The 144179-nt window shown below is 43.5% G+C and overlaps 2 protein-coding genes across 3 annotated transcripts in view; both read left to right on the top strand.

Annotated features, from left to right (window-relative positions):
* LOC123350340 (butyrophilin subfamily 1 member A1-like) overlaps positions 1–6283 on the top strand; it is a 6821-nt gene extending 538 nt beyond the window's left edge. Inside the window, exons 2-3 of the mRNA XM_044988866.1 lie at positions 5123–5149; positions 5566–6283. Coding sequence (XP_044844801.1) covers positions 5123–5149; positions 5566–6092 — 554 coding nt within the window. The 3' untranslated portion in view covers positions 6093–6283. The remainder of the gene's footprint in view (positions 1–5122; positions 5150–5565) is intronic.
* Positions 6284–101949: 95666 nt separating this feature from the next.
* On the top strand, positions 101950–141599 carry LOC123349755 (butyrophilin subfamily 3 member A1-like). Of its 2 annotated transcripts, XM_044987928.1 has the most exons (12): positions 101950–102093; positions 115378–115485; positions 118276–118623; positions 119846–120121; positions 121548–121649; positions 124330–124386; positions 130625–130651; positions 132049–132075; positions 133970–133990; positions 136066–136092; positions 136714–137601; positions 138189–141599. In XM_044987928.1, exons 2-12 carry the CDS (start codon positions 115416–115418, stop codon positions 138269–138271), a joined length of 1926 nt encoding a protein of 641 aa, XP_044843863.1. In that variant the 5' UTR covers positions 101950–102093; positions 115378–115415; the 3' UTR covers positions 138272–141599. The 2 variants fall into 2 exon arrangements, with proteins under 2 accessions (XP_044843863.1, XP_044843862.1); XM_044987927.1 differs by having other exon boundaries at positions 136714–141599.
* Positions 141600–144179: the final 2580 nt, after the last annotated feature.

Here is a 144179-nt window from a genome sequence, read left to right as displayed (position 1 = left end):
CCAACAAGGCTGGGTCCAGGATTCTTGGGGGGCTAGGCCCCCAACCCTGCTGTGGCCACTTAGGACAGGGGCTAAGGTGTCCCCACACTGGGGTGCTCTCTCGGCACTGGACACTTCCCTGACCCACTGATCATTACATACAATTTAAAGCAAATACAATGTATTTAATCAGCAATTAATTTAAAAAAGAATAAGGAAGAATGGGGAAAGGTTAAGAAAACACATCACCCAGGATGTGGCAGGGAACACTACAAATGATGTCTCTGGAATGTCAGGGCAGTTCAAAGTCTGTTCCTTGTAGGTCCCAGGCCTCCTTCTCAGGCCCTGGCTGTGCTGCAGGGATGCTGTGGGATGGAGATTTGCTCTGGTGGTGGCCACACACCTTTGGGCTTTGGGTTGTGGGACCCTTCTTCCCAGCATCAGCCCCCTGTCGGGTTAAGATCCCCCTCCCAGTCTGGCCTGCAAGGACCCTTGGCTGGGGGTGTCTTTCTGCACTGGGCCCTTTGCCCAAGGTCTCCCCTTGGCTGGCTGCAGTTGCTCACCACATCTGGCTCCAGACTGCCCCAGCTCCACTGTTCTAGCTCCAGCTCCACTCTGCCTCAGCACTGATGCTGCTGCTCTGGCTCCAGCACCCTGGGCTGCTTCTCTAGCCGCTCTGGCTCTGTGGCTGAAGCCCTGCTCCCAGCACAGGATCTGCTTTCCCTGGGCTGTGTCTCTGGCTCTGGGGCTCCAGCTCTGCTCCCAGCACAGGATCTGCTCCCTGGGCTGCTTTTCTGGGCCCTCTGACTGGCACAGCTCTGCTCCCCAGCTCAGCTGGGGCCCCTGGTTTCTCCTTAGCTCATCCCACACTCTGTCTAACCCAGGCAATTCCAGCCCACACGGAGGAAGGGACCCTTGCCCTGGCCTCCTGACCTGTCAATCAGGATGACCTGGAGCATTGGCCTCTCCCCATTGTTCCTGGGGACTGTCAGTCTCAGGTCCTGATTTCCCATCGAACCTTCCTCTTTCTTTTAGTGCTGGGAGCCAGCCAACCAACAGTCCCCTTACACTTGCTCGCTGTCCAGGGATGAATTTCACCCCAAATAAATCACATTGGCCAGGCATTAGGGATGCAGCTCCATGTCTTTGGGGGCTGCTGGAGAGGGAATCTCTTCACTTCCACTCCTGACCTAAGGGACTTGGTTGAGCTAGAGAGGGGAGAAGAGTAGCAGAGCCAACATGGACTGGCACCTTGAAATTTAATTATAAATATGTTTGCATTAAAAAAGAAAAAGAAAAAAAAGAAAAAGTTTTAAATTTAAATTTAAAAAAATCTGATTTAAATTAAAGAAGTCTGATTTTTTTAAATAAAATCATGGATTTGTATCCACCCTGGGGCATTTGTTGTTGATGTAATTTTTTCCCATCTGTTTCTTTCATATGAGAAGATTTTTTTTAAAGTATCAAAGAAATTGTTCAAAATATTTTTGTTTTACAGTGTAGGAAACATTTAACATACCTGACATTCAAAAAGAGAGAAAAAAAGAAACAACCCAAAACCATGCATTAGTAAATAAAAAACTAGCTTGTTTTTAGGATATCAAACTCCTTATACAGATTTTGAAATGTATTAAAAGCCCATTGCCGTGGGTGGTGGGTGAACCTCCCTCCCCACTCGGGATGTTTTTAAAAACTCAAACCTTCTTTTATGAAAAGTTTTTTGATTCATTCTTTCAGTGAACAGAACACTATTTCTCAAACAGTTTCAGTGATGAAGAATCAGCATTTTTCAACTAAAGACAATTTCTTAGAAAACATTCCCAATCAGCTTTAATTTCCAGTCTGACATTGTCTAATTTCAACTTCCATTGGATCATGTTATGTCTTTCTCTGTTAATGGGCTCTTCAGTCTAGCAGAGGAAGGTATAACATTTTTCCTTCCTTAAAAGTTTTTTCCTTTCTTAGAGGGTTTTAAGGTCAGGCTTGACAAAGCCCTGGCTGGGATGATTTAATTGGGGATAGGTCCTGCTTTGAGCAGGAGGTTGCACTAGATGACCTCCTGAGGTTCCTTCCAACCCTGAGACTCTATGATTCTATTATCATGATCTAGAGTTACAAGCTGAAGCTATACAAATTCAGACTGGAAATAAGAAGCAAAATTTTAATGATGAGGGTAATTAAGCATTGGAAAAATTTACCAAGGTTCGCTAGGAATTACTTTAGGAAAGTTCTGTGACCTATCTCATCCCAGGATTCAGGATGTATAATCACAATGGTCTCTTCTGGCATTGGAATCTAGGAATCTGAAGTGGTATACAATACCATTGGCTTTGATTTGTGCATTTTACTATTTCTGTACTTACAATATTTTTTTTATAAATTACCAAACTTTGTCTTGGTTTTGGTTATTCCATTATTTCTGTATGCAATGGAGACAAAATTGGAAGTTCATGGTTAAACACATGGTTTTCTTTTTATTTTTCAGGAAGAATCCAGACAGAAAAAGGTTAATTTCCGTTGACTTCTGTGGCTTGGAGGATGTCTGGTTGCGTAATATTTGGAGGATATGTTTTGCGGGACAAGAACTGTGAATACAAGAGAGATTGATGATTGTCAGTGTGTCGATGAAAAGGGTTTAGCAGATGGGAGTGATGGGTTGTGAGAGCAGTTTCCATGAGAAGACAAGGAGTCTGTAGAGCTTCCATGCTGAGAGAAGGTTTGGGCTTTCCTCTTCATGGGGTGAGGTTTATTCAGAGGCCTGTCAGGGCTGGCAGATGAGTCTGGTTGGATACTGAGCATGGGAATAGCAGTTGGGAGTGTGTGACAGTGGAATATGTGGGGTGTTTCATAGTGAAGGCTTCGGAAGTGGTTACAATGTAATATTTGTGAGTATTTGTTAACCCATTACACACACAAACACCACTGAATGTAAGAAAAGATGACTACCAAAGCAGAAAAAAGTAGCTTTGAATTGGTTCTTCTTCAATATAGTTCTATTAAACTGACTATTTTAGTAAAACCTCTGTAAAGAGCTGTGCAGGGCTCACTGTTAGAAGTAATGGGAGTAAAAATATTTTTTTCCTAATAATCTTTTAATTAATCTCATGTCCTGTGTTTGGACTCCAGAAAGAGGCAGTGTGTAGCATCTCTAAAGCAGTGACAATATTCAGAATTTCCTTTATTGCAGTGACAGGATTTATTGAGGTGTTTACAGTAGTGGGATGAGTCTGATTTGGCACTTGCAACATAATTTGTGGGAGGTATCAGTTTCAAAGCTTTTTGGGAGAGATATAATATCTGCTGGCTAACCCAGCTGAAATTCACAAGAGGTATGTGCATTAAAAAAATTTTTTTTTCTTTGCAGATGAACTCCAAGCAGAACTGAGTAAGTGTGTGTTGATTCTTTGAATGCAAAAGTTAATTCAATTCCATGGTGGAAAAGTGATGCAAATAGAAATTAAGTTGTTACCGTTAGAAATGAGGGAACTGAGGGATCTTTGTTTTTGTTAGAATATTATTTTGATAAAATTTGCTAGGTTGGACAGATGAATGCTACACATCAATTCCTGCTCCCATTGAGTGAAAGTCTCTCATGTGCAATGGGCTATGTGTCACTTATATCCCACACATTCCTTCAAAATAGGGCATAGGTGTGTACCTTGTGCTGCAGAGTCCTAGCACTTGCTCTCTGTGCAGGGATGAATTTCACCCCAAATAATTCCTTACATGTCTGTGAATATAGAGAGAGTTAGGCCCTAACAACGTGTCTGGTTTGGATTTTGTCAGTGATGTCAATAATTGCAGTAGGATCATGTCCTGTGAGATAGTGACCATGTGTCTGAGTCCCACACTCAAAATATGAAATATTCTATTACCCTGGCTGATTTTTTAGTATATCAATTGTGTCTTCTCCACCGCCCCCTCCTGTCCCCCTGAGGTCTCGGGAGGGCAAGACAAACACTCCTGCAAAGCTTGAAGGGTGTGGGAGCCTCTCCAATGCCTGTAACACTGGCCAGGCCTGAGGGGTGCACCTCCATGTCTTTGGGGACTAGTAGAGAGGGAATCTCTTCACTTCCACTCCTGACCTAAGGGCCTTGATGGAGCTAGAGAGGGGAGAGGAGTAGCAGAGACCACATGGATTGGTGCCTTCCTTGCAGGCACAGTGGTGAAAGGATTGAGGACTTCAGGAGCACTCCCACCTTTTTGGTACAGTGAGATAGGAATGGAGAAGCCTTCATCATTTGTTGAGGAAAGAGCCTGTCTCTCAGTATGGGCAGCAGCTCTGATAGGCTATAAGCCAAATGAGTTGGGCAGGTAGCCAGTCAGAGTGGGGTTACCCTATAGAAACATCTGAAAACCTGTGAATTATGGGGAAATCCTATAGACCTGGCAAATTAGAGGTTATCTGAAATCCCACAGAACTGGCAGGTCTGAGTTGATTTGACTTTGAAAGGTGTTGCCCAGTTGAAATATCAGTAAGTAGAGGTGCAACATTATCACACAAACATCTGATTACCTTGGTTATCTTTGTGCAATGATATTTTTCTATCTCATCCACTCTCCTCCCTCACCACCCTTAAACACATTCCCCTCTAGGTTATTTGAAGGGAGCAGGGCTGGGTCTCTTGTATTCCTCTCCGCCTATCTCCCTTGCTTCTGTAGCTCATTTTCATCTCTCTCATAACAGGGAAGACAGCAGCTCAAGACAGTAATAATGCAGCTCCCCACATTCCCAGCATCACCACACATATTTTCTTGTGGTCTGTTGCCTCTGCTTGAGACTGAGGTATCAGTGAAGGACGGAACTGGTGACTCCATGAGAGCCACATATGGGGCCCAAAATTGTACAATAACCACAGTGTGTGTGTACCATTAATGTGTTTTACTTTCTCTTTTCTGCACAAGTACATCACTCTGTGTTGTGTCTGACAGCCTCAGTTATCTGCAGTGTAGTTGTAGCCATGTCGGTCCCAGGATATTAGAGAGACAAGGTGGGTGAAATTGGTCCAGTAAAAGATATTACCTCACCCACTTTGATCATCAGTTATCCTCAGCCTGGGATATTTGTGCTGCTAAAAGGAGGAAAATTGGCAGTAGATGCCTCTGTGAATTCAATGTCTGTTGTTTCTCACTTTCATTTCAGATTGGAGAAAGGCTCTCACCTATGCAGGTAACAGAATTCACATCTCTCCTGGCAATCAGAAATCATCTTCATAGTTTATAAAAACTAGAAACAGAACATATTGCTATTATGGAGATAACAACTGGGACTTTACTCCATTTCCTATCAGGCCTTACTCATTCTGTTCTTTCAATCATTTAACTTATCTCAGAATCAGGCACAATATTTTTGAGTATCAATAAGATAAACATTTCAGGACCTCTCCTATTTCTGTGTAAAATTTAATCAAAGATCATATCTCTGAAATATTTCAGTGTAACCAAATTGTCGGAATAGAACAAAACCCATTATCAGTAGGCATTTTACCTGAGTAAGGACAGCAGGAATTGGCCCACAAGCCATATCTACCATGTTCCAGTTTATACTGCAATTAGACAAGGGTTTCTTAAATTCTCTCTTTGCAGATGACATCACTCTTAATCCAGACACAGCTCACCCCAACCTCTCCATTTCTGGGGATAAGAAATTTACTCATGAACCCCAACCACAAAAAGTTCCACCAACTCCAGAGAGGTTCGATTCGACTGTCTGTGTTTTGGGCTCGGAAGGATTCTTCTCTGGAAAACACTACTGGGTGGTCGATGTCATCAGCAGTGCTGACTGGGACCTGGGAGTGGCCAGAAAATCCATACAGAGAAAAGGAAAACTTCCTCTGTCCCCTAAAGAGGGATTCTGGGCTCTGGGTCTGAGTGGGAGAGATTATTGGGCAAAAACAGATCCATGGACCCGGATCATGGTGCAGAAAAAGCCCAAGAAAATTGGAGTTTACCTTAGTTACCAAGACAGGCAGGTGACCTTTTTCAATGTAACTGACAGGTCTGTGTTGTTCACATTTAACGATTGTTCATTCTCAGGAGAGGTTTATCCATTCTTTAAAAATTCCCACAAAGAAACATCAATGATAATTTGTTATATAAGACAAGATGAATGAGCTTAAAGTGGCACTGCCACTCATTTATCCCTATGTATCGTTGAAATCAAGTTTCTCAGCAATGAATTTGAATTACACTTTATCTCTATATTATTGTGATGCCATCTCTAGAACAGCACTGTTAATCATTTTATGGCTATGAACCTATGACATCAAGTTTCTCTCCAGTAAAATGTGAACTGTAGTTTTTACTCTGTACTTTGTGATCTATCTTAATTACTTGCTTTCAACAACAAATTATCTTCTTTGTTGCTGCTGAAAAATACTGTTATTTGATTAGGCTGTTAAGGAAAGGATATTAGTGTTGCAGAGAAATCAGCACCAAAATTAGGTTTTCAAGATTTCAAGATTTTAAAGAGTTCAGCTGCCAGTTACTCAGCATGAAGAGCTTCTTAAAAAATCTGACAGTAACTGTCACAGTGGGAGCTGCTGGGTGGAGGATACTAATGGGAAAAACCCATCCTGTCTCACACATTCATTTTTATCTCAGAGACACAACATCACCAAGCTTATAACAAATTAAGGGCTTGTGACTGGCCTGAGTAGCTACAAAGTGGGGAAAGGGAATATAAGAGATCCCACATCCCTCTACACAGTCATGCAAGATTTACTGTCATAGTTACAAGGCAGCTGCACCTCGGACACTTCCCACTCCCCCTGAGAGCTCCCACCCTGAGGACTCTTGACCTTACCTATCTCAGGGTGGGATCTCATGCGTCTTCAATCTTAGACAGGGATCTGACCACAGTAACCTGGTCATACCATACACTTACCACCCTTGGGTCCCATCTCAGACTGGGCACCTGCTTGATCTTCTTTTCAGGAAACTGTGACCAAGGATACTGACCAAAAACCTTTTAAAAACTAAGTATATTTATTTAGCAGTCGTGTAGTTTATAGAAATAGAGTAATATCCCTTTAAATCATCTATGAGCCCTGTGTTCGTGTTCACCATCGTCTATGAATTGGAAGCTGCTGGAAACCAGTCGGCGCAGCAATATGTGTACACCTAGACCAGGGGTAGGCAACCTATGGCATGGGTGCCAAAGGCGGCACGTGAGCTGATTTTCAGTGGCATTCACACTGCCTGGGTCCTGGCCACTGGTCGAGGGGGCTCTGCATTTTAATTTAATTTTAAATGAAGTTTCTTAAACATTTTAAAAAACCTTATTTACTTTACATACAACAATAGTTTAGTCATATGTTATAGACTTATAGAAAGAGATCTTCTAAAAATGTTAAAATGTATTACTGGCACACGAAACCTTAAATTAAAGTGAACAAATGAAGACTCGGCACACCACTTCTGAAAGATTGCCGACCCCTGACCTAGACCATGCGTCCTTGTGGTATATTTAGAAAACTCTTTTATTTGGAATCATAGAATCATAGAATATCAGGGTTAGAAGGGACATAAGAAGGTCATCTAGTCCAACCCCCTGCTGAAAGCAGGACTAATTCCCAACTAAATCATCCCAGCCAGGGCTTTGTCAAGCCTGACCTTAAAAACCTCTAATGAAGCAGATTCCACCACCTCCCTAAGTAACCCATTCCAGCGCTTCACCACTCTCTGAGTTAAAAAGTTTTTCCTAATACCCAACCTAAACCTCCCCCACTGCAACTTGAGACCATTACTCCTTGTTCTGTCATCAAGTACCACTGAGAACAATCTAGATCCATCCTCTTTGGAACCCCCTTTCAGGTAGTTGAAAGCAGTTATCAAATCCCCCCTAATCCTTCTCTTCTGCAGACTAAACAATCCCAGTTCCTTCAGACTCTCCTCATAAGTCATGTGCTCCAGCCCCCTAATCATTTTTGTTGCCCTCCACTGGACTCTTTCTAATTTTTCCATATCCTTCTTGTAGCGTAGGGCCCAAAACGGGACACAGTACTCCAGATGAGGCCTCACCAATGTCGAATAGAGGGGAATGATCACGTCTCTCAATCTGCTAGCTATGCCCCATCTTATACAGCCCAAAATGCCGTTAGCCTTCTTGGCAGCAAGGGCACACTGTTGACTCATATTCAGCTTTTCGTCCACCGTAACCCCTAGGTCCTTTTCTGCCGAACTGCTGCCCAGCCATTCGGTCCCTAGTCTGTAGCAGTGCATGGGATTCTTCCATCCTAAGTGCAGGACTCTGCACTTGTCCTTGTTGAACCTCATCAGGTTTCTTTTGGCCCAATCCTCTAATTTGTCTAGGTCCCTCTGTATCCTATCCCTACCCGCCAGTGTATCTACCACTCCTCCAAGTTTAGTGTCATCTGCAAACTTGCTGAGAGTGCAGTCCACACCATCCTCCAGATCATTAATGAAGAGATTGAACAAAACTGGCCCCAGGACTGACCCTTGGGACACTCTGCTTTAAACCGGCTGCCAACTAGACATGGAGCCGTTGATCACTACCTGTTGAGCCCGATGATCTAGTCAGCTTTCTATCTACCTTACAGTCCATGCATCCAGCCCATACTACTTTAACTTGCTGGCAAGAATACTGTGGGAGACCGTATCAAAAGCTTTGCTAAAGTCAAGGAATAACACATCCATTGCTTTCCCCACATCCACAGACCCAGTTATCTCATCATAGAAGGCAATTAGGTTAGTCAGGCATGACTTGCCCTTGGTGAATCCATGCTAACTGTTCCTGATCACTTTCCTCTCCTGTAAGTACTTCAGAATTGATTCCTTGAGGACCTGCTCCATGATTTTTCCAGGGACTGAGGTGAGGCTGACTGGCCTGTTGTTCCCCAGATCCTCCTTCTTCCCTTTTTTAAAGATGGGCACTACATTAGCCTTTTTCCAGTCATCCGGGACCTCCACCGTTTGCCATGAGTTTTCAAAGATAATGGCCAATGGCTCTGCAATCACATCCGCCAACTCCTTTAGCACCTTCAGATGCAATGCATCCGTCCCCATGGACTTGTGCTCGTCCAGTTTTTCTAAATAGTCCCGAACCACTTCTTTCTCCACAGAGGGCTGGTCACCTTCTCCACATACTGTTCTGCCCAGTGCAGCAGTCTGGGAGCTGACCTTGTTTGTGAAGACAGAGGCAAAAACAGCATTGAGTACATTAGCTTTTTCCACATCCTCTGTCACTAGGTTGCCTCCCTCATTCAGTAAGGGGCCCACACTTTACTTGACTTTCTTCTTGTTGCTAACATACCTGAAGAAACTCTTCTTGTTACTCTGAACATCTCTTGCTAGCTGCAACTCCAAGTGTGATTTGGCCTTCCTGATTTCACTCCTGCATGCCTGAGCAATATTTTATACTCCTCCCTGGTCATTTGTCCAATCTTCCACTTCTTGTAAGCTTCTTTTTTGCGTTTAAGATCAGCAAGGATTTCACTGTTAAGCCAAGCTGGTCACCTGCCATATTTACTATTCTTTCTACACATCGGGATGGTTTGTTCCTGAAACCTTAATAAGGATTCTTTAAAAAACAGCCAGCTCTCCTGGACTCCTTTCCCCCTCATGTTATTCTCCCAGGGGATCCTGCCCATCAGTTCCCTGAAGGAGTCAAAGTCTGCTTTTCTGAATTCCAGGGTCCGTATTCTGCTGCTTTCCTTTCTTTTTTGTGTCAGGATCCTGAACTCGACCATCTCCTAGTCACCGCCTGCCAGGTTCCCATCCACTTTTGCTTCCCCTACTAATTCTTCCTGGTTTGTGAGCAGCAGGTCTAGAAGAGCTCTGTCCCTAGTTGTTTCCTCCAGCACTTGCACCAGGAAATTGCCCCTACACTTTCCAAAAACTTCCTGGATTGTCTATGCACCGCTGTATTGCTCTCTCAGCAGATATCGGGGTGATTAAAGTTACCCATGAGAACCAGGGCCTGTGATCTAGCAACTTCTGTTAGTTGCTGGAAGAAAGCCTAGTCCATCTCATCCCCCTGGTCTGATGGTCTATAGCAGACTCCCACCACGACATCACCCTTGTTGCTCACACTTCTAAACTTACTCCAGAGTCTCTCAGGTTTTTTTGCAGTTTCATACTGGAGCTCTGAGCAGTCATGCTGCTCTCTTGCATACAATGCAACTCCCCCACCTTTTCTGCCCTGCCTGTCCTTCCTGAACAGTTTATATCCATCCATGACAGTACTCCAGCCATGTGAATTATCCCACCAAATCGCTGTTTATTTGGAATATTTTGAGTCTGTGTTATTTCTTCATATCATTTTGGCTTTGTAAGGAGCAGACGACACAATGATTGGTAACAAGGAGGAAAGCCCAATCCCAGAGTACAGTGGAACAGAGAATAACTGCTTAGTTCTAGACTAAAGGGAAACTGCAGCCACTTGGACTGTGACAAAACTGATCATTCCAGAAAAAAAAAATTGAAGGTTCGTAAAAGTCTGGCTGTTTGGGGAAAACTGACTTGTTTGATAAAGTGGGTCAGTCCTCCACTGAGCTGTGGGGAGAGTAGAACACAGTATAATAGCTAATAGTATCAGTGTTCGGCAAAAGGTGCAAGTTTTACTGAGTCTAATGGGGACTAAAACCTATAACCCGCTATGTAGCCTGACAGCTCCTGGTGAACCAGCAGGTTCATTTTCTGAGATTGTGGAAATTCTCCAAAATCACCTCTCGCCAAACCAACAGGCGATTGCAGAGTATTTCTGATTTTATAAATTAAGTAAAAAAGAAAATGAAATAATTCCTAAATATGTGGTTGATTTAAGGATATTAACAGAGTATGGCCAGTTTGGAGAGAGTTCAAATCATAGAATCATAGAAGGTTAGGGTTGGAAGAGACCTCAGGAGGTCATCTAGTCTAACCCCCTGCTCAAATCAGGACCAACACCAACTAAATCACCCCAGCCAGGGCTTTGTCAAGCCTCACCTTAGAAACCTCTAAGGATGGAGATTCCACCACCTCCCTAGGTAACACATTCCAGTGCTTCACCACTCTCCTAGTGAAATAGTGTTTCCTAATATCCAACCTAGACCTCTCTCACTGCAACTTGAGGCCATTACTCCTTGTTCTGTCATCTGCCACCACTCAGAACAGCCAAGCTTCGTCCTCTTTGGAACCCCCCTTCAGGTAGTTGAAGGCTGCTATCAAATCCCCCCTCACTCTTCTCTTCTGCAGACTAAACAAGCCCAGTTCCCTCAGCCTCTCCTTGTAACTCATGTGCCCCAGCCCCCTGATCAGTTTTGTTGCCCTCCACTGGACTGTCTCCAATTTGTCCACATCCTTTCTGTAGTGGGGGGCCCAAAACTGGACGCAGTACTCCAGATGTAGTCTCACCAGTGCCGAATAGAGTTCCTCGATCTGCTGGCAATGCTCCTACTAATGCAGCTCAATATGCTGTTAGCCTTCTTGGCAACAAGGGCACACTGCTGACTCATATCCAGCTTCTCATCCACTGTAATCCCGAGGACCTTTGCTGCAGAACTGCTGTTTAGTCAGTCTGTCCACAGCCTTTAGCAGTGCATGGGATTCTTCCTTCCTAAGTACACTTGTCCGTGTTGAGATGATGACATTATAGTGACATTAATGACCTTATAGTGTTATAAGGAAAATGAAGGAATCCAAAACCAGTTATTGACTGAGGCTCATTGGATCCCATAACATGCACTAGAACTTGCTGTGTCAGTGGAAACCATTACTGAAGATTCCATGGAGCTGCAATCACATCACGTGATCTGACCAATAAACAAACTGGCAGCCAAACGGAAAGCACAACATGGTCAGTGCTAACACAAAGACTGGGTGCTTTCATTTGGAAATCAGTCTCTCAGTGCAACTGATTCTTGGTTTAAGGACAAAACCTGTAGAAACTGCAACAAAATGAGGCTCACACAGTAAATATCAAGGTCTGTGAACAGTTCACAATAACTACAGCATGAGGGCAATACCAGAGGATTTCAGATGTATTAGCTTGCAGATGACAACATGGTGTCTCCTGAGAATGTTATAACATCTCTACAAAATTTAGTTTACAAGATAATAAATGATAATAAAAGGGTATTCCTGGCACTCAGCGTTAGTTGGATGATATACTGGACATGGGAGCTGGTGATAAAGAACACCATGAACACCTCCCAATGTACCTGTGAGGTTGTCTGAGTGGTGGGCTTAGAGCAGGGGTGGGCAAACTATGGCCTGCAGGCTGGATACGGCCCATCAGGGCCTTGGATCCAGCCCATGGGATTGCCCCCCATGGTGCCGCAGGCCCCACGCTGCTCTCAGAAGCAGCTGGCACCACATCCCTGGGGCCCACAGGGAGGTGGGGCAGAGGACTCTGTGTGCTACCCTCACCTCCAGGCACCACCCCCCGCTGCAGCTCCCATTGGCTGGGAACGGGGAACCGCAGCCAATAGGAGCTTTGGGGTAGGTACCTGGAGGTGTGGCAAGGGCAGCGCACGTGGAACCCTGTGCCTCCCCTCCCCTAGGGGCCACACAGGGATGTGGTGAGCGATACAGTGTGGCGTGGGGGCAGGGCAGGCATGCAAAGAGTCTGCCCTGGGCCTGGTGTGTGCCGCTGCCACCCCGGAGCCGCTTTAGATAAGCGGCACCAGGCCGGAGCCCAAACCCCTCCTGGACCCCACCCCCCAACTCCCTCTGAGCCACCTCATACATCTCACACTCCTTCTCTGCCCCAATCCCCTGCCCTGAGCCCTCTCCCACACCCCGCACTCCCTTCCGCACCCCAACCTCCTGCCCCAGCCCTCCATACAATTTCCCCACCCGGATGTGGCCTTCAGCCGAAAAAGTTTGCCCACCCCTGGCTTAGAGCAAACAAGGAGAAATATGATATTTATAGAATCAGGTGCATACAGTAGGCATGCCATTAATACAGATGGCTTGTGTTAATCACAGTACACAGTTGAAGCTGTCCTTATGGCACCTCAACCACAAGATGTGTAACAATTGTGTCCCTTTGTGGGGATGATCAGTTATGACTGTTACAGTTCAGGACAACTGCACCTGTATTTCCCCTCGGTGACCCAGCAAGGGCACCCAATCTCAGGCTTCCGGCTCCCCAGCCATCACCACACTTGGAAAGAATCCCACATGTCTCTGTCCCTTCTCACCGGGTTATTCTCAGGCTGCACAGTTCTCTGCCTGCACTGTATATTTCCCAGCACAGACAGATTGCCAGGGGACACTTGCTTGCTTTCTCTTCTGAGACAGTTATTAGGTGCAATTGCTACAGTTATAAGGTATCACACCATTATATGAAAGCTTACTTTATTGTTAAGGTAAAAAACATTACAGGGAAATCCTATTAAAACAATAAAATAAGTTACACATGTGCTAATAAGCTTATCAGCAATCACCCCCAACTCCAACGTGGAATCTGGCAGAAGCTGTCCTTCAAACCCCCATCCAAGGGGGTTCCTATGTGCTTGTACATGGGTTACAGCTTCAGCCCAGAATAAGTGTTCAGTCTTATGTGGCCACATTAGACCAAGTCCTTCCAATCCTTCCTTAAGGACTGGGGCCCTCAGTGGGCCAGAGGTCCTGTCCATGTGCAGGATCAGGAAGAAGGCCCTGAGTCAGTCTAAACAGGTTATTTAGCCCAAAATCCTTCCTTTGTCTCTAGGTACCTGCATAATCCAGTTTGAACTAGTCTATGCACACATTCCCAGAGGGGTGGCTTCAAAGGCTGGCATCAGAAGGGAACATTTGTATTTCCAGAACCCCAAGGGATTTCCTAAGAAATCCACTTCACATACACTGTTCCAAAAAGTTCCAAAAAGTTCTTTGAAGTTCCAAGGAATCCCAGACTAGTGCACAAACATTTGCATAGTTACTGCAATGAACTGCAGAGATATAAATCTTAATTCAGTAACATTGACATTAGTTCAATAAAGTTCATTCCGGGTATTATAGGAAATTATCAGCCTATCACAATTACCGTAGGTTCTTGCCTAACAGTGTCACATCCTCCACGTGACCTGTTGGACAAGAATGGTGTTGGCCCACACACTGTGTGGGATGGGACCAAGAAGTTTGTATCATCTGAAAGGGTCCATACACCCAAAAATGCATCTTTGCCTATAAAGTCAGCTTATGACACTTCCCCGTATGGAGAGGAGCAGTGATTTCATATGTGCTGGAAGACCAGCATGAAAGGCCCATTGCCTTTGCTTCTAGATCTCTCACCTCTGTAGAATGCAAATATTCTCAAACTGATAGAGAAGCTGTGAATTTACTCAGGGTACGACTTTGTGAGTCAGGGCACTAGGGGATAGGCTGGATTACCCAAAATAACAGTGACACAGCCACCCCTTTAAGCTTTCGTGGTATTACAGCCCACTTCATCAGATGCATAGAATGGAACATATAGTAAGAAGATATATATACAGAGAACATGAAAAGGTGGGAGTTGCCCTACCAACACTAAGAGGCTAATTAATTAAGATGAGCTATTATCAGCAAGAGGGGGGGAAAATGTTTGTAGTGATAATCAAGATGGCCCATTTCGGACAGTTGACAAGAAGGTCTGAGGATACTTAACATGAGGAAATAGCTCATCTTAATTAATTAGCTCCCAACTTTTCATGTTCTCTGTATATATATCTTCTTACTATATGTTCCATTCTATGCATCTGATGAAGTGGGCTTCACCAGCTCCTGTTCTGCCTCTTCCCCAGGGCCTCCACCCCTGCTCCGCCCCACCCCACCTCTTTCTGCCCCTGCTCTAACCCCTTCCCTGCCCCAGCCCCCGCTGGTGAGTGGTGGTTCCCACCGTCGCCCAAGCCAGTCCCAAGGAGGCCTGGGGTCCCACACTGCTCCCTATGGGGTGTGCTGCATAAGGCTCCAGAATTACTAGGGATGGCCCATGAACCTCTCTCTGTGGTCAGTAAATCCCTGCAAACTGAGTTAATAGTTAATAGTTCTGATTTACATATTCATGTGCACCTTGGCATGGTGGGGGTGGGGAGATGGGCAGGCGAGATCATGTTTGATGAACCCAATATAGTAATTCAGGAAGACTAGTTGCTCAAAGACAACTATTATTTGGGGGACATTAACAAGCTTCAACACCCATGGGTGAACCACACCAATAATTGCCTTGGAAATGTCCATCATCAGTACCAACAGCTGACTTGGTATCACCAAACTGATTAGCCACGGATCTGTAGCAGTTTGGAGCAGCCATTTTCCAGATGGCAACAGCAACTGCTTCTTCATGGGAAAGACCTCCCTCACTTGCATGTCCCAGTGCTGGAAGGTTGGAGGAGCTTCTCACACAGCTGAATGGAAGTGTCCTTCCTCATGGAGAAGTCTTAGACTCACTGCTGAGCAACTCCGGTCTGCATGATGATGTGGTCCCACCACTCTCAGCTTGTGGCCCTGCTCCAGAGCCACTGGTTAGCACAGACGGAATCCACAGCTATTAAACCATCCATAGCTATCTCCACTATTCCATGTTCATGTTCAATCTGCACCATCTCCTTACCAAGGCATGCAATCACCTTCTTTGAGCAACAAGCCACTGTCACAATGCCTTTCATAGAGTCTTATACCCATAACTGCTGGCTGTTACCAAACGCCATGAATGCAAACAACTGGAACAGGTCATCCAGAGTAGGACCCCTGTCTTTCCACCAGTTGCAATGGATACCACATCCAGAAATCTTTTTTTTTTCCTCAGTCGGTGGGCTCAGAGCACATCTCCACAAGCATGGGCAGCAGGTTATATACATTTGCGGTGCCTGGGTTTCAGGAATATTCAGGGCCGGGTGCCCGGGCTCCAGCAATATTTGGAGCTGGGTCTCTCCCCCAGCCCTGCCTGGATCGGTCTCCGGCCCCTGCGGGCCTCCCTGCCTGGAGCAGGTCCCAGCCCCCGCCTGCCCCCCCCGCCGCGTGTTCCCCCCCTCCCCACCCACCGCGCCGCGTCCCTGCCTGACAGAAAACAGCGAGAGCCTCTTCCCTGCCTGTTTCCGCTGCCAGAGATTGGCTCCCAGCAGAATGGCTGTCTGCTGCCCCAGGGTCCTAGTGTCTGCCCTTCCCTATTGGCAAGGCAGGCTGCCCTTACCCTGCCCTAGCCCTGAGCCTCTCCAATGCCCCAAACCCTCATCCCCAGCCAGAGCCCTCATCCCCCCGCACCCTGATCCTCTGCCCCAGCCCTGAACCCCCTCCTGCATCATGAATCCCTCATTCTCAGCCCCACAGCCCTCACCTAATCCTCTGCCCCAACCCTGAGCCCCCTCCTGCATCATGAATCCCTCATTCTCAGCCCCACAGCCCTCACCCCTGTATTCCCTCCTATCCTCAAACTCCCTCCCCTGAAGGTTCACCCCCTCCCCCTTCCCACACATCCCTTCCCAACCCCAAACTCCATCCCAAAGCTTGCACCCTTCACCCTCTCCTGCACACCCACCCCCTGCCCCAGCCCAGAGCCTGCACCCAGCACCCAAACTCCATCCCAAAGCCTGCACCTTGTACCCCTCCTGCACCCTAATCCCCAGCCCAGGATCTGCACCCGACTTCCCCCCACCCCCGAAACCCCTCCCAGTGCCTTCGGCAGGTGGGGGCAGAGTTCGTGGGGGCGGAGTTGGAGGGTGGGTTCTGGGCACCACCAAAATTTCTACAAACTTGCCACCCATGCCCACAAGGGCCTGATAAGAACAGACAAGTTCTCCCACAATATGCTGTGAACAAATTCATGGAGCGGCGTAGCTTGGGGCAGAACTAAGAGCCCTGGGATGTGCCACTGCAATTCCTAGTGACTTACAAGGGTGAGTACAGCACTGCCGTGGATGCAGAAACGCAGCAGTGCATCAAGTGTATTACAGAGTGACAGGGGATGGATCACTTGATTATTACCTGTTCTGTTCATTCCCTCTGAGGTACCTGGCATTGGCCATTGGCAGCAGACAGGATACTGGGCTAGCTGGACCTTTGGTCTGACCAGTGTGGCTGTTCTTAGATATTTTGGTGCATTTAGTGGGGGCCACCACACCAGTTAATGTGCAGCAGGCTAACAAACTGTAGACTTACATGCCAGTTTGCTGTGCATTAACTCCAATAGTAAAGCCCTAAGAGACCAGAGCAGGAATCAATTACATCAATTAAAGCCAGGCAGGGGGCCCGATGGCAGAGATTCATCCCTCTGGAAGCATGGCAGAATCCACAGTGAGAAAAAACAAACGTAGCTGAAACCTGAAGGAAAATAATGTTATAACTATCAGCCCCCTTTAACTTTGGGCAGCTGCTTGTTTTGTGTGTAAACAGGCAGAAAAAATATTTACAATGGGGCACACTCCACAGCCTGCAAAGTTCTGAATTAGTTAGTCTAGAATGGAGGGAAAGCATCATGTCCGAAAATATAGCTGATTTTAGCTGGGATATTATTAAACAATTTGTCCTTAATGTGCCCAAGGACAGTCAAGTTTATTAGTGGGTCAAGGGAGACATCCACAACCAGCTAGCATTACTGTAAACATGACTCTTCTTGTCCACCCTAAAGGTAAAAATCCTGTTTAATGTCATGTCAGTTAAAATGGGTGAGTTGACCTATTTTGTAACATGAGTACGCAAAACCATATGTGAAAGAGACCCGAAATGAGGAATAAAAAATAGTAATTTTGTCAGGTCACTGACGATGCTGTGGGGTTCGTCTCTTTAATGTGAATAGCTCGCTCTGTAATCTCAGTTCCACAAGTCTAGATTCCCAATTTTATGGGGAGCTGGTAGGGAGTCCTACGTTTGGGTTGCCTAATTTTATAAAATATGCTTTTTTAGAAGCACTCACACCTCCACCGTTTACAGCAGACTTTAGAAATTCAGCAGGGGGAGCCCATGAGTTAGAGAAATGCCTTTTATGTCTCCCAGGAAATTCTGCTTTCTCACCACACCCCACTCACAGTGGCTGTTCTTGGTCAGTGAGGATCCAGGCTTCAGAGGTGCATCTGTGTGAGCTCACCTCCCACCCAGGGAAGAAGGCACCTGGCTTGCTCTGCCATCTGAGCACTTGCTCTGGCTGGCCACCCAGCCAGTTGCTGTTCCTTACCCCTGGGCTGCTGTCACCATCTGCCTCTCTACTGTTACCACTACAGGCAGGGCTGGTGCAAGGGTATTTTGCGCCCTAGGTGAAACTTCCACTTTGCGCCTCACTTCCTCCTCCCCTCCCCCCAGAGCATCGCTTATTATAAACTTTCAAAAATGAATACTGCATAATCTGGCATTGTTCATTAGAATTAATACACATTCGGCTTGAACATTTATTAATTTCATTATTCACTCTACATATTTAATGAAAATAAATGGCCTTGGCTCTCCTGCACCGGGCTAGAGTCCCTCCCCCCGCATGGATCTGGAAATGTTTTGGGGATCAGAGCCCAGATCTAGGGGGCTTGGGGAAGAGGTGGCTCCAGGTTGGCAGGGGGGCGCAGGCAGGCATTGATGTGGGGCTCAGTGAAGGGAGGTGGCGGGGCCTGCAGTTGCAGAGGATGCCCACAGAGGTAGGTGCTAAGGGGCAGGTTCTGTGGGTGGAAGAAGGGAGCGCTGCAGGGTGGATTGCAGGGGGAAGGGTCTGGGGGGAGAGGGTAGCGTTGCGGGGTGGGTTGCAGGGGGAAGGGGAGGCTCTATGAGTGGAGAGGGGAGCGCTGTGGGGCAGGTTGCAGGGGGAAGGGTCTGGGGGGAGAGGGGAGGATTGCCTGCGGGGCGGGTGCCCAACAGCGTGCAGGCTGTGGAGGGGGTGGGGCCAGCGTGTTGGGCCCCATGGTGTTCATGGTGACTGCAGCTGCTGGCCAGCACTGGGTCTCGAGATGCGGGGCCAGCTGGCATGTAGAACCAGGCTCCGCAGGCGCTTACTCGGCCCGCAGCCAGCACCGAGGCGCATGTGGGGCCCGGCTCCTACCAGCTGCAGCCTGGAAAACAGCAGAAAGCAGGTAACGGCTGGGAGCACCCAGATTCATCCCCGGGTTTCCCCCACACCTCTAGCCACCCTGCTGGAGCCGCGAGTGGAACCCTCTCCCTGCACAGCGTCCTCAGAGCCCCTCAAGGTGAACGCTGCCCTGGCCCAGCTGTGGCCCGCCACTCTGCAGGGAGTGTAAAAATAAAATTAGGGGCACTGCTTTTTGGTACCCTCAAATCAGGCTAACAATGCACTTGTCTCATGAACAGAGGATCCCAGCCAAACCTGGATGTGAAATGCAAGAGAGTCACTGGGGTGAACATTGGTCTGGAAGATAGAAAAGTATCTAGTTAAATCACTCTAGACTCTAGGGAGCATGTTATCATTTGTTTTCTATGTAACCATTTGTTTCCAATACTATTTGCTACCACTTGAATCTCTGTTCTGCTAAATTAACTTTTACTTGATTTCACTAGAGACACATCAAAGTGCTGTGTGTTAAAAGGAGTGGCGATCTGAGGGATAACTGGAAAGCTGGGGTGTACTGTCTCTTGAGAAGCAGTAAACCTATGAATGCTGTGAGTGTCCAGTAGAACAGGGGCTGGACATTCCAGAGGGATGCTCAGAGGGTTCGAGTGTTGGACTGTGCCTATTGCCAACTTATTGAATTACAGTGGGGTCTGCAACAGCTGGCAGAGTTAGGGAGTTGATCCAGCCTGGTACAGACAAGGCTTGTTCATGTAGGGCCACCCAGAGGATTCAGGAGGCAGCAGGGGGCCCTTCAGTCGCGCCGCATCTTCGGCAGCACTGAAGGACCCGCCGTCGAAATGCCACTGAAGACCTGGACCGCCGCCAGGTAAGGAAAGGGATTCTCAGCCAGGGCTCGCGGGGTCCCTGTGGGGCCTGGGGCCTGGGGCAAATTGCCCCACATGCTCCCGTCCCGGGCGGCCCTGTATTCATGGTAAGGACGGTTGGTAGCAAGGTACCTCCCAGCCGTGGAACAGTTGGCAGGATCTACACTCCATTTATTGGTTAACCAAGTATCACGCTCCAGCCACTGACATGCCAGATAATGTAGATCCTGAGAGATTCAAAAGTGAGAGGGTTGGAAACAGGTCGGGGGAAAGGTCACGTTTTGTTATTTTCTGTTTGTTTGTTTTTTCTGGCAAGGGCAGCAGAACACAGGAAAGGACCAGGGATGTGGGCTGGAGACGTCAGCTAAACACACCAAAGCACAGTTGGAAAAAGTGTGCACGGACCGTGATCTGGAGGTCACCAAGAGAGCCGTGGAAGGGGTATGGAGCAGGCAAGAGAGCTCCTTCCGCTTCCTCTTCTCACAAACCTGAATGCCTGAGGGGGGTGCCAGTCAAATGCCCAGAATTAACTCTGACCCCTGTGAATGAGCAGCCCCCCAGCGGTGAGTGGGGAGAGGTGAGTGACAAGTCCTGGAAAGTGAGAGAGAAAACAAAGAAGTAGCAGGAGCCCTGGGCTGGGAGGGAGAGAGACAGAGCTACTGGGAGAACTGGCTGCTGGCAATAGGGGGCTGTTGTAAACTCTCCACTTGGAGCTGACAAGAGCTGAGACCAGTAAACGACACCCCATCCTGAGCTCACCCTGGCTACCAGCACCAGCCCAGAGCACAGACAGGTTGGGCTAACCCTAGGAGGGGGAGGGTGTTGCATTGGCACAAGGCAGAGAGTCTGTGGGTGTCTAGCCAGGTGTGGGGACGTTTTGCTGTATGCAGTGCCAGGGGACGGAGACTGTTGTTATATCCTTGGGGGCAACAGCTTTAGGAAGAAATCACTGGAGACAGAGAAAGCTGTAAACCTTGGAGCAGCCATTTATCGCTATCACAGAACTAACCAACAGCCAGCCAAACAGGCTGGGCTATCCCCTAATAATCTGACTCAGTTGCCATAGCAACACAAGATTCTATTACCACAATAACCAAATACACAACATATTCCTCCCTCCCCAAAATAAAACAAACACTAACTAGAGAAGGAGGGCAGACTGCCTCCATTCCCGGCTAAACCCCGAGGATTATTTTGCCCCATAACCATGGGTTCGCCCTAGCTAAAGATCCAGCCGACGAGGAGGCCTTCTGTCTCTAGGTGGATTATGGCAGACTTCTGGTGTTGTTACACCCAAAATTGTCTTGGGCGTGAGCCTGACAATGGGCTCAGGGTTCGTAGTGCGAAGGGGTGAGGATTGGGTATCAGCTCGTGCTGGGTAGAGGGGTATCTCTGCCACTGCCAGTAATGGAGGGGAAAAGTCAGGAACAGGTGACTCTTGATTCGGTGTCTTGCTGGAGGTGGTGAAGTCAGGCAACTCAACTGAAGATGTGTCTTGAGGATTGGTATGACCTGGCAGCAGCTGATCTACATGTCGCCACCAGGTGAGATCCTCTGCAGTCCGGACTATGTAGGAAATAGGTCCCGTCTGAACAATGACAGTGACAGGGACCCTTTTAGCTCCAGAAATATAATTCCGTGCCAAAACTGGCTGTCCCGGGCCAAAGGTTCAGTCTTTTGCTCTTGGTGCCCGTTTGATGACTTGATCTTGCTGCTGACATTGCACAATTTGTAGGGGTTCAGAAGGTTTCAGCAGATCAAAGCAAGTGCACAGCTGTCGTCCCATCATTAGAAAGACCAGGGATGTCTTGGTTGTAGCATGAAGTGTGTTTCTGTAGGATAGTAAGAAGGTGTCCAGACGCTTTTGAATGGAGTGTTGTCCTCTTGCCGATTTCAAAGCTCGTTTCATTGTCTGCACAAATCTTTCAGCTAATCCGTTGGTGGATGGATGATATGGTGCTGATGTGATGTGGTGTATCCCGTTTGCCTTAATAAAATTTTGAAACTCCTGAGAGACAAACTGCGGTCCGTTGACGCTCACAAGTTGTTCTGGCAGACCAAAACGACTAAAGAGTCCTCGTAATTTTTGGACAGTACTCTCTGCAGTAGTGGACTGCATTATAGAGACTTCTGATCATTTAGAATGGGCATCTACTGCCACCAAGAACATGCTTCCTTCAAGGGGGCCAGCGAAGTCAATGTGAATATGTTGCCACGGGTTTTCAGGCCAGTCCCATGGGTGTAGGGGTGCCCACTGGGGTGCATTCCTCACACCCTGACATGACATACAAGCTTTTGCCTTCTCTTCAATAGCACTGTCCAATCCAGGCCACCAAAAATAGCTTTGTGCAATTTCCTTCATGCACACTATTCCACAGTGACTGGAATGTAGCTGTTCTAACATCTGTGATCTCAGTGTTGGTGGAATAATGACACGCCTCCCCCACAACAAACAACCAGATTGGACCGATAACTCCGTCCTCCTGGACATGTAGGTAACAAGGTCGGGTGAGAACGGAGAGGTTTGTCGAGATTTTCCATGCATCACCAGGTCCATAAGTTGGAACAATACTGGGTCAACGCGAGTTGCCTTCTTTATCTGAGTAGCAGTGATGGGTGTATTCTCTACCTGTCCAAAGTAGATTTCCTTTTGGGCACTATCTTGATTTTTTTTCCGGCAAAGGCAACCTTGAGAGGCCATCTGCATTGCCGTGCAGAGTGGATTTCCGAGATTTGATTTCATATGTGTGTGCTGAAAGTAATAATGCCCAATGTTGCATATGACTAGCAGCTAATGGGGGAATGCCTGTGTAGGGTCCAAAAATTGAACTCAGAGGTTGATGGTCTGTGAGAGGAGTAAACTTTCGCCCAAACAGGTACTGATGAAACTTCTGAATTCCAAAAACAATTCCTAATGCCTCACGTTCGATTTGGGCAAAGTTAGTTTCTGCTTTGCTTAGAGTGCATGAAGCAAAAGCAATAGGTCTCTCTTCTCGCGAAGGCATAATATATGACACGACTACTCCCACTCCATAAGGGGAGGCATCACAGGCCAATTGTAGGGGTAAGGATGGATCAAAGTGCGTTAGAACTTCAGAATTTAGCAATGCATCCTTAGCTTTGTTACATGCAACATCACAGGCTTCAGTTCACTTCCAGGCCTTGTTCTGCCCAAGGAGCTCATGAAGTGGTTTTAGCAGTGTGGCTAACTGTGAGATGAACTTTCCATAATAGTTCAGTAGTCCTAGAAATGAGTGCAGCTGGCTTACATTTCGAGGTGGGGAAACCTCCACAATAGCTTTAACTTTTGCAGGGGCCTTTTGAAGACCTGCAGAATCAATGATGTGTCCCAAATATTCAACAGAGGGCTTGAAGAATTTACACTTGTCTTTGCGAACTCGTAGGCCATACTCTTCCAGTTTTTGTAGGGTAGCCTCTAAATTCTTTAAGTGATCCTCTTCATTTCTTCCAGTGACCAGGATATCATCCAGATAGCACTGAACTCCTGACAAGCCACACAAGATCTGGTCCATAGCCCTCTGGAACAGGGCGGGAGCAGACGTTATTCTGAAGGGCAGGCGACAGTATCGATAAAGCCCCTTATGAGTCACAATAGTCAACAGCTCTTGGGACTTTTCATCGACGTGCATCTGTAAATATGCTTGGCTCAGATCAATCTTACTGAACTTTTGTCCCCCAGCCAGGCCTGCGAAGACGTCATCGATGTGGGGATGCGGGTATTGCTCTGCACACAACACTGGGTTGACAGTGACTTTAAAATCACCACAAATCCGGAGAGAGCCATCTTTCTTCACTATTGGAACGATAGGAGTGGCCCATGAGCTATGGGTAACTGGTATTAGGACTCCATTGGTGACCAGGCACTCCAGGTCTGCTTCAACTTTTGGCCTGATGGCATATGGCACAGTTCGGGCTTTCAGATATTTTGATGGACTCTCAAGTTTAATGTTCAATGTCACAGTGATTCCCTTCATACTTCCCAAATCATCTCCAAAAACAGCAGCATGTTTCCTTAGTATTTGGGTTAGACTGGTTTCTTCTTTAGTCATCCGGTGCACTTCTGCCCAGTTCAGTTGAATCTTCCCAAGCCAAGACCTACCCATTAAGGCTGGGTAGTCACCTCTCACCACAAACAGTGGCAATTTAGCAGCCTGTCCATTAAGCACCACCTTAACATCAATAGTGCCAAACATGGGCACAGCTTCTCCCGTATACATCTTCAGAACAGTTTTTGTTGCCTTAAGTGGAAGATGCTGTAGCTTTTCTTTATACACAGTGTCGGAGACCAGCAAGACGGCTGCACCGGTGTCCAGTTCCATGTGTATAGGTTTGCCATCCAACAACGGGGTTACCCAGTATTAATGTGAGCCCACTGCCAAAGAAAAAACATGCAGTGGCACTTCCTCTTGCAAGGAGGTGTCACCTTGATCATTCTGAGTCTGCTGTAGGGTATGCAGGATTCCTCTTTTTGTCGGCCAGACCACAGGCCTCTTTTTCTTTTGTTTACAGGCACACTCAATGTGTCCCTTTTTGCCACAGGCCTTACACTAGCATTCTGATGCCTGGTGACCCGGCTTACCACAGCGGTAACATTCTTGACTCTGCACAGTTTTGTGGGTCAGTTCTTGTGACACTTTTTTCACCCTAGGGGATGCACCGATGTATTGAGCCTCCCTTGTAGCCAGTTCCATGGGGACAGCAATATCAACAGCCTTCTGTAATGTAAGCTGAGCCTCTGTCAGTAGGCGCTTCCATATAGCTTCACTGTAGAGGCCACACACTAACCTGTCACGCAGGGCATCATTTAACATCTCCTTAAATTCACAGTGTTCTGCTAGCTTTTTTAAAATTGCTACAAATTATACAACTGTTTCATCTTCCTTTTGGTCTCTTTTGTGGAACTTATATCTTTCAGCAATTACCAGTGGTTTTGGGGAAAAATGGGACCCCAGGATTTCCACAATGTCACTGTAAGATTTAGTCTCAGGCTCAACAGGGTGTAGTAAGCTGCGTAGCAGGGAGTAGGTTTTAGCCCCTACAACACTTAAGAATATTGGCACCTTCTTCACTTCTGTAATGTCATTTGCAATAACAAAAAGCTCAAAACGCTCAGTATACACATGCCACTGCTCTATATTCTCATCAAAAGGTTCCAGTGGCCTGGTCAGAGTAGCCATGATGTTTAGTTTCACTTTCACAGTCAGTGCAAACAAGCAGGTTTTTTTTTTGTTTGTTTGTTCTTTACCTTGACTTCTACTTCATTCTGTTACTGGAGCAGCACTGGAATCCCATCCATCGTCACCACTTGTTATATCCTTGGGGGCAGCCGGTGTAGGAAGAAATCACTTGAGGCCAGACAGCAGGCAGCTAACAAAACTACCATTTTATTTACAGACACAGAGCTCACCCAACTGGCCGAAGCTGGCTGGGCTATCCCCTAATAATCTAACTCAGTTGCCATAGGAACAAAAACCATGACAACCAAATACACAACTCTTTTTATATATGCACACCTATCCATAGCCCCACAAAGGCATGGGACCACCTCAACAACCTCCTCCTAGGCATGGCCAAAGTTGACATTTGCAGCTCCAGGGAGAGGAGGTTGGCTGAGTGTGGGCGGGGGGACTGCGACTCTGGGGCCTGTTTTCCTTCTTTTGTTCATTCACGTATCCGTGCACATTGGGGGTTCTCTACTCAGTGTCCCCTTCCGATTCCCTAGTTTTGGTCCTCTGACGCCCACACCTGTTCCTGGTTTTTTTCTTCAGTGTCCCCTGCATTTAGCTTTTGCCCGCCCATTTCCCAGCACTCAATATGACCACTCTCCCTCTGCTCCCTGGCCCTCCTGTATCACAATTAAATAACAAAGATGTGTACAGCAATAAGAATCTTGCTTTTACACAGTATCCAAATTCATTGATATTTCAGTGACGAAGATGTAAAACCACAGGCCCATGAATTTACTTTGCTCAATAATTTACAGTTTAAGTAACAGTTAGACCTGGCCCAACTAGTGGTTTTTATAATGTCTTTGTAGACGATTGAATACTCAGTTGTCCACATATGGTAGACTGAGGTGTAAATGACCAGTCTGTTATATATAAAGCACTTTATTTTTCTTTTCCTGATGCCCAGAGGTTCCTTCACTTTGTGCTGATATCTTTTGGAGTCTTTGGTCTGTGGGATGCACCCCTATGCAGCTTAAGGTAGTTAACATAATAAAATTGTTTGTTTCTTTTATATTTCTCTTGTTTTCAAGTAACCCAAATTTAATACACAGGTTAACTTAATTTCTTAACTATGTAATAGAGACCAAGTCTTCTACAACACAAGGTATGCTTTTGTTCTCATTTTCCCAATTCTTTAGCACATATATATCTGCTTCAGATGCTTTTGCAGTTTTTGCACAGACATTCATTTTTCTCCCTTAAAATGCACATTACTTATTTTTTTATACTAATTATAGTGATTTACTGCTAAAATAGATGCCCACAATCTTCTGTGACAAGGTGTATTGCTTTCCCCTGCTGAGCACTCTGTTTTAGCAAAATAGGTAGTAATACAATTTTTACTCAAGCTTTTTAGAGTTAATTTGTTTCTGATACCAATTCCACTTTTGTTAACTATACTACTTCCCTTTAACCTAACATAAGGTCTATGCAAACTCTTTGAGGGTATTAAACTTTCACGACACTTGATTGTGTTTGGGAGACAAAGGTGGAAACCTGTTGAAATTGTTTAGCATTAACATTTTTCAACATAACCATAGTACATATTGTTATAGTTTTGCCATTTTTGCTATAACATACTTATTACTATATTTTAATATTTTATAAAGGTGCAAACCAGTTTATAAAAACCCAGACAAGAAACTCACATTTTTGTTAATATTACTTTTTCATTAATATTGATAACCCCCTTACATTTTTTGTCCTTTGAATATTTTTTTCTTTGTAATTGCATTATTTGTTGAGGCAAAAATATATGTACACATATTTATAACTTAGGGCTTTACAAAGCAATTGGTTATTAATAATATTATGATTACACCTCAAACATAACATTGAAATAGTGTTACCATTTATATTTTTTTTAAAAGGATAAAATTGAATTTTGTTGCAACAAAATTTAAGAATAAAGTAGTCACATGATACACACAACATATGACACAAGACAACATACATGACATACAGGACAAACTTACAATTAAAGATGAATGTCACCAAAATTGTGTTTATAACTACGCTAGATAAGGCATTAAGAGCTAAGTTATTAAAGTAATGCAGTTTAGAAAACAGACAGGTAAAGTAAAGAGTTAAATATTTAAATAAGTGAGTTCTTATCTTTTGATTTAAAACTTTTAATAAGAATTGATAAAAATTCATATTAAGTTATCTACCCACTTTGTTGTATTAATTTAATTAACTTAAGGCAGTTTCTATCACTTTATATTACTTTTACTTAAAAAATGCCACTATATGGAAAACAAATATCCATGTTCATATATTTATTAATGGCTAGAATTAGAAGAAGAGTTAACACATCTATTGCTTGTCAGCTATTTCTTCAAGAAAGTTAGGAATATTTCTAGCTGGTCCATGCCTGAGTGGTTAACATAATTAATTTACTGGACTTATTTAAACTTTAAAGTTTTTTTCCTGGTTTTCTTTGCTTGTTTGTTGTTGCTTTGTCTTTTTCTGTGATGGAGATTTGTGTAACAAGTATAACTTTTAACTTTTAAAACAAAGAGAGGTCAGAAGTGAAGAGAGATGTGTGTAGAGGAGAAAGCAGCCTAGAAAGGGAGGGAGACCTGAGCCAAGAGATTAATTAACTATATGAGATCATCTTTAGATATAGGTGGCAGCAGCCAGTTTAGCAAATTGAGAGAGGATATAAAAGAAAACTTAAGCAGTATGTAAAAATATTTGAAAAAGGTTATATTGTTAGTTCTGAGTAAGGAGTGGGGCTTCATGAGTTAAAGCAGGAGGTTGGTGTTTATTTTGTCTCTGAGCTACACTTAGCGCTTCAAAGCGCTGCCGTGGGAGCGCTGCCGCGGCAGCGCTTTGAAGCGCTAATGTAGCCATAGCCTGAGAGGAGACTTGGAGTTGTTACCTGCTCTTTCAAAGCCTGAATTTGTTCCCCCAGTGTCTGTTGCTTTTGTCTGCCGGCCAAATGGATTGTGGGAATGCCCTTCCCTGCTGCAGTTAACCATGAGTTAATGCATCAATTCTGGGTGTTAACCTGCTCGCTCTTTGCTTTTGACATTGAGATTCTTTTTTTATCCACTCCCCTGCAATCAAGTCACAGCTCCTGCCTCCTAATATGCTCTGTTAACTGCTCCATTTTCTCCTTCATCAGATTTACCAATCTGGTGAAAGTATTGTTTGCTACTTCTCCCTCCTGAGCACTTACTTCTCCCATTCTGACAGGCACCAGCCTAGGTCTCGGTTTAGGTTTTACCAGATCCTGGTTCCCATCATACAGTGATGGTTGCAATATGGCGCCCCCTGCCCAGGGATTGCTTGGTATCAGGGCCGATGCAAGGAAGTTCCGTGCCCTAGGCGAAACTTCCACCTTGCGCCCCCCAGCTAACCCTGCCCCCTGCGGCAGCTAACTGAGCCCCCCTAACTGGGGAGCCCGCCACGCCCCCCTGCCCGGGAAGCCCCCCTCCGCAGCAACTACCTCCCCTTTGCAGCTAATCCCGCCTGGGGAGACTTCCCCCCCCCACACAGCAGCTAACCCCACCTGGGGAGACTCCCCTCCGCGGCAGCTAACCCCGCGAGGGGAGCCTGCCCCAGCTCACCTCAGCTCTGCCTCTTCCGCTGAGCACGCCGGCACCGCTCTAATTCTCCTCCCCTCTGAGGCTTGCGGCGCCAATTGGAGGAGACTTAGAGCGGAGGCTGTGTGCTCAGCGGAGGAGGCAGAGTGGAGGTGATCTGGGGCGGGGAGTGGTTCCCCTGTGTGCCCCTCCCCCACATTACTGCAGGTAGCCCTCCCTGTGCCCCCCCCCCACCCCAGCTTACTTCCACTCCACCTCCTCACCTGAGCGGGCTTTTAGGTGCCCCCAACCACTAGGCACCCTAGGCGGCCGCCTAGTTTGCCTAAATGGTTGCACTAGCCCTGCTTGGTAGCTCTTTGTCTAGGTTATTCCCAAGGTCCCCATTCCAGCAACTATTCCAGTCATTCCATGTTCCATCTTTTAATTTTGCTCAGGGCACCTTTTTACATTTTGGTCCTCATTCTTCAGGCACTGCACAATTGCCTGAAATCTGCTGTTGCCAAACAAGATTTATAATTGGGGATGGCACTTCCCTTTTTCAAACATTGTCTACTGCAGTTTCCGATTTTCTGTTCTATTCCTGTGCTTTCCGATGCTCTATTGCTTCTTCTAGTTGTTTTGTGTCTTCTATGACTTGCCCTACCAATTTCATGGCATATTGTGTAAGCTAATTTACAGCCATATCCATTAATTTCAATATTCTACCCTTATTATTACCTCTGCCATCACTTTGTATATTCCACTCCATGTTTCCCCACTATCCTTTTTGAACTCATATGGACCTTCTTTGCTGGCTATCCAGAGTGTCCATACTTCATCAAACTCTGTGGAGATATGTAGGGAGGGGAGGAGGGGATTATCTTCCTCTAATTTATTGATCTGTTTTTGATAGAGATGGAGTGAATTTCAATTCCCTTCAATATTGCCCAGTCTGCAATTTCCAAGTCTGTATGTAACCTCCAGTGTCAGTGTTGTTTTAATGTGGTTTGTTAAATGTGTGTTTGTTATAGAGACACAAAATGCATTCCCATCTAAGCACTGACCTAGCTTTAGGGTTCAGGGTAACCTTTCCTGGAAAAGATACGTAAACTAAAGGTAGAACAACAGGAGGGTTAATATTTAATCTACTTTTTGCTTTCACTTTCCTTGGTCAGAGTTCAGTCCCGTTTATTCAGTGTATTCAACGTTTGTGATCCATTCCCCTCAGGCATGCTCTCAAATCCCATTTTAAAGCCTTGGTTTTATTAACACTGGAGCCCCCCCATCTGGCACAGAGGAATGGAGAACCTGCCAGATTTTGGTCCAGTTTAATTTTCTGAAAAAGGTAAGAGCCTCTGCTTTAATTCCAAATCCTCCACGTGTGTTGATGGGTGGGGCTGCATTAACTTCAGGGGAGGTCTGACCTTTTACACTTATTTTCTTGGGGTGCACATTGAGGAGAACGACGGCTGGAATCTACAGCTGAGTTCTTAGTGGGAAGAATGAAAGATAAATTATGATTCCTTGAACAAATGTGTCACCTCTTCTTCTTGACATTTTCCTTTTTTACTAGGTTGGTTGATCCGTCTGAGGATTTACTAGCAGATAGAATAGGGGGCTATGGTATAGGATGGAGAGGCAGTGGTGGATTACCACATGGGCCCTGGACAATTTGGGGGCCCTGCAAGAGCAGCAGAACTCTGGACCCGCCCTCTGCTCCTCCTCTCCTCCCATTCCCTATGTCCTGTTCCTCCTCTTCCCCCTGAGGGCCTGTCCTCTGACCCGACCAGAAGACGGAGCCTGTGGTAGCGTGAGCCTCTGACCCCTGCCCATAGGCACCAACTTTCTCTGGCACCGGTGGGTGCCCGCATCCCCCCGACCCCGACTCCACCTCATCCCTGCCCCTGGCCCCGCCTCCATTCCAACTCCATACCAGCTCCATCCCAAAAGTACCTGCCCTAACTCCGGCCCCTCCCTGCCCCTATTGGATCCCTTCCCCAAGTCCTCACCCCGGCCCTGCCTCTTCCCCCAGCGCGCCTCTTTCCCCCTCCCTCTCTGCCCTGCTAATCAGCTGTTTCGCGGTGTAAGCACTGGGAGGAGGTGGGGAGAAGCAAGAAGCAGTGGTGCGCTTGCAGAGGAGGTGGAGGCGCAGGTGAGCTGGAGCAGGGGGGTGGGGTGGGGCCATGGGGAGCTGCTGAGGGGTGCTGAGCACACACCAATTTTTTTCCATTGGTGCTTGTTAGGATATAGATATTCAGGCCTGTCTGCAAAGGCCTATACCTTAAGAATGGAGGTGTATTCTTATCACTTAGCTAGTTATAGAGGTATAAAAGAAAGAATCAAAAATCACTGTCTGTGTAGTGGCCTTCTCTTATTGTGACAGTCTGAGGCCTGGTTCTTTAGCAGCCATAAACTGGGAAATGTATGGTCACGTCCTCACATTCCAAACTAGTCCTATTAAAATAAAGCAATCTGGGGCTGTTAGGAAGGTGATTCGATCTATCACCTCCAGAGAAAGGAAAGAGCCTAGAAATTTAGTTTGATAGTTTTCTGTCTGGTAAGAACTCACTTATCAATAGACACAGCTGGAGAACCCTTATGTCTGTATAGATGTAGTTGTGAAATCCTCACTTCTGTATTGTTTTGTATGTTTATTTGCATGGTCTCTGTCTGGTTCTATGATTGTTTCTGTCTGCTGTATAATTAATTTTGCTGGGTGTAAACTAATTAAGGTGGTGGGATATAATTGGTTAGCTGATCATGTTACAATACGTTAGTATTGGTTAGGTAAATTTTAGTAGAATGATTGGTTAAGGTATAGCTGAAAATATTACTATATAAATTAGGGGCAAACAGGAAGTAAGTTGGGATTTGAAAATAAGGAAAAGGAACTTGAATTTAAGCTTGCTGGAAGTTCACCCCAATAAACATCAAATTGTTTGCACCTTTGGACTTCGGGTATTGTTGCTCTCTGTTCATGCGAGAAGGACCAGGGAAGCAGGGCCGGCTCCAGACCCCAGTGCGCCAAGCGCGCGCGTGGGGCGGCATTTTGCCGGCAGGGCGGCAGGCGGCTCCAGCGGACCTTCTGCAGTCATGCCTGCGGGAGGTCCACCGGAGCCGCAGGACCACCGGACCTCCCGCAGGCATGACTGCGGAGGGTGCGCTGGTCCCACGGCTCGGGTGGACCTCCCACAGGCATGCCTGCAGAAGCTCCACCGGAGCCGCGGGACCAGCAGACCCTCCGCAGGCACGTCTGCAAGAGGTCCCCCGGAGCCGCGGGACCGGCGACAGGCAGCGCGCCCCCTGCGGCATGGCGCCGTGCTTGGGGCGGCCGGATTCCTAGAGCTGCCCCTGCAGGGAAGGGTGAGAGTGAAGGAATAAGCTCTCTAACAGTGCTCCAGTCCCGGAGCACTCATGGAGTCAGTGCCTATGCCCCTGCTCCTATGCAGAACTGGCAGAGCTGCTCACCTGAGCCCCTCTCCCTTCCCCACCACAAGACAAGGAGCTGGTTCACAAGACATAAGCTTTAATTAAAGATTAATCTTTAATTCCTGGAGACTCCAGTCCAACTCTGGAGGGTTGGCAAACCTAGAGCTGGCTCAAGCCCCGAGTCTCTCTTCCTGCCCGGAGTTTCCCCGAGCTTTCCTCCCTCCCCTGCCATTCAGGGCTGGCCCCCGCCGCACCCCTGAATATTTCTCTGTGCCCCTCTAGGGGGTCATACCCCACAGTTTGGGGACCACTGCCCTAGGCTGTGGTAAAAGTCACCCAGGGAGCCTGCATATCTGTGGGGAGCCCTGACCCTCCACCTGCCCTGGGCAGGGGTTTGGGGGCCCAAGAGAAGCTCCTGGCCCATGTCCCTCCCCTCCAGAGCAGGTTGCGGGGGGGTCCAGGGCATCTCACAGTGGCCCAGACTCCCTGGGCAGCTCTTACCACAGCCTGGCTTCCGGCCAGGCCAGGGAGCGAGGCCTTGGAGGGAAGGGAAGGAGCAGGAGGTGGGGTCCCATTGCAGGGGGAGGATGCCCAAATTTTCTTTGTACCCAGGGCCCCATTTTGTCTTAGTCCACCTCTGTGCAGAGGTTATAGTCCATCTCTTCTGATGATTCATTTTTTGACTTCAGGCAAGTCACATATTAATAGCTTCGGACTTTATTTCCACCAGATGGAAAATAAGAATGATAAAATGTATCCGCCATGTTAAAGAGCTTGAAATCTTCAGCTGCTTGGTGGTCTATTCAATCATAGTTTTGTTGTTGTTATTTATTAATTATCAGTTATTATTATTATTTATTTACTGGTCTCTGTCTGATTGTCTCTATAAGATTGTGTTGTAATAATATGTAAAGGTCCAATATTTTTTTTTTTAAAAACCTTCCTAAATATTTGTGTGGATAAAAGCACAGTGCTCAGTCTGCTGTCACTCATGGGATTATGTTATTTGTTCAGACGCTGCCAGATATTCCTGAGAGTGTTCACAGATGTCAAAGGTTTTATACATTTTAGAACAAATAATTATTTAGCTGAAAAGTCATATCTGAAATTCACTATTTTCATCAATCATCATCATCATCATCATCATTAGGAGAATGTTGGAGCCCTAGTCATATAATTTGTTATTCTTCTGTTTAAAAACTTTCTTTCACCCAGCCAGAAACAATACTAACTGATGACCAATTACTCACCATGAATAATGAATAGTCACAGACAGGTCATAGGCTAAAACAGGTTCATCTTAGTTATTTGGTAAGTACTTAATAAATAATAAATAATAAATACATTCAGAGATTAAATGAATATATTTGTAAAATCAGAATCAGTTCATTAATAATTGGTTGAGATTTTTCAAAAACATCTATTTGAGCTAGGAGATCAAGTCCCATTAAATAATCAAGGAAACATGCTTCTAAGTAATTCAGATCATGTCTACACAAGGAAAAAGGTGTGTTTTAAATTGTGTTATCTAACACATGTTCATTAACAGCTAGTAGAATCCTAAGCATGGACATGGCAATTGTAGAGTTAGCAAGTCAAGATAAATCCAACTGCCTTGTCTATTCTAGCATTTTAAAATGTTCATTAACATGCACTATAACATACCTTTTCCCAAGTGAAGACAAGGCCATAGACACATTAAAATCCCCCCTTGACCTTCCACCTCAAGTCTCATAACAAATGTAGCTTACACATTCTGTATAGTATCACATTTTGTCATGTCATAATTATTAGCTGGGTAGCAGCTTCATACAGAGCTTCATATAGATAGAGTTTATGAAAATATTTGTTGAAAAAAATATTTATGAGGAACTTTGGGTAAAAACACTGAAATACTTTTGAAAATTTTACCCACAATCTCTTGACCAACCAAAGATGAAAGAAGGCATTTCTGATTACTGCTGTCACCTGGTAAACAAGGTATAGAGACAGGTTGTAATATGGATTTTGTGGGCCAAAATCTGCCTTCATTTAAAACCATCTAAATCCATTGACTTTGTTTAAGTTGCACAGTTGTAGCTAAAGGGGGGAATATGGCCTTGTACATTTTACTGCTTAAGGCCCTCATTTACCAGAAGAAACCAAATTAAGGTCACATTAAAGCCATTTGAATTCTGAATAAGAGCATACACGTTGGGATTTAATGTGAGTTAAGTAATCTACTTTAAAAATTCAGTCAGATTATTTTTCCCGGGTGTCTCTATACAGACAAGGCCTCCTGTCTCTGGCTTGGTCTACATTTAAAATTTAGTTTGATATGGCAACTGTGCTCGGGGATGTGAAAAATCCAGATAGAGAAAGACAAACTTTTGATCTTATCCAGAGCTCTTCTTCAGATCTAGGAAATTTACTCAGAGTGTCGCAGCTAAATCCAAACCCCTAAGTGCCGTAGCTATGGCAACCTAACCCTCAGTGTAGACACAGCTAGGTGAATGGAAGACTATTTCTGTTGACTTAGCTACCATTGCTCAGAGAGGTGGTGTTCCTACAGTAACAGAAATACCCTTTCCTGAGATCTTACTTTGGCTGAGATTTCTGAAGAAAAAAAAAGTATAACTGCATGCTGTTTATGACCAACTCTGTTACAGGACTGGTGTATATGGTGTAAATAAACAAATTACACTAATAAAATACCCAGAATCTATGTCACTGATTTCTCCTTCAGCAGGCAACTGACCAGCAAAAACCAGAAATCTGCTTCTACTCGGGCTACATTTAAATCACAACAGGCACCAAATGCATCCGCCACCCCTTATGAGCCAACTATCAGAGATGGCTGGGACTGAATGGGCCAAGGAGACAGAACTCCCCTTCTCAATCCTAGAGTTGGTCTCTCTAGAGCAGGGGCAGCTGAACTTAGTGTGACCAGACAGCAAATGTGAAAAATCGGAATGGGGGTGGGGGGTAATAGGCGCCTATATACGAAAAAGACCCAAAAATCAGGACTGTCCCTATTAAATCAGTACATCTGGTCACCCTAGCTGAACTGTCAATCAGCAGTTTATGGGGAATGTTTGTATGTCCCCCGTAATGTTTGTATATTCCCCCTAATGAAATTCACTTACCATGTTTAACAGAAGCAGAATGAAAGTGGCTTCTTTAATAATGAAAAATTCATATAAAGGCCCAGAGTTTTCAGAAATCAGGGACATTTTATGTGTGTGTAAGTAGAGACAGAACGAGCTCTCTCCTGACATCTGGTGGTGAGCTGTGGAAAAGGACTTCAGGGGCTGATCTTGCTTGCATGGGCACCCCCACCCTGCCTAGCAAGTTGGGACTGCTTGCCCAAATGGTCTCTTTGGCTGCTGTGGAATCCCCAGTCTCTTTGTTATTTAGTAGTAAAGTGTTGTTATCCTGGTTATGTGAATCAAGGACAGTAGACCTGTACTTGGCATTGTATGACTGAGGGACTTGCCCTCAACTAAGCAGCAGTAGGTAGGCAAGGGACATGGGTTCCAAAGTCCAGTGAATTGAGAGAGATTGAGGATAAGTATTTGTACCTGGTAGTATGGGGTTGTTCTGGGTGTCCTGAACACTGTGACCTGTTCTCTATCTCTCTCTCTCCTCTTCCCTCCCCACTGTGTAATAACAGAGTTAATTTTGTTTTAAGAAGGGGCTTGTTACATGTTGCAGAGCTGAAATGACTGAAACCTAGGTCTAAGCATTAGACCTACTCTGGGTTACTGGTTCTGATACAAGAAGACTATCCAAGTGCATCAGCAGTGAGGCTCTCCTACTAACAGCTTAACTTGCTGAGGGCTTGGGGAGGTGCTGAAAGCATATTGGTGAGCAGCTGTGGGAGAGGGATCGCTAGTGGAGAGGACTGAAGCAGAACCCCACAGAGAGGCATAGCAATTGGCCATTAAGGGCCAGAGCAGCGGAGAGTGTAAGATACCCTCCATACCTCCCCCGCCCCACCCCTTCCATCCAGGCTGTGAAGTGAACTCTGCAGATGAACTGAATTTCTGACCAAGGACAGAAATTGTGGGTGGGGTGATCCTTTGGGTCATTGAACTTAAGACCCTGAGAGGAAAAGGACACTGCCTGACTTACTTGGGGTGGGTTTTTTACTCATGGTTTGTGTTATGAATCCTGTTTGTGGTGTCTCCCCAACATTATGCTGCATTGTTTCCCTCCTTTGTTAAAAGGAGTTTGCTACACTCAGACTCTGTGCTTGCGAGAGGGAAAGTTTTGCCTCTTAGAGGCGCCCAGGCGGGGGTGTGTGGTATGTAATTGTCCCAGGTCACTGGGTGGGAGCTCGAGCAGGTTTTGCATTGCGTTATTGAAACGGAACCCCTAGATACTGAACCCGGCCCTTGTTGCTGCCAACTCTGACGGGCAAGAGGGTTACACGTGCAAAATGCATGTGGTGCTGCAACACTGCATGTCCTGTTTGTGCATGCAGTTATCACAAGTTTGCATGCAATAAGGCACCTTTACAAGCAAATGACTCGTACTGCTGATTTGCGTGCACACTTACCAGATTTGCCTGCGTAAACATGGTGACTGAGCACACAAATTAGGTTAATTAAAATGTCGCACTTGCAATTCTAGGCCTAACTTTTTATGAGCAAAACCAATATTTTTAAATAATATATAAATCTAAAAGTAGATTCTCTGTAGCTGAAACCTTTCAGAGTTTTTTAAAGGGACTATGGGAGATATCAAGCACAGTCATTTCTTTTCTTTATGTAAGCCATTGTCTGTTCCTTTTGAAGGGAGGGGGAGAACACAGCTTTATGGATCGGTGCAGTCTGAGGAAGCTGCTGGAAGGGATGGGGAAGTAAATGTTGTTACTTCTTGAGTAGCATTTGCAGTTCTGTTGGCGGATGAAGTTTCCAATTCTACAAATACTGCTACATGCTGTACTGCAGGATTCCTAGATTCGAAAGCTAAAAGGGACCATCATGATCATCTAGTCTGACTTCCCGCATAGCACAGGACAGAGAATTTCACCCGCTGATTCCTTTATCAAGCCCATAGCTTCCGAGTGAGCTCCAGTTTGTCATTTAGAAAGGCGTCTAAACTTGATTTTAAGGCAAATGGAATATTTGCCACAACCCATGGTAAATTGTCCCAATGGTTAATTATCCTTACTTAAAAATTTGCATCTTACTGCCACTTTGAACTTTGCTCACTTCTTGCTCACCAGGCAGCTCATGTTTACCTGGTTGTATATAATAATCCCAAAGTGTAAACTTTTCAGAAGCATGTAGGTAACTTAGGCAAAATCTAACCTGCATGACACAAGACAGAGAATTTCATAAATTGATTTCTCTACCAAGCCAAATATCTTCTGGATGAGCAAGAGTGTGTATTTTAGTCAGACATCTACACTTAATTTTAAGACAACAAATCAATAACACTAAATTTGCTGGAAAATGCACTTTTCAGGGCACAAAAATTATTAGTGAACTCAGGTACGTTTCAGTGAATAGTTTCAGCCAAAAGAAAAACTCAAAACAAAAATTTCAGAAATGTCAAAACAGTCCATTTAGAAAATGCTGAAATGATCTGATCTGACATTTCATTTCAAATCAACATTTTCTCAAAAAAAAAAAAGGAAAAAGAAAGAAAGGAAAAAAAATGAATTGAACTGGCACTGGATTAAAAAAAATCATTGTATTGACTTTTCATTGTGTTTGAAATTGACCCAAATGAAATTACAGGGATGGAGATAGGGGGGTGTTCATTTCAATAAGAAAAACAATCAATCTATATTAGAAACAAAGCATATTTTGGTCATTTTTTTGGTTCAGCCACCAAACTGAACAATCAATTATTCACTCTGCTTTGCTTAGGACCTGGAACAGAATAACTTAACCTTTGGTTGGAGCCTGGGGATAAGGCTGCTCTGATTACAGGGACCTCACCCGAGAGGAATTGGGTGATTCCTGTATAAAAGTAGATAGCAGTTGTCTGTAGATGCTGCAGAGAGCATAAAGGCTACTGCAGTGCTTTGAGGCAGCGGGGCGGGAGCCAGAGCAGGAAAGGAAGCTAAGAGCAGGAAAGAAACTCTCCAGGCAGGGAACCTGAGAAGTGACCGGGGTACATCTATACTGCAATAAAACCTATATAATTGTGTCTCAGAGACAGGTCAATTGACTTGGGCTTGTGGGGCTTGGTCAGATCAATTGACTTGGGCTTGCAGGTTTCTGATGGAGCCCAGTCTCTGAGATCCTCCTCTCTCATGGGGTTTCAGCCCCAGCCTGAGCCCAAATTTCTATACTGCAATTTTTAGCCCTGCAGCCCAAGCCCTGCAAGCCTGAGTCAGCTGATCCAGACCAGCCATGGCTGTTCAATGGGTTTTTCAATGCAGTGTTCTGGGTCCGCCAGAGGGAACTTGAGAAGAGATGTAGGAAGTGGCCCAGGGAAAACCCCGACACAGGTAAAGGAGTAGACGTAGCTGTTCAGTACAGTGGCCAGAACCTAGTGTTGTGAGTGGGACTGGATTCACCTCTTGGCCCCATGGAAGGAGGCGTACAAGCACATAGAGAGGGTGACCAAGCCCAGCAAGGGGGTAGCAGGCTGAGCTGAAGACAGACTGAGGAGTCACTCCAGAGAAGGAGGAAGGAATTGTTTCTGTTAAAGACAAGTTTGGACAGTTGTTCCCCTGGAAAGGGTGGACTAAACATGGTGGCCCAGCAGAGGTCCAAGTTATCTTGCATAGAAACTGCCACAATGCTGGAGCAATCATCAGCAGGGGGCGCTAGACCAGTGAGAATGCTGGGATGCCTGGCTTGTCCACTAGGGGGAGCATAGCAGTGAGTGGACTCATTTACAGGCCACTAAATCTCATTTTCAAAAGTGAGTTAGGCACATTCCTTTTGCAGTTTGGACACCAGAACTGCACACCATGTTTCAACAGTGGGCTCACTATGCCTGAGAGATCTCAGAGAAGATCTACAAACAATAATTTGGTCTGGAAATTCTGCATTGGAAGATGTACCATCAATCTCTTGGACTTTCAGGGTGTTTTAGATTATTAGGCATCAGATTTTTAAGAAGTATTTAGGTGACTCTTTGTATCTTTAAGTCCCTAAATACTGCCCCCCACCACCTCAGTTTTCTCTTCTTAAGACTAAACATGCCCAGGTTTTTTTAACCTTTCCTCACAGGGCTGGTTTTCTAAAGCTTTGATAATTTCTGTTGCTCTCCTCTGTGCTCTCTCCAGTTTGTTCACATCATTTCTAACGAGTGGCTCCCAGAGCTGGGCACAGAACTCCAGCTGAGGCCTCATTGGGGCTGGGTACAGTGCAACAATTACTTCTCATGTCTTACATATACTCCACCTCCTTAATACAGGTGCATTGTTGCACCTCGGTCACTAGTGCACGTTGGTCCCTCCCTGTTCTCTGTCTACAGCATACAATAGTGTAGTCTCCTGAGGCGTGTGATACTTAGTCTAATTCTGGTTGTTGGGCTTGCTAGCTGGGTGGTGTGGGAGGCCTGTGAGATATAGGAGGTCAGAGTACATGATCCAGTGATCTCTTCTGGCCTTAAACTTTATTGTGCCACCCCCTCCAGGGTCTGAATTCCACCTTGCTGGGGAGCAGCATCTTTCTTACCAGTAATAAGAGAGCAGGATGGAGGCAAAATTGTTATGGATACAGGGAGTCTCCCAGGCCACCTGTATCACATGGTGACTTTTAACCTGGCCCCATCCCAGCTGTACATTCATTTTTCTGAATCCTTTCTCAGTAACAAACAAGAAGGGATTTTTTAGTGATATAATTAGGCTTGAACAAAACCCAGCCACATTCAATTCTCAAACTTCCAGGCCTAAATAGAGAGGTTGTGGCTGGAGGTAAGGCCGATAGGACAGGAAACACAGAGCAGTACTGATCTCAGATGCCAGATGTAGACAATGCATCTCAGAGAGAGACCAGCTTCCTAAACCCTGATGAGCTGAAGGAGGCTCAAAGCAATGACAAAGTCTGGCTTTGGTACCTGAGCCCTCAGCAGCAGAAGAGAGCAAATCAGAGTGGGGAGTGACTATAAGTGTCTCTGTGAGCCATCCTCCCACTCCCTCTATTGTTGGGACTATCTCATCCTCCCATCCCACAGGCTCTGTGTATCCCCCATGTCCCTTGATCCCCTATCATTGTCCCCCATTCTCCCATCCCCCAACAGGAATGTTGTGTGGTCTCATTCCCTCATGGCAAAAGGTCCCCTCTTGTTTGAAAACAACTCTCATCTCAGACCTGACACACTCACTACATCAGACACCTGTCGTGCAGAATATTTATTCATAAGGGGTAACATGTAAGGTATCCACAAAAAGCTCATAACTTGTCAAGATTCACAATCATTGCCAGATGTATGTACCGATAATATTTAAGAAATTACATAACTATCTTGAAAGTATGCTATATGAGCTTGGGTATAAAAGTTAGTTACTGGAGTTAATGTGTCTCGGTCCATTCCAGCAGGAGGGAATTGTCACCATGCCTAGTTAGGCGAAGATGTCCTCTTCCATTGCACAGCATCCTAGTTTTTAAGAAATGCCAGTTCAGCACTGTGACAGACATGGAAATTTCCTGGAATATATTTGAGAGCTCTTACTGTATTAAGTTTATGAATCACTGTAGGCCAGGGATTGTATATTCCCATGGAGGAGAGGGGGGAACCGCTATCCCAGGAACTCAGAAAAGTGGGGTTGAGTAGGCAAATTCACTCAGGCTGTAACACTTCTCAAGAGCTACCAGCACCTGTACAGGCTCCCATATACTCGTTTGAACTGAATTCTCTAGAGACAAACAGACAAAAAAGAACTTTTGGATAAATAGCTCAAGTTTCAACTAACACAGGGACTTCTTTCTGGTCCAGCAAATGGACTGGACCTTCTGTACAAGGGAGGGCCCGGATCCTTCCTGGGAAGGGTTAGAAGAACTTTGGACTATGGAGGACCTGTGATGGGTGGCCTCTGGTAAGCATTCAGCATGCATATAGGAACATTTATTGTTTTTTAATGTGTGTTCCGTGTAACGCTTTCCCCTTAATAATGAATGTGCTTGCTTAGAAAGAAATGTGTGGTAATTTATAACTTGTCACCACTCAAAAGAAGTGATGACTTGCGGGGTGGGGAGGTGTGCTGGGAGTCTGAAAGCAGGTGCCCTTGGTGAATCAGGAGGGGGAATACAGGTGCATTTGCCCTGAACTGTGACAAATATAATCTCAGTTATTGGTGATCCTAACATCAAACTGTTCAACACAGCACTCTTCACTTTGACTGGAATTATACTGATTCTCATGTTCTGACCACCAACACTGCTAATCTGACTCCTAAGGCATTGCTTTGCCTGCCCATTCAGAGGGATGCTTTACAAACGGAGAAGGGAGATCTCTTTCCCCAAGCTTTTTGTTCTTAACATTCTTTCAGCCTCTGCCATAGAAATCCTTGGACAAATGTACAGGACACAGAAATAACATTTCCCCTCACCCAGAAAATCTATTTGACGAGTTCAGTCTCTGTATGTTCCTGATCCAATGCTTAATTAAGTAATTGAAAGTGTTTCCACTAATTAGAATGAGCAATGGATCCAGCCCTGCATGAGGAAATTACATTGAATAATTGCTTCTTTTATATTAATATAAAATAATGTGAATGTGGCAGAATCCAGTTACTAACAATTCATAAATAAACCCTCTGTAATAGCATAACACTATTAGTGAAAATGAAAGCACAATATCCTGTCTGTAAGTAATTTTCAAAGCTGTTTGCACAAACCATTGTACACTAAATCAACATGGGTCTGTAGGCTGCCATATGCATTAATAGATAATGTGATACTTTAAATTAATTTCAATATTTACTAAAGTTCTCAGATTCATGCAACAAAACCCAATAAATAAATAACACAGGAACATAACAGAGCTAGCATGATTTACTTTTGGGTGGACACTTTACATATTTTGTGGTTTGAATTCATTTAAAAGATTGAACTGAATACTGAATTTCACTTCTCTGATGGTTAGAAACCATTATCTGATTTCAAGTCTAAACTTGTTGATGGCCAGTTTGTATCCATTTGTTTTTTTGTCAACACTGATGCTTAACTATATCCCTTTGATGTATTTATAGAGAGCAATCATATCTCCCCTCAGCCTTCTTTAGTTAGGCTAAACAAGCCAAGCTCCTTGAGTCTTTCCTTGGAAGATAGGTTTTCCATTTCTCTGATCATCCTAGTTGCCCTTCTGTGCATCTGTTACAGTTTGAATTAATCTTTTTCAAACATGGGACACCAGAATTGCACATAGTATTCCAGCTGAGGGCTTGTACAATGGTAATAACACTTCCCTATCTCTACTGGAAATACCTCATCTGATGCATCCTAGGACAGTATTAGCCTTTCTCATGGCCACATCACATTGCTGGTTCATAGTCATCCTGTGATCAACCAATACACCCAAGTCTTTCTCCTCCTCTGTTGCTTCCAACTGGTATATCCCCTGCTTATAGCAAAAATTTGACTTCTTAGTCCCTAAATGCATGACCTTCCATTTTCCAATATTAAATTTAATCCCATTTCTATTATTCCAGTTTTCAAGATTGTCTAAATCTTCTATGATATTCTGGTCTTCCTCCATATTGGTAATACCTCCCAATTTTGTGTCATCTTTAAATTTTGTTAGCACACTCCCACTTTTTGTGCCAAGATCATTAATGAAAAAGTTAAATAAGATTGGTCCTAAAACCAACTTTTGATGAAATCCACTAGTAACCTACCTCCAGCCAAACAATTCACCTTTCAGTATGCCTGATGTTGTATTCCCTTTACCCAGTTCCTTATCCACTTTAGAGTTCTCGTATTAATCCCCATCTTTCCCAATTTAACTAATAATTTCCTATGTGGAATTGTATCACTTGCCTTACTGAAATCCAGGTAGATTAGATCTACTGCATTTCCTTTGTCTGAAAAATCAGTTATCTTCTCAAAGAAAGAGATCAGGTGGGTCTGGCCTGATCTACTTTTTGTAAAACCATGTTAAATTTATCCTAATGGCCATTTTCCTCTATGTCCTTAACTACTTTCTCTTTCAAAATTTGTTCCAAGACTTTGCTAACAATTGAGGTCAAACTAACAAGCCCGTAGTTTATTGGATCATTTTGTCCCCCATTCTTAAAAATAGGAACTATATTAGCAATTCTTTAGTCATAAGATACGACTCCTGAATTTACAGATTCATTAAAAATCCTTGCAATTGAGTTTGCAATTTCATGTGCCAGTTCCTTTAATATTCTTGGGTGGAGATTATCCGGACCCCCTGATTTGGTCCAACTAAGATTTTTGAGTTTGACTTCAACCTTGGATGTGCTAATTCTTACTTCCATATCATCATTTTCATTAGCCACTCTGCCACTACCCCTAAGCTCCTCATTATCCTTATTTAAAACTGAGGCAAAATATTTGTTTAGGTGATGGGACATGCCTAGATTATCTTTAATCTCCCTGCCACCCCATCATTAGTGCTTGGTGGTACCAGTTCTTTCTTTGATTTTTTTTTTAAATTATTTATATGGCTATAGAACCTTTTACTATTGGTTTTAATTTCACACAGATTCCTCACCTGATTAGGTACAGTCATTCTACTGCAAGTCTTGCCTACCTGACTGTTAGTATCATGGGTATCAGCACTATCTTTCCTCTTGATGTCCATTCTACTGCTCTCTGTTCTTCCTTTCTCCATTGCTCTGTCCTCTCTTATTTGATTTTCCTCCCCCTCAATGTTAGAATCAGGTGTGGAGATTCCATGAGCATCTCCCAACTGTCTCCCATGAATTCCTAATTTAAAGCTCTTTTAATCAGTTGTGCCAACCTCCATCCCAGACATCTATTTCCCTCCCTATTCAGGTGGAGTCAATCCCATGAGAATTGTCCTCAGTCCATGAATGCCTCCTAGTGTTTGAACATCTCAAACCCTTCCTTATAGCACCACTGCCTGAGCCATCTGTTGATCATCATACTCTTGTCTCGCCTTCACGCTCTTCCTCTAGGGATCTTCCATTGAAGATCACCTGAGCATCCATTTCCTTGTGTCTCCCTCAGCTTGGCATAGCTTCCCTTGATGTATTCCAGTGAGAATGTAGCAGTATCATTTGTTCCCACATGAAGGACAGTCAGTGGATTCTTTCCTGCTTTCATTAGAATCCTCTTCATCCTCAGGTCCATATCCCATATGTTAGCTTGCAGCAGATAGCACACCCTTCTGTTCCCTGAATCAAATCTGTTCTTCTTAGGAGGCCATCTCCGGTCATGTAGACCTGCCTCTTCCTGTTGTTGGTGCAATTCTCTGATCTTCCTCCTTCTGTTCTTTCTCACTGCAACTCTTTCTGTTTTCACTTGGACTTAAAGGTATACCTATTTCATAGAACTGGAAGGGACCCTGAAAAGTCATCAAGTCCAGCCCCCTGCCTTCACTAGCAGGACCAAATAATGATTTTGCCCCAGATCCCTAAGTGGCCCCCTCAAGGATTGTTCTCACAACCCTAGGCCTAGCAGGCCAATGCTCAAACCACTGAGCTATCCCTCCCCCCTACAACTGCCCCACAACTGTTTGTAAGAGTTCAATTCTGCACCCACTGTATTCAATGGAGTTCAAATTCAATGAATTTCCAGTGGCTGAAGTCTCAGGCACTGAATGAATGTATGTTACCATAGCAATAGATGCTTTAAAATGCTCATTGATAGCTAGGCAGATAGATTGGATTTTAATATTGGCTTGAAGATAGGTAATGTTTTAATCACAGAAATAGTCAGTGGGTGGTAGGCTAAGCAGTGCTTTAAGGGTAACATTTTCAAGTGACTTGAAGTAAAAATTATATAGTTAACTACCACATTGTTTGCCCAAGCAATTAAAATAAATGAAATTACAATATGACAGATGCCATAAATCTCACCCTACCTATGTGGCAAACAGTAGCATATAAGTCTTTCCAGGTAGAAGGAAATACTCATTTTGTTACTGTGTAAACTAGCCTTATTAACTCTGCCATCATGGGGTCTCCCTGAGTATAGACTTCAGCATTTTTTTATGTCAAGGGACACTTAGCAAAAAAACCCAACTGCTATCAGAAAACAATCTAGTAATAAAAAGTCTCAGAAAATCCATTGGTTTTCAAATGTCTCCAGTTGGACACTCAGCATTGCTAGTCACTTTGGAAAATCTTAACTATGGACCTTACTGGGACTCTGCCTAGAGTGGGGTACCTTTCAAGAAAAACAAAATTTAACCCAATGGGTTTATGTTAAAGCTGATCTGCCCCCATTTCTCTGAACTCAGCAGTATGAGCATTGGCTTGCAGTGCCTTACACAAAACATGATGACATTTCTCTGTTGGGATGGGAAATAAATGGATTCCGTCTAGATAACTGAGTACTGAAATATCAGGTGATCAAGACCAATTTGTTTTATTTAAATTAGGTTGCCCTGACTGAAGACATGGTACAGCCAGGAACTTAATTACATTTAGGTCACCAAGCTATCCACTTATACTCAGGTTGAGGAACTTAACAATCTACAGATCTTTTAAAGCCCCTCTACCCATTGTTTATTTCATATTAAATTTGCAGCTAATTGCATAACTTATTATTGTCCAATTACTATCAAATATCAACCTTGCAGTTAGTTGTTTAGACAGTTTACATTTAATAAACTCCAAATTTGCAGCATAAAAAAGGTCACAATAGTTTTGGGCAATGAAGACAGTAACACCTTTAAATAAGGGCTGTTGATTAGTCACAGTTAATTCACATGATTAACTCAAAATAAAGAATCACAATTAGAAAAATTAACTGTGATTAATCACAGTTTTAATTGCACTGTTAAATAATAGAATACAAATTGAAATTTATTAAATATTTTGGATTTTTTCCTTCATTTTCATATATATTGTATTCTGTGTTGTAACTGAAATCAAAGTGTATATTATTTTTGCTTACAAATATTTGCACTGTAAAAATGATAAAAAAAATAGTATTTTTCAATTCATCTCATACAAATACTGAAGTGCAATCTCTTTGTCATGAAAATGCAATTTACAAATGTAGATTTTTTTTGTTACATGACTGCACTCAAAAACAAAACAATGCAAAACATCAGAGCCTACAAGTCCATTCAGTCCTACTTCTTGTTCAGCCAATCACTAAGACAAACAAGTCTATTTACATTTATGGGAGATAATGCTGCACTCTTCTTATTTACAATGTCACCAGAAAGTGAGAACAGGCATTTGCATGGCATTGTTGTAGCCGGCATTGCAAGGTATTTATGTGCCAGATATGCTAACCATTCATATGCCCCTTCATGCTTCAGCCACCATTCCAGAGGACATGCTTCCATGCTGATGACACTCATTAAAAAAATAAGCATTAATTAAATTTCTGACCAAACTCCTTGGGGCAGAATTGTATGTCCTCTGTTCTGTTTTACCCACATTCTGCCATATATTTCCAGTTATTTTAGTCTCGGATGATGACCATGCACATGTTGTTAATTTTAAGAACACTTTCACTGCAGATTTGACAAAATGCAAAGAAGGTAAAAATGTGAGATTTTTGAAGATAACTTATAGCACTCAACCCAATTTTAAGAGTCTGGAGTGCCTTCCAAAATCTGAGAGGGATGAGATGTGGCACATGCTTTCAGAAGTTTTAAAAGAGCAACACTCCGATGCAGAAACTACAGAACCCGAACCATTAAAAAAGAAAACCAATCTTCTGCTAGTGGCGTCTGACTCAGATAATGAATGAGCATGCATCGGTCCACACTGCTTTGGATTGTTATCAAGCAGAACCCATCATCAGCATGGATGCATGCCTTCTGGAATGGTGGTTGAAGCATGAAGGCACATGTGAATCTTTAGCGCATCTGGCATGTAAATATCTTGCAATGTCGGCTACAACAGTGCCACGAGAAGGCCTGTTCTCACTTTCAGGTTACATTGTAAACAAGAAGCGGGCAACATTATCTCCTGCAAATGTAAACAAACTTGTTTGTCTGAGAGATTGGCTGAACAAGAAGTAGGATTGAGTGGACTTGAAGGCTCTAAAATTTTGCATCGTTTTATTTTTGAATGCATTTTTTGTACATAATTCTACATTTGTAAGTTCAACTTTAATGATAAAGAGATTGCACTACACTACTTGTGATAAATGAAGCGGGGAGTGTAGCTCCCTTTTATAAGCAGGGCCGGCTCCAGACCGCAGCGCGCCATTAGCGCGCTGGGGTCAGCATTTTGCTGGAAGGGTGGCAGGCGGTTCCGGCGGATCTTCTGCAGTCATGCCTGCGGGAGGTCCACCGGAGCCTCAGGACAAGCGGATCTCCCGCAGGCATGACTGCGGAGGGTCCGCTGGTCCCGCGGCTCGGGTGGACCTCCCGCAAGCATGCCTGCGGATGCTCCACTGGAGCCGCGGGACCAGCGGACCCTCCGCAGGCATGTCTGCAAGAGGTCCCCCGGAGCCGCGGGACCGGAGACCGGCAGCGCGCCCCCTGCGGCGTGCCACCCTGCTTGGGGCAGCCAAATTCCTAGAGCCGCCCCTGTTTATAAGCCCAGCCGACCAGTTAGCTATAAAATCCCTCTTAGTGCTGTTCTCTGCTTGCTTTATCTGTAAAGGGTTAAAAGTCTCACTGCTATGCATAGGTAAAAGGAAGTGAGTGAGCACCTGGCCAAAAGAGCCAATGGGAAGGCTAGAACTTTTTTAAATTAAAACAAGACTCTCTGTGATTGTTCTCCCGGGAACAGGGGATCAGAACAGCTATGCTGTAAAAAGCTTTGGGCAAGGTGTGAAAAATTATCTGGATTATACCTAGAAATTACTCATTTGAAACCCCAGATATGTAAATAGATCAGGAAATGTCTAGGAAGACACAAGTAGGTTTATCTCTTTATTTCTTCATGGCTTGCGGATTCGTCTGTGCTAACCCCAGGTGCTTTTGTTTTGCTTGTAACCTTTAATCTGAACCTCAAGAATGCTATTCTTAATGCTTAATTCTTGTAGTTGCTCTTTTAAAATCTAGCAATAGCCTGAGATTTCAGATGTATTTTCTTTCTTTCTTTTTTAAATAAAATTTACCATTTTTAAGAACAGGATTGGAGTTCTGTGTCTTAAGAGGTTTATGCACTCTTTATTATTATTATTATTATTATTATTATTATTATTATTATTGGCTGGCGGCAACAGCTGATTTTCTTTGTTTTTTCTTTCTCAGCTCTTCCTCGGGGGTGGGGGGTGCTTGAGGGTATCCCACAGGAAGGAATTCCCAAGTGCACCTTCCTGGGTTCCCAAAGGGGTTCTGCACTTGGTTGGTGGCAACATCTACCCATGCAAAGTCAGAGAAAAGTTGTAACTTCAGGAGTTTAATACAAGCCTGGAGTGGCCAGTATTAATTTTTAGAATCCTTGCAGGCCCCCACCTCGAAGTGCCAGAGTGGGGATTTAGCCTTGACATTTGTATTAGGTGAATTGAAAAATACTATTTCTTTTGTTTTTTTACAGTGCAAATATTTATAATAAAAAGAAACATAAATTGAGCACTGTACATTTTGTATTCTGTGTTGTAATTGAAATCAGTATATTTGAAAATGTAGAAAGCATCCAAAAATATTTAAATAATGGTATTCTATTATTTTTAATAGTGTGATTAATCGCGATTTTTAAAAAATCTCTTTACAGCCCTATTTTAAATTAATTACTTATATTTTCTTTTTTCAGTTAGAACATAAGAACGGGTCAGACCAAAGGTTCATCTAGCCCAGTATCCTGTTTTTCTGATAGTGGCCAGTGCCAGGTGCTTCAGAGGGAATGAACAGAACAGGTAATCATCAAGTGATCCATCCCCCGTCGCCCCTTCTGGCAAACAGGGGCTAGGATCACCATCCCTGTCCATCTTAGCTAATAGCCATTGATGGACCTATCCTGCCTGAATTTATCTAGTTATTTTTTGAACCCTTTTATAATCTTGGCTTTCACAACATCCTCTAGCAAAGAGTTCCATAGGTTGGCTGTACATTGTGTGAAGAGATACGTCCTTTTGTTTGTTTTAAACCTGCTGCCTATTAATTTCATTTGGTGACCCCCAGTTCTTGTGTTACTAGAAGGAGTAAATAACACTTTGCTATTTACTTTCTCTACATCCTTCCTGATTTTATAGACCTCTACCATATCCCCCCTTAGTTGTGTCTTTTCCAAACTGAAAAGTCCTGGTCTTATGAATCTCTCCTCATATGGAAGTTGTTCCATACCCCTAACAATTTTTGTTGCCCTTTTTCTGAAACTTTTCCAATTCCAGTATATCTTTTTTTGAGATGGGGTGACCACATCTACACACAGTATTCAAGATGTGGGCTTACCATGGATTTATATATAGGCAATATGATATTTTCTGTCTTATTATCTATTCCTTTCTTAATGTTTCCCAACCTTCTGTTCACTTTTTTTACTGCAGCTGCACATTGAGTGGATGTTTTCAGAGAACTATCCACAATGACTCCAAGATCTCTTTCTTGAGTGGTAACAGCTAATCCCTCACCCCCATTTATGAAGATGTTGAACAGCACAGGAACCAGAACAGATCCTTGGGTGACCCCAGTAGAGAAAATATTAATTTTGTCACAATGGAAATAATTTTATTAGTTCATGTGGGCACACGCTCTCCTTCACTGGGGCTTCTGATCTATTTCCCACCCCAGTGCACGTATAGGAATGGACAGTTTTGAGGAACCAATGTTTAAAATGTTTTCTTTTTTTTTCTCCCAGAAACTCCAGAGAACATTAGTAAGTTTGCATTCTTTATTCTCTACTTTCAATAATACCAAAATGAGGAACCAATGTTTAAAATATTTTCTTTTTTTTTCTCCCAGAAACTCCAGAGAACATTAGTAAGTTTGCATTCTTTATTCTCTACTTTCAATAATACCAAAATGAGGAACCAATGTTTAAAATATTTTCTTTTTTTTTTCTCCCAGAAACTCTAGAGAACATTGGTAAGTTTGCATTCTTTATTCTCTACTTTTAAAAATACCAAAATGTTTATTATGATACATTATGATATATCTTGACTTTAGCAAAGCTTTTGATTCAGTCTCCCACAGTATTCTTGCCAAAGTATGGATTGGATGAATGGACTATAAGGTGGATAGAAGGCTGGCAAATTGTCGGGCTCAATGGGTAGTGATCAAAGGCTTGATGTCTAGTTGGCAGCCGGTATCAAGTGCAGTGCCCCAGGGGTCGGTCATGGGAAAGGTTTTGCTCAATATTTTTATTAATTATCTGGATGATGGGATTAATTGCACCCTCAGCAAGGTCACAGATGACACTAAGATGGGGGGAAAGGTAGATAGGATGGAGGGCAGGGATAGGGACTAGAGTTACCTAGACAAATTGGAGGATTGGGCCAAAAGAAATCTGATGAGTTTCAACAAGGACAAGTGCGGAGTCCTGCACTTAGGAGAGAAGAATCCCATTCACTGCTACAGGCTGGGGACCAACTGGCTAAGAAGCAGTTCTGCAGAAAAGGACCTGAGGATTACAGTGGATGAGAAGCTGGATATGAGTCAGCAGTGTGCCCTCATTGCTAAGAAGGCTAATGACAGATTGGGCTGCATTAGTAGGAGCATTGCCAGCAGATCGAGGGAAGTGATTATTTCCCTCCATTCTGCACTGGTGAGGCCACATCTGGAGTATTGTGTCCAGTTTTGGTCCCCCCCCCTACAACAGGGATGTGGACAAATTGGAGAGAGTCCAGCGGAGGGCAACGAAAATGATGAGAGGGCTGGGGCACATAACTTACTAGAAGAGGCTGAGGGAACTGAGCTTATTTAGTCTGCAGAAGAGAAGAGTAAGGGCGGATTTGATAGCAGCCATCAACTACCTGAAGGGGGGTTCCAAAGATGATGGAGCTAGGCTCTTCTCAGTGGTGACAGGTGACAGAACAGGAAGCAATGATCTCAAGTTGCAGTGGGGGAGGTTTAGGTTGGGTATTAGGAAACACTATTTCACTAGGATGGTGGTGAAGCATTGGAATGCATTACCTAGGGTGGTGGTGGAATCTCCATCCTTAGAGGTTTTCAAGGTCAGGCTTGACAAAGCCCTGACTGGGTTGATTTAGTTGGTGTTGGTCCTGCTTTGAGCAGGGGGTTGGACTAGATACCTCCTGAGTTCTGTTTTGAACCCTATTCTTCTATGATTCTATGATTATGAGTAATATCATAATAATAAAAGGTAAGAACCATTGGTGAAGTTCAGACAACAACCCTTTTAGGCACTGTGACAATTTTAAGGAAAGTCAAAGGAGAACAAGTGCATGCTGAGAACCTAAAATGAGGGAAATCTGACGAAGATTTAACAAAATTCCTGACTACCCAAGCCTAGTGAGTCAGTTTGTGGTCAGGATTTATTGGTGACTCATTGGGATAAGTTTTAGATAGTAGCTTTCCTCTTTTTATGCTTAAAGATTTTGCATATTGTGAAAACTATTTATTTAAAAAAAAAATCCCTGATGTAATATTGAAGAACAAAAATAATAAATGAGAAATTATGATCCTGTACTTCTTGTTAGTTTGTTTGTTTTGAGATCTTGAGAGGTCTGTATCCATTTCATCCATTTCGTTGTCAAATAATTTTAATTGTGCTTCCAGCAAATAGAAACAACAAAAGACCCCAAACACCCTAGAATCGTTCTCTACCTTCTAAACAGAAAGGCACTTCTGAATCAGGTAAAATCTATCTGTTGAATATTTTCAGTAACTAATGACTTTTTTTTGTCTTGTTCTACAGAAAAAAAGTGTGCGGCTACCTTAGCTCTACAAATCGTGGCTTTGGTTGTTGTCCTCTTCCTCCTCCTCATCATCATCATCAGGATCTTCATTTACTGTTGCGGTAGGAAAATTTTCCTTCTACATTTCTAGACTTTCTTCATATTTATAATATAAGACCAAATTCTGTTTAAATAATATATGTGACAGATAAGCTACTTCTGACCTAAACAAAATAATATATTCCTCTTTCTTTCTTTTTTTAATTTTAGTTTTGTGTATTTTTTTCAGGGTGGTGATTTTAAAGGTGTAAATGATTTTAGGGAAGTGCTAGTCCTGTGTTTTTTAAATTTGTATCTGTTTTATTGCCTATTGTTTTAAATTAATTTTTCTATTTATTGTCGTATGTGCAATGGCCTATGGCTATAATACTATTTAAAATCACTTACTCAGTCTTTACTGAAATTGGCATCAAGGGGAATATTTGGTGAGGAGGGGCTGCATTCTATAACCCACTACTTGCAAATTTTATAAATTATTACTAGAAACAGGATCTAGAATTGGAACCAGTTTTTGACTCAGCCCCTCACATATTTGTGGGTGTTCGGCTCCATTATTTTGGTTCATTATAGACAGACAAACCATGAAATTTGTATCTGGATCCAGATTTAAATTTCATCCCACCTCCACCCTGAGCAAAGGAGGTGAGAGCCCAGGAAAATAACATCTCTACATACCCATTTGGTAGGGTGCTCCAAGACCGGGAGGAATTTCAGCATACATTTGGTGGTGTTTCCCCTGGTAAACCCTAAGCTTTGAGGAAGGGCTAGGGCAAGGTTCCTTCTGACACTGACAATAATGTCAGGTACAAAGCCAGCTCCCCGTTAGCCCTGGTCTACACTATACAGTTAGGTTGACATAAGGCAGCTTATGTCGACCTAACTATGTCGGTGTACACACTACAGCCTTGCTCCTCTGACATAAGTGCCCTACTACACTGACATCATAACTCCACATCCACAATGAGCATAGGGATTATGTAAATTTAGTTACAGTGACACAGTGTCTGTATAGACAGTTCCATGAAAATGGCAAGAAAGTCCTTCCGCTCCCAGCTGGGCTGCTGCCTGGTCTCCCTGCTCCAAGCCAGGCTGCCCCCCGGCTCCCTGTTCCCTAGTCTCAGCCAGGCTACTGCCCACTGCCTGGGCTCCCTGCTCCAAGTGAGGCTGCGCCCCCCACTCCCTCTTCCCCACTCTCAGCCGAGCTACTGCACATTTCTTGGGCTCCCTGCTGCTAGCCAGGCTGCGCCCCTCACTCCCTGTTCCCGACTCCCAGCTGGGCTGTTGCTCAGGCTCTTCGCTTCCTGCTCAGAGACAGACCGATCCAGGGCTCCCAGCTCCCCACTTCATACTGGGAGCCTGGCTGCACCGAGGCTCCCTGCTCCCGACTGGGAGTCAGGTAGTTGTTCCATTCACAGCGGGGACTGGGGAGGCGAGAGCCCGGGAACTGAACCAGTCCCGTTAGGGAGCATGGAGCCGAGAGCAGGGGGTGCTGCCATGCTCCCAGCGGGGAGTGCAGAGCCGAGAGCAGGGATGGGGGGCAGCTGGGCTCCCAGTGGGGAACATCGAACTGAGAGCAGGGGTGGGGGAGGGCAGCTGGTGGGAAGCCAGGAGGCAGCTGTGCTCCTGGTGGGGAGTGCACAGCCAAGTGCCCGGGTGACTGCCGTGCTTCCAGCAGGGTTTGTGAAACCAAGAGTGGGTCGAGGGGAGTCACTGGGCTCACAGCAGGTGGAGAACTGGGAGGGGGCAGCTGGCAGTACCCTGGGGTAGCTGGGCTCCCAGCAGAGAAGGGGAATATTTCCATGGCTCCCAGCTCCGCAAACTGTCCCTGTTAGGTCACTGGAAGAGCTCATGGCGAGGACGTGCACCACCGACTGAAAGAGGGTCATGTGGACATGAACCACTGCAGTAATTGCAATGGTGGCTATAAAATGACCTAATATAGGTCGACCTAAGTTTATAGTGTAGACATGCCCACAGTGTCTGAGACATAACGCTGCCTCGTTGGGGCAATATCCTCTAGCTCAAATCCTTTCTTGAGTGGTGGTGTTGGAGGCCGGTCACTGCCCTTCTGGACGTTCTCTGGGAGGAAGATGGAAGGGAAGAGTTGGTGTTAGAGGATGGGTGTTCCAGGAATCCCAAACACATTGGTGCACGCATAGGCCTTGATCATGCCAATTGTTCCACACAGCATCAGGGTCGGCCTAGAAGGATGTGGGTTTGGGGCCATAATCTGTGAGTATCCTTAAGTGTTTTCATCAGGACTGACACACTGAACTCTGTAGGGTTTTAGGTAATGAATAATTGCTATTTGCATCTCCGTGGGCATTTTCATATATTATCTCTGACTTTTATTTTAGGAAAAAGAAAGCGAGATCCTGAAAAAGGTAAGAAATGGGGCAGATCAATGTAAAGTTTTGCCAAGTATTTATGTTTATTCATATATATATATACATTGCATGTTTCAATGAGACAGTTACACTCTCCCTCCCATGAACTATCCCAGCAGAGAGAGGGAGGGAGGAAGAGACAGACACAAGAGACAAAGGCCTCTGAACATGCCTGGGATCCTGGGAGGGGTAAAGAAGTACAGAGTAACACAGGGTAAACAATAGAAAGTGCAGGCAGAAAAGGGGCAAGGCTGAAGACATCTGGGATTAAATGCACTCTCAGAATGCAGATAAGGACACTTGATTCTGCCCCCCATGCACTACTAAGGCAACATACAATGGCTGCAGTTGAGTTACAATAGGGCAAGGAAGGATTCCCCTGGTGTAAGCACAGAGTAGCCCCATGCAGCTCTATACTGCTGTCTCTAAGCTGTGATGTCAGGAGAATGCCCAAGGGTGGACTTGTAGTACACAGTCTACAGGGGGATCTGGGCTACAGTACATCCCATTGCACAGGCAATACAGCTTACTTAGGTGTATCTGAGCTACTAGTGCATACCTAGGGTCCCAGGTGAGATTACACTCAGGTGCTAGCCCATGCAGCCTTCCATGCTGCCTTGACTACATTGCTATTTTTCGCAAGCTAGCTCCATCAAAGCTAGCTCACATATGTCTACACATGCTGCCATTGCACCTCCTGACTGCAGTGTAGATATACCCTTAGACATCATGCTTGATCCTAGACAGGAGTAATTTGGGTGCAGATTTTCAAAGGTTGTGTTGGGTGCGGAACTTTTTTGTAAACCTGGCCACAGGAGGTGACACAGTCAGTCTGTCATTATTCAGGGTCAGTTTCTGCTGCATTCCTGTCCTATTCATGACACCTTAACCTCATACACGCAACACTTCACCAGATATGGGTGGGGACCAGATCCAGCCATGGGACATTTCTGGGATAAAGAACATTTTGGACAACATAGAATAAGTGTTTATTACTTTGAATGCTTTGGGCCTGACCCACAGTTTGAGAAAAGACAACTCAGGGGGGATCTGCTCAGAGATAAAAAGAATGGTGATCGATTGTTCTTCATGTCCACTGAAGGTAGAACAAGAAGCAATGGGCTTAATCTGCAACAAGGGAGATTTAGGTTAGATATTAGGAAAATCTTTCTAATTGTAAAACTAGTTAAGATCTGGAATAAGCTTCCAAAGGAGGTTGTGAAGTTGCCATCTCTGGAGGTTTTTAAGAACAGGTTGGAGAAACAGCTGTCAGTGATGGTCTAGGTTTACTTGGTCCTGCCTTAGCGCAGGGGATTGGACTTGCTGATCTCTCAAGGTCCATTCCAGTCCCACATTTCTATGTCATTGGGTAACCCATGTGCCTAATAGCGAGATATCTCTTTAAGTGACTCCTTTGGGGCCGGTAGGAGTGAGTTGTGTCTGAGTCATTATTGCTAGGCAGATTAAATATTCCACATCCAGAAGCTTCTAGAAATGGGTGTTGTAATTTTGGGTCTGCTCCAATAAGTTCCCTGTTGCTGGGGTTAGACTCCATGAGGGCAAGGAGTCAGGGCAGCTGCTTTGCAGAAGGCCATGTGCCCTGTGTGAGTTCTGAGAAGCTGACCCCAGCAGCAGAAGCAGGCTGTTGTCCCTAACTCGGAAGCATTTTGTATCTGGGTTTTCTTTATACCTATACACATAACTAAGTGGTTGGTTAATCAGTTAGCTAACTGGCTAGCAGTGATTTCAGCGGAGGAAGAGTCTGCATGGATTCCAACTGAAGATTCCAACAAGTACGTAGAGGGAAGATGTTGTTTTAGACTCAGCAGACTGTATAGTTTTGGTGATGAAAGACTCTAACTGAGATTTAGGTCAACAAAACTGTTGAAATTGGATGTATTTAAAAATTCAAACCTCCTTTTATGAAAGCGTTTTGATTCATTGTTTCAGTGAACAAAACACTATTTCTAACACAGTTTCAGTTTTGAAAAATCAGCACTTTTCAACTGAACACCATTCCTTATATAACATTCCCAATCAGTTCTAATTTCCACTCTGACATTGTCTAATTTCAAATTGCATTGGATCATGTTATGCTTTTCTCTGCTAATGGACTCTTCAATCTAGCAGAGGAAGGTTACAAGCTGAAGCGAGACAAATTCAGACTGGAAATAAGAAGTAAAATATTAATGTTGAGAGTAATTAAGCATTGGAAACATTTACCAAGAGTGTCTAAGAATTAGTTTGGGGAAGTTCTCTGGCCTACCCAGAATTCAGGATATATAATCACAGTGGTCTCTTCTGGCATTGGAATCTAGGAAACAACCGTGGTATACAAGCACCATTGGCTTTGATTCTTGTATTTTACTATTTCTGTACTTACAATATTTTATTAATTACCAAACTTTGTCTTGGTTTTGGTTATTCCGTTATTTCTGTATGCTATGGAGACTAAACTGGAAGTACCGAGTTAAACACATAGTTTTCTTTTTGTTTTTCTTTTTCAGGAACAGTCCAGGAAGAAAAAGGTTAATTTCTATTCACTTCTTTTTCTTTGAGGGGGTGTTTCTGGTTTACATGAGAAGACAAATCGTCTGTAGAGTTTCCATGCTGAGAGAAGGATTGAGATTTTGTCTTCATTGGGTGAGGTTGATTCAGAAGCCTGTCATGGCTTGCAGATGACTGTGGTTGGATACTGAGCATGGGGAAACAGTTGGGAGTGTGTGAGAGTGGAATATGTGGGGTGTTTCACATTGAAGCCTTTGAAAGTCATTTAAATATAATATGTGTGAGTATTTGTTAACCCACTATACACACACACACACACACACACACTCACACACACACACACACACACACACACACACACCAATGACTGCAAAAAGAGTTGACTATCAAAAGAGAAAAGAGTAACTTTGAATTAATCCTTCTTCATTATAGTTCTCTTAAACTGGCAATACAAGTAAAACATCTATAAAAAGCTGTTCAGGGCTCACTGTTAGAAGTATGGGAGCACAAATATTTTTTTCCTAATAATCTTTCAATTCGTCTCATGTCTTATGTTGGACTCAAGAAAGAGGCAGTGTGCAGCATCTCTAGGGCAGTGACAACATTGAGCATTTCCTTTCTTGCATGAACAGGATTTATTGAGGTGTTTTACAGTAGGGAGATGAGGCTGGTTTGGACTATTACAGCATAATTGGAGTGAGGTATCGAATTCAAAGCCTTTTGGGAGCGACATAATATCTGCTAGTTAACCCAACTAAAATTTACAAGATGTGTGAATTAAAAGAATATTTTTTTTCCTTGCAGATGAACTCCAAGCAATACTGGGTAAGTGTGTGTTGATTCTCGAATGTAAAAGTTAATTCAATTCCATGGTGGAAAAGTGATGCAAATAGAAATGAAGTTCTCACAGTTAGAAATAAGTGAACAGAATGATGTTTGTTGTTGTTAGAATATTATTTTGATTCAATTTGCTAGGAAGGACAGATCAATTCCTGCTCCATTGGGTGAAAGTCTATCCTAGGCAGCGGGCCATGTGTCACTAATATCCCACACATCCCTTCAAAATAGACCTCTTTGAGGTCTGGAGAGTTAAAGACACACACTTCTATAAGGCTTCAGGGGTGTTGGAGCTCCTCCAAGCTCTGTTGCCCTGGCCAAGGTGTTCCCCTGAGAGGTGCGGGCAGGAATTTCTTCTTCTCTCCTTCATGTTTCTGGGGGCTGGTGGTGAGAAATCTTTCCACTTCAATTCCTGGTCTATGAGTGTTGGTGGAGCAAGAGAGGGGAGTTGAGTAGCAGAGCCAACATGGATTGGCTCCTTCCTAGCATAGCACTGACTGGAAAGGACTTAGGGCATCAGCACATTCCTTATGTGCATCATCAGAACATGTGAAACCAGACACTCCTCCCTCTAGCAAAAGATGAAAAGGTGACAGACTGCGTTAGAAGGTGGGGAGAACTTCTTTCCCTTTTCACGTGAATCCCTCCGTCCTCACCTTACAAAAGCTAGGACAAATGTTCTCAAAGTTTATCATATGCTAAACAGCTCTTTATCAAAGTATCCTCTTTTAAAAAAATTCTATTATTAGTAGTAGGCCTGGGTTGGTTTCCCTGTCCCATTAGAATTTTCAACATTTCTAAATATTTTCCTATCCTGAAGCACGAAGAACAGTTGAAATCTTGAAATGTTTCACAATCCAATAGCCTCCTATCGCAACCCTGTTCAGTATGTCAATTGAAACATATTATTTTGAAATGTTTTGTTTAGATTTTGAAGATTATTCCCTTATTTAAATTTGGTTTATAAGTATATTTACCTAAATTTCTAAACAAAAAAATCTCTTGATGTGAAGATTCAAATTCAAAACTTCTCATTACATAAATGTTGAAAATGGGATGTTTTTAAAATCTCAAACCTTCTTTTATGCAACTCTTTTTGATTCATTGCTTCAGTGAACAAAACACTATTTCTCAAAGTTTAAATTGTGAAGAATCAGCATTTTTCAACTAAAGACCATTCCATATAAAAAATTCTCAGTCAGCTCCAATTTCTACTCTGACATTGTCTAATTTCAGCTTCGTTGGGATCATATTATGCCTTTCTCTGCTAATGGACTCTTCAGTCTACCAGAGGAAAGTATAAAACGGCCTACGGTTACAAGCTTAAGCGAAACAAATTCAGACTAGAAATAAGAAGTAAAATATTAATGTTGAGGGTAATTAAGCATTGGAAAAATTTACCAATGGTCTCTAAGAATTAGTTTGGGGAAGTTCTGTGTCCTATCTTACCCCGGATCCAGGATATATAATCACAATGGTCTCCTGGCATTGGAATCTAGGAAACAACCATGGTATACAAGTACCATTGGCTTTGATTCTTGTATTTTACTATTTCTGTATTACAATATTTTATAAATTTCCAAACTTCGTCTTGGTTTTGGTTATTCCATTATTTCCGTATGCTATGGAGACTAAACTGGAAGTACCGAGTTAAACACATAGTTTTCTTTTTGTTTTTCTTTTTCAGGAAGAGTCCAGGAAGAAAAAGGTTAATTTCTATTTACTTCTGTTTCTTGTGGGACGTCTGATTGTGTTATATTGGGGGGAAATGTTTTGGGGGACAAGAATGGTGAATACAAGAGCGATTGATGATTGTCAGTGTGTTGATGAAAAGAGACTAGCAGATGGGAGTCATGGGTTGTGAGATCAGTTTTCATGAGAAGACAAGTCGTCTGTAGAGTTTTCATGCTGTGAGAAGGTTTGGGATTTCGTCTTCATTGGGTGAGATTTATTCAGAGGCCGGTCATGGCTGGCAGAGGAGTCTGGTTGGATACTGATAATGGGGAAACAGTTGGGAGTGTGTGAGAGTGGAATATGTGGGGTGTTTCACATTGAAGCCTTTGGAAGTGGTTTAAATATAATATGTGTGTGTATTTGTTAACCCACTACACACACACACACCAATGACTGCAAAAAGAAATGACTATCAAAGGAGAAAAAAGTAACTTTGAATTAATCCTTCTTCATTATAGTTCTCTTAAACTGGCAATACTAGTAAAGAGCTGTGCAGGGCTCACTGTTAGAAGTATGGGAGCAGAAATATATTTTTCCTAATAATCTTTTAATTCATCTCATGTCTTGTGTTGGACTCCAAAAAGAGGCAGTGTGCAGAATCTCTAGAGCAGTGACAATGTTGAGCATTTCCTTTCTTGCATGAACAGGATTTATTGAGGTGTTTTACAATAGGGAGATGAGGCTGGTTTGGACTATTACAGCATAATTGGAGTGAGGTATCAAATTCAAAGCCTTTTGGGAGAGACATAATATCTGCTAGTTAACCCAACTGAAATTTACAAGATGTGTGAATTAAGAGAATTTTTTTTTTCCTTGCAGATGAACTGCTAGTAAAACCGGGTAAGTGTGTGTTGATTCTCGAATGTAAAATTTAATTCAATTCCATGGTGGAAAAGTGATACAAATAGAAATGAAGTTCTCACCGTTAGTTATAAGGGAATGAAAGGATGTTTGTTGTTCGACCTCCCGCAGGCATGCCACCGAATCCGTTGGACCAGAGACCTCCCTCAGGCAAGCCGCCGAAGGCAGCTTGCCTGCCGTGCTTGGGGCGGCAAAATGCCTAGAGCCGCCCCTGCCTGACTCTCCCCATGCATTGTTAGGGAATGTGGGTGCCTAGTTCCAGGTTGTACACTGCACTGGAAGGCAGGGCACCTAGAGATTAGGCTCTGCAATGCTGAATCACAGTCCTTTGAACAACTAGATTTAAAATATATAGTAGACTTACTACCCTGCTTGGTGATTTCTATTGAAAAACACTGACATCCTGTTTAAAAAACACACATCACTCCCTATCTCTGGGGCTTTAGAATTTAAAGGCTAAAGGGTTTTAGATAATGAGTAATTGCTATTTGCATCTCTGTGGGTGTTTTCATATATTATCTCTGACTTTATTTTAGGAACAACAGATCCTGAAAAAGGTAACAAATGGGTAGATCAATGTAAAGTTTTGCCATGTGTTTATGTTTTATTCAAATATAACATATGTATATCAAATAGTATTTGTTCTGCTTACCTTTTGTGTTTGAATATATATATATATATATATTATATGGGAGTGATGGGTTGTGAGATCAGTTTTTGTGAGAAGACAAGTCGTCTGTAGAGTTTTCATGCTGAGAGAAGGTTTGGAATTTCGTCTTCATGGGGTGAGGTTTATTCAAACACAAAAGGTAAGCAGAAGAAATACTATTTGTGGTGAGTACTAATTTCCCAGATGAGTATGTAACCAGTGAATTAGCCAATCATTTCCATACTTTTTTGAAAAGTTTAGGAAAAATCCCCTCGGCTGTTTGAGACATTTAAATTACATTTTCCCATAATATTTTAAGAGTATTTTTACTCTTAAAGGGTTAGCTTTTGACTTAACCATGATTCTTAAGTATGGGTCAGTGTGTAGCCGCACTGTCCCAAAGCAAAGAGGAAGGCACTGGACTCAGAAAGGTACCACGTTGTGTGTTTCAATGAGACAGTTACACTCTCCCTCCCACGAACTGTCCCAGCAGAGAGAGGGAGGGAGGAAGAGACAATGGCCTCTGAACATGCCTGGGATCCTGGGAGCAGTAAATAAATACAGAGTAACACAGGGTAAACAATAGGTAGTGCAGGCAGAAAATGGGGAAGGCTGAAGACATCTGGGATTAAATGCGCTCTCAGTATGGAAATAAGGACACTTGATTCTGGCCCCCATGCACTACTAAGGCAACATACAATGGCTGCCGTTGAGTTACAATAGGCCAAGGAAGGATTCCCCTGGTGTAAGCACAGAGTAGCCCCATGCAGCTCTATACTGGTGTCTCTAAGCTGTGATGTCAGGGGAATGCCTAAGGGTGAATTTCTAGTACACAGTCTACAGGGGGTTCTGGGCTACAGTACATCCCATTGCACAGCCAATACAGCTTACTGAGGTGTACCTGAGCTTCTTAGTACATACCTAGGGTCCCGGGTGAGATTATCTTCAGGTGCTAGCCCATGCAGCCTTCCATGCTGCCTTGACTACATTGCTATTTTTCGCAAGCTAGCTCCATCAAAGCTAGCTCACATATGTCTACACATGCTGCCATTGCACCTCCTGACTGCAGTGTAGATATACCCTTAGACATCATGTTTGATCCCAGACAGGAGTAATTTGGGTGCAGATTTTCAAAGGTTGTGTTGGGTGCTGAACTCTTTTGTAAACTTGGACACAGGAGGTGACACAGTCAGTCTGTCATTATTCAGTGTCAGTTTCTGCTGCATTCCTGTCCTATTCATGACACCTTAACCTCATACATGCAACACCTCACCAGCCATGGGTGGGGACCAGATCCAGCCATGGAACGTTTCTGGGATAAAGAACTTTTGGACAACATAGAATAAGTGTTTATTATTTTGAATGCTTTGGGCCTGACCCACAGTTTGAGAAAAGACAACTCAGGGGGGATCTGCTCAGAGATGTTAAGCGCTGCTATAAAAAGAATGGTGATCGATTGTTCTTCATGTCCACTGAAGGTAGAACAAGAAGGAATGGGCTTAATCTGCAGCAAGGGAGATTTAGGTTAGATATTAGGAAAATCTTTCTAATTCTAAAACTAGTTAAGCTCTGGAATAAGCTTCCAAAGGAGGTTGTGAAGTTCCCATCACTGGAGGTTTTTAAGAACAGGTTGGAGAAACAGCTGTCAGTGATGGTCTAGGTTTACTTGCTCCTGCCTTAGCACAGGGGATTGGACTTGCTGATCTCTCTGGGTCCATTCCAGTCCCACATTTCTATGTCATTGGGTAACCCATGTGCCTAATAGTGAGAAATCTCTTTAAGTGACTCCTTTGGGGCCGGTAGGAGTGAGTTGTGTCTGAGTCATTATTGCTAGGCAGATTAAATATTCCACATCCAGAAGCTTCTAGAAATGGGTGTTGTAGTTTTGGGTCTGCTCCAATAAGTTCCCTGTTGCTGGGGTTAGACTCCATGAGGGCAAGGAGTCAGGGCAGCTGCTTTGCAGAAGGCCATGTGCCCTGTGTGAGTTCTGAGAAGCTGACCCCAGCAGCAGAAGCAGGCTGTTGTCCCTAACTCGGAAGCATTTTGTATCTGGGTTTTCTTTATACCTATACACATAACTAAGTGGTTGGTTAATCAGTTAGCTAACTGGCTAGCAGTGATTTCAGCGGAGGAAGAGTCTGCATGGATTCCAACTGAAGATTCCTACAAGTACGTAGAGGGAAGATGTTGTTTTAGACTCAGCAGACTGTATAGTTTTGGTGATGAAAGACTCTAACTGAGATTTAGGTCAACAAAACTGTTGAAATTGGATGTATTTAAAAATTCAAACCTCCTTTTATGAAAGCGTTTTGATTCATTGTTTCAGTGAACAAAACACTATTTCTAACACAGTTTCAGTTTTGAAAAATCAGCATTTTTCAACTAAACACCATTCCTTATATAACATTCCCAATCAGTTCTAATTTCCACTCTGACATTGTCTAATTTCAAATTGCATTGGATCATGTTATGTCTTTCTCTGCTAATGGGCTCTTCAATCTTGCAGAGGAAGGTATGAAATGATCTAGGGTAACAACCTAAAGTGAGACAAATCCAAACTGGAAATAAGAAGTAAAATATCTTTTAATTCATCTCTTGTCTTGTGTTTGGACCCCAGAAACAGGCAGTGTGCAATATTGAGCATTTCCTTTATTGCATGAACAGGATTTATTGAAGTGTTTTACAGAGGGAGATAAGGCTTTTTTGGACTATTGCAGCTAATTGGAGTGAGGTATCAAATTCAAACCCTTGTGGGAGAAAGGGAGAAAGGGTGGGGAGAAAATCTTTACCTTTTCACCTGAATCCCTCCATCCTCACCTTACAAGAGCTAGGACAAATGTTCTCAAAGTTTATCATATGCCAAACAGCTCTTTATCAAAGTATCCTCTTTTAAAAAAAATCTGTTATTAGTAGTAGGCCTGGGTTGGTTTTCCTGTCTCATTAGAATTTCCAATATTTCTAAACATTTTACTATCCTGAAGCACGAAGAACAGTTGAAATATTGAAATGTTTCACAAACCAAAAGCCTCCTATCGCAACCCAGTTCAGTACGTCAATTGAAACATATTATATTGAAATGCCTTGTTTAGATTTTGAAGATTTTTCCCTTATTTAAATTTGGATTATAAGTATACTTAGTAAATTTCTAAACAAAAAAATCTCTTGATGTGTAAATTCAAATTCAAAACTTCTCATTACATCAATGAACAAAACACTATTTCTCAAAGTCTCACTTTTGAAGAATGAGCATTTTTCAACTAAAGACCATTCCTTAGAAAACATTCCCAATCAGCTCTAATTTCCAGTCTGACGTTGTCTAATTTCATCTTCCATTGGATCATGTTGTGCCTTTCTCTACTAATGGACTCCTCAATCTAGCAGAGGAAGGTATAAAAGGACATATGGTTACAAGCTGAAGCGAGACAAATTCAGACTGGAAATAAGAAGTAAAATATTAATGTCGAGGGTAATTAAGAATTGGAAAAATTTACCAAGGTTCTCTAAGAATTACTTTGGGGAAGTTCTGTGGCCTATCTTACCCAGGATTCAGGATATATATTCACAATAGTCTCTTCTGGTATTGGAATCTACGACTCCGCCATGGTATACAAGTACCATTGGCCTTGATTCTTGCATTTTACTATTTCTGTACTTACAATATTTTATAAATTATAAAACTTTGTCTTGGTTTTGGTTATTACATTATTTCTATATGTAATGGAGATTAAACTGGAAGTACACAGTTAAACACAGTGTGTGGATGAAAAGAGACTAGCAGATGGGAGCGATGGGTTGTGAGATCAGTTTCCATGAGAAGATAAGTTGTCTGTAGATTTTCCATGCTGAGAGAAGGTTTGAGATTTTGTCTTCATTGGGTGAGGTTGATTCAGAGTCCTGTCGTTGCTGGCAGGTGAGTGTGTTTGGACACTGAGCATGGGGAAACAGTTGGGAGTGTGTGAGAGTGGAATAAGTGGGGTGTTTCACATTGAAGTCTTTGGAAGTGGTTTAAATATAATATTTGTGAGTATTTTTAACCCACTACACACACACACCAATGACTGCAAAAAGAGATGACTATCAAAGGAGAAAAAAGTAACTGTGAATTAATCTCTTACATTGACTATACTAGTAAAACATCTATAAAGACCTGTTCAGGGATCACTGTTAGAAGTATGAGAGCACAAATATTTTATTCCTAGTAATCTTTTAATTCATCTCATGTCTTGTGTTTGGACTCCAGAAAGAGTCAGCGTGCAGCATCTTATGAGCAGTGACAATATTGAGTGTTTCCTTTATTGCATGAACAGGATTTATTGAGGTGTTTTACAGTAGGGAGATGAGGCTGGTTTGGACTATTGCAGCATAATTGGAGTGAGATATCAAATTCAAAGCCTTTTGGGAGAAGCGTAATATCTGCTAGTTAACCCAACTGAAATTTACATGGTGTGTGAATTAAAAGAATATTTTTTACCTTGCAGATGAACTCCAAGCAATACTGGGTAAGTGTGTGTTGATTCTCGAATGTAAATGTTAATTCAATTCCATGGTGGAAAAGTGATGCAAATAGAAATGAAGTTCTCACAGTTAGAAATAAGGGAACGGAAGGATGTTTGTTGTTGTAAGAATATTATTTTGATTCAATTTGCTAGGATGGACAGATGAGTGATACAGATCAATTCCTGCTCCATTGGGTGAAAGTCTATCCTAGGCAGCGGGCCATGTGTCACTGATATCCCACACATCCCTTCAAAATAGACCTCTTTGAGGTCTGGAGAGTTAAAGACACACACTTCTATCAGGCTTCAGGGGTGTTGGAGCTCCTCCAAGCCCTGTCGCCCTGGCCAGGGTGTTCCCCTGAGAGGTGCAGGCAGGAATTTCTTCTTCTCTCCTTCATGTTTCTGGGGGTGGTGGTGAGAAGTTTTTCCATTTCAATTACTGGGCTATGAGACTTGGTGGAGCAAGAGAGGGGAGTTGAATAGCAGAGCCAACATGGATTGGCTCCTTCCTAGCATAGCACTGAGAGGAAAGGACTGAAGGCATCAGCACATTCCTTAAGTGCATCATCTGAATGTGTAAAACCAGACACTCGTGCCCCTAGCAAAAGATGAAAAGGTGACAGACTGTGAGAAAATTCAATTCCTTGGTGGAAAAGTGATACAAATAGAAATGAAGTTCTCACAGTTAGAAATCAGGGAATGGAAGGATGTTTGTTGTTTTTACAATTTGCTAGGATGGACACAACATGTAAAACCAGACACTCCTGCCCATAGCAAAAGATGAAAAGTTGACAGACTGTGTTAGAAGGTGAGGAGAACTTCTTTACCTTTTCACCTGAATTCCTCCGTCCTCACCTTACAAGAGCTAGGACAAATGTTCTCAAAGTTTATCATATGCCAAACAGCTCTTTATCAAAGTATCCTCTTTTTAAAAAATTCTATTATTAGTAAAAGCAACAAAGAATCCTGTGGCACCTTATAGACCCACGAAAGCTCATGCTGCAAAACGTCTGTTAGGCTATAAGGTGACACAGGATTCTTTGCTGCTTTTACAGATCCAGATTAACACGGCTACCCCTCTGATACTATTATTAGTAGTATGCCTGGGTTGGTTTCCCTGTCCCATTAAAATTTTCAACATTTCTAAACATTTTCCTATCCTGAAATGTTTCACAAACCAAAAGCCTCCTAGCCCAACCCTGTTCAGTATGTCAATTGAAACATATCATTTTGAAATGTTTTGTTAAGATTTTGAAGATTTTTCCCTTATTTAAATTTGGTTTATAAATATATTTACCTAAATTTCTAAACAAAAAAATCTCTTGACGTGTATATTCAAATTCAAAACTTCTCATTACATAAATGTTGAAATGGGATGTTTTTAAAAACTCAAACCTTCTTTTATGAAACTATTTTTCATTCATTGCTTCAGTGAACAAAACGCTGTTTCTCAAAGTTTAAATTTTGAAGAATCAGCATTTTTCAACCTAAGACCATTCCAAATAAAACATTCTCAATCAGCTCTAGATTCCACTCTGACATTGTCTAATTTCAACTTCCGTTGGATTATGTTATACCTTTCTCTGCTAATGGACTCTTCAGTCTAGCAGAGGAAGGTATAAAATGACCTACGGTTACAAGCTGAAGCGAGACTAATTCAGACTGGAAAAAAGAAGTAAAATATTAATGTTGAGGGTAATTAACCATTGGAAAAATTTACCAAAGGTCTCTAAGAATTAGCTTGGGGAAGTTTTGTGGCCTATCTTACCCAGGATTCAGGATATCTAATCACAATGGTCTCTTCTGCCATTGGAATCTAGGAAACAACCATGGTATACAAGTACCATTGGCTTTGATTCTTGCATTTTACTAGTTCTGTACTTCCAGTATTTTATAAATTTCCAAACTTTGTCTTGGTTGCGAATATTCCATTCTTTCCATTTGCTATGGAGACTAAATTGGAAGTACCGAGTTAAACACATAGTTTTCTTGTTGTTTTTCTTTTTCAGAAAGAGTCCAGGAAGAAAAAGGTTATTTTCTATTAACTTCTGTTTCTTGGGGGGTGTCTGGTTGTGTAATATTGGGGGAAAATGTTTTCAGGGACAAGAACGGTGAATACAAGAGAGATTGATGATTGTCAGTGTGTTGATGAAAAGAGATTAGCTGATGGGAGTGATGGGTTGTGAGAGCAGTTTTCATGAGAAGACAAGTCGTCTGTAGAGTTTTCATGTTGAGAGAACGTTTGGAATTTCCTCCTGATGGGGTGAGGTTGATTCAGAGTCCTGTCCTGGCTGGCAGATGAGTCTGGTTGGATACTGAGCATGGGGAAACAGTTGGGAGTGTGCGAGAATGGAATATGTGGGGTACTTCACATTGAAGCCTTTGGAAGTCGTTTAAATATAATATTTGTGAGTATTTGTTAACCCACTACACACACACACCCCAATGACTTAAAAAAGAGATGACTATCAAAGGAGAAAAGAGTAACTTTGAATTAATTCTTTTTCATTAAAGTTCTCTTACACTGACTATACTAGTAAGACATCTGTAAAGAGCTGTGCAGGGCTCACTATTAGAAGTATGGGAGCACAAATATTTTTTTCCTAATAATCTTTTAATTCATCTCATGTCTTATTTTGGACTCCAGAAAGAGGCAGTGTGCAGCATCTCTAGAGCAGTGAGAATATTGATTTTCTTTTTTGCATTTTCTTTATTGCATAAACAGGATTTATTGAGGTGTTTTACAGAGGGAGATGAGGCTGGTTTGGCAGCATAATTGGAGTGAGGTATCAAATTCAAAGCGTTTTGGGAGAGACATAATATCTGCTAGTTAACCCAACTGAAATTTACAAGATGTGTGAATTAAAAGAATATTTTTTCCTTGCAGATGAACTCCAAGCAAAACTGGGTAAGTGTGTGTTCATTTTTGAATGTAAAAGTTAATTCAATTCCATGGTGGAAAAGTGATGCAAATAGAAATGAAGTTCTCACAGTTAGAAATGAGGGAACGGACGGATGTTTGTTGTTGTTAGAATATTATTTTGATTCAGTTTGCTAGGATGGACAGATGAGTGATACAGATCAATTCCTGCTCCATTGGGTGAAAGTCTATCCTAGCCAGTGGGCCATGTGTCACTGATATCCCACACATCCCTTCAAAATAGACCTCTTTGAGGTCTGGAGAGTTAAAGACTCACACTTCTATTAGGCTTCAGGGGTGTTGGAGCTCCTCCAAGCTCGGTTTCCCTGGCCAGGGTGTTCCCCTGAGAGGTGCAGGCAGGAATTTCTTCTTCTCTCCTTCATGTTTCTGGGGCTGGTGGTGAGAAATCTTTCCACTTCAATTACTGGTCTATGAGTGTTGGTGGAGCAAGAGAGGGGAGTTGAGTAGCAGAGCCAACATGGATTGGCTCCTTCCTAGCATAGCACTGACAGGAATGGACTTAGGGCATCAGCACATTCCTTATGTGCATCATCAGAACATGTAAAACCAGACACTCCTCCCTCTAGCAAAAGATGAAAAGGTGACAGACTGTGTTAGAAGGTGGGGAGAACTTCTTTACCTTTTCACCTGAATCCCTCCGTCCTCACCTTACAAGAGCTAGGACAAATGTTCTCAAAGTTTATCAGATGCCAAACAGCTCTTTATCAAAGTATCCTCTTTTTAAAAAATTCTATTATTAGTAGTATGCCTGGGTTGGTTTCCCTGTCCCATTAAAATTTTCAACATTTCTAAACAGTTTCCTATCCTAAAGCACGGAGAACAGCTGAAATCTTGAAATGTTTCACAAACCAAAAGCCTCCTATCCCAACCCAGTTCAGTATGTCAATTGAAACATATCATTTTGAAATGTTTTGTTTAGATTTTGAAGATTTTTCCCTCATTTAAATTTGGTTTATAAATATATTTACCTAAATTTCTAAACAAAAAAATCTCTTGACGTGTAAATTCAAATTCAAAACTTCTCATTACATAAATGTTGAAATGGGATGTTTTTAAAAACTCAAACCTTCTTTTATTAAACTCTTTTTGATTCATTGTTTCAGTGAAAAAAACCACTGTTTCTCAAAGTTTAAATTTTGAAGAATCAGTATTTTTCAACTAAAGACCATTCCTTAGAAAACATTCCCAATCAGCCCTAGATTCCACTCTGACATTGTCTAATTTCAACTTCCGTTGGATCATGTTGTGCCTTTCTCTGCTAATGGACTCTTCAGTCTAGCAGAGGAAGGTATAAAACGACCTACGGTTACAAGCTGAAGCGAGACTAATCCAGACTGGAAATAAGGAGTAAAATATTAATGATAAGGTTAATTAACCACTGAAAAAAATTATCAAGGGTCTCTAAGAATTAGTTTGGGGGAAGTTCTCTGGCCTATCTTACCCAGGATTCAGGATATATAATTACAATGGTCTCTTCTGCCATTGGAATCTAGGAAACAACCATGGTATACAAGTTCCATTGGCTTTGATTCTTGTATTTTACTATTTCTGTACTTACAATATTTTATAAATTACCAAACTTTTGGCTTGGTTTTGGTTATTCCATTAGTTCAGTATGCTATGCAGACTAAACTGGAAGTACCGAGTTAAGCACATAGTTTTCTTATTGTTTTTCTTTTTCAGGAAGAGTCCAGGAGGAAAAAGGTTAATTTCTATTGACTTCTGTTTCTTGGGGGGTGTCAGATTGTGTAATATTTGGGGGAACTGTTTTGTGGGACAAGAACTGTGAATACAAGAGCGATTGATGATTGTCAGTGTGTTGATGAAAAGAGACTAGCAGATGGGAGTGATGGGTTGTGAGAGCAATTTCCATGAGAAGACAAGTTGTCTGTAGAGTTTCCATGCTGAGAGAAGGTTTGGAATTTCCTCTTCATGGGGTGAGGTTGATTCAGAGTCCTGTCATGGCTGGCAGATGAGTCTGGTTGTGAGGGAACAGTTGTGAGAGTGTGAGAGTTAAATATGTGGGGTGTTTCACATTGAAACCTTTGGAAGTGGTTTAAATATAATATTTGTGAGTATTTGTTAACCCACTACACACACACACACCAATGACTGCAAAAAGAGATGACTATCAAAGGAGAAAAGAGTAACTTTGAATTAATTCTTCTTCATTATAGTTCTCTTAAACTGTTATCTGTAAAGAGCTGTGCAGGGCTCACTATTAGAAGTATGGGAGCACAAATATTTTTTCCTAATAATCTTTTAATTCATCTCATGTCTTGAGTTTGTACTCCAGAAAGAGGCAGTGTGCAGCATCTCTAGAGCAGTGACAATAATGAGCATTTCCTTTATTGCATGAACAGGATTTATTGAGGTGTCTTACAGTAGGGAGATGAGACTGGTTTTGACTATTCAAATTCAAAGCCTTTTGGGAGAAGCGTAATGTCTGCTAGCTAACCCAACTGAAATTTACAAGATGTGTGAATTAAAAGAATATTTTTTTTCCTTGCAGATGAACTCCAATCAATACTGGGTAAGTGTGTGTTGATTTTTTAATGTAAAAGTTAATTCAATTCCATGGTGGAAAAGTGATGCAAATAGAAATGAAGTTCTCACCGTTAGAAATAAGGGAATGGAAGGATGTTTGTTGTTGTTACAGTTTGCTGGGATGGACAGATGAGTGATACAGATCAATTCCTGCTCCATTGGGTGAAAGTCTATCCTAGGCAGTGGGCCATGTGTCATTGATATCCCACACATCCCTTCAAAATAGACCTCTTTGAGGTCTGGGGAGTTAAAGACACACTTCTATCAGGCTTCAGGGGAGTTGTAGCTCCTTCAAGCCCTGTCACCCTGGCCAGGGTGTTCCCCTGAGAGGTGCAGGCAGGAATTTCTTCTTCTATCCTTCATGTTTCTTGGGGCTGGTGGTGAGAAGTCTTTCCATTACAATTCCTATAAATAATAAATGGAGATATACCAATTTCCTAGAACTGGAAGGGACCTTGAAAAGTCATCAAGTCCAGCCCCCTGCCTTCACTAGCAGGACCAATTTTTGCCCCAGATCCCTAAGTGGCCCCCCTCAAGGATTAAACTGACAACCCTGAGTTTAGCAAGCCAATGCTCAAACCACTGAGCTATCCCTCCCCCCTTCTTGGTCTATGAGACTTGGTGGAGCAAGAGAGGGGAGTTGAGTAGCAGAGCCAACATGGATTGGCTCCTTCCTAGCATAGCACTCATGTGAAAGGACTGAAGGCATCAGCACATTCCTTATGTGTACCATCAGAACGTGTAAAAACAGACACTCCTGCTCCTAGCAAAAGATGAAAAGGTGACAGACTGTGTTAGAAGGTGGGGAGAACTTCTTTACCTTTTCACCTGAATCCCTCCATCCTCACCTTACAAGAGCTAGGACAAATGTTCTCAAATGTATCATATCATAGAACCCACTTCTAGTCCAAGGAAGCTTATGCTCAAATACATTTGTTAGTCTCTAAGGTGCCACGGGACTCCTTTCTCTTTTTATGAAAATATCCTCTTTTATAACAATTCTATTATTAGTAGTAGGCCTGGGTTGGTTTTCCTGTCCCTTTAGAATTTTCAACATTTCAAATCATTTTCCTATCCTGAGGCACGATGAATAGTTGAATTCTTGAAATGTTTCACAACAGTGTATCCCAACGCAGTTGAGTTTGTCAATTAAAACATATTATTTTGAAATGTTTTGTTTAGATTTTGAATGTTTTTTCTCCTTTTTAAAATTTGGTTTACCTAAATTTCTAAACAAAAAAATCTCCTGAGGTAAAAATTCAAATTAAAAAATTCAAAACTTCTCATTACATAAATATTGAGATGGCATGTTCTTAGAAACTCAGACCTTTTTTTATTAAACGCTTTTTGATTTGTTGCTTCTGTGAACAGAACACTATTTCTCAAACAGTTTCTGTTTTGAAGAATCAGCATTTTTCAATTAAAGACCATTTCTTTGAAAACATTCCCAATCAGCTCTAATTTCCACTCTGACATTGTCTAATTTCAACTTTCATTAGATCATGTTATGCCTTTCTCTGTTAATGGATTCTTCAGTCTAGCAGAGGAAGTTATAACATGACCTAGGGTTACAAGCTGAAGCTAGACAAATTCAGACTGGAAAAAAGAAGTAAAATATTAATGTTGAGGTTAATTAACCATTGGAAAAATTTACCAAAGATCTCTAAGAATTAGTTTGGGGAAGTTCTGTGGCCTATCTTATCTGAGGATTCAGGATATATAATCACAATGGTCTCTTCTGGCATTGGAATCTAGGAAACAACCATGGTATACAAGTAGCATTGGCTTTGATTCTTGCATTTTACTATTTCTGTACTTACAATATTTTATAAACTATCAAACTTTGTCTTGGTTTGGGTTATTCCATTATTTCCATGTGCTATGGAGACTAAACTGGAAGTACAGAGCTGAACACATAGTTTTCTTTTTGTTTCTCTTTTTCAGGAAGAGTCCAGGAAGAAAAAGGTTAATTTCTATTGACTTCTGTTTCTTGTGGGATGTCTGTGTAATATTGGGGAGAAATGTTTTGGGGGACAAGAACGGTGAATACAAGAGCGATTGATGATTGTCAGTGTGTTGATGAAGAGAGACTAGCAGATGGGAGTGATGGGTTGTGAGATCAGTTTCCATGAGAAGATAAGTTGTGTGTAGAGTTTCCATGGTGAGAGAAGGTTTGGAATTTCCTCTTCATAGGGTGAGGTTGATTCAGAGGCCTATCATGGCTGGCAAATGACTGTGGTTGGATTCTGACTATGAGGGTAGCAGTTGGGAGTTTGTGCAAGTGTAATAAGTGTGGTGTTTCACATTGAAGTTTTAAATGTAATATCTGTGAGTATTTGTTAAGCCATTACGCACACACACACCAATGACTGCAAGAAGAGATGACTATCAAAGCACAAAAGAGTAGCTTTGAAGTAATTCTTCTTCATTATAGTTCTCTTACACTGACTATACTAGTAAAACATCTATAAAGAGCTGTGCAGGGCTCACTGTTAGAAGTTTGGGAGAAAAAATATTTTTTTGCTAGTAATCTTTTAATTAATCTCATGTCTTGTGTTTGGACTCCAGAAAGAAGTAGTGTGTAGCATCTCTAAAGCAGTGCCAATATTCAGAATTTCCCTTATTGTACAGACAGGATTTATTGAGCTGTTTTACAGTAGGGGGATGAGTCTGGTTTGAACACTTCCAATATACTTGGTGTGAGGTATCAGATAAGAAGCTTTTGGGGAGAGGTGTAATATCTGCTAGTTTACCCAACTTTAATTCACAAGATGTGTGAATTAAAATAATATTTTTTTCATTGCAGATGAACTCCAAGTAGAACTGAGTAAGTGTGTGTTGATTCTCGAATGTAAAATTAATTCAATTCCATGGTGGAAATTGATGCAAATAGAAATGAAGTTCTCACAGTTAGAAATAAGGGATCTGAAAGATGTTTGTTGTTGTTAGAATATTATTTTAATAAAATTTGCTAGGATGGACAGATGATTGAAACAGATCAATTCCTGTTCCATTGGGTGAAAATCTCTCCTATGCAGAGGGCTCTGTCACTTATAGCCCATACATCCTTTCAAAATAGAATCATAGAATATCAGGGTTGGAAGGGACCTCAGGAGGTATCTAGTCCAACCCCCTGCTCAAAGCAGGACCAATCCCCAGCTATATCTTTTAGTAATCTCCCTTCCACCTCTCTTTTATATATACATTTACCAAAATATCTGCCAATGTCATCTCTTGTGTTTGGACTCCAAAAAGAGGCAGCGTGCAGCATTTCTAAAGCTGTGACTATATGCAGAATTTCCTTTATTGCACAGACAGGAATTACTGAGGAGTTTTACAGTAGGGGGATGAGTCTTGCAATACAATTGGTGTGAGGTAGCAAATAAGAAACTTTTTCGGGAAGGCGTATTATCTGCTAGTTAACCCAACCTAAATTCACAAGGTTTGTTAATTAAAATATTTTTTTTCCTTGCAGATGAACTCCGAGTAGAACTGAGTAAGTGACTGTTGATTCTTTGAATGTAAAAGTTAATGCAATTCCATGGTGGAAATGGTGGACAGATGAATGCTACAGATCAATTCCTGCTCCCATTGGGTGAAAGTCTCTCCTATGCAATGGGCTATGTGTCACTTATATCCCACACATTCCTTCAAAATAGGGCATAGGTGTGTACCTTGTGCTGCAGAGTCCTAGCACTTGCTCTCTGTGCAGGGATGAATTTCACCCCAAATAATTCCTTACATGTCTGTGAATATAGAGAGAGTTAGGCCCTAACAACGTGTCTCTTATTATCTGATTTGGATTTTGTCAGTGATGTCAATAATTGCAGTAGGATCATGTCCTGTGAGATAGTGACCGTGTGTGGGAGTCCCACACTCAAAATATGAAATATTATATTAGCCTTTCTGATTTTTTGGTATATCAATTGATTCTTCCCGCCACCACTCTCCTGCCCCCATTGAGGTCTGGGGAGGGCAAGATACACACACCTGCAAAGCTTGAAGGGTGAGGGAGCCCCTCCAATGCCTGTCACACTGGCCATGCCTCAGGGATGCACCTCCATGTCTTTGGGGGCTGGTAGAGAGGGAATCTCTTCACTTCCACTCCTGGCCTAAGGGCCTTGGTGTCGCTAGAGAGGGGAGAGAAGTAGCTGACACCACATGGATTGACACCTTCCTAGCAGGCACAGTGTTGAAAGGGCCGAGGACTTCAGGAGTTCTCCCACCTTTTTGGTTCAGGGAGATGGGAAGGGAGAAACCTTCTTAATTTGCTGAGGAAAGAGGTGGTCTCTCAGTATGTGCAGCAGCTCTGATTGGCTGTAAGCCAAAGGAGTTGGGCAGGTAGCCAATCAGAGTGGGGTTTCCATATAGAAACATCTGAAACCTATGGATTATGGGGAAATCCCATAGACCTGGCAAATTGGAGGCCATCTGAAATCCCACAGAGCTGGCAGGTCTGAGTTAATTTAAGTTTGAAAGGTGTCGCCAGTAAGGTACAACATTATCACACAAACATCTGATTACCTTGGTTACCTTTGTGTAATAACATTTTTCTAGCTCATCCACTCTCCTCACTCACCACCCTTAAACACCTTCCCCTTTAGCTTATTCGGAGGGAGCAGGGCTTTCCTCTTGTATTCGTCTCCTATCTCCCTTGCTGCTGTAGCCCATTTTCATCTCTCTCATAGCAGGGAAGACAGCAGCTCCAGGCAGAAATAATGCAGCTCCCCACATTCCCAGCATCACCACACAGGTATCAGTGAAGGATGGAATGGAGCCGGTGACTCCACGAGAGCCACATATGAGGCCCAAAATTGTACAATAACCATAGTGTGTGTGTACCATTAATGTGCTTTATTTTCTCTTTTCTGCACAAGTACATCACTCTGTGTTGTGTCTGAGGATCTCAGTATCTGCAGTGTAGTTGTAACCATGTCGGTCCCAGGATATTAGAGAGTCAAGGTGGGTGAAATTGGTCCAGTAAAAGATATTACCTCACCCACTTTGATCATCAGTTATCCTCAACCTGGGACATTTCTGCTGCCAAAAGGAGGAAAATTTTCAGTAGATGCCTCTTTGAATTCAATGTCTGTTGTTTCTCACTTTCATTTCAGATTGGAGAAGGACTCAAAAGTATGCAGGTAATAGAATACACATTTCTCCTGGTAGTCAGAAATTATCTTCCTAGTTAAAAAAAAAATCAAAAAATAAAAACAAACAAAAAACACAAAAAAAACCCCTAGAAACAGAACATATTGCTATCAAGGAGATAACAACTGGGGCTTTACTCCATTTCCTCTCAGGCCTTATTCATTCTGCTCTTTCAACCATTGTAACTTATATCAGAATCTCGCACAACATATCTGAGTATCAATAAGATAAACATTTCAGGATCTCTCCCATTTCTGTGTAAAGTTCAATCAGATATCACATCTCTGAAATATTTCAGTGTAACCAAATTGTCAGAATAGAAGAAAACCCATTATCAGTAGGCATTTTACCTGAATAAGTACAGCAGGAATTGGCCAACAGCCATATCTCCCATGTTCAGTTTATACTGAAATTAGACAAGGGTTCTTAAATTCTCTCTTTGCAGATGACATCACTCTTAATCCAGACACAGCCCACCCCAACCTCTCCATTTCCGAGGTTAAGAAATTTACTCATAAACCTGAACCTCAGAAAGTTCCACCAGCTCCAGAGAGGTTCGATTCAACTGTCTGTGTGTTGGGCTCTGAAGGATTCTCCTCTGGAAAGCACTACTGGGAGGTGGAGGTTGTGAGCAGCACTGACTGGGACCTGGGAGTGGCCCGAAAATCCATACAGAGAAAAGGAAAACTTTCTCTGTCCCCTAAAGAGGGATTCTGGGCTCTGGGTCTGAGTGGGAGAGATTATTGGGCAAAAACAGATCCATGGACCCGAGTCATGGTGCAGAGAAAGCCCAAGAAAATTGGAGTTTACCTTAGTTACCAAGAGGGGCAGGTGACCTTTTTCAATGTAACTGACATGTATGTGTTGTTCACATTTAATAATTGTTCATTCTCAGAAGAGGTTTGTCCATTCTTTAAAAATTCACACAAAGAAACAACAATGAGAATTTGTTCTATAAGAGAAGATGAATGAGCTTAAAGTGCCACTATGACTCATTTATTCCACTCTATCTTTGAAATCAAATTTCTCACCAATGAATTTGAATTACATTTTGCCTCTATATTATCTGTGATACCATCTCCAGAAAAAGCACCGTTACTCATTTTATGGCTATGACCCTATGACATCAAGTTTCTCCCCAATAACATTTGAATTGTAGTTTTTACTCTGTACTTTGTGAGCTGCCATCTTAATTACATGCTTTGAACAACCAATGATTTTGTTTGTTACTTCTTACAAATACTGTTATTTGCTTAGGCTGTTCAGGAAAGGATAGTTGTGTTGCAGAGAAATCAGCAGCAAATATTAGGTTTTCAAGATATCAAGATTTTTCAAGAGCTCAGCTGCCAGTTACTCAGCATGAAGAGCTCCTTAGAAAATCTGACAAAAACTGACACAGTGAGAGGTGCTGAGTGCATATTAATGAGAAAACCCCATCCTGTCTCATACATTCATTTTTATCTCAGAGACACATCACCAACGTATGATAAATTAAGGGCTTGTGACTGGACTGTGTAGCTAAAAGGGGGGAAAGGGAATATAAAATACCCCCCATCCCACTACACAGCCATGCAAGATTTACTGTCATAGTTACAAGACAGCTCCACCTCGGTCATTTTCCAGTCCCTCTGAGAGCTCCCACCCTGAGGACTCTTGACCTTACCTGTCTCAGGGTGGAATCTCATGAATATTGATCTCTTAGACAGGGATCTGACTATAGTAACCTGATCATACCATCCACTTACCACCCTTCAGTCCCATCTCAGACTCAGTACCTGGTTTGTCCTCCTTCCAGGAAACTGTTACTAATAAAACTGACCAAAAGCCTTTTAAAAACTAAGTATTTTTATTTATCAGTAACGTAGTTTATAGAAATAGAGTAATATCCCTTTAAATCATCTATGAGTCCATTGCTCATGTTCACCATCGGCTATGAATTGGAAGCTGCTGGAAACCAGTCGGTGCAGCAATATGGGCCATGCGTGCTTGTGTATATTTAGAAAACTCATTTATTTGAAATAAACTTGTTTATTTATAATCACCCCCAACTCCAACATGGAATCTGGCCGAAGCTGTCCTTCAAACCCCCATCCAAGAGGATTCCTTTGTGGTCATACATAAGTTACAGCTTCAGCCCACAATAAGTGTTCAGTCTTATGTGGCTGCATTAAGCCAAGTCCTTCCAAACCTTCCTTAAGGACTGGAGCCCTCAGTGGATCAGAAGTCCTGTCCATATGCAGGATCAGGATGAAAGCCCTGAGTCAGTCTAAACAGGTTATTTATCCAAAAATCCTTCCTTTTTCTCTAGGTATCTGTATAATCCAGTTTGAACTAGTTTATGCACACATCCCCAGAGAGGTGGCTTCAAAGGATGGCAACAGAAGGAAAATTTGTATTTCCAGAACCCCAAGGGACTTCCTAAGAAATCTACTTCACATACACTGTTCCAAAAAGTCCTTTGAAGTTCCACAGAATCCCAGACTAGTGCAAAAACATTTGCATAGTTACTGCAATGAACTGCAGAGCTATAAATCTTAATTCAATAACGTTGACATTAATTAAGTAACGTTCATTCCGGGTGTTACTGGAAATTGTCTGCCTGTCACAATTACCGTAGGTTCTTGCCTAACACAGTTACATCCTCCACGTGACCTGTTGGACAGGAATGGTGTTGGCCCACTGCATGGGATGGGACCAAGAAGCTTGTATCAACTGAAAGGGTCCTTACACCCATCAGTGCATCTTTGCCTATAAACTCAGCTTATGACGCTTTCACATATGGATGGGAACAGTGGTTTCACATGTGATAGAAGATCAGAATGAAAGGCCCATTGCCTCCACTTTTAGATCTCTCACCTCTGTAGAACGTAAATATTCTCAAACTGATAGAGAATCTGTTAATTTAATCAGGTTAGGACTTTGTGAGCCAGGGTAGTAGGGGATAGAATGGAGTAGCCAAAATAACAACGACACAGTCACCTCTTTGACATCCATATCATTGGGTGGGAATAAAAATCCCATTTTGTCCAAACTGGAAAACACTGGATCTCCAGAGTACCCTGGCACTATGTACTCTGCCAGTGCATCCCACATTGGTGCCCATGAACCTCTGTCTATGGTCAGCCAATCCCTGAAAACTGAGCTAATAGTGACCTTTTTGGTTTACATGTTCATGTGCACCTTGGGCTGGTGGGGATGGGAGATGGACAGGGGACACAATGTTTGATGAGCTCATAATAATTAAGGAAGCCTATGTGCTCAAATACAACTATTATTTGTGGGACATTAACAAACTTCACCACCCATGGGTGAACCACACCAATAATTGCCTTGCAAACATCAGTCATCACAGTACCAACAGCTGACTTGGTAACACTAAACTGATTAGCCATGGACCTGCAGCTGTTTGGAGAAGCCAGTTTCCAGATGGCAACAGCAACTGCTTCTGCACTGGTATGACCTCCCTCAACTGTGTGTCCCAGTGCTGGAAGGTTGGAGGAGCTCCTCACACAGGTGAATGGAAGTGTCCTTCCTCATGCAGAAGTCTTGGTCCCCGTTGAGCAACTTGAATCTGCATGACGATGTGGTCCCACCATTCTCAGCTTGTGGCCCTGTGCCAGAGTCACTGGTTAGCACAGACAGAATCTACAACTATTAAACCCTGCATCAACTATTAAACCATCCACAGCTATTAAACTATTTCATGTCCATATTCAATCTGCACCATCTCCTTAGCAGGGCAAGGAGTCACCTTCTTTGGACAACAAGCCACTGTCACAATGCCCTTTGTAGTATCTCATGCCCATTATTGCCAAATGCCATGAATGCAAACAGGTCATCCAGAGTAGGACCAGTGGTGAGCTGGAGCTGGTTCTCACCGGTTCGCAGGAACCGGTTGTTAAATTTAGAAACCCTTTTAGAACCGGTTGTTCCAGGACAACCGGTTCTAAAAAAGCTTTTAAATTTAACAACCGGTTCCTGCGAACCAGTGTGAACTGGCTCCAGCTCACCACTGGCCCAGGAAGTTGGGCCCCGTGGTGCTGGTCCTGGTCCCGGCTGAGCGACTCCGGCCTGGCCCGACCCAGGGAGTTGGCCCCGTGGCGCAGGTACCGGTCCTGGCCAAGTGGCTCCAGCCCGGCCCGGCCTGGCCCGAGGAGTTGGCCCCGTGGCGCAGGTACCGGTCCCTGCCAAGTGGCTCCGGCCCGGCCTGGCCCAGGGAGTTGGGCCCCGTGGCGCCGGTTCTGGTCCCAGCTGAGCAGTTCCGGCCTGGACCGGGGAGTCGGGCCCCGCGGCGCTGGTCCCGGTTCCAGCCGAGCGGACCCGGCTCAGCTCGGGCCCCATGGCACTGGTCTCAGCCAAGCGGCCCCGGCCCCGGCCCCAGGCAGTGCAGTAAGGGGGCAGGCAGCAGGGAGGGGGTGTTGGAAGAGGGCAGGGGAGTTTGGTGGTTTGTGGGGGGGTGGATAGGGTTTGGGATGGTCAGAGGGCAGGGAACACGGCGATTGAATGGGGGCAAGGGTCCTGGGGGGCAGTCAGGAAGGAGCAGGTGTTGGATGAGGCAGTGGGAGGCAGTCAGGGACAGAAAGAAGGGGTGGTTGGATGGGGCAGGGGTCCCAGGGGGCCATCAGGAATGAGAGGAGGGATTGCAGGGGGCAGTCAGGGGACAAGGAAGGGGGGGTGGATGAGTCAAGGGTCCTGGGGGGGGCATCAAGGAACAAGGGGAGTTGGATGGGGCACGACCCCCTTGTGGGGTGAGGAGGAGGGAACCTATTATTAATATTTTGGCAGCTTATCACTGCCACAGCCTGTTTGCTTGCCTAGGCGTGCAGGCTGCCCTGCACTCGGTCCCTTGCTCTGAGCACCTGCCTCCGGCTCCTTGAGTTCCAGACTGAGCCATGACATCTGGTCATGCCCTGAGGCAGTGAAACGAGTGAGCTGTTTTATAGTCTCTGGCCATTCCAGTGGCCTTAACTGCTTTCAATGTTTGTTTCTGAGATCTCCCATGTCTCAGCCTTCTCATCCATGGGGCTTCAGGAGACATTTGGACATTGGTCCCTCAGCTGCTATAAGCCCCTTGCCTGGTTGATGGGCCTGGAGGATCCTCTCAAACCAGCTTGGCGCTGGGCATTCGGCTGTCAGAGATAAAAGCCCCAAGCCCAGAGTCTGCCTCAGCAGCCCTCTCTGCTATGGGATCTGCTTCCCCCCACTTCTCTGGTTCACTCCAAGGTCAAGCCAGTAGCTGCACTCACAGTTAAACCAGCAGTGCTGGCCCCTGTGTGGTGTCTGGTTCCTCTCAGCACCCTGGCAGACAGCTGGTGTCCGTGTAGTGATACTGTACATTATTTGCTAGGTGTATTACCATATTACCTGGGTGCCCCACTCATGTGCCAGGACCTCATTGTGCTAGGTGCTGTACATACACAGATGTGTAAAGCCTCTAGCTAAACAAGTTCTTCAGTTCCTTGATATTTATGGATTAACATATTTTAAGGCCCAAAGGCCATTATGATAATCTAGTCTTAACTCCTGCCTTACATAGGCCCTAGGATTTCACCCACTAATTCCTGCATTGAGTCCAAGAACTTGTAGTTGAACTAGAGCCTATCTTTCTGAAAGAAACCCAACCCTGCTTTAAAGACTCTGGATGATGGAGAATTTATCATATCCTCAGGGAAGTTGTTCCAATGGTTAATTACTCTCATTTTTTTAAAAATTGCACTTTATTTTCAGGTAGAATTTTTCTAACTTCAATTTCTAGTCACTGGATCTTGTTCTGCCTTTATCTGCTAGGTGAAAAGTCCCCCATACAAATATCTTCTCCATGTGTAGGTATTTACAGACTACGATGAAGATGAGCCCATTTCTTTCTTGTTTGCTTTGACCAACAGTGAAATGGTTAACAATGATGACATTTAAATAACTGTCACTAGGTTTCAGAGATAACAACATACTGAAGTGAATGGGGACAGTTTGCCTCCATCAAATCTCATTTCAGACTGTCCACATACATCGCTAGCATCACTGCATCTTTTACACTCAGTTCACAATCTGAATTGTGTTGTCAGTTGGTGTGCATGTGTGTTCGTCTATATGCTGTCCCAGTCCTGCACAGACAGTTGGTTCAGCAAACCTTAATGGTACTACCCAGAAAGACCACAGGCTTGTTTTGGTGGCAAAAAGGCTCAGGTAGGTTTATCTAAAAAGCACTTTATCAGCATTCCATACACCACATGGGCACACTGCATGTATGCTGGAGGATGTACCAGCACATTCAGTGTAAAGTTATTTCCTAAGCCAGTACAAAGAATTGAGGGATGTACCTCGATATTTATGGGGTGGAACAAAAAAATTACATGCCTCATGACATCTGTTTGTTCCCTTCCCTTGTACCTTGGACAAAACACCCCTATTCATTATTCTGTCAAACCATCTTATCTTGTGCTAGGTTGGGGGCTAGGAAGCTAGTATTTCTGCTAGCTTCCTGACACATATTTATGTTAATATCCAATGACTAGTACTTCTTGGGTGCGCCTGTGTTTTAGGAATGCTAATAGTATTTTTTCCAAGTTCATATAACAGACAGTGAACTTGTAAGGAAGCATTTGCTCTGTGACAGGGCCTGGTGTTTGCTCATAGCATGGCCTGGGGTTGCTGACGGTGGTTCAAGCCTCAGACCTTGCACCAGCCCTCATGCTCCAGGTTCTCTCTCTATTACATTCCACTGCTTTTTGTCTGTTTTATGGAACAGCATCATGCATGGACTGAACATGACCCAGTGGGCTTACCACGGTTATATGGCCACCTTGTGTTATCCACACATTCATGCGCCATCTGTGCTTTGGTCTGCACATTCCCTCATACAATCTGTGGACAATTTCCTTCCATCAATAGTTTTAGTCCCATATACTGGGCCTGGCAATGTTAGATCTGGGACTGTAGTTGAGAGGTGTAGTGTTAGAGTTGTTCTGAAATAGTGGGATAGGCATTCTTAGTGTGTCCCACAGTGATATGTATATGAGGAGTAAAACAGAAATTTGGAGTAGTGACATCACAAATGAGGCCTGTGACGGGTTAGATCACAGAACCCTCCTTGGGAGCTGCCACCTGATGTGCCAAGACTAGAATAATAGAATATCAGGGTTGAAAGGGACCTCAGGAGGTCATCTACTCCTACCCCCTGCTCAAAGCAGGACCAATCCCCAACTAAATCATCCCAGCCAGGGCTTTGTCAAGCCTGACCTTAAAAATCTCTAAGAAAGGAGATTCCACCGCCTCCCTAGGTAACCCATTCCAGTGCTTCACCACCCTCCTAGTGAAAAAGTTTTTCCTCATATCCAACCTAAACCTCCCCCACTGCTACTTGAGATCATTTCTCCTTGTTCTGTCATCTTCTACCACTGAGAACAGTCTAGATCCATCCTCTTTGGAACCCCATTTCAAGTAGTTGAAAGCAGCTATCAAATCCCACCTCATTCTTCTCTTCTGCAGACTAAACAATCCCAGTTCCCTCAGCCTCTCCTCATAAGTCATGTGCTCCAGCCACCTAATCATTTTTGTTGCCCTCTGCTGGACTCTTTCCAATTTTTCCACATCCTTCTTGTAGTGTGGGGCCCAAAACTGGACACAGTACTCCAGATGAGGCCTCACCAGTGCTGAGTAGAGGGGAATGATCACATCCCTTGATCTGCTGGCAATGCCCCGACTTATACAGCCCAAAATGCCGTTAGCCTTCTTGGCAACATGGGCATACTGTTGACTCATATCCAGCTTCTCGTCCGCTGTAACCCCTAGGTCCTTTTCTGCAGAACTGCTTCCTAGCCATTCGGTCCCTAGTCTGTAACAGTGAATGGGATTCTTCCGTCCTAAGTGCAGGACTCTGCACTTGTCCATGTTGAACCTCATCAGGTTTCTTTTGGCCCAATCCTCTAATTTGTCTAGGTCCCTCTGTATCCTATCCCTACCCTCCAGCGTATCTACCACTCCTGCCAGTTTAGTGTCAGCTGCAAACTTGCTGAGAGTGCAGTCCACCCCATCCTCCAGATCATTAACGAAGATATTGAACAAAACCGGCTCCAGAACCGACCCTTGGGGCACTCCGCTTGAAACCAGCTGCCAACTAGACATGGAGCATTGATCACTACCCATTGAGCCTCTGCTCCTGCTTTCCCTGCCAGCTCGAGACCCCAGCACCCTGTCTTGCTGAGCCAGACATGCCTGTCTGCTCCAACAAAGACCCAGGGTCTGTATTACTTGTCCCAAAGCTGCAGGTTTACCTGAAAACAGCTCACAGAGGTGTTCCTGTCTTTAACACTCAGATGCCCAACTCCCAATGGGGTCTAAACACAAATAAATCTGTTTTACTCCATATAAAGCTTACACAGGGTAAACTTATCAATGGTTCACCCTCTATAACACTGATAGAGAGATATACACAGCTGTTTGCCTCCCCCCAGGTATTAATACATCCTCTGGGTTAATTAATAAGTAAAAAATGATTTTATTAAATACAGAAAGTAGGATTTAAGTGGTTCCAAGTAGTAATAGACAGAACAAAGTAAGTCACCAAGAAAAATAAAATAAAATGCACAAATCTATGTCTAATCAAAGTGAATACAGATAATCTCACCCTCAGAGATGCTTCAGCAAGATTTTTCCTCAGACTGGACACCTTCCAGGCCTGGGCACAATTCTTTCCCCTGGTACAGCTCTTGTTTCAGCTCAGATGGTTGCTAGGGGATTCTTCATGATGTCTTCTCCCCTTTATATATCTTTTGCATAAGGCAGGAATCCTTTGTCCCTCTCTGGGTTCCCACCTCCACCCCCCTTCTCAATGGAAAAGCACCAGGTTAAAGATGGATTCCAGTTCAGGTGACATGATCATGTCACTGCAAGACTTCATTGCCCACTTACTAGCACACACATATACAGGAAGACTTACAGGTAAAACACAGGTTTCAGAGTAGCAGCCGTGTTAGTCTGTATCCGCAAAAAAAAAACAGGAGTACTTGTGGCACCTTAAAGACTAACAAATTTATTTTAGCATGAGCTTTCGTGAGCTAAAGCTCACTTCTTCGGATGCATAGAATGGAACACACAGACAGGAGATATTTATACATACAGAGAACATGAAAAGGTGGAAGTATGCATACCAACAGGCAGAGTCTAATCAATTGAGATGAGCTATCGTTAGCAGGAGGAAAAAAAACTTTTTGAAGTGATAATTAAGATGGCCCATAGAAGGTGTGAGGAGAACTTAACATAGGGAAATAGATTCAATTGGTGTAATGACCCAACCATTCCCAGTCTTTGTTTAAACCACAGTTAATTGTATCTAGTTTGCATATTAATTCAAGTTCAGCAGTCTCTCTTTGGAGTCTGTTTTTGAAGTTTTTTTGTTGCAAAATTGCCACCTTCAAGTCTGTCACTGAGTGGTTAGAAAGGTTGAAGTGTTCTCCCACTGGTTTTTGAATGTTATGATTCCTGATGTCAGATTTGTGTCCATTTATTCTTTTGCGTAGAGACTGTCCGGTTTGGCCAATGTACATGGCAGAGGGGCATTGCTGGCACATGATGGCATCTACCAACGTGATATATGCCATCATGTGCCAGCAATGCCCCTCTGCCATGTACATTGGCCAAACCGGACAGTCTCTACGCAAAAGAATAAATGGACACAAATCTGACATCAGGAATCATAACATTCAAAAACCAGTGGGAGAACACTTCAACCTTTCTAACCACTCAGTGACAGACTTGAAGGTGGCAATTTTGCAACAAAAAAACTTCAAAAACAGACTCCAAAGAGAGACTTCTGAACTTGAATTAATATGCAAACTAGATACAATTAACTGTGGTTTAAACAAAGACTGGGAATGGTTGGGTCATTACACCAATTGAATCCATTTCCCTATGTTAAGTTCTCCTCACACCTTCTATGGGCCATCTTAATTATCACTTCAAAAAGTTTTTTTTCCTCCTGCTAACGATAGCTCATCTCAATTGATTAGACTCTGCCTGTTGGTATGCATACTTCCACCTTTTCATGTTCTCTGTATGTATAAATATCTCCTGTCTGTGTGTTCCATTCTATGCATCCGAAGAAGTGAGCTTTAGCTCACGAAAGCTCAGGTAAAACACAGCCATCTGCAGACAATTCTCCTGGTTAATGGGAGTCATCCAGATTCCAAACCACCATTAATGGCCCACACTTTGCATAATTACAATAGGCCCTCAGAGTTATATTTCATATTTATAGTTTCAGATACAAGAGTGGTATATTTATACAAATAAGATGATCACACTCAGTAGCTTATAAGCTTTGTAATGATACCTTACAAGAGACCTTTTGCATGAAGCATATTCAAGTTACATTATATTCACTCATTAGCATATTTTTATAAAACCATATAGACTGCAACATCACAAGGCCTTCATTTATAAATATGTTGTAATTAGTTACCACACAGTACTGACCATCCATGTTATAAGTTATCCTTACTGCTGGTTGTTACCATCTGGTAAGTTTCGTCGGGCAGGAGACAGGAGTGGCTAGTTTCTCTATTCCATTGGATTGGCCTGAATCATTGTGGCCACACAATAAGTTGCAGAGTCAACAACATTTCTAGCATAACAAGCCATTGTGTGATGCTCTTTTGGTTTTCATTGCTCCATAATACACCAGTAGCTGATGTAGATCCAGTTGTTTTTTTGTAGATGCTGTCTTCCAGATGACCTACTGAATGGACAGTAACAAATTTATCAGCTATTGCTATGTCAAGATTCAATATTGATAACCAGTCACTGAACAAGACTGCTTTGAAGAACATGTGCCTTAGTTAGGGTGCAGTGTTACTGACCCAAACATTTATGACTGGTACTAACAGGGAATTCATCTATACAATTTGATATATTGCCATTTCACCACTGTTTTTGTTATACACTGAGGGAGATGCCAGTTAGCTGTTTATTAATAATAAAGGGAGGCAATTTTCTCTCTCTCTTTTAAATATTCTCTGAGTTGGTTATTATCGTTATTGTGTAACTCTCATAAGTGGTACAACAAATTTATTTACCGGTTTGTATTTTCCTTGCGTTCATATTGTTTACTGCAATTAGTTTGTTAATTTTGACTTGTATTTGGTTAAACGGTTTAGCGATGTCATGCAATTTATAAATGGTGTACTGGTTCTTCAGTAGCCAGACCCCTAATACCATGAATAACAGATTCAGAGACAGTTTCCACCATCTGGTGGTCAAAATATTTAATGTTTTGTTACATTTATATAGATATATTTTCCATATTACTTTGTTCCAAATAGGTCTCCAGATTCAGATAATCTTGCAATATAACCAAAAATTTCATCTAGAGTTTGGAGTCTCCTATTTTGAGAGATACCAGACTACGGAATAGTCTTTTGCCCAGCCCTTGAGTCTTGTGCACATTCCTGATAAAATGCTAGGATATTAACTAACAAAGATGTGTACAGTAATAAGAAAGTTGCTTTTACACAGTAGCCAAATACATTAATATTTCAATGACAAAGATGTAAACCCACAGGCCCATGAATTTACTTTGCTCAATAATTTACAGTTTAAATAACAGTTAGACCTGGCCCAGCTAATGGTTTCTATAATGTCTCTGTAGATGATTGAATACTCAGTTGTCCATATATGGTAGACAGAGGTGTCAATGACCAGTCTGCTATATATAAATCACTTCATTTTTATTTTCCTGATGCCCACGGGTTCCTTCACTGTGTGTTGATATCTTTTGGTGTCTTTGGTCTGTGGGAAGCACCCCCTATGCAGTTGAAGTTAGTTGTCGAAGAAAAACTCAGTTCTCGCTTTTTGTTTGGGTGTAGCAAAATCAAATACTTTATTATTTCTCCAGTAATTACAATGGAGGGAGAGAGTGCCATAGGACACAGGGTCGCCCCAGTCCTGGACAGGTCTCTCAACTGGTAAACAATCACAGCAAGCCTTTATACCTTTGTTACAGACAATTTCGAGCAATAATACAGACAGTAAAAAGCAACAAATACATTTTGTTTATACATAGCAGAAAGGCTTATCTTATTTGTCTCACTCCTAAGAAAAAGCAAGCCTGAATTTTGGTTAGTGATTGCAAGGTCGTAATAACTTTGTACACAGTTCTTGTCCTGTCGCCTCGCACTATCTTTGCTCCTACAAGTCTCACGTCATTAGGGTTACAGTATGGCCTGACTCTTGCTAACTGACTGACACGCATTAAAATCCCCTTCAAATCCTTATTGAAGCTTTCCCTGCTTCCACATAGTTAACATAATACAATTGTTTGTTTGTTTTATATTCCTCTTGTTTTCAAGTAGCCTGTGGAAGCAGGGAAAGAATTAATAAGGATTTGAAGGGGATCTTAATGCATGTCAGTTAGTTAGCAAGAGTTAGCCCAGCTGTAACCCTAATGACGTGAGACTTCTAGAAGCAAAGATAGTGTGAGACATAGGGAAAGAATTGTGTACAAAGTTATTACGACCTTGTAACTGATAACCAAATATGCAGGCTTGCTTTTCTTAGGAGTGAGACAAACAAGATAGCAGAACGGCTTATGTATAAACAAAATGTAGTTGTTGCTCTCTATTGTCTGTATTATTGTTAGTTATTGTCTGTAACAAAAGTATAAAGGCTTGCTGTAATTGTTTACCAGTTGAGAGACCTGTCCAGGAATGGGGCGACCCTGTGTCCTATGGCACTCTCTCCCTCCATGGTAATTACTGGAGAAATAATAAAGTATTTGATTTTGCTGCACCCAAACGAAAAAGCGAGAACTGAGTTTTTCTCCGACAATTTGGGGGCTCGTCCGGAATGGCAACGCCCACGGACCCACAGACGGCTACTACAGATCATTCCCCTTCGAACCTCATGGCGCCACATGAGAGGTATGAGACCTTTTGAAATCTCTATTGGGGTATCGGAGGAGGACTGTCCGTGGGAATGTCTGTCTCTGTTGGGCTCACGCCATCTGAACTTATTGACTGTGCAGCAAGATCAGATGCAGAGTGGTATTGGGGAAAGGCCCCAACAAGGTTAGTTTATAGCAGTACTGGGAACTGCTGAGTTGGCCAAGGTAATGCATAAGGTAATGCATAAGGTAAATGCATAGGTAAATGCATTAGAATGCACCGGTGCTGAGGGTTTTTTACCGCCTCAAGAGGGGTTGTCATACCGCCTCATGGTATTGGTCCAGACCAGGTAAAGATGCATCGTGGTTAAAAAAAAAAAAAAAAAAAAAAAAAAAAAAAAAAAAGGTAAAGAAGAGATAAAAAAGGTTTAAAAAAGAAAAAAAAAAGAGGCCTTGCTGTGTGTGTGTGTACACCAGTGTGAGTGATTGTTATCGGAAGACGCCCAGAGTACCCTGTGAAGCGAAAGCTAGTGATCAGGACTACTCTAACGCAAGCCCGGTAACTAGTGGATCTTTAGGAGATCCGACCCACGGCGGGCTGACTCGGCCTGGCATAGTCCGGTGAGGAAGCTGCCTGGGTCTAGGAGTGTGTGAACCCATCTTCCCTCCCCTTTCCTTTCCATGTGGGCTACTGACAGTCTGATCATCTCACTGGATGCAATCAGAGTAAGCGGCGCCGTCTCCCAGAGACTAGCCGACGCTCTTTGCTGAAGGGAGGTGTAGGAGAGTCGTAGTCTTCCTTGTTAGTCTCTCCTGTGTGAGTACCCTGTAGGGAGAGATCCTCAGTTTATGATCCGCTAGCGCGGACAGGGCACCGTCCTTATGTTTGTGTGAGTGGACAATGGGTAAGGGACAGTCTAAACATTCCACCTCACCCCCTAAGGGTACCCCAGCATATTACATGTACGTACATTATGGTCCTAAAACCTGCAGGTATTTAAATGATTGGAATGTGTACACGCGTGAAAATTCATTTAAACAATGCCCATTAGAAGGTACCTTCAATCTAGATAAGATCATATATCTCAGAGGAGCTTTTAATCACCAAAGAAAAGCCTCTGACACAGTGTGAGCAATTTGTCTAGGAACGGGTTAATTTGAAATTCAGCTTGTCCCAGAGATAAAGGGAAAGTTGCTCTACGTTCAAGGTCAAGAACCAGCGCAGACTATGCTAAGTGCAAAGAAAAACTGCTTTCAGCCCCAGCTGCTTGTGGAGGATAGAGACAGGCAAACCAAAGGCAATACAAGTTACAGAATTGAAATTACATTTGCAAAGCTTAACTTTCCAGTGAGATTCAGCAGTGTGCTTCTGCGACCCTGTAGCTGGTGTGGCTTGGTGACACTGGAAAAGCCACAGGCAGTTGACCTGAACTGGAATCTCTGAAAGAGACACCGCAGGAGATTCCAGGGTGTAAAAGAACAGCCATCCCAAGAGCAGAAGCATGTTGGAAATTCTGAACAGGCTGTATACAGGATAATGTCCCGTCCACCTATTCCCCCTTCTTTGATCGTTATACACCGATGTGGCCAGTCTGGACATGTGTGAGTATTAAAGTAGCTTAAGGCTTGGAGCATTCATATTTTTCCCGAGTGATGTGGGAGCGTTCCCAACACTCTTCATTGTTGTTTTATTATTTTTAATGAAGCTTTCAAATTTGGTTATATGGTGTGTTTTCTTCCCCCAACCTCCTGTAGCGTCAGCCTGATCACCTGACATGAGGGATAAATTGGTAACAGATATTTGTCACAGTTTGGTGAGCGATTAAGAATGGGGGAGCCCTGCAGAATTTACACCATCTATCTGTTTTATCCTTGTTATTTTATGTTTGCTTTGTTTGGTACTGTTGGTGTTATGTGATAAGAATTGCATGATTAATGGTGAGCCCTAATAGAATAAGGAAACACTATCTGGTTCTGGTTCTGTTCTGTTTAACCGGTTACTGTTGTTTTCTGCTCTGTTCATTTAGGCGTTAGGTGTGTGGGCGGATCTGAACTTCTCGTTCGTAATTCCTCAGGGTGGAAGCCATGTGTGCGATGAAGCTCTAAGGTTGTATTGAGATTCTTCTGTCCCGCCCCCTGTAGCGGACAATGTAATAGAAGTAGGAAAAATCTGGCTTGGACTGTAATTCTCTCTGCTTTCTGTGTAATTTTCTTTTTGTTTAAGTGTCAGCAGACAAATAGGTGGGTCTCTGGATAGACCCCCTAAAGGGGTTTGGATTATGTGTTAAGTAAATGGCCTTTACCCAATGGCCATGTATTTTTGCCCAGGTGGCAAGCCTTACTAGGGAGGACTCAGGTAGTCTTGTGAGTAGAAATGTTTTAGGGAAAAGACCAGAAGGGTGGGGGCTAGTTGAGAAGCCCACCCTCCTAGCTAAACTGGTAGTGGAATAAGTTTGTGCCCATGAAAGGGACGGTTCAGAGAGAAAAACAGGATCGGGCTCAGGCAGGCAGGCAACAGACAGAGAGATTGGAGAACAGGTTGGAAACTTTTGAAGGTGTAGTGGAAGGAAAGAGTAAGTGAGTATAGGCATGAATATTTCAAATACTCAGGAGGATATTTGGAATGGTGATTTGAATTGGCGAGTGGCTGTTGAAAGACAAAGCAAGTGATTTACAGGACAGTGAAAAGTTGACTCTGTAGTTGCTGGAAGGAATAGCAGTTGAACTTTGTAAAAATGCTAAAGAGAAAAGTTTTTGGTGTCTTTGACATGTTTGTAAATAAATTCAGGCAAAGAAATTATTAGATTGCAATCATTTGGCTATGAACAATTTTGCTGAATTAGTTAAAGAATGTATACAGTGCTATTTAATTAATATTGTATTAGGCTCTAAGGGCACTGTAAGTGGTGATGTTTTCTTTCAGTGTTTAAAAGCAAAAGTTAAAAGTAAAAAGCAAGCCAGAAAGCATCTGTGTTAATGCAAATTATCTAACTAATAAGGAAGAAGCTGCTGTAAGCTGGGCTGCCTATAAAACACATACAAGAAAATATGGGGTCATTCCCCTGTTTTGCCTAAAATCAACAAGAGTATTTGTATATTTTAAGTAATTGACTGCCCAGAAGGGATAGACCTCTGTTTTTGTCTTTCAGATAATCAAAGAAAACTAATGCCATCTGAACAGCATTCAACGTACCATGCGTTTACTGACCGAGTAAAAATTATGTTTTGTGTTCTATGTTCTGTCTTGTGGTGTTTGTCTCGTGGCCAGAATTGTTGTGTTTAATATTTTCATGGGATGGTCTGATTTAAACTCTAGCGGAAGTGTTGGATTGAAATGTGGATACTTGTTTTGTTCGACTTAGAATACAAAGTGTTTGGATACATCAGAAAACTGTGATATACTAAAGTCTAGTACATTTTCTTGGGTGGGAGAAAGAAACTACATTGGCCAAATCTTTTAATTACAAATTGTTGTTAAAATTTGCATACCGACGGTCTTTGGAAGCAATGACATGAAAAGTTAACCAACTCCTCATATTGTGCATGGGATCTTCTGGCTACCTCAGATTTCTAGCCAGAGGGCTGGGGATGGTAGGAAGCTATTGCTGTTGTTAAATGTACTGCTCACAAGACCCCTCATGATGAAGTTACCCGTGGAAATGCTTTGGCAGACTCTGCAGCCAAAGCAGCGGCCCTTTCCATACCTCAGGCTGAACATACTTGTGTCCTAATTGGGCAGCCTTCACTAGCCTCACTTGAGGATCTGGCTAAGATCCAGGAGGCAGCATCAAGAACCGAGAAACACTCTTGGAGTGCTGCTGGATGCATTTTACATACTGATCATCTTTGGTGTGCCCCGGATGGTCGCCTGGTGGCACCGAAGATGTTACTGCCCTATCATGCTTGCATATACCATGGAATGGCACACGTGAGCAAAGGGGGGGTGGTTGCTGCAGTTAACATAGATTGGTGTGCACCGAGTTTCCCTTCTGTAGCACATTCCTACTGTCAACACTGTGTGATTTGTCAACAGCACAACATTGGTAAAGCTGTTAAAGCTAAGCGGGAAGCCCACCCTCCTCCTTGGGGACCTTTTATAAATATTCAGATTGATTTTATTCAAATGTCTAAATATTGTGGTTATGAATATGTATTAGTTTTAGTTGATGTATTTACCAATTGGGTTGAAGCTTTTCCTTGCAGGAAAGCAGATGCCAGGACTGTTGTGAAACTTCTGCTTAAAGATTTTTATACACGTTTTGGCATCCCTGTGAGTATCAACAGTGATCGTGGAACTCATTTTACTGGACAGATTGTAAAGGAGTTATGTGCAGCTCACTGCCCTCACCACCCACAGTCTGCTGGGACAGTGGAATGCCAGAACCGGATTTTAAAGAATAAACTGGCCAAGATTTGTGCTGAGACAAACTTAAAGTGGCCAGATGCCCTTCCTTTGGCACTGATGAGTATGAGAGCCATTCCCAATCGAAAGACTGGACTCAGCCCTCATGAGATTTTGACAGGACGCCCAATGTGACTACCAGCTGCACCCCCACTGACCCCAGCTCAGATGGACATTCATTTGATGGATAACATAATGCTTAAGTATTGTCAGGCACTAATGAAATGTGTTAAGTCTTTTTATACACAGGTGAAGGAAGCACTACCGAAGGATCCTGTGCAACCTTGCCACTCATTGGAACCAGGAGACTGGGTCTACATAAAGATCCATCAACGAAAGACTGCTTTGGCTCCATGCTGGAAAGGCCCTTAAGTCCTGCTGACTACCAACACCGCTGTGAAGTGTCAAAGACTACCTGCCTGGACCCATGCATCGCACTGCAAAAGACCCCTCCACCTCGGGAGGACACTCCTACTGATGATCAGCGTACTCCTTCTTCGAGCCCTGCTGTACCTTCTGGACAGCAGGAAAAAGGACAAGGTGACGTGCTTGTAACCTCTCCCTTGTCCACTAACAAATCTACTGTGCCTTTAAACTTTTCTAGAAGAAGCAAAACCATTACAGGGTGATGTCTGGTAATCTCCCCTGTAGGATGCTGAACCACGACTGCTTCGGGAAAGAAGAAGAAACACCCACTCCATTGACATTGCCAAAGTCCAGGAATTCCTGACCAGAAAGGGCATTGAGAACTGACCCTGGTGAAGAGACGAAGAATTACACACTGGCAGGAAAAAAGAAAAATTTGTGGGACCCATGCTTGGGAATGTGGTATTGATTGGATTTTGGGGTTTATTCTACAGGCTGCGCCCTGTGTTCTGGATAAATCCTTCAATATGTATTGCCCTCCCTAATTGGATTTTGAATGACATTGCCCTTATCCAGTTTTCAGATCACTTTTACATACCCAGATTGCTCACAAGGGGCTGCCATTAGATTAGTACAACAGAAAGCCTGGGTTATTTCCTCTGGACAAAAAGGGAATTGACCAGATCCCTGTGGGCTGGGGCCAATAATGTAGTAGCCATTTGGAATATTCTTAAAAGCCAGGAACATGATAAGAAATTGGGACAACTAGAAAAGGCCACTAGCCTTATTTTTGAAGCTCAGCTATCTTAAGTACAGGCTGGAGTTGGTGAGTTACATGTTATTTCCACCCTTAGTTCTATGACCCAGAAGTTACTGACAGAGATGGTATTGAATATCACTGAGGCTGGGAAGGCATTGCAGTGGGATCTAGTATGTTTGGAAACTCAGGATTTCCTGAATGACCAGATGATGGCCATTCCGAGGGATCTTGAGCACCGGACTTGGCCCACTGCCCTTACAGACACATCAGGAATACCATCTGATCTGTGGTCATGAAGACATACTTGGACACTTTCTGGATGGAAGTGTGGACATTTACAGTGCTCCTTCCAAGCATTTGGACCGGTTAGGGGGGTGTGGGCTCCCACATACCGAATCCTGCCGGGTCCATAAGGAGGATGAATGTGGGACTGAATTATTTACCGAGACATCTGGGAAATTAGACCACCTGGTATACCTAACTGATTTATAGACAGTACCCCTAGAATAACACCTGACATTTTGGATAAGGATAGAGAGTCAATGGACATTTTAGCCGGTAGAACCACCACAGCTCAGTGTATCTATACACTGAAGCCAGGGGAAGTTGTCACTGTTTATGACAATATTTGCTGAGAGGGTGGAGATCAAGGAACTACCCTGACGGGACACCCATTTTTTTTCAAGCTAATGATAGCTGTGTGTACGTTAAAGCCACCACATTGCAAGATATACATATTAATCTTACCACTGCTGCAGGCAATCATATTATTTACTGGCCTGCAGATAGAATGTTGTAAGTAGCTCTTCGATTTCAGGTATATTTTAATTGGACTAGAGTAGTGCCTGATCGGTTTCAAAATTTGCTTTCATTGTTACCAGAGGTTCAAAGAATCTCTGAATTGCAAGGGCAAATTCACATGCTTCAGAATATATATCAAGCTGAAAAGAATGCCTTTCATACAGCTTATAGAGTGTCTACTTTGTGTACTAAGTATGATGTCTTGTGCTTTGTAATCAAAATTGTACAACAGCCCCATTATATTATTCCTATGGGAATGTTATTGTTTGTAGTGTTGTTAGTTAGCTTAGGATTATGTTATTGTTGTTGTTGTTGTAAAAAAAACCGTAATAATAGCAATACCTTTCATGTTCATGCTAATCATCCTTTGTCATTACATCCAATCAAAACCCCTAAGGTTGAAACATCTGATGGAGAATCTGAAATCCACGAATTAATGCAAATAGAGATTTGAAAATATTTGTTGTACTAGAAGTACAAAAGGGGGGAGAGTGGAAGCAGGGAAAGAATTAATAAGGATTTGAAGGGGATCTTAATGCATGTCAGTTAGTTAGCAAGAGTTAGTCCAGCTGTAACCCTAATGACATGAGACTTCTAGAAGCAAGGATAGTGTGAGACATAGGGAAAGAACTGTGTACAAAGTTATTATGACCTTGTAACTGATAACCAAATATGCAGGCTTGCTTTTCTTAGGAGTGAGACAAACAAGATAGCAGAACGGCTTATATATAAACAAAATGTAGTTGTTGCTCTCTATTGTCTGTATTATTGCTAGTTATTGTCTGTAACAAAAGTATAAAGGCTTGCTGTAATTGTTTACCAGTTGAGAGACCTGTCCAGGACTGGGGCAACCCTGTGTCCTATGGCACTCTCTCCCTCCATTGTAATTACTGGAGAAATAATAAAGTATTTGATTTTGCTGCACCCAAACGAAAAAGCGAGAACTAAGTTTTTCTCCGACAAACCCAAATGTAATACTCAGGTTAACTTATTTTTTGTACAATGTAATAGGGATCAAGTCTTCTATAACACAAGCTATGCTTTTGGTCTGATTTTCCCAATTCTTAAGCACATATATATCTGCTTCAGATGCTTTTGCAGTTTTTGCACAGACATTCATTTTTACTTCCTTAAAATGTGATTACTTATTTTTTTATACTGAATATAGTGATTTACTGCTAAAATAGATGCTCACAATCTTCTGTGACAAGGTGTATTGCTTTCCCCTGCTGAGCACTCTGTTTTAGCAAAATAAGTAATAATAAAATGTTTACTCAAGCTTTTTAGAGTTAATTTGTTAACCATTTGGAAGTACCAACTTCCAAATAGTTAACAACTACTACTTCCCTTTAACCTAACATAAGGTCTATGCAAACTCTTTGAGGGTATTAAACTTTCATGACACTTGATTGTGTTTGGAAGACAAAGGTGGAAACCTGTTGACATTGTTTAACATTAACATTTTGCAACATAACCATAGTACATATTGTTATATTTTTAACATTTTTGCTATAACATACTTATTACTATATTTTAATATTTTATAAAGGTGCAAACACATTTATAAACACGTTTATAAAAACCCAAGCAAGAAATTGACTAGAAGTCCTGGCACAGTCAAGGAATTATGATGTAATTGGAATAACAGAGACTTGGTGGGATAACTCACATGACTGGAGTACTGTCATGGATGGATATAAACTGTTCAGGAAGGATAGGCAGGGCAGAAAAGGTGGGGGAGTTGCGTTGTATGTAAGAGAGCAGTATGACTGCTCAGAGCTCCAGTATGAAACTGCAGAAAAACCTGAGAGTCTCTGGATTAAATTTAGAAGTATGAACAACAAGGGTAATGTCGTGGTGGGAGTCTGCTACAGACCACCAGACCAGGGGGATGAGGTGGACGAGGCTTTCTTCCAGCAACTAACAGAAGTTGCTAGATCACAGGCCCTGGTTCTCATGGGTGACTTTAATCACCCCGATATCTGCTGGGAGAGCAATACAGCGGTGCACAGACAATCCAGGAAGTTTCTGGAACGTGTAGGGGACAATTTCCTGGCGCAAATGCTGGAGGAACCAACTAGGGAAAAAGCTCTTCTTGACCTGCTGCTCACAAACAGGGAAGAAATAGTAGAGGAAGCAATAGTGGATGGGAACCTGGGAGGCAGTGACCATGAGATGGTCGAGTTCAGGATCCTGAGACAAGGAAGAAAGGAGAGCAGTAGAACAGAGACTCTGGACTTCAGAAAAGCAGACTTCGACTCCCACAGGGAACTGATGGGCAAGGTCCCCTGGGAGAATAACATGACGAGGAAAGGAGTCGAGGAAAGCTGGCTGTATTTTAAAGAATCCTTATTGAGGTTGCAGGAACAAACCATCCCGATGTGTAGGAAGAAAAGTAAATATGAGAGGCGACCAGCTTGGCTTAACAGTGAAATCCTTGCTCATCTTAAACACAAAAAAAACGCTTACAAGAAGTGGAAGATTGGACAAATAACCAGGGAGGAGTATAAAAGTATTGCTCAGGCATGCAGGTGTGAAATTAGGAAGGCCAAATCACACTTGGAGTTGCAGCTAGCCGGAGATGTTAGGAGTAACAAGAAGGGTTTCTTCAGGTATGTTAGCAACAAGAAGAAAGTCAAGGAAAGTGTGGTCCCCTTGCTGAATGAGGGAGGAAACCTAGTGACAGAGGATGTGGAGAAACTTAGTGTACTCAATGCTTTTTTTGCCTCTGTCTTCACAGACAAGGTCAGCTCCCAGACAGCTGCACTCTGCAGCACGGTAAGGGGAGGAGGTGACCAGCTCTCTGTGGAGAAAGAAGTAGTTTGGGACTATTTAGAAAAGCTGGACGAGCACAAATCCATGGGTCCGGATGCACTGCATCCGAGGGTGCTAAAGGAGTTGGCCGATGAGATTGCAGAGCCATTGGCCATTATCTTTGAGAAATCATGGCGATCGGGGGAGGTCCCGGATGACTGGAAAAAAGCTAATGTAGTGCCCATCTTTAAAAAAGGGAAGAAGGAAGATCCAGGGAACTACTGGCCAGTCAGTCTAACCTCAGTCCCTGGAAAAATCATGGAGCAGGTCCTCAAGGAATCAATTTTGAACCACTTAAAGGAGGGGAAAGTGATCAGGAACAGTCAGCATGGATTCACCAAGGGCAAGTCATGCCTGACTAACCTAATTGCCTTCTATGATGAGATAACCGGCTCTGTGGATGAGGGGAAAGCAGCGGATGTGCTATTTCTGGACTTTAGCAAAGCTTTTGATACGGTCTCCCACAGTATTCTTGCCAGCAAGTTAAAGAAGTCTGGGCTGGATGAATGGACGGTAAGGTGGATAGAAAACTGGCTAGATGGTCAGGCTCAATGGGTAGTGATCAATGGTTCCATGTCTAGTTGGCAGCCGGTATCAAGTGGAGTGCCCCAAGGGTCGGTGCTGGGGCCGGTTTTGTTCAATTTCTTCATTAACGATCTGGAGGATGGTGTGGACTGCACCCTCAGCAAGTTTGCAGATGACACTAAACTGGGAGAAGTGGTTGATACGCTGGAGGGTAGGGATAGGATACAGAGGGACCTAGACAAATTAGAGGATTGGGCCAAAAGAAATATGATGAGGTTCAACAAGGACAAGTGCAGAGTCCTGCACTTAGGACGGCAGAATCCCATGCACTGCTACAGACTAAGGACCAAATGGCTGGGCAGCAGTTCTGCAGAAAAGGACCTAGGGGTTACGGTGGACGAAAACCTGAATATGAGTCAGCAGTGTGCCCTTGTTGCCAGGAAGGCTAATGGCATTTTGAGTTGTATAAGTAGGGGCATTTCCAGCAGATCGAGGGATGTGATCATTCCCCTCTACTCAGCACTGGTGAGGCCTCATTTGGAGTACTGTGTCCAGTTTTGGGCCCCACACTACAAGAAGGATGTGGATAAATTGGAGAGAGTCCAGCAGAGGGCAACAAAAATGATTAGGTGGCTGGAGCACATGACTTATGAGGAGAGGCTGAGGGAACTGGGATTGTTTAGCCTGCAGAAGAGAAGAATGAGGGGGGATTTGATAGCTGCTTTCAACTACCTGAAAGGGGGTTCCAAGGAGGATGGATCTAGACTGTTCTCAGTGGTAGAAGATGACAGAACAAGGAGTAATGGTCTCAAGTTGCAGAGCGGGACGTTTAGGTTGGACATTAGGAAAAACTTTTTCACTAGTAGGGTGGTGAGGAACTGGAATGCGTTACCTAGGGAGGTGGTGGAATCTCCTTCCTTAGAGGTCTTTAATGTCAGGCTCGGCAAAGCCCTGGATGGGTTTGGTCCTGCTTTGAGCAGGGGGTTGGGCTAGATGACCTCCTGAGGTCCCTTCCAACCCTGACATTCTATGATTCTATGACATTTTGTTAATATTACTTTTTTTCATTAATATTGAGGATGCCCTCACATTTTTTCCTTTGAATAAAAATCTCTGATTAATAAAAGAGAATTATTTTTGTTTGCAATTGCATTATTTGTTGAGGCAAAAATATATGTACATATATTTATAACGTAGGCCTTTGCAAAAAAAATGGTTATTAATAATATTATGAATACACCTCAGTCATAACATTGAAATAGTGTTACCACTTATATTTTTTTTAAAAAGGATAAAATTGACTTTTGTTTCAACAAAATTTAAGAAAAAAGTAGTCACATGACACACACACCATATGACACAAGACAACAAAATACATGACAAATATACAATTAAAGAAGAATAGCACCAGAATAGTATTTATAGCTATACAAGATAAGGCATTAAGAGCTAAGTTATTAAAGCAATGAGTTTTAGAAAACAGACTGATAAACAGAAGAGTTAAAAATTTAAATAAGTGAATTATTAACTTTTTCTTTAAAACCTTTGATAAGAATTGATAAAAAATCATATTAAGTTATCTGACCACTTTGTTGTATTAATTTCGTTAACTTAAGGCAGTTTCCATCACTTCATATTCTTTTTATTTAAAAAATGCCATATATGGAAATAAAAAAATATCCATGTTTCATATATTAATTAGTGGCTAGAATTAGAAGAAGAGTTAACATCTCTATTGTTTGTCAACTATATTTTCAAGAAAGTTAGGAATATTTCTGGCTGTTCCATATCTGAGTGGTTAACATAATTAATTTACTGGACTTATTTAAACTAAAGTTTTTACCTGGTTTTCTCTTTGTTTTTTTATTGTTGCTTTGTCTTTTTCTGCGATGGAGATTTGTATAATAAGTACTGTATGACTTTTAACTTTTAAAGCAAAGAGAAGGCAGAAGTGAAGAAAGATGTTTGTAGAGGAGAAAGCAACATTGAAAGGGAGGGAGACATGAGCTAAGAGATTAATTAACTCTGTTAGATCATCTTTAGGTATAAGCAGCAGCAGCCAGTTTAGCAAACTGAGAGAGGATATAAAGGAAAACTTAAGCAGTATGTAAAAATATTTTTAAAAGCTTATATTGTCAGCTCTGAGTGAGGAGTGGGGCTTCGTGGGTTAAAGCAGGAGATTGGGAACCCACACCCCTGGTGTTTATTCTGGCTGTGAGAGGAGAGTGGGAGTTGTTACCTGCTCTTGCAAAGCCTGAATTTCTTCCCCCAGTGTCTGTTGCTTTTGTCTGCCTGCCAAATGGTCTGCGGGGGTGCCCTTCCCTGCTGCAGTTAACCATTTCTGAGCAACTCCATGAGTTAATGTATCAATTCTAGGTGTTAACCTGCTCGCTCTTAGCTTTTGACATTGACATTCTTTTTTTTTCCACTCCCCTGCAATCAAGTCACAGCTCCTGCCTCCTGATATGCTCTGTTAACTGCTCCCTTTTCTCCTTCATCTGATTTACCAATCTGGTGAAAGTATTGTTTGCTACTTCTCCCTCCTGTGCACTTATTTCTCCCATCCTAACAGGCACCAGCCTAGGTTTCAGTTTCAGTTTTACCAGTACCTGGCTCCCATCATACAGTGATGGCTGCAGTATGGCGCCCCCTGCCCAGGGATTGCTTGGTAGCTCTTGGTCTGGGTCATTGCCAATAGCTCCATTCCAGCAACAATTCTAATCATTCCATTTTCCATCTTTTAATTTTGCTCAGGGCACCTTTTTCCATTTTGGTCCTCATTCTTCACGCACTGCACAATTACCTGAAATCTGCTGTTGCCAAACAAGATTTATAATGGGGGATGGCACTTCCCTTTTATGCAGATTATCTACAGTGGTTCATTTTCTATTCTGTTCCTGTGCTTTCCAGGGCTCTATTGCGTTTTCTATGACTTGCTCTGCCAATTTCATGGCATATTGTGTAAGCCAATTTACAGCCATATCCATTAATTTCAATATTCTACCCTTATTATTACCTCTGCCATCACTTTGTATATTCCAGTCCATGTTTCCCCACTATCCTTTTTGAACTCATATGGGCCTCCTTTGCTGGCTATTCAGAGTGTCCATACCTCATCAAACTCTGTGGAGATATTTAGGGAGGGAGGAGGGGATTATCTCCCTCTAATTTATTGATCTGTTTTCAATTCCCTTCAGTATTGCCCAGCCTGGTATTTCCATGTCTCTATGTAAGCTCCAGTATAAGGTTTGTTTTAATGTGGTTTGTTAAATTTGTGTTTGTTAGAGACACAAAATGCATTCCCATCTAAGCACTGACCTAGCTTTAGGGTTCTAGGCGACCTTTCCTGGAAAAGACACGTAAACCTCAGGTAGAAAAACAGGAGGGTTAATATTTAACCTACTTTTTTTGCTTTCACTTTCCTTGGTCAGAGTTCAGTCCCTTTGTTCAGTGTATTCAAAGTGTGCGATCCATTCCCTGCAGGAACGCACTCAAATCCTATTTTAAAGTCTTGGTTTTATTAACACTGGAGCCCCCCATCTGGCACTGAGGCATGGAGAATCTTCCAGATTGTGGTCTAGTTTAATTTTCTGAAAAACGGTAAGAGCCTCTGCTTTAATTCCAAATCCTCCGCTTGTGTTGATGGGTGGGGCTGCATTAACTTCAGGGGAGGTCTGACCTTTTACACTCATTGGCTTGGGGAACAGATTGAGGAGAACAGTGGTTGGAATCTATAGCTGAGTTCGTAGTGGGAAGAATGAAAGATAAATTATAATTCTTTGAACAAATGTGTCATCTCTTCTTAGAATATTAGGGTTGGAAGGGATCTCAGGAGGTCATCTAGTCCAACTCCCTGCTCAAAGCAGGACCAATCCCCAGATTTTTACCCCAGTTCCCCAAATGGCCCCCTGAAGGATTGAACTCACAACCCTGGGTTTAACAGGCCAATAAACTCATAGACTTTAAGGTCAGAACGGACCCTTATGATTATTGAGTCTGACCTCCTGCACAATGCAGGCCACAGAATCTCACCCATCCACTTCAATAACAAACCCCTAACCTATGTCTGAGTTACTGAAGTCCTCAAATTGTGGTTTGAAGACCTCCAGCTGCAGAGAATCCTCCAGCAAGTGACCCGTGCCCCATGCTGCAGAGGAAGGCGAAAAATCTCCAGGGCCTCTGCCAATCTGCCCTGGAGGAAAATTCCTTCCCGATCCCAAATATGGCGATCAGTTAAACCCTGAGCATGTGGGCAAGACTCACCAGCCAGCAAACCACTCAGCTATCCCTCCCCCCTAAATGTCTTCTTGACATTTTCCTTTTTTACTTGGCTAGTTGATCTGTCTGAGGGTTTACTAGCAGATAGAATAGGGGGCTATAGTCTAGGATGAAGAGGCAGTGGTGGGTTACTGCATGGGCCCTGGACAATTTGGGGGCCCCACAAGAGCACCGGAACTCTGGCCCCACCCCCTGCTCCCCCGCATCTCCCTATGTCCTGTTCCTCCTCTTCTCCCTGAGGGCCTGTCCCCTGGCCCAGCCAGAAGATGGAGCCTGTGGTAGGGTGAGCCTATTCCCCCTGCCCCTACGCAGAGTAGGGTGACCAGTCAGCAAGTGTGAAAAATCGGGATGGGGGAGAGAGGTAATAGGAGCCTGTATAAGAAAAAGACCCCAAAATTGGGACTGTCCCTATAAAATTGGGACATCTGGTCACCCTAAAGCAGAGCTGGCAGAGCTGCTCACCTGAGCCCCTCTCCCTTTCCCCTCACACGACGCGGAGGTAGCTCAACTCCCCTCCCCACTACAGTGCGCAGAGCCGGCCCGAGGTCCCCCCTCCCCTATGTGGCATGCCCCACAGTTTGGGGACCACTGCCCTAGGCTGTCACCCAGGGAGCCCACATGGCTGTGGGGAGCCCCGACCCTCCACCTGCCCTGGGCGGGAGTTTGGGAGCCCAAGAGAAGCTCCTGGCCCATGTCCGTGCCCCCCAGGGTGCACTGCCCAGAGCAGGTGGGGGAGAGGGGTCCAGGGCTCCTCACAGGGGCCCAGGCTCCCTGGGCAGCTCTGAACACAGCCCAGCTTCCGGCCAGGCCAGGGGGTGAGGCCTTGGGGGGAAGGGAAGGAGCTGGGGTGGGGCCCTGTGGTAGGGAGAGGATGTGAGGGACCTTTGTGCCAGGGCCCCTTATATCTTAATCCACCTCTGTGCAGAGGTTATAGTTCATCTCTTCTGATGATTCATTTTTTGAAATGTCTAGAGCCGCCCGTGGTTGGGCAAGTCACGTGTTAACAGCTTCAGCCTTTATTGCCACCAGATGGCAAATAAGAATGGTACAATGTATCCACCATTTTAAAGTGCTTGAAATCCTCAGCTGGTTGATGTTCTATTAAATCAAATCTTTGTTTTTCTTATTTACTGGTCTCTGTCTAATTGTCTCTATAAGATTGTGTTGTAATAATATTTAGAGGTTCAATATTTAAAAAAAAAGTCCTAAATATTTCTGTGGATAAAAGCATTGGGCTCAGTTTACTGTCACTCATAGGATTATGTTATTAGGACAGCTGCCAGATATTTCTGAGTGTACACAGATCTCAAAAGTTATATACATTTGAGAACAAATAATTATTTAACTGAAAAGTCATAACTGAAATTCACTATTTTCATCAATCATCATCGTCATCATCATCAGGAGAATGTTGGAGCCCTAGTCATATTATCTGTGATGCTGGCAGCAGAAGCCAGGAGTGATTCATTGTACTGAGGGCTATTGAATGATTTTTCTGGTTTAGACAATGTGCTACCAATACTCTATCACAGCGGTTGCTTTCAGAAATACAAAAGGAAGTCGAACTTGGCACATATCAGACTTGTATTGAACCCAGGAAAGAAAACAGACTCAATCTGATCAGAGAGCAACATATTCACCAGCTTCTATAGCTACCAGAGCAAACACATTGTCCAGCGCTTGGTCCTTTTGCATTGTTTGCCTATGGGGTGTGTGTGTTGGGGGAGGTTGTGAGGGAGGGAAATAGCTCACACACAAGAAAAGAAATATCATAAAATGGAAATATTTGAAGAGCAACCAATCTCAGGGAGCCAGCACTCAAAGAGGCGATAACATGTGGTGACAGAACAAGGAGTAATGGTCTCAAGTTGCAGTGTGGGAGGTTTAGGTTGGATATTAGGAAAAACTTTTTCACCAGGAGGGTGGTGAACCACTGGAATGGGTTACCTAGAGAGGTTGTGGAATCTCCATCCTTAGAGGTTTTTAAGGTCAGGCTTGACAAAGCCCTAACTGGGATGATTTAGTTGGGGATTGGTCCTGCTTTGATCAGGGGGTTGGATTAGATACCTCCTGAGGTCCCTTCCAACCCTGATATTCTATGATTCTGTGATTTGTTATTCTTCTGTTTAAAAATTTTCTGTCATTCAACCAGAAACCAGAACTAATACCAACTGATGACCAATCATACATCATGAATAATGAGTAGTCACAGACAGGTCATGGGCTAAAAAAGGTCCATCTTATTTATTTGGTAAATACTTAAGAAATAATAAATATATTCACAGATTAATGGAATACATTTGTAAAATCAGGATCAGTTCATTAATAATTGGTTGAGATTTTTCAAAAACATCTATTTGAGCTAGGAGATCAAGTCCCATTAAATAATCAAGGAAATGTGCTCCTAAGTCATTCAGATCATGTCTACACTAGGAAAAAGATTTCTAACGCATGTTGATTAACAAGTAGTAGAATCCTAAGCATAGACATGGCAGTTGTAGTGTTAGCAAGTCAAGGTAAACCCAACTGCCTTGTCTATTCTAGCATTTTAAAATGTCAGTTAACATGCACTATAACATACCTTTTTCCAAGTGAAGACAAGGCCATAGACACATTAAAATACGGCCTTGACCTTCCACCTCAAGTCTCATAAGCATTGAAGCGTACATGTCCTGTAGAATATCATATTTCATCATGTCATAATTATTAGCTGGGTAGCAACTTCATACAGATCTTCGTATAGATAGAGCTTATCAAACTATTTGTTGAAAATAAGATTTATGAGGAACTTTGGGTAAAATAACTCAAATGCTTTTGAAAATGTTACCCACGATCTCGTGACCAGCCAAAGATGAAAGAAGGCATTTCTGGGCAGTGCTGTCACGTGGGAAACAAGGTAAAGAGACTGGGTATAATATGGAAACTGTGGGCCAAAATCTGCCTTCATTTAAAACCATCCAAACCCACTGACTTTGCTTAAGTTGCAAAGTTTTAGCTAAAGGTGGAATATGGCCTTATATGTTTTACTGCTTCATGGCTTGATTCTAACTCTCATTTACCAGGAGAAACTCCATTACCAATGTTGTTAGGCTGCTGTAAAAACAATGTGAGTGGAAAATTAGCCCCTCAGTAAATAATTTGCTTCTTAAAAATAATGGATCTTGAAATACTTGGGCTGGATGTTAACAAAACTAAATTTCAAAGGCACTCCAGACTAAATTGATACAGATAAACTCAGCAAATGTGTTGTCTGCTCTTACATTCTAATTGTTTGAGTTACAGGGGAGAAGGGATGTCATGGTGTTATTTAGAAATGAGTGAGGCCAGACTTGCGGCTAAATTATGTTTGTTTTGTCTGCCTAAGAAAGAAACAGTGCATATTGTTATGGTGAAAGGTGCAAATGGCTAGCACATTACAGTCATTGATGATAACCCCCAGCACAAAATTCCCCTTAGAAGATATCACACAGTAACCTCCTCCAGTGGGCTATTGTGGGTTCTGTGTGGTCAAAACACTCTTCTTTGGCATGCACATACACAGACACTCAGGGAAACTGTTCTGAATTAACTAATGGGGTGAATGAAGGTGAATTAGTTAAACTTTAGTAAACTCCTATGTGGATGCTCTCCTTCAGAATTAATGTGGCCTTAATTAAACCAAATTAAGGTTACATTAAAGCCATTTGAATTCTGAATAAGAGCATCCACATCAGGATTTAATGTGAATTAACTAATCCACTTTAAAAATTCAGTCAGATTATTTTTCCTGCATGTCTCTACGTAGACAAGGCCTCCTGTCTCTGGCTTGGTCTACATTTAAAATTTAGGTTGATATGGCAACTGTGCTCAGGGATGTGAAAAATCCAGAGAGAGAAAGATAAGCTTTTGATCTTACCCAGAGCTCTTTTTCAGGTCTAGGAAATTTACTCAGAGTGTCACAGCTACATCCACACCCCTAAGTGCAGTAGCTATGCCAACTTAACCCTCAGTGTAGACGCAGCTAGGTCAATGGAAGAATACGTCTTTTGACCTAGCTGCCATTGCTCAGAGAGGTGGTGCTCCTATAGTGATGGAAATGCCCCTTCTGTCAGTGTAGGCTGCATCTCGGGGGTATGCTGGCTATGACGCTATAGTCCCTGTAGAGTAGATATGGCCTCAGAATGGTAGTACAAAAGGAGAGTGGATGATCAGGCTCATCTTGCCAGGTTAGCAGCCCGAGACTAGGGCTTTCCCACTGCAAAAAACTCAGGGGCTGGCGCAGAAAGAGTCTATGAAGCAGTTTCTGGAGAGAGAAGCAGAGGCCCAAGACAACTGCTAGTCAGTACAGGGCAGAAGTGTCTGGCCAGAGATTTCTGCAGAAGAGAATGGTCTGTATGTGTTTGTTACAACCCGGTTCAAAGGAACAGAATTCATGTACATTTAGTAAATAAACAGTATCACTGATTTGTCCTGTAACTGGGGAATTGTCCTGCCAGGCCCTGAATTCTGCTACTGCTCTATAAAGGGAAAAGTTTGTTTGTTTGTTTGTTTGTTTGTTCATTTTAAAATTTTGCTTTAAATTAAAGTAAGAACATAGGAACATAAAAATGGCCATACTTGCTTAGACCAAAAGTCCATCTAGCCCAGTAAACTTTCTTCCTGGCCAATAGCCATTAATGGGCCTATCCTTCATGAATTTAGCTAGTTCTTTTTTGAACTCTGTTATAGTCTTGGCCTTCACAACATCCTCTGGCAGAGTTTCACAGGTTGACTATGTGTTGTGTGAAGAAATACTTCCTTTTATTTGTTTTAAACCTGCTGCCTATTAATTTCATTTGGTGACCCCTAGTTCGTGTGTTATGAGGAGTAAATAACACTTCCTTATTTACTTTCTCCACACCAGTCACGATTTTAAAGACCTCTACCATATGCCCCCTTAGTCGTCTCTTTTCCAAGCTGACAAGTTCCAGTCTTATTAATCTCTCCTATATCGAAGCTGTTCCATGTCACTAATAATTTTTGTTTCCCTTTCCTAAATCTTTTCCAGGGCCGCCCAGAGGGGGGGACAAAGGGGGCAATTTGCCCCGGGCTCTGCAGGGGCCCCCAAGAGAACAGCTGAGGCTCTCGCCTCCGCCTCTCTCCTGGAGCCTTAGCGCATCAAGCGGTGACTCTCCGGCGGGGCCTGAGCCCCGCCCCACTCAGAGCCGCGTGGGGAGGGGGCGGGGCTGCGAGCTCCAGGCTGAGCTCAGCTCCCTCCGCTCGGCGTGAGCTCACAGCCCCGCCCCCTCCCCACACGGCTCTGAGCGGGACGGAGCTCAGGCCCCGCTGGAGACACGCTGCAGCTGTTCAGCGAGGCTCTGAGGGTCCGGGTGAGGAGGGAGCCAGGGGTAAGAGGCTGGGGCCGGGGGGGTTGGCTAAGGGGCAGGGAGTCCTGGGGACAGTCAGGGCACAGGGAGGGGGCAGAGGTTATGGGAGCAGTCAGGAGGCAGGGAATGGGGGGGTTGGATTCTGGGCGTTCTGGGGGGGGGTCTGTCAGGACTCAGCAGGGTGGGGGGTTGGGGCAGTCAGGGGACAAGGAGCAGGGGTGGGGTCCCAGGGTAGTGGTTGGGGGGGTGGGGTCTCTGGGGAATGGTGAGGGGACAAGGAGCAGGATGGGTCAGGGATTCTGAGGGGGGCAGTCGGGGGCAGGAAGTGGGTGGGGGTCGGATAGCGGGCAGGGCCAGGCTGTTTGGGAGGCACAGCTTTCCCTACCCTAAAGCTCATTCAGCAGTTTGAGGCTTGCAGAAGAGCCAAGCTGTTAGCTTTTCCATTAGGGCTACCATCCCTTTCACTTCTCAAATGCCAAATTATAGTCTATATTTAATTTCAGTGCCATAGGGAGATTCGTGTCAGGGGAAGGTAGCTACATTTAAAATTAGCCACTGGGGGAAAAGATCACATGAGAAGAGCAATATCCTTCCCAACCCTACCAAGGGAGATCCCCTCCCCTGCATTCCCTGAGGCTCCAGAGGGGTTAATTCAGTGGTTCTCAAACTTTTGTCCTGGTGACCCTTTCACATAGCAAACCTCTGATGTTACCCCCTCCCTTTATAAATTGAAAACTCTTTTTTATATATTTAACACTATTATAAATGCTGGAGGCAAAGCGGGGTTTGAGATGGAGGCTGACAGCTCACGACCCCCAGTAATAACCTCGTGACCCCCTGAGGGGTCCTGACCTCCAGTTTGAGAACCCCTTGATTAATTTAATTTAATTTTAGCACCCTGTGTCCATTTACATGCACGTGCTATTTTGAGCATTTCAGTTTTGACAACATAGGCTCATCCCAGATTCTGGAACAAGCTCAAACGCTCAGTTCGTGGAGTATGTACATAAGCTATAGTAAAGAAAAACACACAGTAACCATCTCCAGTTTGTGAGGGACCACATGGAGCCAGTCTCTAGGAAACAGATAAATGCATGGAGATTAAGTCCATTAACATAAGAACATAAGAACATGTTCTGATGTTCTTATGACAGGATACTGGGCAGAATGGCCTTTGGTTTGAGCCAGTATGGCTGTTCCTATGTTCTAACCTAAATGAACCCAAAGTTATGGAGATAGATATGAGTCAAGGAAGCCAACAGAGTATCAGAAACCTGGAAAAATCTCTGCCTGGATGGGCTCAGGTGTTTGGTTACAAGCTGAGGTGGTTCAAAAGTTTTGGATTTTTTTTTAAGCAGAATTTTTAAATTGTTTCTTTAAACAATCAAATACAGCAAGCAGCAAATATTTGGCCACACACTTCTGAAACCTCAAACCATGTTCAGGTTTTGGCAGACTAATTTCAGATTTTCATTTAAAAAAATCACAACAAATTTTGAAGGAAAGCAGACATGGTCCGCGATTTTTTTCTGCTTTTTAAAAACCCCTAGTTTTCGATCCAGAAAAAGTTTTGATGGAAAATATTTGTCCAACCCTTTTAATGAGCTTTAGTGCCTTTTAGCACTAGCTGATGCTGAGAACTAGTGATACCTTGTAAAGAAGTTTTCTCAAAACTGGGTTTGTGCCGAAATGCCGAAGGTTTATTTTTCCCAGGGGCGCCTGTGGAGGGGAGCAAGTGGGGCAATTTGCCGTGGGCCCCACAAGGGCCCCCAGGAGAATATAGTATTGCAATTTTTTTATAGAAGGGGCCCCCAAAATTTCTTTGCCCCAGGCCCCCTGAATTCTCTGGGCAGCCTTGATCTTTTCCAATTCTAATATATCATTTTTGAGATGGGGCAACCACATCTGCACGCAGTATTCAAGATGTGGGCTTACCATGGATTTATATATAGGCAATATGATATTTTCTGTCTTATTATCTATCCCTTTCTTAATGATTCCCAACATTCTGTTACCTTTTTGGCTGCTGCTGCACATTGAGTGGATGTTTTCAGACAACTATCCACAATGACTCCAAGATCTCTTTTGTGAGTGGTAACAGCTGATTTAGACCCCATCATTGTATATCTATAATTGGGATTATGTTTTCCATGTTTTCCAGTAACATGAAATGAAATAAAATAAACATGTGCCTAGCCAAGTATATGGGTGTCCTTGTCATAAATTACAAATAGACAAACAAATTTAGAGATCCAATATAAGTGAAGAATCATCTTGTATTAGACCAACTTCTCTTGGTGAGAGATACGCGCTTTCAAGTTTACACAGAGCTCTTCCTCAGATCTGGAAAACTTACTGAGTGTGACAGATAAATACAAAATAGAACAGATTGTTTAACATAAGTAATTGCATATTTCAAGGGACCAAAATAAAATAAAATAAAAATAAATAAAACTGGATCTCGGCATCCCTGCCATAAATTACAAAAAAATACAATTACACAAACAGCAGAACATAAAGCTCCCATATAAGAACTCTGATTCCCCTCAAAAGCCCCTCTCTGCAGCACCTTGCAGTGAAATGGACTGAAAACTTTCACATATTATATCAAATGGAAGCTGCTTCACTTGAAGAACTGTCAAGTTCACATCATATATACCAGGAGCCAGATAAAAACATAAATACTTTTTCTGGAAGGTTGCACATAATCTGACTTTATTGCTTAGAATTGAAAAGGACAACACACAAGAACCAAATCAGAGAGATAGAAAGCAGGCTGCTCTCTAAAAAACAGAGAGCCGCAACTCACCCAATCTTATCTGAGGCTGGCAGGTTGCACACTGACTCTGATCCCATGCTTCCATACAGAACCCCCTGCCTGCAAGCAGGACCAGGGAAACCCCTGTGAATTTAAAGTCCTAGATCATACTTTTAATACAGTTTTCAATACATCACAAGAACCTCATTTTATTTTGCTTTCTGCCTTTCTCTCCTGACTAGGATGATGGTGTGGAAAGCCATGTGCCTTTACAATGACTCCAATTCAGCAAACCATCACTTTTCAGAAAAGCACATGCTGAGCTTAAAAAGGACTTATGTGGGTACTTTGCTGAACTTGAGCCTATAACAGGTGCTCTCACATTTTCAGTATATCATTTTGTTGACTCTGAAAATAATTCTGCTTATGAGGAAGGGCAATGCATACACTGATATCTCTGCTATGATAAGTTAACTTCTCTTCTCATTCTTTCTCCATTCAGATCTCCCATAGGTATGTTTCAAATCCTACCTACCAAATATCCCATTTTGGCCTGGCCAGTCTCTTTTTAAAGCCCTGTCCCAGTCGTCCCAACTTTTTTCGCAAAAGTGGGCATTTGTCCCGTGTGCTCTTGCTGACTCGATCAGTTGGCAAGGGCAAATAGGACAAACACCCACGTTTGTCAAAAAAGTGGGGTGTGGTGCAGAGGAACATGCAAAGGGGCGAGCTAGCCATGCCAGCCCTGCGCAGGGGGAGAGGCAGGGCTCAGGCAGGGGATAGGCAGGTGACCAGCAACAGCCTTGTGCAGAGATCAGGCAGGGCTCGAGCGAGTGGCTTGGGCCAGTCTCATGCTGGGGTGGGGGGCAGGGGCTTGGGCAAGCCCTGCACAGTGGCCCAAATTCCCTTTGGGAAATACGGTTAGCCGAACCCGGGGACCAAATGAACCTGTATCAAAGCTATTTATTGTGAAAAATAATGTCTAGTGCTTTTAGATGGACTTTTTTCATTTGTGACACAGAATTACGTGTTATTTTCAATGAGATACAAGAGAAAGTAGTAGGTTTTGCTACACCTGGCAATGCTGACAGCGCCCTCTTTAGCGCCACTAGATAACCCTGTGGAGTTTGCTGGTTGTCTGCTCTAAGAGAACATTCACACACCTCAGAATCAGGCGCCAGAGGAGTGTTTGATGGTATCAGCGTATGCCACACCTCTGCACTGTATGCTCAGTGCAACAAAGGGGCATGTTACAGATGGCAATAAAATAACAGAGATACATTGGGGCTGGTGCTGAGGAGATTGCTGGAGACGCAGCAATAAACACGCTGGAGATATCAAAGTCCTTGAACGGCTGAAATAGACGACAGATGGGAGGAGGAAGATGGGAGTGACCAGCAATGTAATAAGTCAAAATTTTCCCTGGAATAACACCATTGAATATCTGTGTCAAATTCGATCCAGTAGGTCTGTTATGTGCACTCCATCTGGGAAGAAGCAGAAAGGCCTAAAAAAAGTTCAGAGCCTTAATGCCCACCCAGAGGGCACCCACATGAATGGTGAGTTTAGAGTGAAAGTTTTGTTGGTGAAAAATACCACCAAGAGTCTGCAGAGATAATCTGTGGGAGCAGATTACTCCGCACCCTGCTGCTGTCACACCTGTTGAGTAACAACTCACTCTACCAGTGGTCTCCCTAGCCAAGAGCTTCACAGTGGACTAGTCACGTTGGGTGCCCAATTTGAGAGACCTTGAAGAGGCCTGAATTTCAGAAAGAGCTGAGGAGCCCCATTCTGAATGTCAGGCCATTAAGGTCTCTCAAGCTGAGCACCGAAAATCAAGAGTCAGTTTAGAAACTCTTGGCCATTGAGTTCAATAGGACTGTTCATGGTGTAGGGTACCAATCCGCATGAATCAATACCACAGTGTCCATGCAAAATGAAGGCTGAGCTCAGCAGTACAGTCAAACACAGCCCCCATGTAGACAAACCCTTTTGTGCTGATGGCTTATGTAGATTTTTTTAAGTGACTTGTGTCTTTAAGGGTACGTCTATATCACAATAAAAAACCTGCAGCACCAAGTCTCAGAGCCTGGATCAACTAACTTGGGATCACTGGGTTCTGCCTGCAGGGCTAAAAACTGCAGTGTGGACATTCAGGCTCAGGTTGGAGCCTGGGGGTCTGAGAACCACCCCCTTTGGGGGGTTTCAGAGCCTGATCCCAAATATCCACACTGAAATCTACAGCCCCACAACCCAACCCCAGCCATTGCCATGCTGCAGGTCTTTTATTGCAGTGTGGACATACCCTAAGGCACAGCCCATAGTAACAGAAATCCTGCAGACTCTGATGAGTGCAAAGGGGCAGGAAAACTGTTGGATTTCCCTGCCTGAGAATTTCCACTCTGTAGGGAAGTAAATCCTCTGGCTTAGAGCTTGGTGAAGTGTTGGCCTGCGTGCCACTCCAGCGCCTGCACTATATGGCATAGGGCATGAACTGACATGTCTTGAGCATCACAGAACTCCAGTTAAACTGATCGAACGTAATGGCCCTTTGGGGCCATAGCTAGGAGCAGCCCCAGAGCTGGCATAGAACTGGTCCCAGAATTAGGGAGTTGCAATCGACTCATTTTTCTCCTAACTGCCACATCACCAAAGTAAATCCAGCTGGAACAGGGTGCAGCTAAGCGTATGTCTATGCTGCAGTCACTGGGTTTGACTGCAGCTTGAGGGGACAAGCCTGAGCTAGCTTTAATCTCACTACTTCAGGTCCTGGAGTGGTGAAGCAGTGGCAGCAGAGGCAGGGCCGGCTCCAGGCACCAGCATTCCAAGCTGGTGCTTGGGATGGCAATCTGCAAGGGGCGGCAGCCCCCCTTGTTTTGCCCACAAGTAGTGTGCCGAATTGCAGCCATAAGCGCGGGGGGGGGGGGGCGTGTGCCCTGAGGGCGGCAGGCCCGTTTCCAGCGGCGGAATTCAGCGGCAGCTTCTATGTTTAGCTGAAGCCCCCGGACAGCTAAACATAGAAGCTGCCGCCGAATTGCCGCTGCCCCGGAAACGCAGGCGGGGGGGGGGGCGGTATACAGTCTGTTTGCCCTTAGGGCGGCAGGCGCGTTGCCGCGGCTGCGGCAATTCGGCGGCAGCTTCAGCTAAACATAGAAGCTGCCGCTGAATTGCGCCGCCGCGGAAACGCACCTGCCGCCCTAAGGGCACACGGACCGCCCCGCCCCCCCGTAGGCGGCGGCAATTCAGCGCACCGCTTGGGGCGGGGAAAACTGTAGAGCCGGCCCTGAGCAGAGGCTAGCCCTGGGAGTAATTATCCTGGGTTCTGGGCTGGTTGGCTTGTATAGCCTGGACTGAGGCTTGTGCTGCTGCAGCTTCACTGCTCCAGGACTCGAGCTAGTGAGATTAAAGACTGCACAGGCAATTCCTGCAGCCTAGACACGCCCTGCATCTGTGGCTCATTGTGCCTCAGGGAAAGTCAGTGCCTCTAGCAGCCCTGGAGAAGGGCAGGCGCTGTGCCAGGCTTGGACAGCAGTGGTGCTGGAATCACATGGCCTTGCCCTCCCCGAGCACTAGGACTATGACAGTGAATGGCCCTTTCGCCACAGCAAAGGTTCTCATGTGCTTTCCCCCCCACACATTCCCACATTGGCTGGACATAGTGACACCCTCCCATATTGTTCAGCTTTCCCTGCATTGTACAGAGACACAGGAGAAGGAACGGGAGGAACAGCCTGGTGTCAGAGGTGAAAGTAAGCCGGTCCCCGCCGGTACGGCATACTGGCAAGAGCCAGTACGTTGTGCCGGACGGCACTGGCTTCCATGGCAGAGATTTAAAGGGCTCTGGGCTCCCTGCCGCAGTGGGCAGCCCAGAGCTGTTTGAATCCCGCCCGCGGCTCGGGCGGCCGGGCTGGGACCGGGTTTAAAGGTCCCTGGGCTGCTGCAGCTGCAGGAGCCCAGAGCCCCTTGAATCTCGCCCATGGCTCCGGCGGCCGGGCTGGGGCCAGATTTAAAGGGTGCTGGGCTGCCATGGCTGCGGTCAGCCCAGAGCCCTTTAAACCCCCTGCCTGCGGCTCCGGCGGCTGTGCTGGGGCCAGATTTAAAGGGTGCTGGGCTGCCATGGCTCCGGTCAGCCCAGAGCCCTTTAAATCCCACTGGTGGCTCTGGCGGCTGGAATTGCAGTGGGGATTTAAAGGGTCCGGAGCTCCGTGGCGGCCGGAGCCCTGGGCTCTTTAATTTGCCCCTGAGCCCCAGGTTGATTTAAAGGCCCTGGGGCTCCCAACTGCAGCCGGTGCCCCAGGGCCTTTAAATCTTGAGAGGCAATGCCTCTACCGGTTGAGGCCACACCTCTTCCAGTTGAGGCCACGCCCCTCAGGACTTCAGCATTACCGTAAGTCCTGTAAGTTACTTTCACCCCTACCTGGTGTATTTCAAGGGGGAATAAGGAGAAATCAGGTTTCTTGTATTTCTGACCATCTGTGTCTGCTTTGATTGCTGCTGTCATTTCAGATCAGCCCCCGTCTCTTCCCACATGAGCTACCAGAGGCATGGAGCTACGGGAACAGCTCTCCATCTGCTTGTTCTGTGCCATACTCCTAGCAGCGATTCCCATTTCAGGTAAAAGCATTGTTGGTAAAACACTTCTCCACAGCACAAAATCCCTGGAGAGAGATCCTAAACCAGCATGAAACCCCTGCTGGTATCTGTATTTCAGCAAAGAGAATGTTTTTGTTTGTGTTACTGAGCAGGTTATTCAGGAGGCACTGGAGATCTGGTCCTGGAAGCATCTGAGTGCTCTCAGTGCCTACTGAGCCAGCATCTTACAGCAGGTTTTCAGCATGTTGTCAGTTTCAGACTCTTTGTTAGCCCTGGTTTCTCCAGTGAGGTTCTCAGTTCATCATGGACTTGCGGTCAGTACAAGGTGGAGATGTACGATTCTAGCCATCAAGGAAAGATGACCAATGCAAGAACCCCCACCATCATCACCACCACACACACAATTTGGCTTGGTTGAGTTTATACCTTAAACTGGATACGCAGCACTAATGGAAATTACATCATGCTCTGTCTATACTTAGACATTTGCGCTAGTGGCTGATGGCTGGAATAGGGCAAACACAGGGTTGAAATTTTAATTTTAATCTTTTGTTTCAATAGAAAAATGTTCTTTTCACAACAATAAATTTATGATTTTTCAACAGCCCTCCTTCCCCATTAGATTATCAGTTTGGGATTTTTTCCACTCCTTTTTCTTTTTTGCCTTTCTTCATTCCCTCCCCTCTTTTCCAATTTTACAACTGAAAAAGGATAAAAGTGAGAAGAAAACAGACAGTGCTCTTCCCCCCACCCAAAAAAGAAAAAAATCTTTTATTAGAACATTGGAAAAATGTAAACTGTTTAGAAAAAAATCATTTTTTGTAACACTTCTTTAAACACATTTTATCCTTTTTCAACAAGCTCTCATAGATCAGCCCTAAGATCTCCCAGGCAGGCTCTGATTATTTGGTATGTTTTATCTGTTATACATCTTATACACCAATGGTGCAATAACAAAATGTATCTCCTTTCTTCTTCTTTGATTCCCTTCTCTCAGCTCAGCAGCTGTGATAAGGGTTGAGTGATGTCTTTCCACCACTTGCTGTCTTGAACCAGGTTCATGGCTTCCTTTCTCTTTTTGTTATATGTCATTGTATGTCAATGCATTCTCAGTCTTCCTCTATTTCCAGTTCCTTGCACTCTGGTATGTATTGCCAATATGGCATCCTTTTCAGGTCCATTCCTGACACATGTCCAAACCATCACAGTTACCCTTCTTCAGTCTTCTGTAACAAGGTTGTTTCTTGCCCTAGACATTTTCTTCTCACTTCATTTTTTAAAAATTTCTGCAGTCTTGAAACTCTCAGTATCCCCCTCAGCCAGTTCATTTCTTCGGGCAATATCTTCTGTTTGTTAGCTTTCCTCATACTCCAGTGTTACAAACCTGCAGCACAGTATCGGCATGAGAGTTTCTTTGTTATTGAAACTTATTGAGCCTTCCAGATGTTGCAGTTTTCCAGATGCAGTAACAGCTAGTCCAATTTTTCTTTTTACATCATCGTCACAATTCCCATTCTTTGATAGTAGCCCTCATTTTTTCCCTACTTTTCTAGTTCTTAGTCTCCACATTTGATCTTTATCTCTTCCTCTTGTATATACCTTATATCTTCTCTCCAGTTGCCATATTTTTTGTCTTCCCTGTGTTGAAGTTCAGTCTGAATTTTCTGCTTTCCCAATCTAGCTTGTTAGTAATTCTCTGCAATTCCTCCTTTGTCAATGTTATGAGTCAATATCATCTGCGAAACTCAGGTTCTTAATAATGATCTCAGATACTTAATAAAAATAACTATAACTATCAATTACATATTTGCACAGTATTTCTACTCTTTAATTTATGAAGACAGATTCCTGCCCCACTGCTTGGAATTCATGGCTATCACAGACACCACTGGTTTTATTCTGGACATACCCTCAGGGTACAATTACACTGCAGTCAGTAGGAATACCTGTGCTATCTTGAATCTAGCTAGCTTGGTTAAAAATAGTATTGAAGATCATAGAATCATAGAATCTCAGGGTTGGAAGGGACCTCAGGAGGTCATCTAGTCCAACCCCCTGCTCAAAGCAGGACCAAACCCAACTAAATCATCCCAGCCAGGGCTTTGTCAAGCCTGATCTTAAAAACCACTAAGGAAGGAGATTCCACCACCTCCCTAGGTAACCCATTCCAGTTCTTCACCACCCTACTAGTGAAAAAGTTTTTCCTACTGTCCAACCTAAACCTCCCTCTCTGCAACTTGAGACCATTACTCCTTGTTCTGTCATCTGGTACCACTGAGAACAGTCTAGATCCATCCTCTTTAGAACCCCCTTTCAGGTAGTTGAAAGCAGCTATCAAATCCCCCATCATTCTTCTCTTCTGCAGACTAAACAATCCCAGTTCCCTCAGCCTCTCCTCATAAGTCATGTGCTCCAGCCCCCTAATCATTTTTGTTGCCCTCCACTGGACTCTCTCCAATTTATCCACATCCTTCTTGTAGTGTGGGGCCCAAAACTGGACACAGTACTCCAAATGAGGCCTCACCAGTGCTGAATAGAGGGGAATGATCACATCCCTCGATCTGCTGGAAATGCCCCTACTTATACAACCCCTGTGTGAGATGCAGCAGTATGAACCCCTGTGTGAGCTAGGAATGTATGTACCCAGAGTTCCAGGCAGGCTTATACAGCTGAAGCCCATGCCGCCATGTGTTCATTGCTCTTTTTAGCCAGGCTAGCTAGATTCAAGATAGCACACGCATGCCTACCGAGCTGCAATCACTCCTCCAGTTGCAGTGTAGATATTCCCTCATTTAGATTTGCTTCTTTCAGAGAATTTTGAAGTCATCTCGTCCCCAACTGTCACTGGGATCGTCGGCCAGGATGTGGTCTTACCCTGCCAGATCTCCACTGGGACGCAGCCAGACAATATGGAGGTTCAGTGGAAGAAAATCATCCAGGCAGCTATAGAGACTGTCTATGAATACAAAGCCCGGACAGGCCAGGATGGGCCAGGAGAGAAATACCAAGGCCGGACTGTGCTGTTGAAGGATGGATTCACCTCTGGGAATGTGTCTTTAAAGCTGAAGAACGTCCGACCAGCCGATGAGGGAACATACAGCTGCATTGTGAAGTCTAACGAGTGGAGCGCTGATGCTGCAACCGAGCTTAAAATTGCAGGTTGGTGATTTCATTGGGCCTGGTCAGATTTTGCCTGGCCAAGATGTAGATGTGCAGTGCAGAGCAGGTTCAACAAGCCTTGTCTCTCTCTGTAACCTGTCTAAAGGCCAGCCAGAACTCCAGTCCCTGTCCCTCATGGTGCCCCAATGGTGCTGAGCAGGAGGCAGGCCCAAAGCTCTGCCCCACATGTTCCAGCCAGAGGAGCTGCCAAGCTCTGCAAGGGGCTGCAAGCTGCATGTAGCAGCCTGTGTACACCTAGGAGCTCTGGGGTAGGACAACTCCCCTCCGGCCCCTTACTCTAAACTGTCTGTACGGAGCAACTGAGCCCTAAACGCACAGAGTATGAAACACTGGGCCTGCTTTTCAGTCACACCAAGGACTCCTTATGCTGCACAGGCAGTGTAAAGGGTCTTAAAATGGGCAGAAATGGCCCCTTGAGAATAGGCCCTGGGCAGGTCTCTGGCTGGCTTAATGGCTTTGCACCCACTCAGCACCCAGCCTCCAATAGAAGGGCAGATTGGGATGTGTGGGCAAAGCACAATGCACCATGGATATCCTCTGCTTCCTAGGGCCCATGGGGACCAGCTGCTCTAAGTTACACCAGGGGCTGGGCAGGGCCTACCTGGCCACTCTATACAGAGAGAGTGAAGGTGGATTAAAGCCCCCTCTCTCTTCCATCCTTGCCCCACGTGCAGGGACTAGGGAGTGGAGAAACAGGCCCAGCCCTCTGAGATCCCTGTCTAAGGGCTTATCTGTACTTCAGTGCAGACCCACACTACAGCAACAGGAGGGGTTCTCCCATCACTGTAGTGAATTCATCTTCCTGAGAGGTGATAGCTAGGTTGACAGAAGAATTGTTGCATCAACCTAGTGCTGTCTATGCTGGGGTTAGGTCAGCTTCACAGCATCTCTCAAGGGTGTGGCTTTTTCACTCCCCCAAGTGATGTAGCTGGGTTGACCTAACTTTGAGTGTAGACCTGGCCTGAGTATTGGCTTTGGCATGTGGCATTTGGGAGGCCAGGCAGGAGTACAACTTGCCATTTATGGTGATGTGCCATGATCTGCAGTCCCCAGGAGAAGCAAGTGAAGCATTTCTTTGGACTCCAGTAGGAAAAACACAGAAATTGGGACCATGTCCTGAATTAAAAATAAAGCCATAACAAAGTGACAATGCTGTTTCCCTGAAGATAGCCCCTCCTGAATCTCTCTCTTCTTGTTTTAGCTGTTGCCTCTGTGTCCATCGATGTGCTGGGTCCCCAGGGCCAGGGGATTGACCTAGCCTGCAGGTCAACAGGATGGTTTCCCAAACCTGAAGTCCGCTGGGTTATAAATAATGGGTCGGATCTGCAGCCTGTGACCAAAATGGAGCAGGATCATGAACTTCTGTTCAGTATTCTGAGCAACGTCACAATCCTGGGACAGGAAACTGGAGAAATCAGCTGCGTTATCCAGAACAACCTGCTGAAAACAGAGAAGAAATCTGTCATTCTCCTCTCAGGTGAGTCCTCTGCATCATGCTTTAACCTTGGAGCTGCTTCTCTGTCCATCAGACTCTAGTGTTGTATTATCGAGATAAGAATGTGGCAGAACAGAGCTTCCCACCTAAGTCAAAAGGATACTGCCCTAATACTGTTAGAAGGGCCTCATTGTGTTAAGTGCTGTACAAATAGCTAAACTAGATAGTCACTGCCCCAGAGAGCTCACTGGGTGGGATTAGAACAGGAAGAAACATGTAAAAGGTTGAGCTGGGTGGAAAAGGCAACAAGAAAAGAATTTTTGCCTGCACTGTGACTTAGCGGGCAAAGCGCAGGAGATGTGGGTTCTGTTCCCAGCTCTGCCACTGGCCTGCTGGGTGACCTTGGGCAAGTTGCTTTTCCTCCCGATGCCTCAGACAGTGATATTGCTCTCCTTTGAGATCCACTGGTAAAATACACTATGTAAGAGCTAGAGATGATTATTACTAATAATCAGTTGTCTCAGCTCACCACCTGTCTCACTGTTCTGGTGGCTTATTAGAACTTGGATAAATTAACCGGTTGTTTAGCAGCAATAGGAGATCCACTTCTAACTTTTATTATCACAAGGCATCTCTCTCTAAATCTGACTCCCATTCACTTGTGTGTGTGCTAACCAGCTTCAGACTCCAAACTGGTGTGAAATAACAGCCAGTCAAATATGTCAAGAATCACTATATTATTCCCCCAATGCTGAAGGCCGAAACAAGGCTTATGAACCACATTAGCCCTACATAACACCAAGAGGTCTTGAGCAGACCACCTACCCTGGGGTTAATGTTACCTCTGAAGAACATGCAGGGATATTCATTGATCACTCAGGGCAGTGGCTGAAACTGATTTTCTTGATCTTGGCGTGTGAAATCTAGAATCAGTGGGCCAAATCCTCAGATGGTGTAAATGGTGGTAGTTCTACTGACTGAAATAAAGCTGTGCTCATTACGCTAGCTGAGGATCTAGGTCCATTGACTCCAATAGAGCGAGCCGGATTTACATCAGCTGTGAATGTGGTCCAGTGTCTTTATCATTGCCCAAAATTGCTAAGGACCCAGGACCAGATCACAATGAATAGTACATGGATCTGAAGTTAATCCCATTGGTTTGAAAGAGTAAGATACAATTCACTGTAAGAAAGGGTGTCAGAATCTGGTCTACAGAAAAACAGGAAGTATAAAAGCAGGAGTGACTCTGGGATATCCAATCTGCAGCTCTTCTGCGCAAGAGCTAGATTATCAGCTGATGTAAATCAATGGCAATTTACACGAGTTCCAGGTCTAGCTGATACTTTGATACTGCAAAACCAGTCAAGTCCTGAGCTTCACACATCTGTGGAGCCTGATTCATTGTTCCTTAATATGGAGAAGACATAGCATGTTTCTGGGGTGACTTTTTTATATATTGTTTTCAAAGGTGATATTTTCCCTCATGTTTCTCCGTGGCTTGCTGCATTCTGGGTGTTATTTACTTTAAACCTTCTTGTGATCGGTGCCTGTGCATTTTGGATATATACAGGTAAGTGCATTATCTGCATGTTTAAAGTCCATCCACAAGGGGGAAATAATAATCATAAAATTATTATCAAATGAAACCCAAACATCGAACTAAATTGAACTACAATATTTATTGGTGCTCAAAAGGACGTCAGGATTTTTTTTTTTAATATTTGTTCATCTCTGATTAACATCTAATTCCAGAAGAAGAAATTTTAAAAATGATCTGTTCTGGTGTTTGGAATAGGAGTAGGGAAGTTATTATACCCATATATTTGGCATTGGTGAGAGTGCTGCTGGAATTCAATGTCCAGTTCTGGTGCCCTCAATTCAAGAAGGATGTTGATAAACTGGAAACAAGAATAATTAGAGAATTAGAAAACATTCCATATATTAATAGACTCCAGGAGCTCAATCTGATTAGTTTACCAAAGAAAAGGTTAAGGGGTGACATGATCTCACATTTTATAACCTACACAGGGAACAAATATTTGATAACAGGCTTCAATCTAGCAGAGAAAGGTATAACAAAATTGATCAACTGGATGTTCGGGCTACACAAATCAGACTGGAAATACAGCATGCGTTTTTTAACAGTGAGGGTAATTAAGCACTAGAACAATTTACCAAAGGTTGTGGTGGATTCTCCATCACTAGAAACTGTAAATCAAGATTGGGTGTTTTTTGTAAAAGATGTGTTCTAGTTCAGATAGGATTTTTTTAAGGAAGTTGCAGGAACTCAGATTAGATGATCACAATAGCCTTTATAATCTATGAGTCTATGAATAAAATCAGGGAACACAATCTTGAGGCCTGATCATGGAAAAAACTATTGTGCATAGTTCTAACTGCCCCGACTAGTCCAAATGACTTCACTGGAATTTAAGGAAATTACTCAGTTGTAAGCAGTCTACTTGGGAATGCAGCTTGTCAGGTTTATTTTTATTCACTACCTAAAGGGGGCAGTGATAGCTGAGTGGTTTGAGCATTGGCCTCCTAAACCTCAAGTTATAAGTTCAATTCCTGAGGGGAACCACCTAGGGATCTGAAGCAAAATCAGTTCTTAGTCCCAGTGAAGACAGGGGGCTGGACTCAATAACTTTCCAGTTCTATGAAATAGGTACCTCTCCATATTTTAATCAAAATCTGGTCCTTATTAAAGGATTATTTAAAAAAAAAAATTCAGAATTTTCCAGTTCTCAGCAGAATCTTTAAATCTTTAAAACAGTCTGTTGTTTGATTTTCAAAATCTCTTTGCTATTTTTATTGGCTAATTGGTTTTCTATTACTGATTTTGACTGGTCACTGACACATAGTACATTTTTTTCAATATCAGAAATTTTCATTTTAAAATATATCGCCATCTAAAATCAAAACAATTTTGCTTAAAATATTTTGACAGAAAATTTGGAAAATAAAACAACGGACTCATAAAACACAACAGAATGGAAAATGTTTTCAGATTTACCAGAATGTTAGTAGTATTTTGTTATGTTTTCCAACTCTCTCTGATTATTGGTAAGATCAGGTCTGTATACATTTGAAAATAAAGGAACTATTCTTTTAATACAAATTCCACAATTTATGAGCATAAAAAATTTGAGAAGAAAAGTTTGACATTATCAATTCAAAATACTTTTATATATATTGAAGCATTCAATACAGGGGCGCTGTAAAAAAAGTGAGCAGGCCAGGCCCACCCAATTTTTAACATGAGAATAGTTTGAGAGGCAGGAGGCCCTGTTGTCTCCCCAAACTGCAAGCTTTGGGCAGGCACACAGTGGAACAAGCAAGGGCTGCGCTTCATAGTCCCTGCCTATGGTGCCAACCTCTTCACAATGCCTGCTCCTCTCAGTGACTACACCTCTGCTCCTCCTGTTCTCCCTGCCCACTGAGTTCCCACGCCCTGACCAGGGCTGAAGCCAGAGTCAGACTACCACTCAGGCTGCTGTGGGAAGTCCCAGATCCTCCACCTGCCCTAGGGTGCTGCTCCTGGGCCCCCTGGCTCCCCATCCAGAGTAGGTGGAGGGTCTGGGTCTCCCCACAGGGGCCGGGGCTCCCTAGGTAGCTCTTACCACTGCCCAGATCTGGCTTCCAGCCTGGCCAAGTGGCCAGGGGGCAGGATCTCAGGGGAAAGATTAGGAGCAGGGCGGAGACAAGGAGGGGGTGGGGCCACAAGGGTAGGGTCTCGTCCCCCTGCCCCCCAACACATATGCTTCTACCAAAGTTCTGGGGCTCCTGGTTCCATGACATTAAGAACACAAGAACATGTGTATGGCCATACTGGGTCAGCCCAAAGGTCCATCTAGTCCCATATACTGTCTTCCGACAGTGGACAGCGCCAGGTACCCCAGAGGAAATGAACAGAAGAGGTAATCATCAAGTGATCCATCCTGTCACTTAGTCCCATTTTCTGGCAAACAGAAGACTATACATCATTGGCACTTATTTCCACAAGTCTCATATTGTTCATGAAGCATTTTATGTTTCTCGTCCCACCTCTTTTCTTAACCCTTCAGCTTCCTCTGTATTTAAATTCTTCCTCTTGCTAACCATGGACAGTATATAAAATGTGCACTGTGCTAATTGTATTTTCTACTTGAATAACAAAAACAGTTTGACAAACATCTGTTTTATTGTATCTCTCTGGCACCTCAACAATTTACTCAGCACTCCAAAATCTTTGATTCTTAATCTTATAGTCAAGCAGAAGGAGTCTACGAAAAAAAAATCAGAAGAAGAGGCTTTATTCATACAGGGTAATGTATTTCTCTTTCTTAAGTTATCCTTGATATGTTTATACTTAGTTTTGACATCTCTGCTTTAACTGGAATGCATTTTTCTTGCATGATTTTTATATGTATAACACTTGATCTCCTACCGTAATTTAAAGTATTTAATAAAGTTATTAAACAAGACTATTTATTTTTAATATCTATTTCGCTCATCAGTGGAATCAAATGTCTGTTTCTTCCTGGGAAATTTGTCTCCATTGCTGCTTACATGTTTTATGCTATAAAAGCGGCCGCCCAGCCAGGCAGCGGCACAGCTGCGAGCAGCGGCACAGGAGGCAGCAAACAGAGCTGCTAACAGGGGAGTTTGCGTGGGAGTTAGCAGGGGGAGGTGGAAGGGGGCCGCGCCGTGTCCCCTGTGTTTCCCTAGGTACAAGCACCGAGCGAGGCCGGGACAGCAGCAGCCATGAGCCAAGCAGCAGAGGACACACCGAGGATGAGAGCATGCAGCAGCTGCGGTATGTACCTGGTTCTAGCGGGGGACCCAGAGCAGTACTATGTATGTATGAAGTGTCGCCTAATAGAGCTGCTGGAGGAAAAGATCCAGGGCCTAGAGCTGCAGGTAGAAACCCTGATAGAGAATAGAAGGGGGTTCGAGCTGCTGATGGAGCAATGGCAGGCAGTAACTGAAGGGGAACGCCCAGGGGCACAGGTGGGAGCAGGGGCTAAGGCCAGTGAGGGGGGACCACCAGACGAGGAGGATGGGCGGTGGAAGCATGTGACTGTGAGAAGCAGGCCGAGGAAAAGGAGAGCCAGTGACGGGGAAATAGAGCTAAGGAACAGGTTTGAAGGTTTGGAGAATGAGGAAGGGGTAAAGAATATGGTAGCTGATGGTGGGAGGCCAAGGAAAAAGAGACAAGCGGCCAGTCCCATAGATAGAGGGGAGGAGTCTATGGAGGCAACACCAAGTTTGGGTCAGGGGAGATTACAGGATGGCTTAAGGGGAACCACAAGGGAAGATAGGAATGGAAGGAGCTTGCAACCAGGGGGAACGGGGGATAGGTTAGAGGACCGCACTGTCCCCAGGCAAAGGCAGGTCTACGTGATTGGGGACTCCATACTGAGAAGGTTGGACAGGCCTGTGACCAAGGCCGATCCGGAGAACAGAAGGGTTTGCTGTCTACCGGGCGCTAAAATACGGGATGTGGACCTGAGGTTGAAAAGGATCCTAAGAGGAGCAGGTAAGAACCCTTTGGTCATCCTTCATGTGGGAACGAATGATACTGCTAGATTCTCGCTAGACAGGATCAAGGGAGACTATGTCAGGTTGGGTAAGACGCTTAAGGAAATTGAGGCTCAGGTGATCTTCAGTGGGATCCTACCTGTCCCTAGAGAAGGGCGCCAAAGGGGTGAGAGAATCCTGACGATTAATAGTTGGCTGAGAGAGTGGTGTTACAAGGAGGGCTTTGGGATGTATGGGCACTGGGAGGCTTTTGGGGACAGACAACTGTTCTCACGGGATGGGCTCCACCTAAGTAGGGAAGGAAGTAGACTTCTAGGAGGGAGGCTGGCTCATCTGATTAAAAGAGCTTTAAACTAGACACTGGGGGGAGACGGTTGGGAGAGGCCCTGGTGCACTCCACGCCAAATTTATACATTGGGAGTGAGAACAAGAAGATAACAGATATAGCCAGAGGGGGACGGTTAGGTGTAAGGAAGAGGGGGGGGACGGATACTAGATCGACAGGTCATACTGGTAGTACTGTGTCCCTACCGAGCGGGGTGAGAAGAGTGAGAGGAGCCCAACAGCAAAAGGTAGGATGTTTGTTCACCAATGCGAGAAGCTTAGGTAATAAAATGGAGGAACTGGAGCTCCTAGTCCGAGAATTGAAACCGGATATCGTAGGAATAACCGAAACATGGTGGAACGATAGCCATGACTGGAGTACAGGTATGGAAGGGTATGTGCTGTTTAGAAAAGACCGATGCAAAGGTAAAGGTGGGGGAGTAGCATTGTATGTCAATAATGAGGTGAAATGTAATGAAATAACTAGCAATGCAATGGTTAATACGGAGTCTGTGTGGGCAATGGTCACATTGGGGAAGAAAACTACCAGAGCCTCACCCGGGATAGTGATTGGGGTGTGCTATAGACCGCCAGGATCTAGCTTGGAGACGGATAGAGAGCTCTTTAATGTTTTTAAGGAGGTAAACACTAATAGGAACTGCTTGATCATGGGAGACTTTAACTTCCCAGATATAGATTGGGAAACAAATGCTAGTAATAACAATAGGGCTCAGCTTTTCCTAGACGTGATAGCTGATGAATTCCTACATCAAGTGGTTGCTGAACCAACGAGGGGGGATGCCATTTTAGATCTGATTTTGGTGAGTAATGAGGACCTTGTTGAGGAAATAGTTGTAGGGGACAACCTTGGCTCGAGTGATCACGAGCTAATTCGTTTCAAAATTAATGAGAGGATAATTAATATTGCATCTGAGACTAGGGTTTACGATTTCAAAAGGGCTAACTTTACTAAATTAAGACGACTAGTTAGGGAAGTGGACTGGACCAACATATTTAGGAATCTAAAGGTAGATGACGCCTGGGGTTACTTCAGGTTGAAATTGCAGGAGTTGTCAGAGGCATGTATCCCGAGAAAGGGAAAACGGCTCGTAGGTAGCAGTTTTAGACCGAGCTGGATGACCAAGCGTCTTAGAGGGGTCATTAAGAAAAAACAGAAAGCGTACCGGGAGTGGAAAATGGGAGGGATCAGCAAAGAAACCTACCTTATTGAGGTCAGAGGGTGTAGGGATGCAGTGAGAAAGGCAAAGCGACGGGTGGAGATGGACCTAGCGAAGGGGATTAAAACCAATAGCAAAAGGTTTTTTAGCCATATAAATAGGAAGAAAACCAAGAAGGAAGAAGTGGGACCGCTTAAAACTTTAAACGGAGTGGAGATTAGGGATAATCTTGGAATGGCACAATATCTGAATGAATATTTTGCCACGGTCTTTAATGAGGCTAATGAAGGGCTAAGGAATAGTGATAGAGGGACCGATGGGAATGAAGATATGGGGGTAGACATTACGGTATCTGAGGTGGAGGCCAAACTTGAACAGCTTAACGGAAGTAAATCGGGGGGCCCGGATAATCTTCATCCTAGAATATTAAGGGAATTGGCGAGTGATATTGCTAGCCCGTTAGCGATGATTTTTAATAAATCTCTAAATTCGGGGATTGTACCGTTGGACTGGAGATTAGCTAATGTAGTTCCTATATTCAAGAAGGGGAAAAAGAGTGACCCGGGTAACTACAGGCCTGTTAGTTTAACATCTGTAGTATGCAAAGTAATGGAAAAAATTTTGAAAGAGAGAGTGGTTAAGGAGCAGGAGGCCGATGACAACTGGGATAGATTACAGCATGGATTTACGAAAGGTAGATCGTGCCAAACCAATCTGATCTCCTTCTTTGAGAAAGTAACAGATTTTTTAGACAAGGGAAATGCGGTGGATCTAATATATCTGGATTTCAGTAAGGCGTTTGATACGGTACCGCATGAGGAATTATTGGTTAAATTGGAAAAGATGGGGATCGAAATGAAAATCCAGAGGTGGATAAGGAGTTGGTTAAAGGGGAGACTGCAGAGGGTAGTACTGAAAGGGGAACTGTCGGGTTGGAGGGGGGTTACCAGTGGAGTTCCTCAAGGTTCGGTTTTGGGTCCTATTTTATTCAATCTATTTATTGCTGACCTGGGAACCAAGAGTAGGAGTGGGCTGATAAAGTTTGCGGACGACACCAAGTTGGGAGGTATTGCCAATTCGGAGAAGGATCGGGATATCCTCCAGGGAGATTTGGATGACCTTGTAAACTGGAGTATTAGTAACAGGATGAAATTCAATAGTGAGAAGTGTAAGGTTATGCATTTAGGGATGACTAACAAGAATTTTAGTTATAAGCTAGGGACGCACCAGTTGGAAGTAACGGAGGAGGAGAAGGACCTGGGAGTCCTGGTTGATCGTAGGATGACTATGAGTAGGCAATGTGATGTGGCCGTTAAAAAAGCTAATGCGGTCTTGGGTTGCATTAGGCGGGGTATTTCTAGTAGGGATAAGGAAGTGCTAGTCCCGTTATATAAGGCGTTGGTGAGACCTCATTTGGAGTATTGTGTGCAGTTTTGGTCTCCCATGTTTAAGAAGGATGAGCTAAAACTGGAACGGGTACAAAGAAGGGCCACTAGAATGATCCGAGGAATGGAAGGCCTGTCGTATGACAGGAGACTTGAGGAGCTCGGTTTGTTTTCCTTAACCAAAAGAAGGATTAGGGGAGATATGATTGCACTCTTTAAATATATCAGAGGGGTAAATACCAGGGAAGGAGAGGAATTATTTCAGCTCAGTGCTAATGTAGACACGAGGACAAACGGATATAAATTGTCAGTCAGGAAATTTAGGCTTGAAATTAGACGAAGGTTTCTAACCATCAGGGGAGTGCAATACTGGAACAGCCTACCGAGGGAAACAGTAGGGGCGAAGGACCTCCATGACTTTAAGATTAAGCTAGATAAGTTTATGGAGGAGATGGTATAATAGGATAACGGGCTAAGTCACTAGGTCAATTAAGTGCCAAACTGGTACTTAATTGGGTCAAATTGGGTCAATAATATGATATTCTTAACCTCTTTCAGAGGGTGTGGCTGGAGAGTCTTGCCCGCATGCTCGGGGTTCAGCTGACCGCCATATTTGGGGTCGGGAAGGAATTTTCCTCCAGGGCAGATTGGCAGTGTCCCTGGAGGTTTTTCGCCTTCCTCCGAAGCATGGGGCAGGGGTCGCTTGCTAAAAGAGTGGGTAGATCGGCTAATGTGGCCTGCATCTTGCAGGAGGTCAGACTAGATGATCATAATGGTCCCTTCTGATCTTGAATTCTATGATTCTATGATTCTAGTGTAAGGCCTGTGCATCCTGATAGCTCCCTTTAAATATCTTATGGCATCAAATAAATGTCGCTAAGCCAGATGACAGTGTGTCAGTCATTACACTGATCTCAAGGTGCATGTGTAAAAATAAGCTCGTCTCACACTCTCTCAATGATATTTTCTCCTCTTTCCATATCCCCACCTATTTTTACCTCTTGTTTTGTTATATCTATTTCATGGGCTGATCCTGAAAAGCTTTATTTGCCATAGTGCACCACCTCCATTATGAAATCAGGGAAGTGTGAGTATGTTCAGGGTCCTTGAACAGTATCCCCAGAGACACAAAGGGCAGAATAATGAATCTCACCCCTGGGAAAGGACAGAGTTCAGTGGACATATATAATTTTGGCCCCTTTGAGTTTGACAGTACTTTTGCCATTGATTTCAATGAGCCAGGATGTCATCCACAGTCAGTACATAATAATTGTTATCTCCCCTGAGGCAGTGTGGTCCAGTGTGATGTAAGACCTGAGAAACCTCACTTCTGTCCTTGGTTTAATGACTGACCTTAGGCATGTCACGTTACCACTCTGTGCATCAGTTTCCCCACCTGTAAAATGGGGATAGTGACACTCCTCTCCTTTGTAGAATGCTTTGGGACCTAAAGATGAAACACTCTAGATAAGAACTAGGTGTTATTTTTATTACCCTTCAGGATCCAGCTGTGCTCCCTAGCCACAGAGTCAGGTTAGGCCACAGAGCTCAGCTCTTCCTGCCATAGGCACAGAGTTGAGCCCTAAATGTGGAACAAAGAGCCAAAAAGAGGGGCCTGGTTCAGAAACAGGAAGCTTGAGATAGTTTTAAATAGACTGAGAGAGATGAAGATGCCACAGTTACAGGATAGCTGCACTCCTGCCCTCTACAAGCTCTCTTGGCTTTACCTTTTCAAGTGACAGGCTGGAGCCATCCCCATTCTAAGGGTGGAATCCCATGATTCTCCCACTCACAGACCAAGTTCCTAGGCCAGAGCCCTCCCATTTACCCTTCATATTTCCTTAGTTGGGCCAACTGGGTTTGGCGTCTGCAAGACAATTCTTTCCAGGTGCTGTGATAAGTATGAAAATGCAGGTGCTCCAGACAGCTCCTTCAGAACCATGTACTGTTTGTTTACCCATAAGAAGATAGCGTTCACAGAGAGAGAGAAATAGAGTCAGAGAGATTAGTGATGTAACTGGTTATTTTCCTATCAAACATAATCTTCAAGAAAATTCTCTGAGGTGTTTTGCATCAATTGTATATTACAAATCATTACATGGTTGTATAGTAACATGCCATTCTCTTCCATGCAGACACTGCGAAGAAGGCGTTGGAACAAGGTACAGTAAAAATTACTGTCAGGGCTGAAAATTTCAGATATGGGTTTTCACGTTATAATTAATTAGGAGCAGTGAGACATAAATACTGTGACATTTGTCACAGACGTTGCAACATGGCATCTGGAGTAGATGCCTGGGGGCTCAGGAGTAGATGCCATTAACTCCCTGTGTGACTATACACAAGTCACTGATCCTTCTTGCCTCACCTTCCCCATCTCTAAATCGGGATAATATTACTCAGCTGCTTCCAAGGAGTGTTGTGAGTATCTGTTTTTAAGCCAGATGGATGCAATCTTTCCTATGCAGAGGGACACCGCAAGACCTACATGCCATTCAAAATAGGACTTAAGTGAAACTTAAGTGACTTAAGTGGTATATAAGCATTATGTAGGCTCTCTACATTGGGTTGATTTCACCCTAGATAATTATTAGTGTTAGAAGCCACCTGCAGTTTGGAAGAACAAAGAACATCTGACAGGGGAGAACAACCATCTCGCATTCTTCATTATTATTAATATTACTGTGTTTTAACTGTAATCTCTTAAAAGCACCTCCACAGTATCAGAAATTAATTTCAAATATTTCTTTGCAACTAAATCCATTTAGCCTTTCCTATCACAGTCTAGTTCATCTGGGAAATCAGTGCTACAAATACATTCCACTTCAATGGGGAAAAAAAGAAGCAAACAATTCCCTAAGTTAAAAAGTAGGCAGTGTTCAAACTTTTAAATGTAAACAGGCCACAGTCTTATCTACAAAGTTTTGCCAGTATAGCGGTCTAGTAGCTGAGGGTGTGATATGAGATTTTATGAGATTGCTGTTAGTGTAGATGCAGTTATATTGGCAAAAAAGTGCTTGTGCTGGTATAGCTTATTTTATGTGCTGAACCACAGTAAGCTACATTTTTTTGCCAGTATAAGTAGGACTTTTGCTGGCATAATAATGTTGTAACAATATCACTCCCCTAATTGATATTGCTGTACCTGCAAATCACTCTAGATCTGCCCCACATAAGGCTATGTCTACACTAGAAATGCTAGGGTAGCAGAAGGGGTTCTTCAATCATTATAGTAAATCTACCTCTATAAGAGGCAGTAGCTAGGTCAATGGAAGAAATCTTCTGTCAAACCAGTGCTGTCTACACTGGGGCTTAGTTCAGCTTAACTATGTCTCTTAGGGGTGTGAATTTTTCACATACCTGAGTGACACAGCTGGGTTGACCTAACTCTCTAGTATAGACCAGCCCTTAAATGTAACAACTGATTGTTTACCACTTTTATAGTGATCATTAGTTTTCCCTTTTTCTATGCAGAGAATCAGTGTATGCATTTCTCACAATGAGCTGAAATTCCTTTTTTAAAATATCAAACTGGTAATCAAAGCTTTTTCTTTTACAGAGCATCAGGAGCTGCAGGAACGACTTGGTAGGGCTCATTTTATGGTACAGAATTAATAAGCAGCTATAATTGTACAGTGTAGATTGAATTATGGGTAATTTGGAAACATAGGTATATAAGGGGATTTTAAGGATATTATATGAAACAGTGAGTAATAGAGAAGTTTATTCAGTGTGCTTTCTAACAGTCTATCTTCTCCCCCCTCCATCCTTACTCTCAATGTGTGATCTAAAAACTAATAAAAAAGTTTCAGCTTTTTTACTATAAATAATCATAACATTAAAACTACGGAACTGAGTTCCTTCAGATTTGGTTTAGTAACTCCTCAACATCAAGCCAAGCTACGTTTAAAGATTATATTCCGTATCCTGGCAAGGCACCTCCTTCACGTTGCTGGACTCAGTGCTGTTTGCACTGGCAGAGGGGGCAGTGGGGAGGGCTGGAATAAATCAGCCGCACTGCAGACACATGGTCTTTTGGGGTTTCTTTCTCACTATTTTCCAGGCAGGCCCAAGGAGTGCTCCTCTGCCAAACAAAAGAAATTCACAACTCAACACAAACCAAAGGGGAATGGCAAACCTTTCCATATCCCCTATCTGGAGGGAGGGGGGCAGGTGGCCTTGTTATTGGCCCCAGGGTGCCCATCCTACAGGTAGGTAGGTAATATCCCATATGGGGAGAAGCACAGCCTCCTACCCTGGAGAAGCCTTTCTCCCTGCTACCTCTAGCCCTGCTGCGGCAGCTTGTCTCTCCTTCTCTTTCACCAGAAGAGGGGTATTTAAAGGTCTCAGACAGCCCTTACTTGGACTCAGCTGTCCCTAGTTGACCTGAACCTCATTTCAGCTTATAGCTAAAAGGGAATTTATCATTCTAGGGCTAATCATCTGCCTTCCATCACCGTTTACAGCCATCCAGCCTGATTTTGTCACACTGTCACTTGTTTTATGTAGGAAATTCCCATTTGTATTAAAATATACATTATTAATTGATAAACAATTTATAATCATATAAAGGGAAGCCTGTATTTTAAAGCACCAGAAGAAAAGCAAAGTTTTAGCCTCCAGCTGTAATTCCACATTTCCTGACTTTTTAATGCCTGATTTCTCAATCTCATTATTACAATAGTGATACTGATATCTGTACAGAATATTTTATATAACTTGCATTTAATTATGGCACCCATCACCATAGCATTAGGATGTACTAAAGTAAATTAAAAACAAATACAATATACTGTCTGTCCTTTTAGCTGTCCATTTATGATAAGCCAATTCAAAATGAACCTGGCTCTGAGGAAAATAGCAGTAAATATTGTCAACGGTAAAATTAGCTACTGAATAAATTTTACATTTTTTGAGCCAAAGGCATTGCTTTTACCACTATTACCCTAGGGGATTTGTCTAAATCTGGTAGATTCTCTGCAGTACTCCTGTTGGAAGAAGGTCCCTCGCACCAAACAGAAAAAGAATCTGAAGAATAGCTCAGCTCTCAGCACAGTAATAATGGATAAATCTGTAGAACCAGTGAATAAGCTGCATTTATTTTGGAGCTCTGGGTCCCTCACCTGTGCTCTTACCACTAATTCCTCTCTGCTGGGACTACATCTATGATTCCAAGCCTCTGAGCAGCCAATGGAGATGAGCTACAGCAAGTACTGAAGCTTTACCTGTATATAATAAAGCTAGCATAGACTTCCCTTTTGTTTTTCCCTTTAATGTGTTTCAAGCACTTTGTCTCTTTCTCACTCCTTGAGATTTTCAGTGAAAAGAGACAATCTAGCCCTCAATTTGAAAACCTGTACTTGTGCTGTATAAAAACTGAATTAGTTTAGTCTTATTTTTTCCTGCATTTCTGTAAACATCCAGTAAACTGTGCCCTCCACACTAATAAAAGTAAATAATACCAGATCTTTTCATTTCAGACAGAGCAATCTCAGAACTGGGTAAGTCAAGACATTTTTTGCATCATGTTTTTTATATATAACTTTGACATCTGTGAGGGAAGGGTGTCAGCAGCAGCAGGGTTTGAACCTGGAGTTCCATGCAGGAGCCTGGGACCCCAAGCTAAAAGACCTAGTGCCTTAACCAAGCTATTACAGATGTTATCAAGTTCTAGGTGCTTAGCCAGCTCTAGAGGGAGCCAGAGTGCCACATGGAGTGAGCATGGCTTACATAAACACAAATCCTACTCTGAGCAGAAGCAATATCTTCTCTGAGTCCTGCAGTGCTAGCAATAGAGTGGCCAGTGAACAGGGCTCTGGAGTCTGTTCCTAGCTTTCTAAGGGACTTTGGGGAAGCCACTCCCAGTTTCTGGGTTTCAGATTCCCCACTGGGAAACATTGACAATCTGGGTGGAAATTCAGGTTGGGGGGCTGCCTGCCTCCCAAGGTCTGTGAGAGTGAGGGATTATTTTCCAGAATAGGGAAAATGATCCCTCACTCTCACAGTGTTGTGTATTTGGTTGTCATGGTTTTTGTTGCTATGGCAACTGAGTTAGATTATTATGGGTTAGCTCAGCCGGTTTCAACCAGCTGAGTGAGCTCTCTGTATATCTGTAAATAAAATGGAGGTTTTGGTTAGCTGCCTGCTCTCTGGCCTCAAGTGATTGCTTCCTACACCGGCTGCCCCAAGGATATAACACACAGACCTTGGGAGACAGGCCAGTCCTCGCTTACAGACACCCCCCAACCTGAAGCAAATACTCACCAGCAACTGCACACCACGCCACAGAAACACCAACCCAGGAACCAATCTTTGTAACAAACACTGTTGCCTACTCTGTCCCCATGCCTACTCTAGCGACACCATCATAGGCCCCAACAACATCAGCCACACCATCAGGGGATCATTCACCTGCACATTTACTTATGTGATATATGCCATCATGTGCCAGCAATGCCCCTCTGCCATGTACATTGGCCAAACTGAACAGTCTGTATGTAAAAGAATAAATGGACACAAATCAGACGTCAGGAATGGTAACATACAAAAGCCAGTTGGAGAACATGTCAATCTCCCTGGACATACAATAACAGATATAAAAGTAGCCATCCTTCAACAAAAAAACTTCAAAAACAGACTTCAAAGAGAAACTGCAGAGCTACAGTTCCACTCCATGTATCTGATGAAGTGGGTTTTATTCCCAAATAAAAAGCTTATGCCCAAATAAATCTGTTAGTCTCTAAAGTGCTACAAGGACTCCTTGTTCTTGCTGATACAGATTAACATGACGACAACTCTGAAACCTGCAGAGCTACAATTCATTTGAAAACTAAACACCATTAATTTGGAATAGAGAGTAGGAGTGGCTGGTTCACTACAAAAGTAATTTTCCCTCTCTTGGTATTAACCCCTACTCATAAGGTATTGGGAGTGGACCACATCCACTGTGACTGAATTGGCCTTGTCAGAACTGGTTCTTCACTTGTAAGATAACTCCCTTTTCTTCATGTATCAGTATATTCATGCCTGCATCTGTAATTTTCACTCCATGCATCTGAAGAAGTGATTTTTTAACTCATGAAAGCTTATGCCCAAATAAATCTGTTAGTCTTTAAGGTGCCACCAGACTCCTTGTTGTTTTCATTAGAGTTATACTCATCCCCTGACCACATGGCTTCTCGGGTTTCTTGGACGTCAGTTCTCTCCTTTGTGTCCAGCTGTTTTGCACTACTGAAGAATTGTTCCTACTGTTGGACACAAAGGTTTTAGCCTCCCCATTTATTCTAACAAGCTCCATGGTTGTCTTGCCTCCAAGACCTCGATGGCAGACTGTCAGCATCTTTCATATAACAATATTCACTTTCCTTTATACAGCACTTTGATATCTACAGATAAAAAACATAACATGAGAGCTAAAGAAGTAGTATAGCCATAGGCTAGTTCTGAAGCCCTTACCCATTGCAAGCATTTTAACTGGAGTGAATGGAACTTCTCCTAATTAAGGACTGGACAAACTGGCCAAATCTGAATTCTCACTGTCTTGAGTTCCATTAACTTGGTGATTCTTCTTTTACAGATTTCAGGAGGGCTCGGAGCTACATGGGTGAGTTAAACTCTCTAATTTGACTGCCACCTTATTAGGGTTAATTTTCCAGACCCTGAGGGAGCAGGAGATGGCACTGACATATGAAGGACTGAGGGACTTAAGATCTGGATATGAAGGCAGGGTCTATGTTAATAGCAGATACTAATATTTGGAGGGAGTCTTTCTTTCTTTCTTTCTTTCTTTCTTATATATTTAACTCATAGATTAAAAAAGCTAGTATTTGTACATCAATCAAATATGAAGTGTATATTTATGTTCTTTTTAATCAAACTAATGGGATCTATTGATAATTGTGCAGCACCTTCAGCACAGATCCAGTGGTTTTCATACACTAAAATAAAGAAAAAAGTTTCAGTGTATCCCTAATGTGGGGGTGCCAATAGCTTGATTCAGGAAGTAAAGACTGGACACTAGTTTCCTATCACAAGTAAAACAGCATAAATTGTTACTGAAAATATTTCCTTTAACATTAGAAGCTATTCCTTTTACTCCTCAGGACTTCCTTTGATATTGAGGTTAACTTGTGGTTAATGGGGCTATTCTGTTCACAGTGCTGTGGAAACTTGGGGTCCCTGACTGATCTGTGGCTAATGGGGTTATCTTGGTCTCTCTTCACAGTTCCTCTCACCCTGGATCCGAGTTGCAAACACCCTGAACTCACCCTGTCTGCAGATGGCAGAACAGTCCAGCACAAGCCCACTTCTCAAGATCCAGCTGTCTCCTCTGGGGCCCTGATTGCTGTGGGGAGGGAGGGATTTGTGACCAGGAGGAATCATTTTGGGGAGGGTGAGGTTTGCAGGTGGTACTGGGAGGTAAAGGTTGGAGACAGCCCGGACTGGGAGCTGGGGGTGCTGAGTGAGACTGTGAGGGACAGCGTGAAACAGGAGAGGTTGGAGAGACCCCCTGAAGGGGAGTGCTGGGCTCTGAGGAGATCGGGGGGGTGGTATCAACCCAGGGAGGCCAACATTGTGATACAGAGCTGGGGTGTGAAGCCGAAAGTGGTTGGGGTGTATCTGGATCTAGAAGCGGGGAATCTCTCATTTTATAGTGTCAGTGGAATGGCCATTATCCTGGAGATTTCTGTGGAAGGTTCTGAGAGATTGTTCCCATTCCTCAGCCCTGGTCACGCTGCAGGGAGGGAAAAAGGGGAACCTCTCAGCATCTGCCTCCCCAGCGACTGGGATTTCTCCCAGAAATTTGGGACTAGTTCAGGAGATAACACAGCCTCTGCACAGTCTCCAGCCTCCAGAGATGGGAAAGGAGCTGGAGACAACACAGGTTCATCTGCATTGGGAGAAACATCCCTAGCCTCTGGACATTGTCCTGCCTCTGGAGATGGGGATGAGAAAGAAATCAGCACAGAGTTCTCTGTGAGAGAAGATGCCCCAAAGCACCAGACCATCGACCAGCTCCCAAAGAAGAAAGAGGATAAAACAGATCAAGAACACACACAGCTGGAAACACACTCAAAAGCAGAAGCAGGGAAAGAAAAGCCAGAAGCCATAGGTAAAAAAATCCAGAATTTTTTCCAACGGGGCAAAGACAGTCATAAAGAAAAGAATGCTCAGAACGTGAATCCAGGGGGGACCTGTATCACTGGCTCTCTTGTTTCAGGGATTCCAGGGCCAGGAGATATAACTGGGGAATCAGATCCAACCACTGCCACCTTGGGAAAAACTTTGCCTGAAAGAAAAAGTGGGGAAATGGAGACCCTTAAGGAGCTTCCGCCCCCCTGAACTTAAATGGAAACTGCAACAATTAGTGCTGTTCAAAAACTCACACTAATTAAACAGGATTGTTCTAAGTGGAGGGAACTACATCAATGCTATTGTTAACTTTGGGAATTTAAATACACAGAAGGGAAATGCAGAAGGGAATTTTTTCCCATTAACATTAACATATTGCAGACATACACACTCTGATCCTGCCAGTGTTAGTGAGTCACAGAATGAGGCATTCTATACATAGGACCAAATTTTGAGTTTTCACACCCCATAGCCAGCAAGTTATAGTGCTTTAATTTGCCAGTGTAGACATGGCCTTAGCGTTACTCAGAGAACCTTACCTTTTGCACTTCCTGACTTTTGTTCCAGTTACATACCCAGTAAATAGGACCAATATTTTTAGAGAGGGAGAGAAAGTTCAAGGACCACTGCTGCACATGCTGTTGAGGTGAGCCAATGCTTGTTTGGTTACTTGGACACCTTAAATAGGTAAATGTATGTGCAAATGGCTAATTTACACTTGCAATTGTGGTAACTATATCTGCAAATGCTATTGCACAAAGGGACATCCATATTTTAGAGGGAAAGTGTGCCTCTAAAGTCGGACTCTCAGTGTTACCACACCTAACTTTTAAGCACCTAAAAAATCACTGGGATTCACAAAACCTGAATGTCACACCCAGGCTCCCTGTACAATGCATGGGAAGAGATAAGCAAAGGAAAGAAAGGAATTAAGAAAAGCCAGCACACTAGGCAGGAAGCCTCCTAAATTAGGCAGTTGGAGTATTACATACATCTGGATATTGCCTCTTTTTTGAGCCTCTGTCCTCTGTCCGGGTGGATTTTTCAAATAATGGGCAATATCCTGGGTTTTTGCAGAGCAGTTGTTGCAACTCAGAAAGAGCCATGATTGGTCCACTTGCCAATTGGTCCCTCCCCTGCATCTGCAGCTGATTGGTCCATTCCTTGGCAAGCCATGGCTTCCAGATCCCACCCACCCAGGCCCCCAATACCAGCCCTGGGGAGGGTGTTGCACAGGGAGATGCTGACTGAGTGATGGTGCTGCATCCTGGTCTTGCACCAGTCGCCCTATCACCAGCCCACCTTCCACCTCCAGGAAGTATCCCCACTGCAGGCACCTCCAGCTCCTGCAACTGTACCCCCCTCTAGCGCTCCCTTCCCACCTTCAGTGTCCTCTTTTTGGGAACCTGAAATTTGGTAACCCTAAATTGGAGATGCTCAGCTGAGAGGTGTATGCTAAGTGCCCCCCTCGCACATTCAGGCAGTTCAGTGTCTAAATGTGGCCTGGAAGGAGGCCCGTAGCTCTGCTTACCATTCTCGGTTGAGAACCTTCTCCTGGAATTAGGTACCTAAGGCATTTCTTCTTTCTGCTGAAGGAGGCCTTCCCTCACAGTGGTTAACCTAGTGGTTAGGGTACTCACCAGGGCTGAGGGAGACCCAAGTTCAGTCCCCCCAGTGCCTCATGAGGAGAAGGGCTTTGAACAAGTATGCCTTTATCACTGAGCTACAGGATATTCTCATTTGCTTGGTCCTACACCCCTCCAGAGTTCAAGTCTGAGAATAGGGTGACCAGATGTCCTGATTTTATAGGTACAGTGCCAATATTTGGGGCTTTGTCTTATATAGGTGCCTATTACCCCCCACCCCCTGTCCCTATTTTTCACATTTACTGTCTGGTCACTCTATCTGAGAATGACTGTCTAACCTGGTGGTTAGAGCACTCACAGGAGAGATTAAAAGAAAACAGACTGCCTCACAGTCCACTGACTAGGGCACACACCTGAGACAGGATACAGTCCAGTTCAAATCCTTTTTTCTTATCAGGAAGAGGGGAGACTTAAACCAGGTATCTCCCACATCCAAAGTCAACACCTAAACTACTGGGCTACGAATTATAAGATAGGGGCTCCACCTTCTCTCCCTTACACTTTGTGTAGAGTTAGGTGGCCTCTGAGCATGCCCACTGGTTCAGGACTACAAGTAAGCTAGGAGGAAGAAAACCCATATTCTTCTGATTCATGCATCGCTCTGGGGCTTGAGCATCAACGTGCCCAGAGGCAGAAACATAGGTATTGAGGCAACATTTACTTCAAAAATGTAGGTGCTGTATGAGTTTAGGCACCTACATGGTTTGGGGACACATGAGCAGGGGCTTTTGTAAATCCCAGTGGGGCCTGATTCTGGGATTGAGATTACTAAAGTGGCAGTTATGTATCCAACTTTGTGAAGTTTAGGAGCTAATGTCCCATTTTCAAAAGGTGCCTTAGGCACAAAAGGACAGATTTTTAAAGATATTCAGACACCTAAAGACACAGGTAAATGGGATTTTCAGAAGTAACTGACACTCATTAATTTCTGTGGGAGTTCTGCACCTATAGCACTTCTGAAAATCCCACTAGATGCCTGTAACAGACTCACTATGATGGAGATGCCTCCTTGTCACAGCAAAATCCAGCATTGCAGTAACTCCGCCCCTGCCCCCTCGCTTTGGCTGTGGTGGGCTGGTGTGGTAATTTGGTCCTCCAGTCAAGACATACTCAGTTTTATACCCTTTCAGAATAACCCAATTATAAACCCAATAATATCCCACAAATCAAAAGCAATAAATACCAAATTTGCCACCCAATAAAGAATCCTTCCGTGCTCTTTTTTCCTCACAGACTGCTGCCTCCCAGGCCTTTCTCTCTGGAATCCCAGTTCCACTCACTCAAGCCACTAACTCTCAGAGCAAATTCCCTGGATTCCTTCCCCTTATCTGTTCCCAGGCTAAATCTTTACCCCCATATGTCTAGTTACAAATTTGCTTTTTCTAGTACCTCCTTTTTTCTGGACTACCTCCATCACATGCATGGCTCAGCCCATCTACCCTTGAAGGGCCAGCCAGCCTGTTATTGTGCCTATCTGCATCTTCAGGTGCCTAGGTATCTTTTGAAATCTGTCCCTTAGGTACTTGTGAAAAAAGGACTTCAGTTTCCAAGTCTCTTAGGTGCTTTTAAAATGTTTACCTGGCATCTTTATGTTTTAAGAGTTGAGCAGCTGTTTTGTAGAGAGTTGTGGTTTTCAATAAGAGAAAACACACACATTGTGTGTCATATGTAGACCTAACGTTTGTTGTTTCTTGCTTTGTTTTCCTCAATCACAAATAAAAACTCATTTTACACTGATAGAGCTAGTGCATGTGTTGCACTTTGTATATGGAAACAGAACACAAACTCTGAGAGTGAGGATGGGAATGTAAAACACAAAGAGGCACTCAGAGAAAGTGAGGACACCATGAAAAAGTCTCCTAAGTAAAAACAAAGGAGGAAGAACATAAAATTCCAACTTACGGAAATATATACAGAATTCAGATACAAATTCAAAGCTATGTTACGAGGATTTGACTGTATTTTCATTACGTGCTATCAAAGACAGTGGCAAGAACAAGTCCCTTTTGTCTAATACTCATTACAAAAGTGACCTTTCCAGGACATAAATACTTATATTTCCTACAGGAACTATGTTCCAAAACAAAAAAAAAAACCTTCTAGGTGGAAAAGGAAATGAATGGAATAAGAATTAACAAATAATTTAAAGAGAAAACAAAGGCAAATGGTGAGGTGGAGATGCTGCTGCATGTATTGTACTGTGCTATTGTAATCAAAAGGGTGAGTTTAATGTGATGGTTTTATTTCTACAACAAATATGAAGAATAAGCCTTTGTTTTGTAAAGGTTTCCTTTTTTATTTTCATTGTTCTAATAAAAAAATATAATTCTTTGGTCAGGTTATAGTTTCATGCTATTTTTAAACCAAAACTGAGGTACAAAATCTATGTATGTTTCAACCAAAGATAAATTCAAACTTACTATCAAAAAATTCCTCACTCTGGCTTTGACTTCACTGGGCTATAAGATGTGGGTTTTTTAAAACCCTGTTAGCTAACACATGTTAAAACTCCAGTGCAGACAGGGCAACATATTCTAACATGTTAGTTGGTAGAGGTTGACCCTAGGGGGAAACCCAGGCTTTATCTTGACTGGTTTAACATGTTTTAAAGGCACACAGCCTTGTCTAGACTAGAATTTAAAAATAGGTAAGTCCTGGGTCTTTTTGTCTACACAAGGCAGAAATCACAGGGACTTAGATGGGTTCCACAAACCTACCTACTTATGTCCATTGCTGTCCTGACAGGGTTCTGGTGGTGAGAGCAAAAGAAGACATGGATATTTCCCAATTCCTATAGACTACATACTCATTTAGCATGAAAGGCCATAAAAAAAAATTAGAAATGTATTGCTATCAGAACAATGATCCGTAATATACAACATGTTACTCATTAAGTCTGAGAGGTGATTTATGATTTCTCTCCGGATAACATCTCGTGGGCATCACAGCAGCAGGATCTGGGACAAGTCTGCACTTTCTAGAGTAGCTGTGTCTGCAACAACTCCCTGCTCTGTGGCCTGAGGTTCACTTGTACTAGGAAAACCACCATGAGGCTCACAGCTGCTATCACCAGCCACTGTCTGTGACTGTACTGTAGGCTTGTTGTTTTCAACTGGAATCACTGGTGTAGAGCTGCCATAGGTAACCACCTCAGCCTGAGTTCTCAATGCAATGCTGTGACAGAAAGGGACAATGGAACCCTTGGATGTATATAAAGGGGAATATCAAACAGAAGTAGGGATTTTGCCTTGGTACACAGCCTTGAAAATACTGCTACTAGAATGCAGTGTCCAGTTCTGGTGCCCACACTTCAGGAAGGATGTGGAAATACTCGAGAGAGGTCAAAGGAGGGGCCATAAAAATCCTGGAAAACAAGACTTATGATGTGAGTCTCAAGGAGTTCAGCCTATTCTGCTTATCGAAGAGAAGGTTGAGAAATGACTTGGCCACTATGTCTAGGTCCTGACACATAGAAAAGAGATCTGAGAGTGGGGAGCTTTTCAACCCTGCCAACAACTGCAGAACACAATCCCATGGCTAGAAGTTGAAGCTAAAAATTCAACCATCAAATAAGATGCAATTTACTAGCACTGGGTGTGATTAAACATTGGAACAGCTTCCCGGGGAGGTGGCTTCACCTTTGCTTGGAGTCTTTCTAAAATATATATCTCAAATATACACTGTAATTTTGCTTCTGGGAGAAAATATTCTGCAGCCTCTGTATATAGCAAGCTGGGCTGCATGGTACTAGTGGTTCCATCTGGTCTTGGAGTTCATCCCTTTCTGTCATGGGGAGAACAGGAAGCTCTGCAGTGTCTTCAACATACTCAAAACACTGCAGATCTCATTATGAGAATTACTATTATCTAATTTCAGGCTTCAGGGCTTCAGCCAATTGCCTGCAGGGGTCAGGAAGGATTCCCCCTCCCCATGCACAATTGGCCAGAGTGTTCTGGATTTTTGTTTGATTGGGGATTTTTTTTGTTTGCTTGTTTTTTTTCTTCCTCACAAGCATCAGAGATTGGCCACTACTGCAGATGGGACACTGGACTTGTCCTCTTTCTAGATACTTGGTTGGTATGTCTTTCTCACATGCTCAGGGTCATCAGATTTGGGGTCAAGAAGGAATCCCCCCTCCCCCAGTTCAGACTGGGGGGATTTCACCTTCCTTTGTTGCATGTCACATGGGTCTCTTGCCAGTTTATCTGTACATATTTCACCTAATGAATTCCCTGCCATTGCAGAGGTCTTTGGGCATCTCTCCTCTTCTCTGCCTGTGGAACTTAACAGTTTACTCTCATGAGGACTGAAAGGTTAAAGGATTAACTAAAGTCTTTTGGCTCAGTGCAAAGGTATCTGGGTCAAATTTAAAGGCCTGTGATGTACAGGAGGTCAGTTTAGATGGATTAATGGTCCTTCTGGCCTTAAAGTCTATGAAACTGAAACTTCTTGCTGAACTTGGGCACAAAAGCTTGTCTATGTGTCTTCTCCAATCTCCATGGTGTGTTTGGCACTACATCTGCCTGATAAGGCAGAGGGACCTGTCTGTGTCATAATCACCTCAGGGGTCCTTGAATTATCTTGATAATTTTTTACTAAGATATTTTCTCCTATGTGAAAACTATACAGCTGAGTGCAGGGGTGGCTCCAGGCCCTAGCACACCAAGCGCATGCTTGGGGCAGCATGCCACGGGGGGGCGCTCTTCCGGTCGCTGGGAGGGCGGCAGGCAGGCAGCTTTCGACGGCGTGCCTGCGGAGGGTCTGCTGGTCCCATGACTCCGGTGGACCTCCCGCAGGCCTGCCACACGCCAGCGGGAGGTCCACCGGAGCCGCGGGACCGGCGACCGGCAGAGCGCCCCCCACGGCATGCTGCCATGCTTGGGGCGGCGAAATGTCTAGAGCCGCCCCTGGC

The sequence above is a fragment of the Mauremys mutica genome, chromosome 15 (assembly GCF_020497125.1).
Source record: "Mauremys mutica isolate MM-2020 ecotype Southern chromosome 15, ASM2049712v1, whole genome shotgun sequence".
Classification (NCBI taxonomy): domain Eukaryota; kingdom Metazoa; phylum Chordata; order Testudines; family Geoemydidae; genus Mauremys; species Mauremys mutica.
The sequence above is the reverse complement of the archived record's forward strand: the minus strand, read 5'-3'. Positions and strand labels throughout refer to the sequence as shown.

Excerpts from the sequence above, each read along its gene's own strand:
- LOC123349755 (XM_044987927.1), top strand. The coding sequence starts at position 115,416 with ATGGAGCTACGGGAACAGCTCTCCATCTGCTTGTTCTGTGCCATACTC. Across the intron at positions 132,076-133,969 it reads GGAGCTGCAGGAACGACTTG|ACAGAGCAATCTCAGAACTG; the intron begins GTAGGGCTCATT and ends TTTTCATTTCAG. Across the intron at positions 136,093-136,713 it reads GAGGGCTCGGAGCTACATGG|TTCCTCTCACCCTGGATCCG; the intron begins GTGAGTTAAACT and ends CTCTCTTCACAG.